Below are 144179 nucleotides of genomic sequence, written 5' to 3'. Positions count from 1 at the left end.
ATAATACACACGCGTGACAGTAGCATGTGTGGATAAATATCAGCCGTGTGTTTTGATTTCAAGAAGAATTGCAACATTGGATGTTTTAAAGACATTTTCTTCTGAAAAGAACTGGACTTGAACACAGTTGTCATGGCCAATATGAAGTCTCGCAGGTGAGGTGATGGATCTTATTCAACGTCTTGTAAACTTGATCAAAATCACTTGATATCTTATGAATTGTGTGCAAATGTACGTATCTTAAGTTACAAAACATCGGGAGATCGTATAAGTTAGATTGTTTATATCTGACGTTTTCGAGATGAGTAATTCGTGTCAGAACAGAAATTGCTATGGCAACAGTAAAGCTCAAAACAACTGCTGTTAGGAATTTATTAACACAATATCATCTAAAATGTTAATAAATTATGATATTTACCTTGATATGACAGTCCGATCCTGTGACGCATCACATGTTGCACCTGCTGATCCACAAGGTTGATCGTGATCCAAAAACAGACTCAAGCGTTTAAAAAAAACATGTTTCTGTATATTGCTATATATATCTATAGTCATGTTTCCTCATGCCAAATGTAAAACAAGTAAACTTTTTTTTTTTTTTTAAATTAGTTCATTGTGTTAGCCTGAACGCTAGCGGTTAGCCTAGCTGTCCTCTATTGAAAAGTACAGCTGGAGTGAACTAGCATGCTAACCGGCTAATTCATAATTGGCTATCTACGGAAAACTCCGTACGAAAATTAAACGAAACTAGTCACCAGTGAGTTAAAATAAGCTTAAAATTCATCCACTAGTGACCATAAACAAAAATGGTGGAAGGTAAGTACTAGTGGATTATGGTATTAGATGAAAACATTGTATGTCATTACATAATAACTACATTATTAGACTATCAACGTTTATGTATAAAATACATTACTAAAGCAGACAATGAATAATTTAATTACTTGTGTCTTACTCTTTGTACAAAAAGTACACATTTGTTATACTTTTACACAAAAAAAATATATATAAAAAAAACTATAATTCAGCCTAATTAAGGAGGGAAATTATTTGGTATATGATTTGCGATCCCGGACCACAAAACAAGTCTCATTTGAAATTAAAATTTTATGAATAAATATACTTTCCATTGATGTATGGCTTGTTAAAATAGGACAATATTTGGCCGAAATACAACTATTTGAAAATCTGGACTCTGAGGGTGCCAAAAAATCAAAATATTGAGAAAAAGCAATACATATTACTAATCAAAAATTAAGTTATGATATATTTATGGTAGGAAATTTACTAAATATTTTAATTGAACATGATTTCATGGAACGTCTTTACTTAATATCCAAATGATTTTTGTCAGAAAAAGAAAAATGTATCATTTTGACCCATACAATGTATTTTTGGCTATTGCTACAAATATACCCGTGCTACTTAAGACTGGTTTTGTGGTCCAGGGTCACATATAGTCACTGCAAATTATTATATAATGTATAATAGTGAGTTCAGCAGTAAACAAGAAGTACTAGACTATGTATAAATGTGTAGTAGAGTTGTAATAAAGGAGTAATTATATTCATCTTGTGCGTAATGTTTGCCACACAAGCAATTATTCACATCCAGTTAGGTTTATAAAACTGCGTGAGTCATATTTTCCAAACGATGATGTTTATAAAAGGTGACGTACGGCTTGAATGTTATACCTAAAAAAATATGATGTTATTCATGGATGAATGGAAAGTTTAATGTTTGTGTATGGCCCTGGTATTCGCTATAATAATACCTGAAATTTTTTGACTTTATGGCAACATTTTTGTAGTTGCCATGAGGAAAGACACTTATAAATCATACTAATTATATGTTTTATGATGGAATATGCAGTTTGTACAGTATAAAAATCATTATGTCTATGGAAAGACCTTGTAAAACATGGAAACCCAATGTTTAGTTGCTACTAAATGGGTGGTTGGTAAACTTACATGTCACATACTGATTGAAGATATCTGAATGTAATTTAAAAAGCAAGACCAGCTGCAGGCCTTAATCTGACTGACTGGGATTGTAGTTTGTCCAGATCCCTTTTGCGCGCTTCCCCCGACCTGGCATTACTTTGGCCTGCCTTCTGACTGAATAATGCAAGCAAATCACCTCTGAAGCAAAACAGTCTTGTTCATCACCTCACCCCTTCCTTGAGGGTGGAGATCGTACTAGAGCATGTTTCTTAAATGAAACACTTCTTTCATCGGACGGCTTGTAATACTGAGAGCCAATGTTTCGATGATAAACAAGCAGACTGGCAGCAAGAAGGATTTTGGACTTCCATATTTGTACCGCTTTAGTCAAAGTTGGACTTCGGCCTAAAAATACACCTAAACACATTTCCTCACAACTTTAGACTCTGCAGCTAGGCATTCGGGTAGAATGTGCTGTTGCATATTTCTTTAATGATTAGACTTCCTTCCTTGCTCTTTTAGAAAACCTTTCAGCTCTGCGGCAAAGAAGGCTTGAGCTTGGTTTGTGTTGATAGTAGCATTGGATAAATGGTTTTCCATTAAGTTTAGGCTTTGGTATCCTAGGGAGACTTAACTACTCGGTGCATGGTGTTGATTAAATACTGTCTACCTCACCGCGTTGGTGAAATGTTACCGGGCAACAAGGCATTCCTATAGACTGAAGTCTTGGGCAAAGTGATTTACTTGTGCGGACATGACTTGAATGTGCTTTTGTGCGTTTGGATAATTAAAAAATAATATTCAAATGAATATACAAACTTAAAAATGCAAAGTAATGCAGTTCACTTTTGTAGCTTGCACTGCCAGCTTGCAGAGTAATTATACTCAGGCATGTCCTGTTTAACGAGGTGGCTGCTTTTCTAAACTGTTTGCATCTTGTATCTACAGATGAGTGATCATGCTTGTCTGCTCAACGGGTTGTGTCGGACAGACAGTTTGAGATTAATGGCTGCTGTGAGACAATGTTTGTCCAATTAGACTGTATTGAAAACTATGTTTGACTTTTCCTTTTCTGTATTCTCTGTTTGTGTTTTATGGCTGCAGTGAAGATGAGGATGATGAACGTCATTCCACGGACCCTGACAGCAGAGACTCCAAAAATTCTAAAAAGACCCTGTGCAAAATTAAATGGTCCCGGGATGAGGTACTTTATGCATGCATTTCTATGTTAACTTTAATTCTTGTACATACAATACCGTTTGTGGTCAGTACATTTCCTTTTTTTTTTTTTTAAAGAAATTACTACTTCTATTCAGCAAGGATGGATAAAATTGATCAAATTTTGACAGTAAAGACATTTATTATGTGGGGCCCTATGATTTCCGCGATGCGGAAAATGCGGACAGAATTGCGGCATACAGTCATAAAAATGGAATTTACTGTATAACCCGAAACGTCGTGGAATTTGCCAAATTTTGAATGAATAAATCAAAAGTAGGTCAGTGCACTTAAATCAAAATGTGATATGTGGACTAGTGTCTGTGAATATTAGGCTGCAAAAATACTAATTAAAAATTAATGCTGAATATATTTTTCATGTAATGATAGCACTAGAACAACTAATAAAATAAATGTTTAATCATTATTTTTAAAGAGTGTTAATCAGAAAAATTATTTAGCAGAAAAATGTAAACACACAACAGTATTTCTGAAAAAAAAAAAAACTACATAAATTAAATATTTTTTAATAAAATCAATTAATTAGATGCTTTTGATTTAATTAAACTGTTAAATTGAATTCAGAAAATTGTTGGAAAACTGGATTTGGTAAAAAAATAAAGCTGAATTTGAGAAAAAAAATAAAACGTGTTTAATAGGGATTTTAATAAATTGCTGTTAAATTTCGTATGTTTCATGATTTCAATTAATTAGACATGCTTTTTGATTAATATTTAGAAAAGTCTAAATATTTAGAAATATTTAGAAAAGTAAAAAAAAAAATAAAACAGAAAACAATGGAATCCAGAAAAGTTCAATTGAAAATAAAAATGTAATTTTTAAATAAATAAATAAAATTTTAATAAAATTAATTAATTAGAGATGATTTTGATAATTAAATTTAGAATCCATTAAAATTAAAATAATATACATTTAATGAAACCATTAAAATTAAATTCAGAAAAGTAATGGAAAACACAGAATTAGATAAAAATAAAACTGAATTTGAGAAAAAAAAATAAAACGTGTTTCATAGAGCTTTTAATAAATTCATTTTCATATTCAATTCAGTTTCATAATTTCAATTAATTAGACATGCTTTTTGATTAATATTTAGAAAAGTCTAGAAAAAATAAAAAAATTAAAACAGAAAAAAAATGGAATCCAGAAAAGTAAAAAAAATGTAGTTTTAAGAAAAACAAACAATCAAACAGAATTTGGGAAAGAATAAAATGGATTTCATAATTATGCTACAAAATTATTATTATTATTATTATAAATGCTTTCCTTTTGAACCTTTTCTTCACCAAAGGATCCTGAATAAAATGTATCATGGTTTCCACAAAAATATTACTGTATTTTTTAATCAAATAAATGCAGCCTTGGTTGAGCATAAGGAAGTCCTTTCTGATATTTTAAGCTTCAAATGGGATAGTACTTGGAAACTATGGTTTCTATGATGAAACAGGAAGGGGTGGGGAATTGCAAAATGTTGTCAGTTCTGCTGTCACAGCCTGTTAGTTGTGTCTGAGATGGAAAACCTCACAATCTCTGTTTAATGCACAGGATGAGAAGCTGAAGAAGCTTGTTGAGCAACATGGAACTGATGCTTGGAAATTAATCGCCAATTATTTCCCAGTAAGTAACTTCTGAATTACATGCTTAATTATTACTTTGAAAGCATTTTAAAAATGTGATTGGAATATTCTAGTGCAGCTGTGCTTTATTTATTATTTCAAATGCATATTAATCTTTGGAGAAGCCAGTTTTCAGATGTATATTTTAAAGGATTTAAAATTAAAATGAACGTTACTGTACTATACCATTTTACTATTAAAGCATCCAAAAAAGCCACATATCAATTTCTATCTTTACAGTAAAAAATACTGTTGTAATGGAAAGTCTATATAGAATTTCAGCAGAACTATTGTTAAATCTATGTTGTATTATTAGTGACAGGCCTGTGTGTTAGTAAAGATGTTATTATAGGTGTATGTGTACTAGCTGCAGGTGTTGATGTGGGATTTTGTTGCACTTTGACAGACAAGGACAGATGGTCAATGTCAGCACCGTTGGCAAAAGGTGCTCAACCCAGAGCTGGTGAAAGGACCCTGGACAAAAGAGGAGGATCAGAGGGTAAGATGAGCCGGGTGTTCTGTGTCCTCGGTGGAAGACAAAGATGGATGAATAAATGGCGAAAGATGACGGATTTGGGCGGGGTGTAATGATCTCATAGTCTTGATTCTGAGTTTTAGACTGCAAAAGTCATTGTCCTCTTCCTCTACCTCCAAAAAACTGAAAGCTTTTGTCGCAGTGTCCTACAAAACACTGTTTAGAAGTTGCACGACAACATTCCAGAAGAACTGACACTGATCTAAACACGAAAGGTCACTTTCTGCTCTATTTGGCCTATAATGTTAATATAAATCTAGAAGTGGAACATATATTTAAGGGCCTGTGAAATCCGTTTTTTTTTTCTCCCAAATTCCTTTTTTTCCATTTTAATTTTTCTATAATTTATTAAAAGTTTAACAAAAATTACATTTTTTGAGGCCCTAAGAAATCTTTTTTTTTTTTTTTTCATTTTAATTTTTCTGTATTCCAGCATTTTTGTTTTGTTTTGTTTTGTTTCTGCCTTTTTTCGGTTTAAATTTTTCTAGACTAATTTTTTGTAATGGTTAAGTGAAAAAAAATGTAATAAAAATGCATGTCTAATTAATTGAAATCATGAAACTTACACAATTTAACAGCGGTTTATTGCAAGTTTAAAAAACATTTAATTTTAAGGCCCTATGAAATCAAATTTTTTACTTAAATTTAGTTTTATTTCAAACATGTTAATTAAAATGCATGTCTAATTAATTGAAATCATGAAACTTAGACATTTAACAGCAATTTATTGAAAGTTTAACAAAAATTAAATTAAGGCCCTATGAAATCTATTTTATTTTTTTCCAATTTTTTTGTTTATTTATTGTTTAATTTTTCTGGATTCTGGCATTTTTTTGTTAGTTTGTTTGCTTTAATTTTTCTAGACTCTTTTTTTTTTATTGGTTAAATTAAATTAATAAAGTTTAACAAAAAAAAAATTTTAAGGCCCTATGAAATCTGATTTATTTTTTCCCAAATTCCGTTTTCTGGATTCTGTTTGTTTTTTTCTCTTTCTCTCTCTGTTTTAATGTTTAAATTTCAAAATGCATGTATAATTTATTAAAAGTTTAACAAAAATTACATTTTAAGGCCCTAAGAAATCCTTTTTTTTTTTTTTTCGTTTTAATTTTTCTGTATTCCGGCATTTTTTGTTTTTGACTTTTTTTTTCTGTTAAAATTTTTCTAGACTCTTTTTTTTTTATGGTTAAATGAAAAAATGTTAATAAAATGCATGTCTAATTAATTGAAATCATGAAACATACACAATTTAACAGCAGTTTATTAGAAGTTTAACAAAAATTCCATTTTTAAGTCCCTATGAAATAAATTTTTTTCTCAAATTCTGTTTTATTTTGACCAAATTCTGTGTTTTCCATTAACTTTCTGGATTCCATTTTATTGGTTTCATTCAATTTTAGTAATCAAAAGGATGTCTAACAAAGCGTGTCTTTTTTTCTGAAATACTGTTTTTACAATTTTCTGATAAATAATTTTTCTGGTAAACATTCCTTAAAAAATGTTTTAATATTTTTTTATTAGTAGTAGTACTATCATTACATCAAGTAATATATTTCTGTCACAGTTTCTTCAAGTTAAACTGAACTTTTATTTTGACGGCCATTCAAAAGTTTGAGGTCAGCTAAATGATTTTAAAATAAGTCTCTTATGCTCACTAAGACTGCATTTAGCATCCATTACCCCATTTTTCAGTGTCATTTGTATTCTAATCATCTGCTTGACATCTCAACAGGTAATTGAGCTTGTTCACAAGTATGGGCCCAAACGGTGGTCAGTGATTGCCAAGCACTTACAGGGCCGCATAGGCAAACAGTGCCGAGAGCGCTGGCACAATCACCTCAACCCTGAAGTGAAGAAATCCTCGTGGACCCAGGAAGAGGATCGCATTATCTATGAAGCTCATAAACGTCTGGGCAACCGCTGGGCTGAGATCTCAAAGCTGCTTCCTGGACGGTAAAAAGCTTTGTTTTAATATAGTAGAATACCAGTATGTGTGTGTGTGTAGTCAGAGAATGACCTTTATCTTAATGGACTCTTACAGGACAGACAACTCCATCAAGAATCATTGGAACTCCACCATGCGCAGGAAGGTGGAACATGAGGGATACTTGCAGGAGGGCAGCAAGAGCTACAGCGGTGATGCTGGCCAGAAGAAACGACCCAAATCCAGTCCATCTGTGGATTATCCACATGACCAGAATCAAATGATCATGAGTGGCCAATCACAGGTGATAATTTTAGTTTTTGGTGAATTTTTTGAGACAAAATAGTATAGAATTTTAATATCATCCATTAATCTTACAATAATTTTGACTGAATCTCTGTTTACAGTTGAGGTCAAAAGTTTACATCCCCCTTTCAGAATCTGCTAAATGTTATTATTTAACCAAAATAAGTGGGATCATACAAAATGCATGTTATGGTTTATATATAAGACATTTTACATAAAAGACGTTTACATATAGTCCACAAGAAAAAATAATAGCTGAATTTATAAAAATGACTCAGTTCAAAAGTTTACATACACTTGATTCTTAATACTGTGTTGTTACCACAGCTGTGTTTTTTTTGTTTAGTGATAGATGTTCATGAGTCCCTTGTTTGTCCCTTGTTGTTATCCTTCAGGTTTCACAAATTCTTTGTTTTTTTCAGCATTTTTGTGTATTTGAATCCTTTCCAACAATGACTGTATGATTTTGAGATCCATCTTTTCACACTGAGGACAACTGAGGGACTCGTATGCAACTATTACAGAAGGTTCAAACACTCACTGATGCTTCAGAAGGAAACATGATGCATTAAGAGCTGGGGGTGAAAACTTTTGAACAGAATGGAGATGTGTACATTTTTCTTATTTTGCCTAAATATCATATTTTTTAATTTAGTACTGCCCTTCAGAGGCTACAGAAGATACTTACATGCTTCCCAGAAGACAGAAGTTCAATTTAAGTTAAATTTATCCTGATCTTCAGATTCCAAAAGTTTTCATCCCAGGGCTCTTATTGCATCATTTTTTCTAGTTGCATATGAGTCCCAAAATGCACAAAAATGCTGGAAAACCAAAGAATTTGTGGGACCTGACTCTCAACTATCAATTAAAAAAACAGCTGTGGATCATTCAGATAAGAACACAGTATTACAATTCAAGTGTATGTAAACTTTTGAAAAGGTTCATTTTTTATAAATTCAACTATTATTTTCTTCAGGTCAGTACTAAATCAACAAAAACATGCATTTTGTATGATCCCTCTTATTTTGGTAAAAGAATTAACATTTAGCAGATTCTGAATGGGGGATGTAAACTTTTGACCTCAACTGTATGCTTAATATAACACATACCAGATGTGAAGTATTTAATATACAAGCTTTCATATTGTTTTTGATTGGCAGCCACCCAGATATCCCTACAGTTCACAAAGTGGCCAGTGTATGGAAAACATAAGTGTCGAGATCTCTAGCTTTATGTCGGTAAGTCCAATAGTGCGGTTCTCACGGCATGCTTCAATCTCCTCTATATCTTTAAACTTCCTGCTTTCTGAAGTCTGTCTTCTGTATTAATTTAAAAAATCAATCTCATACGTTTGTGTATAATTGTTTAATCTGCATGCGTGTGGTGTGGTGTTAAACTGCTCCTTATTTGAATTTCACCAATGCAATTTTACAAATTTGTGCAGATTGTAAAATAGCTTTTGTAATGTATTGCCATTAACGTAATGAAATACTAAAGGCATCTGGCCTGAAAGGCATCATTTTGCTTGGTGAAATTCAGGACCTCATAAAAGTCTCGTGAAATTGTCAGTAAAGTTTGTGTCTCGGTCTCTTTCCGCCTCTTCCTCCTGGTTCTTCTTCCTCACAGCCGTGCCATGACGACCCAGACAAAGAGAAAAGAATTAAGGAGCTAGAGCTGTTGCTAATGTCAGCTGAGTGTGAAGTCAGAAGACAGTCGGGCCCTCGTGTAAGAAACACTGTGTGTGCGCGTAGAATAGTGCGCTATAGGTCCCATCGCCTCCCTTCATTCCCATCTTACTCCCCCATACCCTCATTTCTAGCTGTGCTGCTTAGTGAATCCTACCCGCCTTCACTGCCTCCCTGCCTCACAACCCTCCTTTGTGGTTTTACTAAAACTAAAACTACAGCAAGTGACCGCTTTGAGGCATGAAAGCATGTTTTTTTTACTTTCTTAATTTTTTTTTTTAACACTATTATTTGTATTATATTCATCGTATATATTATTTTAAAATTATATTCACTATACATATTCTTTTCTGCATATTACAGTTTCTTATTATAAATATGATTATTAATTTAATTAATTAGCATGTATTGTATTATTATATATTAACATTTTAAATAAGTTTTGCTTTATATATATATATATATATATATATATATATATATATATATATACACATTTAGTAGGTTAGGTGAATGGCTTTAAATAATTATTCACCATTTCCTTGCAGTGAATGCAGTGTATCATTACCATAGAGAATAGATTTTATTCTTTGTTTTGTTTATATCAAAAATGTTTACAAGAGATTTTAGCATATGGTCAAAACATTATGAAATTCACATATTAGTGAAGTAGTTTAGGTTTATTGGCTCAGATTTGTGTTAACTCTCCCTTTCACGTCATTGCAGTTTTATTTTCTTTTTTTTCAATAATCATAATCTTTTATCATTGACCTCAGTGGTTTGGTTCTATACAGAATCCTGAGAGCTACTCCAGCTGGTCGGATAGCCTGCCTGATGAGACTGTCACCACCACAGAAAGTGTGGAGGACAGAGGGGTTGAGCTGTGTCGTTTAGAGGAGGGCCGGCCTGCTAGGATGCCTCTTCCTGTCTCTCCTAGCAAGTTCCTGGCTGCTGAAGCCAGTGCTGTGCTGTCCACACTAGAGACCATTCCAGAGTTTGCAGAGACCATGGAGCTTATTGACTCAGTAAGTAGAAAATTACAAAAATCTAGTAGAATATGTATATATTATAGTATGTTTTTATTATTATTTGTGACCACAAAACCAGTCACAAGTGTCAATTTTTCAAAATTGAGCTTTATACATCATCTGAAAGCTGAATAAATAAGCTTTCCATCGATGTATGGTTTGTTAGGATAGAACAATATTTGGCTGAGATACAACTATTTCAGTATATGGAATCTGAGGGTGCAAAAAATTCAGAATATTGAGAAAATCAACTTTATAGTTTTCCAAATTAAGTGCTTTGCAATGCATATTACTAATCAAAAATTAAGTTTTGATATATCTACAGTAGGAAATTTACAAAATATCTTCATGGAACATGATCTTTACTTAATTTCCTAATGATTTTTGGCATAAAAGAAAAATCTGTCATTTTGACCCATACAATGTATTTTTGGCTATTGCTACAAATAAACCCCAGCGATTTAAGACTGGTTTTGTGGTCCAGGGTCACATTTATGAAAATATAATATTTCTGTAATGTGTACAAGTTCTGTATACAGTGTATACAATACCAGTAAGTTGACAATAATTGATTACTAAAAAAAATGAGAAATAAAATAATCTATTATTTTAAAGGCTATAAGTAATTTTCACAGGATTGTAATGTACAATATGGATATTATTATTTTTTTTGTTTATATTTTGAGAAAGATTACATATGTGACCCTGGACCACAAAACCAGTCATAAGCAGCACATGTATATTTTTAGCAATAGCCAACAAGACATTGTATGGGTCAAAATGATCATTTTTTCTTTTATGCCAAAAATCATTAGTATATTAAGTAAAGATCATGTTCCATGAAGGAATTTTGTAAATTAACTACCGTAAATATATCAAAACTTGATATATATTTATAAAAGTAATATGCATTGCTAAGAACTTCATTTGAACAAACTTCATTTGTCCTGTCTTAAACCATACATCAGTGGAAAGCTTATTTATTCAGCTTTCAGATGTTGTATAAATCTGAATTTCACAAAAAATTACCCTTGTGACTGGTTTTGTGGTCCTCTGTAACATATAACATAAAAAAAATATATTAAAAAAATAGGTGAGCAATAGATGATGACAAATAGTCGAAATACACATGCACAATTAAATATCAACATTGACGGATACATCGAAAACATATGGTAGAACTGTTTGCATTACAAACCAGTGTGTTCATAATATCTTATATCTCATAACAAGATAATACATTAATACTTTGAAGTTGGCTTGAGAAAGCCTACCCTGAAAGTTTGAAGCAGCTGTAATATCCTGAAGTTTAGATACATATGTCGATAGAATGTTGCTAGTATGATTTAGCACATTATTAACATGATTTAACATGTTGTAAACATGTTTTTAGCATTATTAGCATGTTGCAAACATGTTTTAACATGATTAAGATGTTTGCTAGCATGATTAGCATGTTTATAACATGTTGTTAACATGATTCTAGCATGTTAACACGTTGCTAGCATGTCTTAGTATGATTAGGGTGTTTATAGCATGATTAGCATGTTGCTAGCATGTTTTTAACAAGATTCTGTTCTATCAATATACCACCAGCATATTGTTAACATGTAATTAGCATGACTAAGCACTCAGCTATGCAGTGCTAACATGATATAACGTTAAGCATGTTGTTAAAATCTTTTAGCATGACTAGCGTGTTAGCACGTTTTAACGTGATTAGCATGTTGCTAGCATATTTTTTAACATAATTAGCATGTTTTTTAAACCTGATTTAGCATGTTGTTAACATAAATGGAAAAAATCCAGCTTAAAAGCAGCTAAAATCAGATGATTCAGTAAAAAACTAGTCAAAAACAGTTAAAAACAGCTAATTAAGGAAAAAAAACAGTTAAAGCCCAGCTAATACCAGCTTATTTAGCAAAAAACAGTTACCAACCTGCTAAAACCAGCTAAAAACCAACTCTTAGCTGGTTTAAGCTGAAAAGAAATGGTTTAAGCTTGGTTGGTCTTTTATCAGGTCTCCCAGCTTGACCAGTTAAGACCAGTCTGACCAGCTAAAAATATATTGTAGAAACTTAAATTTTCTGTAAAGCTGCTTTACAACGATTTGTATGATGAAAACCGCTATACAAATAAACGAATTGAACTGAATTGAAAAACTGTCCCAAACCACTTTAAAACCAGCCTGGGAAACCAGCCAAAGCAGCCAATCATCTTTGGCTGGTTTTAGCTTTCTTTCATTTTCTTTTTTTTTTTATTAAAGAAGGGAGTTGTTAAACTTTGCTATAGCAATTGACAGCTTAAATTCTCATGGTACAAAAGTTTTCACCCCCTGAATGAAAGTCTATGGGACTTTGGGTGGGTTTGATAGTCTGGTTTACGAAAACCGTAAGCCGGATCAATTGGAAAAGATATAGCAACCCGAGTCAGTCCAGTATGAAGGTCTGACCTGAGTTTGGTGGTAGTAGCTTGAAAACTTTAGGAGATACATTTTTTAAAATTTAGAAAAAGATTAAATAGTAGCTTTCTTAAGCCAACTTACGGTAAGACAAAAAAAATAGCAATATCAAGCAGCAATATAATTTACTCAGCATCGAAATTTAGTTTTGTTCAATTTAGTAAAATGATATCAAAGACGCATACTTGACACCTAATGAAAAGTAAGGTAAATGCTTTGTTTGTGTTTTGATGCTGCAGGATCCTTTGGCTTGGAGTGATGTGACCAGCTTTGATCTCTCTGAGGGAGGCCCCTCTCCAAAGGCCGCTAACCCCACAGATGTTTGTACGACCCTGGAGAGATGCACAGAAAGCCTGGCCTATCCAATAAATGCTCCCACCGTCCCAGCGATGAGCAGGCAGTGTGCCGCGGTGAACCAGGGCAAGTCTGTGGCTCTCTCTAACACCTGCATGAACAGATTCAGCACTCCACCACCCTCCATCATGAGAAAGAAGAGGAGAGAGAGAGGAGATCAGTCACCTGGAGATGAAAGGAGCTGTGCGTACATAGACAACAGTGGGAACTCACCCAAAAACACCCCTGTCAAAGGCCTTCCATTTTCACCCTCTCAGGTATGGCTAAGTTTATAACACAAAACACCTTTTAGAAGACAGAAATGTGGAAATTCATTTCATTTTTTTCATTTAGTTCTTCAACGTGTCTGGCGGTGAGCCCTTGAGCCTCGACAATCCTGCTCTTACATCCACTCCAGTGTGTGGACAGAAATGCCTCCTCAACACACCCCATCAGAGAGAGACCACACCAAAACACCAGAAGGAGAACGCAGGGTCAGGCATTATTCTTCACCTGTGCTGTTTAAGAATTTCAAGCTGATAATTTCAGAATCAAGAAATGACTAATATTATTTTTGTCTTTACAGTTTTAGGACCCCAAAACTCCATAAGAACATTATAGTACACACTCCAAGAACACCCACTCCATTCAAAAATGCCCTAGCTGCCCAGGAGAAGATGCACGGCCCGTTAAGAATGGTGGTAAGTCCGAATAATTAAAAAAAAGAACCTTGAAGCTGTGTTATTAAGATTTTTAATGTTTTTTTTTTTTTTTTTTTTAAAGAAGTCTCTTCTGCTCACCAAGCCTGCATTTATTTGATCCAAAGTACAGCAAAAACAGTAAAATTTTGAAATATTTTTACTATTTAAAATAACTATTTTCTATTTGAATATATTTTAACATGTAATATATTCCTGTGATTTCAAAGCTGAATTTGCTTCTCAAAAAACATTTATTATTATTATGTTAAAAACAGCTGAGTAGATTTTTTTCAGGTTTCTTATTCAGTTTTTATTTGAAATAGAAATCTTTTGTAACATTATAAATGTTTTTATCATCACTTTTGATCAATTTAAAGCATCCTTGCTAAATAAAAGTATTAATCTCTATCATTTCTTTCCCAACATTATACTTACTCCAATCTTTTGAATGGGATAGTGTATAATGTTGCAAAAGCTTTTTATTTCAGATAAATGCTGATCTTTGGATCTTTCTATTCATCAAAGAATCCTAAAAATTCCTTTTAAATATTGATAATAATACAAAAAGTTTCTTGAATAGCAAATCTGCATATTAGAATGATTTCTAAAGGATCATGTGACACTGAAGACTGGAGTAATGATGCTGAAAATTTAGCTTTTATCACAGGAATAAATTACATTTTAAAATATATTAAAATAGAAAACATTTTAAGTAGTAAAAATATTTTACTGTAAAAAATTGTACTGTTTTGCTGTACTTTGGATCAAATAAATGCGGGCTTGGTGAGCAGAAGAGACTTCTTTAAAAACATTAAAAATCTTCCTGTTCAAAAACCTTTGACTGGTAGTGAATATGTATAGAATTATTATTATTATTTTTATCTTTTGGTGTGTTCAGCCCCAACCACTGGCACTTCTTGAGGAGGACATCAGAGAGGTTCTGAAAGAGGAAACTGGGGCTGACATCTTCACACAAGTGCAGAACCAACCTCAGTACAGATCTTATGAGGTACTGGCCACTTCCGTACATATTTGTTCTCACAATCATACAAATACGTTTAGTTTAGCTTGGAGTGAACACTAGTTTTTATTTTAAAACTGTGTTATTTGGGGTTCACAGCAGATGGAAGCTCCTGCAAGGAAAGTGAGAAAGTCTTTGGTATTGGACAGCTGGGATAAAGACTGTTTAAATGTACAGCTGTTTCCCCAACAGCAGATTAACAACAATGGAGCGGTAAGCCATTATCCTACTTTACAAACTAATGATGCATCATCAGTGTTGTTTTCCCTTTTCACCCACCATCTTCGCCTCTCTTTTAGTCTCACAGTGACGACCTGCTGACAAGATCCATGCTCATGATGCCGTTGACAGAGAGAGAGGAGAACTCCTGCTCTCCTGGATCAATGAAGGAATCATTTTCAATAATTCGCTCCCTCAGCCCACAGGACAAGAGAGAAAACATGACTCAAAGGAGCCCACCCTATCAAACACCCACTCTGGTAATTTACTTTTAGTTTGTCATAAGGGATAGTTCACCACATAAATAAAAATTTTGTCATCAATTACTCACCCTCATGTTGTTCAAAACCCGTAAGACCTTTGTTCATCTTCAGAACACAAATTAAGATATTTTTGATGAAATCCGAGAGCTTTTTGACCCTGCATAGACAGCAACGCAACTGACACGTTCAAGACCCAGAAAGATAGTAAGGAAATTGTTAAAATAGTCCATGTGACATCAGTGGTTCAACCTAAATTTTATGAAGCTATGAAAATACTGTTTGTGCACAAAGAAAACAAAAATAATGACTTTATTCAACAATTTCTTCTCTTCCCAGGGTTCATACAAAGTGCTTAAAGTGCTTGAAGTACTTGTATTTGACATTCATAAAATTTAAGTTCTGAAAAACCCTTGAAAAAAAGCAATATTCCTGAAGATGTACTTATAAAGTGTTTATTTGTAAACTTTTTTTTTTTTGGTTATTTCAGTTATTGTCATAAAACTAGTGAGCTAAGACAGTAGTAGCACTGACAGTGTCGTGTCAAAAGAGGAAGAGACAAGAATAAGTCATTTACGCTGGAACCGCTCCAACTGATTCAAACTCATAACTTCAATCATTCAGTTCAAGTGATTCACTAGCAAAAAAAAAAAGATCATTTTTGAATTTCAACATTGTTTGTCATGATATTAAAAAGCACTTATAGTGATGGGTGAAACTGAGCTTTTCGAAACTCTAAATCGCTAAAATCATTGTGTTGCAAAATGATTCAGTTTCGAAGCGCTCCAATCATATCGTGAATCATTTGATTTAGACTGGTAATTCAAATCGCGTATCGTGAATCTGAATCTGAAATGACAGTTAATGAATCATTATTCACATCGGGACTTTGATTGGTGCGGGTTTGCGAATCATTTGATTTAGATCGGAACTTCGTAGCGGGTGGGCAAATCATCTTAGATTGGAATTTCGTGTATCGTGAATCGTTTGTTTTAGATCGAGGCTTCGGAGCGGGTTCACGAATCATCTTAGACTGGAGCTTCACGTATTGCAAATCATTTCATTTAGATTTAAACTTCGGAGTGGGTTCACGAATCATTTTGCAAATTAAATTATTTGCTATCCGTGCTCCGAGGCCTGATATGAAATGAATCATTATTCAGAATGGAACTTTAGAGCGTGGAGCGCAAATTATTTAATTCAGATTGCTGCCTCGATCGGTGTGGATTTGCAAATAATTTGATTTAGATTGGAACTTCAGAGCGGGTTCGCAAATCATCTTAGACTGGAGCTTTGCGTATCCCAAATCATTTAATTTAGATCGAAACTTTGGAGCGGGTTCGTGAATCATCTGAGTTAGGTTGAGGCTTCAGAGCAGGTGCACGAATAATCTTAGCTTGAAATGTATTGTGAATCATTTGATTTAGATCAGGACATTGGAGTGGGTTTGTGAATCATCTTAGACCGGAGCTTCGCGTATCTCAAATAATTTGATTTAGATCGAAGCTTTGGAGCAGGTTTGTGAATCATTTTGCAAATTAAATGATTCACGATTCGCCCACGGAGAACTGATCTGAAATGATAGTTCGCAAATCATTTGATTCAGATCAGGACTTCGGAGTGGGTTCGCAGATCATCTTAGACTGGAGCTTCGCGTATCGCAAATTATTTCATTTAGATTGAAACTTCGGAGCGGGTTCGTGAATCATTTCACGAATTAAATGATTCACGATCCACGCTCCAAGGACTCCGGAAGTTCACAAATCATTATTCAGATCGGGACTTCGGCGTGCGAATTGTGAATCATTTGATTCAGATCGGTACTTCAATCGGTGCGGGTTTACGAATTATTTGATTTGGATTGGAACTTCATAGCGGGTTTGCAAATCATTTGATTTAGATCAAGGCTTCGTAGTGGTTTGCAAATCATCTTAGATTGGAACTTTGGAGTGTGTCAGTTGCGTTGCTGTCTATGAAGGGTCAGAAAGCTTTCAAATTTCATCAAAAATATCTTAATTTGTGTTCTGAAGATGAATGAAGGTCGTACGGGTTTGGAATGACATGAGGGTGAGTAATTAATGACAGAACATTACATTTTTGGGTGAACTTTCCCTAGTATCTTTAGTTTTAGTTAACAATAACAACAGTTGTTCAAACTCAAACACCTATTTTCATATCCAACAGGCCAACAGCGAGTGGGAGGCGGTGGTTTTTGGGAAAACAGAGGATCAGCTGATCATGACTGAGCAGGCCAGGCGTTACTTAAACACCAACTCCACCACCTGCATTTCCAGAGCTCTCGTCCTTTAAACATCACTACTGCACTACAGCAACCCTCCTCTTTTCCTCTATCACACCGACATTTAACCTCAGACAATCCGGTGTAGAAAAACAAAAACACTCTCTATGATGTTTGCTAAACACCTACTGATATAACTGATATAAGTTCCGCTTAAAATAGTCACATGTAGCCAAAATACAAATAGCTCTAGATTTGCAGAATTTAGCTAATGGTATTTTAACAGCTATTTTAACCATTTTTAGCCGTAGACAGTGTGCTGATTTTAAGGGCTGCTTTCGATGAACTTTTTTAAGAAGGAAGAAATCATATAAATGGCATTTGAAGATCGTTTTAAGCTCTTTTTAGAGACTGGTGTTAAGGATAGGGGAGCACTGGCAGTGTTGCACTACTGTGGTTGTTTGTTAGGGTGAGGAGCAGAGACAGTGTTGAGGAGTAACTGGATAGCACTTGCGACGTAATCGTTTCCGCTCCAAACGTAACAAAGGTTCCACCCCGATTATTTTATTATTTTATTTTTTTAAAGAGTAGGACACTCACTGAATGTATTGTATAGCATGAATCTGCTAAGTTAACGTCTACTGGAAGGTACCTCGATCCGTTTATTTTCGTTTTCCTTTTTATTGCTCTAAAGTGAAGTTGAAATGAATTCTACTTGGGGAGGCGTAAAATCGCTGACTTGCATGTTTGCAACTGAAGTCTAAAACCAGCTGCTTATGTTCTCAGTTTAGCCAAAATCATGTTTGGTACTGATATGCGCACGTTGCATTATAAATAACACGTTCCAAGAACAGATACGTAGGTGAGATTTGTTCGTTTAGAGCTGTAGGTTCTATTTATTAAATCTTTACTAATTTATTTATTTCAAAGATATAAAGAAAATCTAATTATATTTCGTTTCTGTTAAAGATTTGACTACCTTCCATTACATATTTCTGATTCAATAACACTGCCACTAATTTCTTGGCCTGTACAGTAAACAGTAAGTTTAACATCCTCTGAAGGTTCCGTCCACTTTACTCTAATTGGTTGATCATAAAAGTAGCAGCAAGCAGCATTCAGCCTCCAAAATGTGGGGATATTGCACTTTTTTAAAAAGAAATATTGTATAAATGTTGGTTTGTCATTAATATTGTTTTATGCCCTCTGTAGTGTTTACATTTTGTTGTATGTGGGTTTTTTTATTGGTGGCTGAATGTATTTAAACATATCATTAACACTGACGTGTCAGGATGACATCCGAAGGGGAAAATGGTGTAAACGTAGTTTCTCTCTCCCGCTCTGGAAAAAAATGTAAGGATTTGCTCGCTGCTACTGAGAGTTACAGCAGGAATTGACATAAGCACAATCGGCTGAAGGAAGTGTAGGACAATTGCTTTGCTCTCACATGAAGTGAATTGTCGAATGTCTTTCTTTATTATTTTACACCGAGAAGAACCCATGTAAAAAGTTTCAGGTTATTCACAATGACAAGTTAGTCTGAGAAAAAGAAAAACCCTGATTTTAAAGGATTCGGCAGTATTAGCGTTGCGTAACACAGTTGTCTTATTCAAATTGAGGGGTTTTTTTTAATGTAAAAAGTTCTTTTTGCTAATTGTAACCCAATTGAAATGCAAAAACTGACCTGATCTGTGTTTAAAAAAAACACTACGTGTCCCTCACCGTATGTATGTTACAGAGAGATTAATTTATTTTGGCTCACGTAACATTGTAGATAACTGTTTAATATGTCTTCGTTTGTCTTCATTTTACTGTCCAAATGTTTGTCTTGTTTGTTATTTCATTTTCTGTAGACTTAAGGGAAGCAAGGATATGTAGCAAACTGACATGCATGAAACCAAGCAGCACACTTCAACTGACATACTCATTTCTCATATGTTACGTATTTTTCTGCAGAACAATTATAACCTGCTTCTTTGATATTACAACCAACTCGCCAATAGCCATGTTGTCATTCACATACCTAAAAATAAACAGTACGCTCTTCAAAATGTGCCTCTTGTGTATTTTTCAGTATTTAACTTTTTGACTGACAGCTCTTCCAACCTTCCCAGAACCTAATTTTTGGGCTAATAATCGCCTTCTTGTTCATGTCACACTGCGAAAGACTTCAGAGAGTCCCGTTCTCTTGTGAAGGCCAGGTGTTTACAGCGGTAATGGAAGTTGAGGTCTCTCGAGTTGACGGCTATCCGCTGTCACTGGGCCGGGGGGGTGCCGCAATCTCTGCCCTTGGGGTCTGTGGACGCACACCCTCCCTGAACAACACAGCTCTCCACAGGTCAGCTGCTCTCTCTAAAGAGGCCCACTCGCCCATGAAATAATGTCTTTTGGCTCTATTGTTCTGCATGTCTGTTGGTTTTGCAGGGCCATTCACTCAATTTCCCCTGAATAGAGGGGCGCAAGGCCCCACTGACATGCCTTCTGCTGCTGACGGCCATTACAAGCCTATAACACATGTGCTCTTATATGTTTCTTTCAAATTTAGAGAACACTTTGCTATTGTGTTTTTCAGATGGTCAATGCAGGCTTGAGAGATGTCAAAGGCCCATTGGGGATAAATTGGTTGGCTGGTTTGGGCTTTTGTACAGTGCGCCGTGTGCCTGATGGCAACTGAAGCCATTTTGGCTCAGCGCAAAACAAACACCTGTTGTATTCCCTGACAGTGATGTGTAAATTTAGAAAGAACTTTAAATCTTTGGGTTGAATTCCAAGATTTGACCTCGATTTATGTGATTATTGGTCGATAAGGAGGAAAAATGACTTTGCATTTACTGTCCAGCTTTTAAAATTACTGTAATAGTTATGTGTGCTATTGACATTTCTGTAGTGAATATATTGTCTAGTTAAACACAAGTCTAAAATATTTATTGTAAATGTATATTAATATTTAATTCATTAATCGCAAACAAATAGAAAATAGAAAACCATTTGCTAACTTCACAATTTTTTAGTGACACTACAGCCCCGTTACATTATTTTTTATAGTTTTTATTATTTTTAAAAATTTTACCACAGTGAATAATGAGTACATGATATATAATGAGTATAAAAAGGCAGAGTACTGCAAAATAATGACACGAAAACGTCTTTCTTTTGATAAGTTCTCACGAAAACAGAACATACAGCTCGAACTGTGTGTTCTGATTCACGAGTAAATGACTCTTATGAAGTGGTTCTTTCCTAGTGGATTAAAAATATAGCTCAGTCAATTCCGTTCGAATCACAAACAAATAACTCTTTTGAATCGGTTCTTTTAATGAATCACTTAAAAAGACTGACAATCGTACAAGTTCCCGCTTTGTATCAGTGACGAATCCTTCACTAAATGAGCTTATTGAATCTGTCAGTTTCCTGAATCAACATCTGACTCACTATCTGTTTTGGTTCTTTTCTAGTGAATCAAAAATATAGCTTAGAATCACAAACAAATAACTCCTTTTAATCGGTTCTTTTAATGAATCACTCAAAAAGATCGACAAACTTACAAGTTTCCGCTTTGTATCCTTCACTAAATGAGCTTAATGAATCTGTCAGTTTACTGAATCAACATCTGACTCACTATCTGTTTTGGTTCTTTTGTAGTGAATCAAAAATATAGCTCAGAATCACAAAAGAATAACTCTTCTGAGTCAGTTCTTTTAATGAATCACTAAAAAAGACTGATAATCTTTCAAGTTCCCACTTTGTATCAGTGACGAATCCTTCACTAAATGAACTTACTGAATCTGTCAGGTCACTGAATCAACATCTGACTCATTGTCTGTTTTGGTACTTTTTTTTTTATTGATGCCATAACACTACAGAACAAGTACAAAACCACAACAGTCTCAAAAATGGTAAAGGACAAATACAAAACAAATAATACCAAATAAAAATTAGAATAAAATAAATAAATAAATAAATAAATAATTACAAAAAAAAAAATACATAACATAAACCAGAGGAGGAAAATTATACAAGGTTAAACATTGAAAGCAATTTTTGACTTTTGATTGATTTTTTGTTTTTATGCCCATTAAGGACAAAGTGTAAGAATTATAGTCAACCAAAAAAACTGACAGTACTGGGCTCTTACCCAAAAATTTACATTTGTGAATAAAAAACTTGCCAAGTATAATAAAAAGATTAACAATATATTGAATACAAGAGTTAGAATTAAAATAATTGTTTTGGTACTTTTCTAGTGCATCAAAAATATGGTTTAAAATCATAAACAAATAACTCTTTGGGGTCGGTTCTTTTATTGAATCACTCAAAAAAGATCAGCAAACTTACGAGTTCCCACTTTGTATCAGTGACGAAATCCTTCATTAAATGAATTTACTGAATCAGTCAGGTTACTACATGGCTCACTATCTGTTTTGGTTCTTTTCTAGTTTATCAAAAATCTAGCTGAGTCAATCCTGTTCGATTCATGAACAAATCACTCTTAAAAAGATCAGCAAAATTACGAAATCCCACTTTGTGTCAGTGACGAGTTTTTCACTAAATGAACTTGCTGAATCTGTCAGGTTACTGAATCAACATCTGACTCACTATCTGTTTTGGTTCTTTTCTAGTGAATCAAAAATATAGCTCAGAATCATGAACAAATAACTCTTTTGAGACGGTTCTTTTAATGATTCACTCATAAAGATCAACAAACTTACAAGTTCCTGCTTTGTATCAGTGACAAATCCTTCACTAAATGAACTTACTAAATCTGTCAGTTTACTGAATCAACATCTGACTCACTATCTGTTTTGGTTCTTTTCTAGTGATTCAAAAATATAGCTCAGAATCATGAACAAATAACTCTTTTGAGTCGGTTCTTTTAATGAATCACTCATAAAGATTGTAAAGGTTGTATCAGTGACGAAATCCTTCGCTAAATGAATTTACAGTTTACTGAATCAACACCTGACTCACTTTCTGTTTTGCAATTCATCATTACTTAAGTGATGTTATGCGCAAAATGAATATATTTTTGTGTACTTAAAGGGACAGTTCAACCAAAAATTATAATTGTGTCATCATTTACTCACCAATATGTTGTTCCATTTCTTAAAATATATTTTCTGATCCAATAAAAGTCATACAGGTTTGGAACCACGTAAGGGTGAGTACAGTAAATGCCGAAAGAAATTTTGGTAAACTAAGTGCTTCAAATGTAAATTAGTATCATTATTGACTAATATAGCAAAGCCAGCCTGAATAAATATTGGTCTTTTTCCTAATACTATTTCTATTTTATTGCAATAATACGCTTCTATATATAATCTCAAGAGTGGGAATAGCACCATGCACACTTTGCATGCATATATATGTGTGTGTGTGTGTGTTTAGAGGTGTCCCAGTGCAGCATGTGGTACAGAGCCATCCCGTGAAGCCCCTCCCTTGGGTCTGTGCGCACATTGCCTGCCATTGTGTGCAGTAGACAGCAGATGGTAGGCTATCGCAGCAGTGACAGACCCAGTCATCTGGCAGGCACCCACAGTTCAGGCGGGAAACCCAGGCGTGGTGCTCCGCTGCCAAAGGTGCCTATTAATATAGGTCAGTCTTTCCACTGGTTATGACTGGCTGACTGCTGAGAGTTTGGACACTGAGCTGGCCAGGCACATAGCTATACTGTAGAAGCCTAAGCTATAAATAAGCTCATTTAGATGGGTGATTTTCACATTTCAAGAGCAAAAGGGGCCCTGCCACCAAACTCAAACAGAGGCCCATAGTGTGCTACACTTCATATACAGTGCTAAGTAAACTCACAAGTCTCAGAATGTCAGAATTGTGAGGCGTTAATTCAAAATTGAGAGATATATATTTGGAATCAAGAGAAATAAAGTCAGAATTGTGATATAAAAACTCTAATGAACTAATGAAACAGGATGCAACTTCAAAACTGGTCTAAGACAGATTTTTCTTGTTTGAATGGGCTGTCCTGGTGAGGAGGCACCTGGTGAATGGGGTGGTGGTTGCGGACACTGTGTTCTATGGGTGGGGCAGATTTAAGTCTTTCTCCAGACTAACAGCTGTTCCTCAGGTGAGCTGCTGCACTGCAGACTGACTGACTGACTATATGCATGCTTTTTCATTTACTCTTTTGCAATCTTGAAGTGCAATAGTACATCAATATGACATCAACAGTCACTGCATCAGTGGATTAGGGTTAATAAGGTTCTGTAAGAGCCCCTGCATAAGAGTCCAGGAGAAAGCTGAAGTCATTGTGACCAGTAAGCCAAGCACAGCAGATGGCCAAGGCATTTTATTAAGCTAAAAACTGAGGGAAGAAGTCAGTTACTGGGGCTGATTCAAAGGAAACAGTAGCGAGAAGTTAATCTTATAATATATGGCGTGCACGATGAGAACTTCATTTCAAACTGAAGGACAGGGATTGGAATTGGCGGCTGTGTTAGAAAAGAAGCCAGACTGGTCCATGGGAAGATAATTATTGTTGTTACATTAAATACATGTTAGTGGTTGACAAGTTTGACATTTTTATTGATCAGAGATTTTCTGTGCCACTGAACAGCAACAAGGCAAAACAAGGATTTTTTTTTTACATTTTATTTGCAGCAATAAAGAATCTATTCTATCCAGTATATAAAAATATAAATAATAAACAAAATATACAAATCAACCAATGAATAGAAATATGTTTATTTTTATGTTTTTAAGCTATTATATATACATACAGTGGCGTTCAAAAGTTTCAGATCAGTACAATTTTTAATGTTTTTAAAGAAGCCTTGCTCATCAAGGCTGCATTTATTTGATTAAAAATACAGAAAAAAATGTAATATTGTGAAATATTATTGTAATTTAAAATAGTGGTTTTCTATTTTAATATACCTTAAAATATAATTTATTCCTGTGATGCAAAGCTGAATTTTCAGCATCATTCAGTGTCACATGATACTTCAGAAAACATTCTAATATGCTGATTTATTATCAGTGTTGAAACACTTATTTCACAGTTATTTAAAATATAAATCTTTTGTAACAATATACACTACAGTTCAAAGTTTTCTTTCTTTGAAAGATATTAATACTTTTATTCAGGAAGGATGTGTTAAACTGATAAGAAGTGATAGTAAAGACTTTTATTTTAAATAAATGCTGTTCTTTTTAACTTTTTATTCATCAAACAATCCTGAAAAAAGTAATACAGGTTGTGATAATGGCTGACAGGTTGTGAAAGTAATACAGGTTGTGAAAAATTCAGCTTTGCATCACAGAAATAAACTGTATTTTAAAGTATTTTAAAATAGAAAACTGTTATTTTAAATTGCAATAATATTTCATAATATTATTGTAAATATATTATTGTAAATATTGTAATATTTATAATATTATAATATTCTTTTTTTCTGTATTTTTTATCAAATATATGGAACTTTGATGAGCATACTTCTTTAAAAAACATAAAAAATCTTACCGAAAAATTTTGAACAGCAGTGTATATATATAAACTACTCAAATAGGCTGAAAAAAAAGATTGAGCAAAGGTTGAACTAAGATTATTGGAGAGCATTTTACAAGAAAATTTGCTGTCTAAACTTTTGAATTTTTGAAACCTATATCTTATTATATATTATACTATACTATATATTAAATATTATTAATTTTAACAAATATAAAGGATATATTTTTCAAATATTTCTGTCTCTCACAGCTGTACAACATTATTTATCACGACCATGAGTCATCAAGTGCAATTATAACACTATGTATGCAATAAAAATGTCTTTATCCTTAAAATATCTAATGAACGTTACTTCAATATTATTTAAATATCTATTTCAAGATTGTCATTTTGCTTATTTAAAAATTAAAATGTACCAATTAGATTTTACAGTTTTAAAATGTTATGACATTATTATAATCTGACAGTATTAAGCAATGAACTGACTATTTTGAGGTGCGCATTTATTAAGAAAATTTCAAGTATTTTTTTCTAGTGTTACAATTTTGTGAGTTTGATTGACAGGTGATCTGACCAATCATAACGCCGAATCCAGTGGATTAACTTTGGTGGACTTAAACTTAAATATTGTGTGTACTGATGTATTTCTGTGGTTGAAATAAATTACCTTCTGATGCTTTAAATAGTAAAGATGATCAGTTCACGTGCCGCTTGAACTGAGGCGCTATAGCGATCTGTCACAACACAATAAAGTGCCACAAAAAGATATTTGCTGTTTGAATTACTTGTAGCTAACATTATGATTACTTTATTAAATTTACTATTAACTATCACGACTAATTCTAAATGGATTACATGTAGTAGACTTTGAATTATGAAAGAAAATAAATGCCTCCAGTCTCTCCCAGTATAACATCACGGGGTTGATAATGAATTATTAAGAACAGCATACGCATACATCTAAAACAGCTACTATACTATGTCTCCTATGCCTTCTGTAAAGGAAGAGCCATTCAGTCAGCCTCAAAAGCCCCATTTGGTGGCCCCTGGCAGTGGCTATTCCTACACTGCTTGGACAAGATCCTCAAGTTGGGAGAGCTGTGCGCCCGGGCCTCACGTCCGAGCTCCAGGAAAGCGCCCTCCTCCCTATCGTCCCCCCCAGGGGACTTGTAGCCTGCCTCTGCTGGGGAACACAAAGAGGAAACAACAAGCACAAAGGCCCTGTTTATTCCCGATGACCCAGATTCCAGCGCTTTGACGAGGGGAGACAAGTGACAGGCTGTTCAGCATTGGTCCGGGACCATCACCAATCAAAGGACCACAGCGAGGTTTAATCTGCCACACCTTGACTCAAAACAGAATCTCGATAAGCCCCTCCAACCCAGAGAGTCACCACATAGGAATTCACACTAATGAAAAGTGTGAAATTGCACTGGCAGCGTTGTTTTATTGGTTGAGAAATGGCATGAAAAGGCTTTCTATTGAATTAAGAACTGTATATAAACATGTTTCCTGCTCAATTTAAGGGTTTGGAATAATTAAATTTTTTTATGTTTTTGAAAGAAGTCTCGTCTGCTCACCGAGGCTTAATTTATTTGATAAAAAAAACAGCAAAAACAGTAATATTGTGAAACACTCGTGGAATTTAAAATATCTGTTTTGTATTATAATGCATTTTACATTTTAAATACATTTTTTAAGTTAAAAGTTTTTGAACAGTAAGATTTTTAATGTTTTTTTTGAAGAAGTCTCACCAAGCCTACACTTATTTGATCCAAAGTACAGCAAATACAGTAAAATTTTGAAATATTTTTAATATTTCAAATAACTGTTTTCTATTTAAATATATTTTAAAAAGCAATTTATTCCTGTGATTTCAAAGCTGAATTTTTAGCATCATTACTCCAGTCACCTGATCCTTCAGAAATCATTCTAATATTCTGATTTGCAGCTCAAAAAACATTTATTATTATTATTATGCTGAAAACATAATAATAATATAATATATAATAATATATATAATATAATATATAATATAATATAATATTTTATGTGACACTGAGTTATGGCTACAAAAAAATTCAGCTTTGCCATCACAGAAATACATTTCATTTGAAAATATTAAAATAGAAAATAGGTATCTTTCATCAAATAAATGCAGCCTTGCTGTGAAGAAAATTTTTTCAACAAAACAAAAAAATTTTAATTATTCCAAGCTTTTGACTAGCAGTGTATATTAAATTCATACAAGCCATCAGGGAGCGTTCATTGTGCAAGAATTGATCAGGCCTGGTGTTCTATCTGTGTGCAGTGTTAGCTAATGAGCTATGAGCCACCTGTTTAGGGAGTGTGATGCTGGGAGGGGGAGCAGCTGCCCGTGTGTGTCAGTGGGGGTCGACGGGCATAAAGATCTGTAATTTGCAGACTCATTATGTATGATAGCAAACTCACCCCATGCCCTCCCCCAGGATCACCAGTGCCGGCCTGGTTTGAACTGCGCCGTCGTAAACCTCAGCCATTCTTAGTGAACTCATCCCTGTGGAAACATAAACAAAAGCTAAATCACGAAGACAGTTATTATTTCGTGCTAAAATGCTCAACTTTCTATAACAAATGTGCTGCAGAAGGAATATAGTGTATGAATGTAGCTCATTCATAACGTTAAAGTCCAGTTCCAGAACAACAGTTTACAAACAATGTCCCTTGTCATCCACAATGTTCATGTCTTTCTATCTTCAGTCGTAAAGAAACTGTTTTTTGAGGAAAACACTTAAGCATTTTCTCCATATAATGGACTGATATGGTGCCCCGATTTTGAACTTTCAAAATGCAGTTTAAATGAGGCTTCAAACGATCCCAAATGCAGTTGTAAACGATCCCAGCCGAGGAAGAAGGGTCTTATCTAGGGTAACGATGGGTTATTTTAATAAAAATAATACAATTGATATACTTTTTAATGCCAAACGCTCGTCTTGTCTGACTCTGCCTGGACTGTTTTTGTTCTGTTCATGACAGTTAGGGTATGTCGGAAAACTCCCATCTCATGTTCTCCCTCAACTTCAAAATCGTCCTATATCGCTGTTTTACCTGTTAAGGGTGTTTGATCTTCTTTGCATGTTCACGTTGCAAAAACTGTGTCGGTACTTCTGCAATGATGCAGGATGATTTTGAAATGATTTTTGAAGTTGAGGGAGAAAATACGGTCGGAGTTTTTCGACATACCCTAACTGTCTTGAGCCGGAGTACACAGAGTTAAAAGACTGCAAGGCAAGACGAGCATTTGAGAATAAAAAGTATTTAAATAGTATTATTTTTATGTAAATAACCGATCGTTTCGCTAGATAAGACCCTTCTTCCTCGGCTGGGATCGTTTACAACTACATTTGGGATCGTTTGAAGCCGCATTTAAACTGCATTTTGGAAGTTCAAAGTCGGGGCACCATATCAGTCCATTATATGGAGAAAATGCTTAAGTGTTTTCCTCAAAAAACATAATGAAGAAAGACATGAACACCGTGGATGACAAGGGGGTGAGTAAATTATTTGTAAATTGTTGTTCTGAAAGTGGAATTCTTCTTTAAGATTTTGTGTCACTGTCTGAGCTTATATGTTTGTCATGACTCAACTATGTGACTGTGACACACGGGACCGGGAAGCTGCAGCTCTGCTGCCCGTCGTGTACCACCCTGATTCAAGCCTGGAGACAACATCAATGATGTCACCCTCACTGAGTCTCAGCTCGTCGCTGTGTGCCACCACCATCTAGTGGACAGTTTATAAATTACATATGTGATGACTTGGAAAAATCCAATATTTAATTCTAAACATTGCTTTGTAGAAAATATTGGAAATATTCAAATATTTTCAAGCCCTCGTGCAAAAACGGTGTTTGTGCTGGGTTTTAAGTATAGAGTGCAAAGTATCCTACAATATCAACTGGTGGTTTTGAGTCCAGTTACAATATTTGTATATTCTTAATCTCATATGGTGTATCAGTAAACACCCTGCATGCTCAGCACTGCAGTGCTAATTGATTTTGGTATTAAGTGTGCCCTATATTTCTGCCCATTGGCGTGGGGTGTTTGTATCATGATTGTTTGACTAATGATGCTTTACGAGCCTGACAGCAGTCAACAGATGGGACTTCCCCTCCCGAAGCCCCCCAGCTGATCTGAGATGGTGTCAGTGGTCAAACACCATCCATCAACTCAAGAACTGGTTATTAATTTGTTTAGAAAGAGCCACCAACTCTGCAGACGCATCAATATTTTGAACATATGGCGTCTTGTTTCTCACATGATGGGTGGGTGAGTATTTAAGGTCATTTAATTCACATTAAATTACTACATCATTATAGTAACACACTTTTTTTAGTTAGCTTAAGTTATAATTCATCAAGAATGACAACAAATTCAAAGATAAATGTTTAGGAGTTCAGTTTAGCATAGTCAAAGCATGCATGGTTATATGCAATGCCACCGTAGTAAATTTTTAATAAATGTACTACAATGACATTACAAATAGTTATATATAGAAAAAATGCAAAAAAAGGCATTGCATTTATTTTTTGATTCAAAATACAGCAAATGCAGTAATATTGTGAAATATTTTTACTATTTAAAATAACTGCTTTCTATTTTAATTTATATTTTAAAATGTAATTTATGCCTGTGATCAAAGCTAAATTTACAGCATCATTACTCCAGTCTTCAGTATCACATGATCCTTTAGAAATTGTTCTAATATGCTGGTTTGCTGATCAATAGACATTTATTATTATTATTATTAATATTAATATTTAAAACAGTTGGGTGCATTTTTTCAGAATTATTTGATGAACAGAAAGATCTAAAGATCTGCATTAATCTGAAATAAAAAGCTTTTGTACCATTATACACCATACCATTAAAGTCAGTATTTTTTTTTAAATAATTTATAAAATTAATACTTTTATTTAGCAAGGATGCTAAGTTGATCAAAAGTGATGATAAAGACATAAAATGTTACAAACTATTTATATTTTTAGATAAATGCTGTTCTTCTGAACTTTCTATTCATCAAAGAAACCTGAAAAAAATCTACTTATCTCTTTGCAACATAAAATGTTTTGAGCAGCAAATCAGAATATAAGAATGATACTTGAAGGATTGTGTAACTGGAGTAACGATGCTAAAAATTCAGCTTTGAAATCACAAGAATAAATTACATTTAAAAAATGTAATATTAAATTAGAAAGCAGTTATTTTAAATGGTAAAAATATTTCAAAATTTTACAGTTTTTGCTGTACTTTACATAAAAAAAATGCAGGTTTGGTGAGAAGAAACTTCTTTAAAAACATTTAAAATCTTACTGTTCAAAAACTTTTGACTGGTAGTGTACGTATATTAAAATAACACAATTAAAAAAGCTAATTATTTATACATAAAGGTAGTTAATGTTATATGGTAATATAGCATGCAATTTAAGATAACTTTCAATTTTTTAACCAGAATGATTTTTATTATTGTATTATAGCTCATATATTATTTTTTGGTTTTCTTTTTGGGTAAAATATGACCTATAACCTACATTCAACACAAAATTCAACCAAGAACAGATTACATAAAGAAGATTTTAATTTATTGTGAAATCACTAATATGAATAACAAGTGTCAATATTAATCAAACATTCATATTGTAAACAGAGTCCAGTCATTTTCATTCCAGCACTGCAACCAATAAACATTTTAATTCTTAACACCAAAACACAACCACATGTTGTATAGAGTCAAACTCAAGTTGTGGCTGTAGATGAAACATGGCAGGCGACACATGTACACAATATATATAGGATTTTACAACATATATAAGAAGTCCACGCTGCTGCAGATTTTAGCGCTTTCCTTGCTTCATTTGAGGTTTCCGTCCTTTCCCTTGGGGACCCTTTCCCTTTCCACCAGCCTTTCCTTTTCCTTTACCTTTACCAGACATGTTTCCCCTCCGTCCCTTCTTTCCAAAGGCTTTCTTGTTCTTTTGCCTTGATTCCATATCCTCTTCCCTCATTTGCTTATTCACAGCTTTGGTCATGTCAAGACGTGGTCTCTTACTGTCCATCACTTTTAGTAAATCCAGCTGTTTTTGCTTTTCACTACTAAAGTCACCAATGAGAGGCTGGAACTTTCTCTTTTTCCCGGTGTTTTTAGGCGTTTTCTCCTTGGGAAGGTTGTCCTGGAATTTACCAACAGAAGCTGTGGATATCTTGGCGATGTTGACAGCTTGTGCCAGCTCTGCTTTGGACTGCTGAGGGGTGGGTGCGAGTCCCATGCCCGGCACCTTGATCTTCTGAGCTCTGGCGATGTTCTTGAGTCTGTTGTACTCATTCCTGGCCACTCGCTCTTTTTTGGCTTTATTCTTTTTGGCAAACTGGTCCTCATTGGGATCTGCACTCTCTGGGACCTCAATCAACCATTCCTTGGTGTCATCTTTGGCGCGTTTGTATCCCCATCGCCTCTTCCATTCCTTATGAACTTCATCCCAGACCAAGTTGGTCTTCTTTTTCTTCTGAATGCCTTTCAGTTTGGCAAACTGTTCCCATTTTGTAGGAGGCTTTGGTTTTGGTGCAGGCTTTTGCCTGGGTAACAGAGTGGTTGGATCTGGTAGCTTGGCGACGATGACTTGGTCAACTCTTTCTGTTGGAAGTTTCCATATCTCGTTGATGAGGAGTTGTGTGTTGTCTCTCGCTAGAGAGCGTAGAAAGTCTTCCCGTTTGATGTCTTTAAGGTCCCGAGAATCTATCCGGTTCTTGTCAAACGCAAGCAAATTACCCGGGTCAAATTCAAGGTCTAAATCTTTGTTTACTGTAATTCCTTTTAACTTTTCAGCCTCGTCTCTTTCGGCTTTAGCGAGCACGTCTTCTATACTGCACGAAGCCATTTTGGTTCTAAAAACACAACGTGGTTTTTCCCACATGTGCTGTGCTGCTGTAAGCGGAAGTGGTTTATTCCAAAATAAAAGTCGTGGAACTTACTCAAACTAGACGAAAATATTTAAACAAATTAAAACGAAAGGTTTTTAAACATACAGTTTTAGAAAAACAATAAGACCTCATATAATAGTGTCTATGTATTATTATAACTAAATAAAGTAGGCTACTAAAACTTCGGAGGTAGGAAGGAGTAGCGACACAGTCGCGGGACGTCCCATCGGCTCTGTGGCGCAATGGATAGCGCATTGGACTTCTAGATTGATGATTGAGGTCATTCAAAGGTTGTGGGTTCGAGTCCCACCAGAGTCGAGCTTTTGTTTTAAGTATCGATAAAAATGGCTATATGCCAAAAATTACCTAGATTGTTCGGAGATACGATTCAACCAAACACGGTTCAGTGATTGACTCCGAGATTGTGTGAATCGTATATCTTATAGACGAACTGAACACATTTGTTTTAAAGCTATGGAGCGTTAATTTCAACATTTTTTAATACTATAAATAATATGTAATATAAATATAATATTTATATTAATATGTATTACTTCTGTGTGAACATGAGAGGTTTATTTAACGTTTTTAACGAACAATAACACACACAGAGGTAGTAAATCGACAAATATGGTTACATTTGTACAGATGAACAATAGATATTTATATTGTACAAATGTTATTTTTAAATGAAGACGGATGTAAAATAGTTTCATGCTATTTAGTGTAATTATATGATTATTTCATGTTATTTAGCATTGTTTTATAGTCGTGAGTTTATTTTGTATTTGTGTGTTATATTGGTTATGTTAGTTGGGTGCTTTAGAGGCACTTTGTGTTGGAAAAAAGTAATAAAACAAAAATATTTTATTGTTTCTGGCCACTGCGTGCAAAATATAAATCTTGGTAATTAACGAATTCTATTAGAAATGTAGAATTATTTTTCTGTTTATACAAATGAAGTGATTAACTCTAAAAACTAAAAAACAAAGTCTCAAACCTTCTTAAAAATAAAATGTGGTGTAAAAAACTGAATCAGGTTTGTCTAAACATTTCGGATCATTGAACTTGTTCAGATTGGACGGCTGCTGATGTCGTCATATCCGCCGCTCGAGTTTCCCCGGGAAGACACTTTGGCGCGGATTCTGTTGTTTTGGCTCGGCGCTTCTGAAGAAGGCTGAAATTTTACCTCATATCTGGCATTAATTTATATTAATGGCTCCTGTTTCGAATTCTGATAAAGACATGGACGGCGGAGATTGTGGTGAGCGTGTTTAGAGTCCTCAGTGTGTATTGGCTTACGAAATATTAATACATTTCATTCAGACAGGCAGCTTATTGATGTACTGACAGCGCTAATATAATATTATGTTTTAACTGATATACCAGCACCAGTCGCTAAAATATGCGTTTATGCAAATACGTGAATGTGTAATATGTTTTCGTCGAGTAATTTTGATGCTTCAGTCTTTTAATGTAAATTGAACATGTTGTGGATGCAATGACACTGACAGAATGTTTCGCTTTATAAACGTTACTCTTTGCTATCTGACACATAAATACCCATTTAAATGATCGATTTCTAAGTACTTCCGGTTTGTAATAAGACTATGACCTAGAGAATCTTTTTACATTTACACGTATTTCTAATAAATGTTTAATAAAAATGTGTACTTTGGGCCTTCTAAGTCGTTGTTATTATTATAATAATAATAATAATAATAACAACAATAGAATCAATGATTTAGTTTCATGATGGTTTAGTTTCATATTTAAAATCTGTACAAATATTTTTTGTTTTAATTTATATATTTATATGTATATGCCAGTAATAGCATTTTTATTATTATTTTAATTGTAGTTATATTATTATTTTAAATTGCATTTCTTAGAGAAATCAAAACAATAATTCAAGTTTATAATAATATGTTATTATTTATTTTTATTTTCAATAATAACTGAAAATTCCATGAGAGCTTTTGATGTTTTTTGGATTTGTTTATAATCTTCCATCTATTTTATTCATGTGTCACTTCAAAGTTTTCTCTGTAGTATGTTTAATCTTGTTGCATTTTGATTTTACTGAACTACATTTTTTTGTCCCATAGACACGTCCGACGCATGTGGCATTGCCACTTCACGTTCCAGGCGGGAGAAAAAGAGAAAGTGGGGCGCAAGTCAGCTTTAGAGCAACTTAAACGAGCCAAGAAGGGAGAGAAGGTTAAATATGAGGTGAGGTGCATGCCAGCTTTTTTTTTTTTTGAATGTGAATGTCTTTCGTGCTCTTCCAGTGTTTTTACATTATATTGTGATCAGGTGGAGGAGTTCACCAGTGTCTATGAGGAGGTGGATGAAGAGCAGTACTCGAAAATGGTGCGGGAGAGACAGGATGATGATTGGATCATTGATGACGGTCAGTCAAGCTTTCATACTTCTGCTCATCTCAGTGCTTAAATGGGCAGCAGTTGAACGTCTGTTGTCTTTGTCAGATGGGACAGGGTATGTGGAGGATGGCAGAGAAATCTTTGATGAAGATTTGGATGATGACGCATTGGAGAAGAACCCTAAAAGTAGGTTATTTTTGTTTTGTCTCTTTGCAATATTAAGCATTATTCCCTGAATTGTCTTTAACAGTCATTTTACACTCACTCTTTGACTGTAAACAGGTAAACAAGGTGGAAAGGGAGGGGATTCGAAAAAGAATGTAAAAAAAGTGTCTGTCAGCAAACCCAACAGCATTAAAAGCATGTTCATGAATAGCAATGTGAAGAAACCTGCTGAGGTAAGAGTGACTTGGCCTTTATGTAAATGTTTAATTCAAAGATTAATTGAATAAACTTGCATTTAAATATCTAAGAGAGGTATACCATAATTGTCTTTATACATGTTTGCCTTATAGAAACATGTGGATTTGTCTCAAGATGATCTGCTGGGTGATATTCTGCAAGACCTGCACTCTGAGGTGAATGTTTGTGACCTTTTGTATCAAATCAACAGTTGTCTATTTTTAACACAGGTATCCTGTAGGTGCTTTCTATCTACAGTGATTGTACTACAGTATGTCAGTCATTGCAGGTATATAACCTCATGATCATTTGAATGTTTCACAGAAACCAGTTTTGCTCACTCCACCACCAATCATTACTTTGAAGAAGAAGAAAACACTGGGATCCCCTATGAATCCATTTTCAGTCAAACCACAGGTGCCAAAGGTATTTAATCCATATTCAAAATCGTTAAACATTGATTTGTCTGGTAAAATACACACATTTTTTAAGTAGAAATAAATGTTTTTATTCAATAAGGATGCATTAAAATGATTAAAGTGACAAAATTTCTAGATTAAAGATTAGATTAGTGTTAGATTAGTATTTATAAAAAATATCACTATTAAAACCATTTATCCATCTCTCAGGAGTCACCTGAAGTCCAAATGTCAAAGCCTAGACCTGTGGTGACGCGGGTTCCTCCAGCTGAGCCTTCACCCAGGTCTTCTGCTCATGTTCAACCTAGTAAACCAGCTCCCACACAGATAAAGAAGCCCAAGATAGAGGAGCCTGAAGGTATAGTTGCCCTCCACCTTTCCTTAATGCAGACTTAGGTTACAATTTCTTTGAAAATGTATTGCTTTTAATTGTAATTTAAATTCGTATTTAGAAGAGGCAATTGAGTTTGATGAGATGGACTTTGATGAGCCCATGGAGGCAGAGACCATTGAGGAGGAACCAGTAAAAGTGAAGGCCGAGGTTGAGACCGCATCCACTGTTAAAGTGGAGCCCAAGACAGAGCCAAAGGATGAGATGTTAATGTATGTCTGCAACACAGCCTTTGAATTCATAATAGTCTATGTTTGCACCAGTGTGATGATCCTTCTGCATAGAAAACTGTTTTATGCCATAACCAGCTAGTTTGCTCTCCTCAGATCCGGACTGGGTGGTGGCATGGGCTGGGAGAAGATTGAGGAAGGGGGACCCATCGAGACTCCTGTGGAAGTGCAGGTGGACTCCAGCCAACTCCCGCTGGTGGAGGGACCTGACGGAGATATGGTTTTCCGTTTCTACTGGTTGGATGCTTTTGAAGACCAGTACAACCAACCTGGTGAGCATCTCCTACTACATGATTATGCATAATACATGTGCATACAAATCCTTAATCCTAATGGTTTCAGCTCTGTTCTGTGACCTGTAATTCATGGTTGTATAATCAAATGCTTGAACTTCAAATGCCCAAATTTCATTTTTTTCTTATTCAAGCATAACTGCAATGATTTGTTAAACATAAAAGGGGTGTTGGACAGTTTATTTATGTTTTCATCTGCAGGTGTGGTGTACCTGTTTGGAAAAGTCTGGATTGAGTCTGCTGAAGCACATGTCAGCTGTTGTGTTGCTGTAAAAAACATTGAGAGGACAATGTATCTCCTTCCTAGGGAACATGTAAGACCACCTTTTAGTTGACGTGCATATATAAAAACATGCATCTTTAATTTTTTTTGTTGTTTAATTGTGTTGTTGTGATTTTTAGAAAGTGAATCTGGCAACTGGCGAGCAGACAGACAGTCCAGTAGGAATGATGGATGTGTATCAGGAGTTCAACAGTCTGTCTGAGAAGTTCAAAATCATGAAGTTCAAGTCAAAGGTAACTGCTACTCCTCACATTTCTGCTTTCTGTGCCTTTGATGCTGCAAATATAAGTTAAAATGTAAAATAAAATGTTCTCCTGTTCCAACAGCCAGTGACAAAGAACTACGCTTTTGAAATCCCAGATATCCCCTCACAGTGCGAGTACCTTGAAGTCAAGTACTCTGTGAGTAGACGTTTCTCACTTATACACTCAAATCAGTCTGTTTTATAAAAACTTCCTGGAATTTTGGAGTCTGAGGCATTTCTTTCTGAGGTGTGTGTTGTTTCTGCAGGCTGAACTTCCTTCTTTGCCATCTGAGCTGAAGGGCTCTACATTTTCCCATGTGTTTGGAACCAACACCTCCAGTTTGGAGCACTTCCTTCTTAACAGGAAGATCCGAGGGCCTTGCTGGCTTGATGTGAAGACCCCTCGTGAGTCTTTCAAAATATACAAACATACCATTGCAATAACTGCGTGTTAGTTAAAACTTGATAATTGTCCTAGATACTTTAACTAGTCTCACTGTGTCCTTTATAGAGTTGAGCAATCAGCCTATTAGCTGGTCTAAGGTGGAGGCTGTTGCACAGAAGACTGACTTTATTTCAGTAGTTAAAGACCTGCCACCTCCTCCCCTGGTCGTCATGTCCATAAGTCTCAAGACTGTGCAAAACCCAAAGACCCACCAGAATGAGGTAAAATCTGGGTCTGATTCCTCTGGCCTTTCTGCAGGTCTCTGACTGACTTTTAAATCATTACCTATTAAGTTGTCGCTCTGCTGCAGTTTTGCTTTAAGGGAGTTTATCACTTCCTTTGCTTGTGTCTTGCCTTGAGCAGATAGTTTCCCTCGCTGCCCTCATTCATCATAAATTTCATCTGGACAAAGCTCCACCACGGCCTCCTTTCCAGACCCATTTCTGTGGTGAGTTCCATCACTCTGCATTTTAATATACATGTGAGAGTGATACCCTGAACGTGAAGTCCGAAACTGTTATTTTTTAAACCCGTATGACACATTAAAGTCACTTTTGAGTCAGAATAGATTAAACTGCCCACTGTTCTTCTGAAAAAAATCCTTCAGGTTGTTTTTTTTTTTAGCATTTGTGTGTATTTTAACCCTTTCCAACAATGACTGTATAATTTTGAGATCCATCTTTTCATACTGAGGACAACTGAGGGACTCATATGCAACTATTACAGAAGGTTCAAATGCTCACTGATGCTCCAGAAGGAAACATGATGCATTAAGAGCTGGGGGGGGGGACTTTTTGAATTTGAAGATCAGGGTAAATTGAGCTTATTTTGTCTTCTGAGAAACATGTAAGTATCTTTAGTAGCTTCTGAAGGGCTGTACTAAATGAAAAAATATGGTATTTCAGCTCTTAATCCATTGAGCGTTTGAATCTTCTGTAATAGTTGCATATGAGTCCCTCAGTTGTCCTCAGTGTGAAAAGATGGATCTCAAAATCATACAGTCATTGTTAGAAGGGGTTCAAATCCACAAAAATGCTGAAAAACCAAAGAATTGGTTGGACCTGAAGGATTTTACAAAGAACAACGGGCAGTTTAACTGTTCAAGAAAAAACAAGGGACTCATGAACAATTATCACAAAAAACCCCACACCTGTGGGTTTCAGGTAACAAGACGGTGTTAAGAATCACACGTATGTAAACTTTTTCTGTAATTTTTGTAAATTCAACCATTCTTTTCTCTTGTGGACTGTATGTAAACCTCTTGTGTGAAATATCTTATTCAGGTCAGTTCTAAATGAAAGATAACATGCATTTTTGTATGATGCCTCTTATTTTGGTAAAATCATTAATATTTCGCATATTCTGCAAGGTGCATGTAAACTTTTTACCTCAACTGTACATGAAAAATAAACTTAATCAAATTCTGTCATTAATTACCCTCATGTTGTTCCAAACTTGTAAGACTTTCATTCATCTTAACACAAATTAAGATATTTTTGATAGTCATTTTATTCATATCATGGCTTGTTTTTATCTTGTATTAATAACAAATTATTTTCTTTTGCAGTGGTGAGCAAGCCCAACGACTGTATCTTTCCATATGACTTTAAAGATGCGGTTAGGAAAAAGGTATTTTGTTCTTATCTTATAGATGAATCTCGCTTTGTTTTGGAATTATGAATGAAATAATGCATTTAATAAACCCCTGCTGTTTTTGTCTCCTGATTTGACTCAGAACGGTATAGTGGAGATTGCTGGTACAGAGCGTGCACTTCTAGGCTTCTTCTTGGCCAAGATGCACAAGATTGATCCAGATGTCTTAGTGGTAAGTTCAAATACATGCATTTAACCTGAGCTCCACCTGCTGTGTTGCATTTTATTTATTAATTCATTTTCTAATTTGACCACATCTTCCTTTTGATGCTGTAGGGCCATGACATCTTTGGATTTGACCTTGAAGTGCTCCTGCAGAGAATCAATGTGTGCAAAGTGCCTCACTGGTCAAAGATCGGCCGTCTAAGAAGAGCAAACATGCCCAAACTAGGGGTGCGAAAACATCTATAAGGACTGGAAGTCATATAGGATTATAATTGTATCATGTTTTAATTTATTTGTGCATCTTTTTTTGTATTTCAGGGTCGCAGTGGTTTTGCAGAGAAGAGTGCCACTTGTGGACGCCTGGTTTGTGATGTTGAGATCTCTGCCAAAGAGCTGATCCGCTGTAAGAGTTATCACCTGACTGAGCTGGCTGCCCAGATCCTAAAGACAGAAAGGGTGGTGGTCCCACCAGAGAACATCAGGAACTTCTACGGGTTAGCTGTCACCTATGTGGTCGCACTTGAGTCCTTGTTTCAGATCCTCAACCAGAATATTTGTAACAGTGTTTTAATTTGTCCTTTTTCAATAGTGATTCCCCTCACTTACTCTACTTTTTGGAGCTCACCTGGATGGATGCCAAGCTGATTCTGCAAATCATGTGCGAGCTGAATGTGTTGCCGCTAGCATTGCAGATCACTAACATCGCCGGTAACGTCATGGTAAGATACCTCGACAAGCTACTCTCATGCAAACCACATTCTAGCTTGGCTGTTGCATTACAGTTAATATAAAATAAATAAATGTTATATATATACACTGACGTTTAAAAGTTTGGAATCAGTAAGAATTTATTTTTTTTTTTTAAGAATTCTCTTATGCTCATCAAGGCTGCATTTACTTGATCAAAAATACAGAGAAAACTAATATTGTGAAATATTATTGATATTTAATGTTGAAGTTGATGTTTAAATGAATGGTTTTCTATTTTAATATTTTTTCAAATATAATTTATGATCACATGATCCCTCAGAAATCATTATTAATGCTGCTTAATAATTTTTTGGAATATGTGATGCTTTTTTGTAGGATTCTTTGAATAAAAAGTTAAAAAGAATAGCATTTATTAAAAATAGAAATAGTTTCCAGCAATATAAGACTTTGCTAATGCTTTTTATCAACATCCTTGGTGAATAAAAGTATTAATTTCTTAAAAAAAAAAAAAGGAATAAAAATTTACTGACCACAGACTTTTAAATGGTAGTTTGTATTATTACAAAATATTTCTATTATAAATAAATAAATAAAATAAATATAAATATATATTTATGGCAGTGTATATTTCTATTTTTGTATTTCTCTTTTAATGCTTGTTCTGTCACAGTCTCGTACTCTGATGGGAGGGCGCTCTGAAAGGAATGAATTCCTACTGCTCCATGCTTTCCATGAGAAGAACTTCATCGTTCCAGACAAACAATTCTTCAAGAAGCCACAGCAAGATCAGGTATCGGATTCTCCCTCCATTAATGCAGCTATCACATCTTTTACCATGAGTTAATACTGTTCCTAAACCTTTTCTTATCTTTTCTTTTCTTTCTTATTCAGGGTGAGGATGAGGATATTGAATCAGGGAAGGGCAAGTCCACCAAAACAAGGAAGAAGGCAGCATATGCTGGAGGTCTGGTGCTGGACCCCAAAGTTGGTAAGTCACAATGTCTTTGTGCATATCAATACTTTTGTTTGCACCCCCCAAATCATCCATTTTATCTTCTTCCGTCAGGTTTCTATGATAAGTTTATTCTCCTGTTGGACTTCAACAGTTTGTACCCCTCCATCATCCAAGAGTTCAACATCTGCTTTACTACCGTTGAGAGAGGAGCGAACCAACGCACAGAAAAAATCGGAGGTGCATTGATTGGCTTTGCCTGCATGGGTATGTTTATGTATTGTAAGCGTCCTCTAAACTACTTCTGTAATTACAGGAGGATGACGATGAGATTCCAGAGCTGCCGGATCCGAGTCTGGAGATGGGCATTCTTCCCAAAGAAATTCGAAAGCTGGTGGAGCGCCGACGACAGGTCAAGCAGCTGATGAAGCAAGCAGACCTTAACCCTGACCTCTGTTTGCAAGTAAGTACAGTCCCAGGCCAGACTTCAATGCCTTTTGATAGCACTGTCTGTTGGCTTTTTTTTTCTGTCTCTGCCAATATCATATTGTTTTAAAACATTCAAGTAAAAACTGTATGCATTCAAGCCTTGATGAATCTTCTCCCATAGTATGATATCAGGCAGAAGGCCCTTAAGCTGACAGCTAACAGCATGTACGGATGCCTTGGCTTTTCCTTCAGTCGCTTTTACGCCAAGCCTTTGGCTGCATTGGTCACTCATAAAGGAAGAGAGGTATGTAACAGTACACTGTACTATATTTGATGGGTATACAACATTCTGTTGTCTGTCTTTGTCAGCAGTTGGATTATGCAAGCAAATTGATTTCTTTAAAGTTGATATTTTAAGACTAACAGCAGCAAAACATCTTTATTTTTTTTTTTTTTTTTTTTTTTTTTTAACATTTAAGTGGGAAGGTGCTTTTTAAAATTTGAGCTCTTTTTGTACCTTGTACCTCTTATGGTGCAATGTTTTTTACTAATATTTATATACAGTTAAATGCTACAGTCAGTGTATATTATTTTGAATTAACTTTTATTTTTATGTATTCAGTTTTAATTTTTTTTTTTTTTTTAGCGGTTTTAAACTAATTTTAGTATTTAATTTTTAGTAATTTTGTTGTGCTTTTTTATATTTCTATTTTGCTTTAATATTTATAATATTTTAGTTTTAGTAATTTTAGTACTTGAACCCTTTACTTGAGTTCAATATTATTTTATGTATTCATTTAAAAAAATATATTTTCTTTGGGAAAATGTGGCAGTTTTAAGCTAATTTTAGTATTTAAGTTTAGTAATTTTGTTGTGCTTTTGTCTTTTAAAATGTTTCTATTCAGCTAAAATTTTATTTAGTTTTAGCATTTTTAGTACTTTGACTCTTTATTTCAATTGTTTTATTTCATGTATTCAGTTTTAATTTTTTTTTTTTTTTTAGAAAATTTAGCTGTCTTAAGAATTTTAGTATTTGTTTTAGCTGTTTTGTTGTGCTTTTGTCTTTTTTATATATTTCTATTTTGCTTTAATTTTTATAATATTTTAGTTTTAGTAATTTCAGTACTTCGATTTTATTTCAGTTAGTTGCCTAAGCAATATTTCTGATTTGTCTAAATATAATATTAAATTAGTAATTTTAGTACTTAATGTTTACTTTAGCAAATTTTTATTTTATGTATTTATTTTAAATTTTTGTAGATTTGTTTTGGAAAATGTTGCTATTTTAAGCTAATTTTAGCATACCAGTTTTAGTAACTTTGTGCTTTTGTCTTTTCTGTAATTTCTATTTAGCTTTACTTTTTTATTTTAGTTTTGGTAATTTTAGTACTTCAACTCTGGAAGTAAATCTAAATCAATCAAGTAATCATAAATTCAAAACAATTTTATTTCATGTATTCAGTTTTACTTTTTTTTTTTTTTTTTTTTTTTTTTTTTTTTTTTTTGAAAATGTAGCAGTTTTAAGCTAACTTTAGTTGCATTAGTATGCATTTTAGTAATTTATTTTTTTTTAATTTTTTTAATTTTTATTTTTTTATTTATATTTAGCTTTAATTTTATGTTTCAGTAATTTTAGTACTTCAATTCTTGTCCAACTCAAATTTATTTCAGTTAGTTGCCTAAGCAACATTTCTAATTTGTCTAAATATAGTATTTATTTTTAGTTTTTTGGTACTACAACTCTTTACTTCATCTCAATTTTATTTCAAGTATTTAGGGTTTTTTTTGGTAAATGAAGCAGTTTTAAGCTAATTTTAATATAGAAGTACCTTTGGTTTGCCTTTATAAATATTTATATTTGGCTTTAATTTTTCATGATATTAGTAACTAAATTTTATTTCAGTTAGTTGTCTAAGCAACATTTCTAATGTCTTAATATAATATTTATTTTATTTTAATATTTTTAAAAAATAGTAATTTGTGTTGCAGTTAACAATTAACAACACATCTGTAAGACATGTTTTCCCCCCCAGAAATGTTGACCTTATTTCCTAATGAGGTCATAAAACCAGAAAATATGCAGTGTTTTGTTTAAATTAAAAAAAAAAAAAGTTTAGATTTACAGATAAAGATTTACATGCAGTAGACCTTATATTCCATATCTTGCCATTCATTAACCACAGGTTCCATCCTCAGTTACTGACACTAGAGGGCAGTCTAAACCCATCCATAACCGTACGTCCATGTGAGCTGCTCTTCAGGCCTCTGGCTCTGATTTCACTCGCCTCCTCATGAGTCTCTGTTCTCTTTTGTGCTTTAACCAATTTGACTTGATCTCTTGTTCCTTTTATGCCACCTCCTTGGCATGATTGCTGGCTACCTGCTCTTGACTTTAATGAGACCAGACTTTGAAAGCCCACTGGGGTGTAGCAATACAAACGGCGACACATTCACGCTCATACCCCTCTCCCTTCTCCCACTGTGCCGCTGGGCGGTGTGGGGCATTGTTTGAAATGTGGGGGGGAACCAATAATTACAATCTCTTTGCATTAGCCCCAGCATTCAACACACAGGTTTTCACAGCCTAGTTTGTTACAAGAAAAGCTACCGAAAGAACCAATAAATTCAATGAAGGAAAAAAAGGAAAGCTTGCAACGTTGATTTTTACATTTGAAAATTCAGTTTTGCAGTGTTTAAGCCACTTCACTGGAGTCCGTCAATATTAATATGCGATTCTTCATTTCTGCGAGCCCAGCTTGACTCAACAACCTTAATTACTTTGATTAGTCTTATTGTGATACATATTCCTCATTGTCAACCAGCATGATGCCAAACTGTACGCTTAGATGTTTTGGTCGAGATCAATGGAAAATGTAAGGGGGAACGGTAGCAACAAATACTCACACATACTTGCTTTACGTTGACCCTGACATTAGTGGCGTGATTTGAATGCTCCTGTATTCAGTTGCCATTTATATTTTGATTGAGTGGCTTCTTTATCTGTCGAGAACCGTGTTAGCGATACGCATCGGTGTTGCGGATGTCGTTTTTTCCATGGCGAGAAAGATGCTTGATTTGGCCCCCGTTCGGATGCCCTCCTGAGCTTCTCGTCTTTCCTGATTGGCCTACGGTAAGGGGATCTGGACAAGCCCCCGGTGATTCTCAGCATGTTGAAATATGCAGGTTCTCAGAGCCGTGATGGAGATGACGGCTGTTTGGCACCGGCGTCTGAGGTATTCGGTCCGTTGCAAACTTTTAAGAGGGCAAGAAGTCAAAGAGGCAATTTTCTTTTCGTCTTCTGGCAGTGCCAGACACGCAGAACGTGGATCGTAACCGTTGTCTAATTTGACAATTGGGTTTTACGATCGTCAAACACTAAATCCTGTCAGTCAGATGGTGCGTTGGCTTCTTCTTCTGATGGATGGGCTGCTGTCCGCACCGTCATTGTTTTGGGATAAGAATGACAGGCGCTCTGCTTTTAATAGAGTTAACTAATACTTTCTGAGAAGCTTGCTTAGTGCTAACCTGCCATAGGGGTGTAAATTCAGGAAGCAGGTGTTGTAAAGTGGGTGGAAGTGTGGAGGTGCTGCAAGGGAGAAAGTTTTGAGCTTTATATGCTGTTTGCTTTGAGTGAATGAATGTGGACGGTTTCTTAAAGCAGGGGTATCATCACTTTTTTGTCATCTTAAAATATAAAAGCGAGTATGCATATTTCCATTTATTCTGTGTAAGCAAAAGTGTTTCCTATAAACCCTATTGTAATTGTTAGAATGGTCACAAATCAGCGATCTTCACGTGAAACTGATTGTGTAGACCAAACTGTAAGTTGTTGAGACTTGAAACTTGGAGGAATGGTAGTACTCACAAGGTCTACAATGTGACCAAGGCTCACCCCAATCGGCCTGAGGGGGGCGCTACAGCAAACAAAAGTACGAATTGCACATAACTGGAAATTTCTGGGGTACTTTGCATTTTTTTTTTTTGAAAAACCTACTTTTGCAAACTAGTCCTAGGTTTTTCATCCAAACAGAGCCAAACCTGTGTAGAAAGATTCTTTGGAGAGTGAATATCAATAATTATCAATAAAATAAAGTCGAACTTTTGACTTGCGTCACAAAGGGACACCAAAATGTTCGAAAGGGGCAGGGCCACTTTTAGTAAAATAACTATAACTCCTGAATGGAATGAGATATCTTTGCCAAACTCAGAACATTTATGTAAGAGTCTTATGTGGAATCTGAGGTCACAGGACAGAATTTGTGGAGCTTGGCCACTTGGTGGTACTATTAGAGGGGAAAAACAAAAAAAATGGTTATAACTGCGCAACCATCTGTCCTTTAAACACTTGGTCCTGAATGCCACAAGTGTCTATAAGGACATTTGCGTATCTCAAAAAGCATGACCGCCCTTGTACAACTAATATTAAGCACCGGTTATACAAGGTTAACGGAAACCAATCGGAATTAAATTTGGTGGCCCCAAAGGTCTGAGAGAAATTTGGAAATTTGGCCACTGGGGGCGATATCGTATTTTCCAGGGGCGTAAATGATGTACGTCGTGCAGTTGTTGATGTTGTTTTTGCACATACGCACAATAGTTGTATCATGCAGTAGAACTAGGTTGTTTAGAAAAGGGGCCTGTCCAAATTTACCCCAAATCCTATAAAGCCTAAAAGAAAACTAAAAGTCTTAAATGTTTAAAAACCTAAAATGTCTATGGTAAATTACCTGGATTTACCAAAAATGCTTTTTAAATCATTGTTTTAGGTGGTTATAGGCTTGCTAAGTAATGCCTTTTTCATATGTGCTTAAATGCCTTAGTGTTTGAACCCCGTGCTATATAAAAAAAAAAATATTTATGTATCTTTATCTTGTATAGGTTTAAAACGATTAATCTTGAGTTTAGACCAGTCTTTAGAAATTTAAATTGGAAGTATGAATTCATGTCAAATTTATAAAATAAGTAAATTAAAAAAATAATTAAATAAATAAACCTTTGAAAATCCTAGTCATTTTTTTCAGAATCCAACATCTTTTTTGTGAAAATATGTTTGATTTTTTTTTTTAGTTTGTTTTAATTTTTAAGTACTTATGGCTTAATATAAGCAAAGGATGTCTCTTACTGAAATATGTAGTAGAAAACCCATGAAAAATTTACATTATTTTAAAAAATCCGCATCGTTTTATGGATATTTTGGACTATGGGGTGCGACCATTATTTCGATGACGTCAAATGGTTGCACTCGATGAGATACTTTTGCTACTTGCTACTCAGAAAGTAGGATGTAAACATGCAGACACTTGCCGTGATGCCGCAGCCACTGAAGGAGTTTCGCAGCGTGTATTTCAGTGGCGTTTAGACTCCTTATGGGGAACAATCAATGATATGACGTTTGGTTTAAGCCTATGCTTATATCCATCGCCACCTGTAAGCTCTTCCAGTAGCTGTGGTCATCATATCAGTATTTTATTTTCAGAGTTGTGTTGCAGTAAAAATAGCAACAGGTAGCGCCAGTAGCTCATCGAGTGCAAACATTTGACATCGTCGAAATAATGGCGCCCCCCCCATAGTCCAAAAGATGTATAAAACAATGTGGATTTTATAAATAACATAAATCTTTTATGCGTTTTCTACTACTTATTTCAGTTTCAGTTCATAGTTTGTTATATTAAGCCATACCCGTCTTGACTGATTCATTTTGAATCAACTGGAATTTATTAAAACTAGCTTAAGCCACTGTGATTTAGCTCATTTTGCTGTATGACAATTTGGGGAAATCCCCCCGTAGGCCGGTTAGTAAGAGCCGTGTGCGTTTAGCCTTTACCAGCGCTTGTGAAGTGACGTTCTTTGGCCCTTGACCTTTCCAGGGAAACATTTGTTCTGGTGCGAACCCTGTACTCCCCTGGTATGAGATGCATGCCATGGAATAGGCGTTTAGGGTTTCATGCTGAGGGGTCCGTCCTGATTGATGTGCCTAAATTTTATTTTCAGCTCTTTGTGCGGCAGCCAGTGTGAAAAGCGGAGCTTCAGCTGTGGAGCTGGGGAGGGGGTTTGGGTCCGGGGTTAATCGAGTGATGTTTACAACTTCTGTCGCTACGGACTGCTGATGGTTCTGGAACGTTAGTTAGCCTGACCTCTCACCCTGCCTCGCCGCCAAGCGCCGGACTCCTCTTTACCTAGTTTGGACGAGTTTAGAAAGGTAAAACAAAACGTATTATGCTGTCAAGGATGCCATGTGCCATGAATTCTTCAGATCTCGAATGGCTGTCGGGTGAGTTAGGTGTCATCTGGGTAAACATTGTTTCCTTGCTGCTCTCTCAGACAACACGTCCAGTTGTCCGAATCACAACGGTCATTTTTAACCTTCCCAGAATAAGATGTAAGTGCCCTCCTCCCCCGTTGTAGGCATTGTTGCACGCACCGTTTGACCCTGTGGTCTTTTTGGTTGGGGATTTGCTCCTGATATCACTGGACTTAACAAATAGTCACAGGGCCCAAAGCATATTTTTGGATTTGGGCGCGAGATGCAGTCGGCCTCGTGTAGCTTCACGTTCCTCGCACAAGTTCCTTCAAGAGCTTTGCACCTTTTAATTTAGGCTGGCGTTGTGAGTGAGGTGTTATTCTTAACTAATGCCTTCTTCAGACGCTTTTAATATTGTGTTTGATTTAATGATGCACATTTGCTGCCCGTTTCCACATTTAGCTTCAGTTTAGCTCTAATGTAATAGTCATATTTCTCTGAGATACTGGTATTATTGTTGTTAATAAATAGGTGGGAAGAATCATGTTGCCCTGCATGTGTTGAGGTGTCACTCAATTTTCCAATGATGTAGTTCAGTAAACTGTAGCCCACAGTGTTGAGTTACACCACAGCCTCCTGTGGGAATAAAGCAGAATAGCTTGTTGATACTCAATTAGAGTAAACATAATAGCTGCATCCATCATCCTTTATTTTGAGCCCCCCCAAAATGCCTATTTACGGGGGAAAATAATAATAATACTAGCAATTGTTGTTGTGATTATTATGATTAATTTACCCCCGGTTTCACAGACAAGGCTTAAACCTAGTCCCAGACTAAAAAACGTAAGTCTGAGCTGTTTCAACTGAAAGAAACTTGCACTGATTGATCTTAAAATATATCAGTGCCTTTGTTTTGCCTCAAGATGGACACCAGTAATGTGTTTTTTGTTTTTTGTTTTTTTTTTCTAAAGCACTTTTATAAAAAACTCAGATTCACTGTTCTCAACTTTTTTCTTGGGTGTGTCGATCAATCAGCAACATACATTTAAGTAAAGGATCCACACTTGCTCAATCTTTTTGATAATTTACAATTTATTATTTAGCAACAGAGCTTTACTTATGTAAAGCACTTTTATAAAAATGATTTAAATGTCCTAATTGAACTATGGCGTAATCCTGGCTTAGTCTAAACCCTGTCTGTGAAACCAGGCCTTAGTGGTTTATTTTTAGTTTACTTAAACAATAGTGTGATATTTTTATATATATATGTGTAAATGAAGAGTTCATTTGCAAAAACAACTTTTTAACAATAAAAAAAATCTTGATTTTTTTCATTGTGCATTCCAGTTAATCTCAATCAAACTCCAGTTGGGTTGTTTTAAGTAAAAATAACAAAAAAAAATAAAAATAAAAAAATAATACAGCTAACTAACATAAAAAAAAAAAAAAACTTGATTTTTGTAATTAAAAAAACTGAGTTTTTGCAAATAAATTCTTCATATATAAGAAGTATAAATTCTCACATAAAAAAAATCTTAAAATTCTGGGTGATTTTATATTATAGTTTATTTTATTTGTTTTATTAAATTGAGTATGAGTTAAACTAAATGAAATTGGTATGTTCCCTTGGCAATTAGCTGAAAAAAAAAAAAAAAAAAAAAAAAAACTTACTATATAAGTTTGTTTTAAGGTTATAGTGTAATATATTATTTATATATAATTTTTTTTATTTATTCGCTCCAATTTGGTTACGTTTTACAGTAGGTTCATTTAACATTAATGTATGAACTAACATGAATGAACAATGAACAATACATTTATTACACTATTTATTAATCTTTGTTAATGTTAGTTAAATTCAGTCGTTTATTTTTTGTTCCTGTTACTTCAGTGCATTAACTAATGTTAACAAACACAATCTGTGATAAGTGCTGTATAACTAAGATTAATAAATGCTGTAAGTACTGTTCATTGTTAGATTATGTTAGCTAATGTAACTAAATATGTTAACTAATTAACCTTATTGTAAAGTGTTACCTAATTTTTTTAATGCTTTTAGTTTTAGTTAACTATAGTAACTCTGCTGTCAACCGGCCTGAAATGTTCTCACACTGGATATAAAAGTCTTATAGCCCGTGTCGGGTTATTTGTGCCGTATGAGAAAATAGAGTACATCAGTGTGTAACTGTATGTGTCAGCTCAAGCTCATAATTCAGAAACAAGATCTAATAAATTTTGTTGGGGAAATATTGATCAGAGGTATTATGTTGGGGTTTGGGAAGGGGACGCTGTGCTCTTTTTAGTGGGATATTTTACCTTCAGTTCTAAATGCCAGGCTGCCCGCTGAAGTGATTTCAGGCGGTCGTATTAAATCAGAGAGAGGATTTGCAGCGATATTTTACCCCTTAGAGCTCTGACCTCATGTGATTTGCCCCGTTTGCTTCCACTAGGCTTGTGCAGAATGTGCACGCACCTGTGTTGCATAAATGTCTCTTTATAAATGACTGTCATTGTTTTGGTGTTTTTGTGCGTTTGCTTTAGATAATGATTTTGCACATTGTCAGAGAGATGACTCTGTTATGCAGCCATCTACCTAAAAAATATGTTCGCATGCTACGAGGGCAATTCATTTTTGCGCGTCCCACTGTGGTTTAAATCTGCCTGTGTGTGTACGCGTGTGTTTTAGATCCTCTGGACAGAGGATAGAGAGATGACAGCGGACGTATTTCACCCTGACAGTGCAGTGTGGCTGTTGCTATTTCAGTCAGAGGACTGTCATCCTCAAAATGCTTTTCAGCAGGACGCTTTTCAAAACAATCGTCACCAGATACTTTCTTTTACAAGGTTTCTGTACCGCTCCAGGGCTTAAAATGCCTGCTATGATGTGCACCGAAGCCAACAGAAGGCCAGATGCCCCCAGCGAGCAAATGGCACCACGGGGCAGCAGGAATGAACTGTTTACGAGAGCAGTAGACTTCGTTTTTTCTCTATAACCATTCCGCCGCCCGCTTGAAATGGCTGGGAAGAGATAAATGAATGTGTTAATGACAGACCTGTCGATTGGGGCAAAAGAGATGAGGGCCTTATGGGTAGGCGGGGGCCAAGTGCTCCTGTCCTGTCAGTCACTGCGATCTGAGCCAGTTGTTTCAGTTCATGGGTTGTATTTTAACACCATTTTAACTTTAGGATGCACTGCTTGGTATTGCTCTCCATTAAGTTATTATTGGAGTCAATTTGGAGTAATATGCATTTGGAATTACTTTACTCCTGTAAAGTGATTGAAATTGAATATTAAAATACGTTAAGACTTAATTTAATCCATCAGCATGTAATTAGGTTACTAAAAGTATGTTTTAATATTTTTCTTATTTATTAATGTAATGTTCTCTTTGACTTTACATTGCATTTAAGTGGAGAACAAATGCAGTTCATTAGTAACATCAAAGAAGCAACTAAGTGAAAAATAAGGAGTGTTTACTGATGCGTCAAGGAAGAACAATTAGTCAGGCGTTTTTGCTCAGATGTGTGTGTGACAGAGGCATTAGTGATCTGATGGTAGGCTCCATAATGACCCTCTGCTGACTCTTTGTCATGTCACGCTCCAGATGTGTCCCCAGGCTTGTGACGGAGAGGGTCCGGTCCTCTTTTCCGTCTTCCTAACGGGCGGCTTTTGCTCCGTCACAGCCGCTAATTCACTAAGCCTTGTAATTACAGTCCACTTTTGTCACGTCTGCCCACAGTCAGACAGGGAGCTGAGAAAAGGCTAAATGGGGCACTGTTGGCTGCCCGGACAAAAGTACAGAATGTCGAAAACATTTACAGAAGAGTTAGCGCTGTCTGTGGGGTTTTTTTGTGTTTCCTGCACTGCTATTCAGGGAGAGGGACATGGCTAAAAAAAAGTGACATTTTTACTCATTGGTGAGCTTGTGGTGTTAATTGAATGTAATGAACTAAATGGACTGGGGATCCAAAAAAACCTAAGGCTATATTTTGCATCTTCGCTGACACAGTAAAAACAAACACACTATTGTTGGAAGGTTTGAGGTCAGTACTATTTTGTTTTTGTTTTTGTTTTTGTTTTGTTTGCTTTTTAAATTAATTAGTGCTGTCAAAATCAGCATGTTAACGCAGGTGATTAATTTTTTTTTAGTTTAACGGCGTTAAAAATATTTAATGCAATTAAAGCAGGAGTGGGGCTACTCACAGCTGCAGCTTCTGTCTCTTGTTGTTTTTTTTTTTTTTTTTTTCCCTCTTGACAAAATTTGTTTTAGTCTCAATGTTAGTCTCAAACGGGAGAATTTTCAGACGCGCACTCCAACTTCAGCGCCAGGCGCTAGTCAAACGAGCACGGGAAAGGTTAGTAAAAACAAATTTACCTGTCCTGTCAACCGTTATACTGTGCTTGTAGCAGGCGCACTTCAATTGCACTGTAGCCTGTATCATTTAATATTAAAGCGTGAATGCAACTACAATTATGCGTGTCGGATCCACGTCATGTTCAGCAGCGGCAGCTCTTAGAGTAATAGCAGCCAAAAAAACTAATAACACAGACGCTGTGATGTCTGTTAATCAAAGAACAAAAGGAAAAGTCTGTAACTTTTGTAGCTTTAAGGACTCATCTATATTTAATTTAGTATGTAGCGTTTTATAACTTTATTCAATTTCTGTATATTTCCTACTTGCTGAAGGACACGGATAAATAATGGGTTTATGTGAAGATTGGTTTAAGTTCACTTAAATTAGAAGTTATTTATTAAAGTCTAGTAAATGTTAAAATTGATAGCTCTCAATTATACTGTAAGGTTGAATGGCTATAGTCAGTGGTTAAATATTAGGGAAAGAATAATTTCTTAGACATCAGTAATATTGGTATTAGAGATACTCACCTTCAGTCTTTTTTTTTTTTTTTTTTTTTTATTTATTTATTTATTTTTTTTACATATAATGTATACTGTATGTTGTTTCCACGTTAATTTGAAGATTGAATGTAAAATTATTGCAATATAAACTTATTTAAAAATGTAATTTTAGGTATGACTAGTTGCAATTAATCAGTTAATTTGAGAAAAAAAAATTATAACTTTTTTTTATTCAGCATTAATGCATTAAAAGAGACAAAGACATTTATTATTTTTCAAACAACTTAACAAATTAGCATAAAGACTGGAGTGATGACTACTGAAAATCTTTGCCTTCACAGGAATAAATTACTTTTTAACGTATTGTAAAATAGAAATTTTATTATAAATTCTCAATATCACAGCTGTTACAGTAATTTTGATCAAATATATGTAGTCTTGGTCAGCATTAGGAACTTCTTTCAAAAATTTTATGTGTATGTATGCATATAAATGTAAATGTGACCCTGGACCACAAAATCAGTCATAAGTAGCAAGGGTAAATTTGTAGCAATAGCCAACAATACATTTTTTTTTTTGGGGTCAAAATTTTTCTTTTATGCCAAAAATCATTAGGATATTAAGTAAAGATCATGTTCCATGAATTCATTTTGTAAATATCCCACCGTAAATATATCAACTTAATTTCTGATTAATATGCATATGCATTGCTTTGTATGTATGTAATATGTATGAGCAATATCACATGCGTAGCAGTATATTTGATGTATAAACAAGTCCATTATTTATAAAATTACAGTCAGTTATAGGCGTCCACTATGACACTCGTTGTCAGAAATGTATGGACCCCTTTATGAAGTTTGTTTGTTAGATATTTGTTCATGAATTTCAGGGCCTAGTGAAATTGGTAAATTTTTAGTTTTTTTTTTCCCTTAAAATATTTTAAAAGATAAAATAGTTTTAATATAGTATGCAATGAAATGTCATTTATTGTAAAAACGGTTCAGGTCTGAATAGGTTTATTTTCATGGGTTTCAGAGGAAAACCCATGCTGGCAGGACATCTTTGGACTCCGATGTCACAGGCTCTGTCCCTTCTGTATGTTTACCCTCAGATGTGTTGGTCGGCATGTGTTTTAAGACGAGCTGCCTCCACTCTCATATCTGAGCTATAGTCAAATGACTTGTCTTTCAGCTCTATGGCCACCCTCCAGTCTTTTTTTGTTGTCATAATACACCGACATACAGTACAGTGGCCATGGAAACATACAAACATAATCTAACTCATCACTGTAGCCTATTTTCCTCTCTGTCTTGCTTTTTTCCTGGTGCCGCTCTCCATTTCTCCGACTGCGTCAGCATTAGCGGTACGACTAAATGAGCTGTGTAATACAGTATACAGTTGCATTGCTAAGTAGCTGTAACTTTATGGCTCCCTGTGAAGTAAACTCGCACCTGCTCAAGGTCAGAAACACTCTCACACAGACAAACAGATGGTGTATCAATTTAAGTGTGGGCTCTAAGGGTACCGCTGGAGAGCCGGGTGCGAAGCACAGACAGAGGACTAGAGCCATCACAGCCTTCTGTGAAGTCTCTATGATCCCACCTAGCGTTCACCGAGATGAATTGTGCATTATATTTAGTGGTGTTTGCTATGCCGCGTATTAGTACTGTTGTTCATACGTAGAGTTATGGATTTCAACAAACCCTTAACCCTAATATTAAATGTCAAATGCGGTTGCTTTTTGAAGACTTACAGACTTATAATTTTTACCTAGTAAATGCCTGAAGGCACACCAACAGCAAACCGCACATAACAGATGTTTAATCCTGCTTAATTAGTTGTGTGTTTCTGTGTGTTTTGGGGTGACCTTGGCTATGTTGGTTAATGCCGACAGCTATTTTGTTATTACTCAGACCTGACCTCCTACTTCCCTCTGGGAGGCATGTTACACCTCATAAAGCATGCTTAAGTCCTGCTCCAGTTTCAAGGAGTGGAGCTTCCCGTGCTCTGAAATAGCCTCGTCCTTGTCCCTTTGAGGGCTTGGGTTTGGCTATGATGTTTGTATGTGTGTGTGTGCTGGGGGGCATGAATCCTGGTGTCTTGCTCGATTGCTGTTGACAGGCTGCAGTGTGTCCCTGTCTCTTTGAGGCCTCAGATTAGCGCCCCTTATTTCCCTGCCGAAACCCCCACCTGTCCGAGTCCCTCTCCCATAGAGGTCACCCTGCATGCCAGCACAGCGGCTGTGGGGTGTATGTTTAAGGCTGGACACCCTGAGTAAACAGTCGCTGTTATTATGACACTTCAGATATGTACAGTCTCTCTGTCTACCTGTTAGTTTCTGCATTGGGTCTGTGGGACAGATTTATCACCTTGTTTATCATTTGAGGCCATTTGCAAAGAGTTTCAAAAGTAAAGAGGTGAAATTACTATGGTTTAATGCAAAGGAATATTCTTTTATAAATCAGATTTTGATCATATTCCGGTTATGTTTCATGTAAGGCAAAATTCAGGTTTTGAGAATTCCAATTATGACACTTATATGCCTGTATTCCTTTACTATGTTCAAAACAGCAAAAAGTAATTATGGGTGTTAGGAGTCAGCGTGAAAGTCTTTTTGATTTCCGTTTTATTCATTTGTTTTATCTTTCTGTAATAAAACAAATTAACTGCCTTTTAAAAATGTAGAGCCTGTAAGATTTTTTTAAATCAATACTTCTCCAGCAAGGATATCTTAAATTAATCAAAAATGGCATTATAATAAAAACTAATCTCTTTCAAATAAATGCTTTATGCAATGCAAATAAATGTTTTATGACATTTATTTGAAATTTAAGCATAAACAGCATTTAATGCTTTTGAATGTGCTATTTATCAAAGAATCCTAAGAAATGTACTAAAGTTTTTAAAAAATTACTGTTCTACTGTATTTTACAATATTTTTGATCAAATAAATGCATAAGAGACTAAAACTTTTAAAACATTCAATTTGTTTAATTACAAGATTTCTTTATATTTTAGACCTTTTTCTTTATTTTTACACTACCAGTCAAAAGTTTTTAATATATTTTTTAAAGATTTCTCTTCTGCTCGCCAATCCTTTTATTTGATCGAAAATACAGCAAAAGCAGTAATATTGTGAAATGTTTTACTGTTTGTAATATCTGCTTTCTATTTGAATAGATTCAAAAAATTCAGCATCATTACTCCAGTCTTCAGTGTCACATGATCCTTCAGAATTATTTTTTTTCTAATATGCTGTTTTGCCGTTCAAGAAACATTATTATTATTATTATTATTATTATTATTATTTTAGGGTTCTTTGAGTAGAAAGATCCAAAGATCAGTTTTTATCTAAAATTAAAAAGCTTTTTAACATTATACACTATACCATTCAAAAGCTTGAAGTCAGTGTATATGTGTGTGTGTATATATACATACATATATATATATATATATATATATATATATATATATATATATATATATATATATATATATATATATATATAAATAATACTTTTATTTAGCAAGGATGCTTTAAAGTAATCAAAAGTGATGATAAAGACATTTATATATTTATCATCAAAGAAACCTGAAAAAATACTTAAAGAAAAAAAAAAAAAAAGATTTCAATCATAATAAGAATAATAATAATAATAATGTTTTTTGAACAGCAATCAGAATATTAGAATGATTTCTGAAGGATCATGTGGCTAGAGTAATGATGGTTAAAATTCAGCTTTGAAATCCCAGGAATAAATTACATTTGAAAATATATTCAAATAGAAAACAGTTATTTTAAGTAGTAAAAATATTTACAAATTTTGATGTTTTTGCTGTACTTTGAATCAAATAAATGGAGGCTTTTTGAAAGAGACCTCTTTCAAAAAACATTAAAAATCTTATTGTTAAAAAACTTTTGACTGGGAGTGTAACTTCAATATGGATTGTAATCAGAAAGTGATGTAAATACAGTCAATGGGAGCTGTTATTCAAACCTGTGGTTCCCAAATTAGCACCATGATTCTAACCACTAAGCCTTTTTTTTTTTTCCCCTTATTTAACCTCTGTTTATCTTTTGCCTCTTTTATGTATTCTTTTTTTTTTCCTTTTGCGCTACACTTCTACCTCCCTCCGTCTGCCCTTCATTTTTTCCTTTTGTCTGTCTCTTTATTTTTCTCTGACAGCTGTGGTTTACATGGGTCTCCCTCTGCAGCTGGACAACCCTCCCCTTCTCTCAGTCTCTCTCTCTTTTTCTCGTCATGCAGTCCAGTGGTGATTAAGACTATTAGTCCTTATAATGACTCTGCTGGTGTGTGGGTTTGGAGCCCCATTTCAGTGCAGCTAATAGACCTCTTAGCCAATTATCCTCCATTTAGAAGCAAATCACAGAGGCTTTTTCTCTCCCCCTTTGATAAATGTTGAATTACTGAATAGATTTGCTAATTAAATTCTTTGTGTGTTTTGCATGTGCGAGTCCTCATGTTCGTGTGTTTGAGTTTACGCATGTGCGCTTTTTTCCCCGTGGTATTTCTTGCTGATAAATGTATATTCGCCAAAGTGAGTGGGTTTGTTTGACGTTCCCGTTTGACCGATTTGAAACTGATATTGTTCTCCACTTGCTGTGTTTAGTGTTTATTGTGTTTCCCGAGTGACATGCGGTCTTTTGTCTCCCGCAGATTTTGATGCACACCAAAGAAATGGTGCAGAGGGTGAGTCATGATTGGTGTACGTTACAGTAATAATTAAGCGGCACTTGCCGTGTTTGTTATTTATAAGCCGTGCGTGGGTTTGACGGTTTACGGTTCTTTCTCAGATGAATCTGGAGGTCATATACGGGGATACCGACTCCATCATGATCAACACCAACAGCACCAATCTGGAGGAGGTCTTCAAATTAGGAAACAAGGTGAGGTTTTGGAAGAAAAAGGGAGGGGGTTTCTGCTTGTCTCACAGAAAAATGCATTATTGGATTTTTAAAGCTTGAATGAGTCTGACATTAATGATTGAGACATCACTAACAGTCAGGGGAGAATTAAACCACCCATTTAACAATTGAATAAATGTGTCTCTCTGTGTGTGTGTAGGTGAAAAGCGAGGTGAATAAACTCTATAAGCTTCTGGAGATTGACATAGACGGCGTGTTTAAGTCCCTTTTGCTGCTGAAGAAGAAGAAATACGCAGCACTGATGGTTGAGCCTCAGGGAGACGGCAAGTACACCACCAAACAAGAGCTCAAAGGCCTGGACATTGTGCGCAGAGACTGGTGTGACCTCGCTAAAGAGTGTGGCAAGTCAGTACACTGAATTACAGATAATTAGTAATGTACAAATCTTGATCTACTCCATATAGTCCATTGTAATAGAGATTTATATGATCCTTTTCTCCTTTCATCTAGTTATGTGATTGGTCAGATTCTGTCAGACCAGAATCGTGACACCATCGTAGAGAACATTCAGAAACATCTGATTGAGGTTGGAGAGAAGGTGGCCAATGGCAGTATCCCACTCAACATGTTTGAGATACACAAGGTAAAAAATTATAAACAGGCTGTTCACAGATTAGTTTAGCTATGTATAACAAAAATATCTACACTGCTTAATTGCTTTTGTTGTAAAATATTATTACAATTTAAGATGACACTTTTATATTAAAATGTAATTTATTCCTGTAATGGTAAAGCTGATATTTCAGCAGCCATTACTCCAGGCTTCAGTCAGGGTGTCTACGGGTCCTTAAGTCTTAAAATGTCTTTAAATAACGTTTTCCAAATAAAAGGCCTTAAAAAGACTTAAGTTTTAAATTCAGATTTGATGGGTCTTAAATATATTTGGTCACATTACAGCTAAAATGTATTCAGTCTGATGGACCTAATGTTCACACCCAGTTCATACAAAAATGAAAATTTTGTCATGAATTACTTGCCCTCATGTCATTCAATGTCATGTCAACCCGAAAGACTTTCGTTCATCTTTGAAACACAAATTAAGATATTTTTGATGAAATCTGAGAGTTTTCTGACCCTGCTTAGACAGAAACGCAACTACCACGTTTACGGTCCAGAAAGGTAGTGAGGACATTGTTAAAATAGTCCATGTGACATCAGTTTTTCAACCGTAATGTGATGAAGCTATGAGAATATTTTCTGTGTGCAAAGAAAAAAAAAATTATTCAACAATTTCTTTTCTTCTGTGTCAGTCTTTGCCAGGCGTTCACAAAAGTACCATATTTTAACAATGTCCTTACTACCTTTCTGGGTCTTGAATGTGTCAGTTGCGTTTGTCTATGCAGGGTCAGAAAGCTCTTAGATTTCATCAAAAATATCTTAATTTGTGTTCCCAAGATGAACGAAGGTCTTACAGATTTGGAACCACATGAGTGAGTAATAAATGTCTGAATTTTCATTTTTGTATGAGCTATCCCTTTAAGATAATGGTTTTCATGAAGTGTGTTCAAGGGAATAACCTGTTTTTTTGGGCGGGGGGGTTTCCCCTTTCAGTCACTGACAAAGGATCCTCAGGACTACCCTGACAAGAAGAGTCTCCCGCATGTCCATGTTGCCCTCTGGATCAACTCCCAGGGTGGAAAAAAGGTTAAAGCGGGTGACACTGTTTCTTATGTCATCTGTCAGGTGAGCAACCAGTGTATTTGTACTCCTGACTCTAAAAATTGTCAGTAAACCCACAGTAACCATCCCCGCTGTCTGTGCTTTTCTCTGTCAGGACGGTTCAAACCTGGCAGCCAGTCAGAGGGCATATGCCCTGGAACAGCTACAGAAACAGCCAGGACTTAACCTGGACACACAGTACTACCTGTCCCAGCAGGTGCACCCTGTGGTGGGCCGAATCTGTGAGCCTATCGAAGGCATTGATGCAGTGCTTATTGCTACATGGCTTGGTGAGAGTCCGTCTGGATCAGAATTTATTATATTTTGCCAGAAAAGAATCTGAACCAGTTTTTCCCTCTTTTTTTTGACACGAAGATCAGCATATCCACCTTAGTTTTCCTGTAAGAGCGAGGACGGCTGTTTGTAAATTAAATGTGTCTGGCTTCCGGTCTCACCCGCTTCTAGTTATTTTTAGCTGTACAAAATGGCTTGTTTTGTGGCTTGATATTGCAAACCATATTTTCTTACCATATTATTTTAATGTATTGTCTTAATTATGAACACAATGGTTTGTAGTGTAAACAGTTTTACCATTAACTGCACTTCGTTATGCTTTTAGTTATTTCCCTATGCTGACTTGTGAACCGGAAGTCTTAAGACATTACCCAAAAAAACGCTTACTTCCAAATTGAAAAATTAGGTGGATTTTTCCCAATACAGATCTTGGATTATTTGTGTAGTTTTTCCACTTCACTGTAAACTGATCTCTGAACACATCTAGACATACTAGTAATTTCAGGCATTTCTTTTTATTTAATAAAAATGTTAAATTTGAACTTAATTTATCTGACATTTGTGACCCTGGACTACAAAACCAGTCATAAGTAGCACAAGTATAAGTAAAGACCATGTTCCATGAAGATATTTTGTGAATAAAAACTTTACTAATGATTAGTAATATACATTAAGTAATATGCATTAACTTCACTTGGGCAACTTTAAAGGTGATTTTTTTTTTTTTTTTTTTTCTCCCCCTCAGATTCCAGATTTTCAAATAGTTGTATCTCAGCCAAATATTGTCATATCCTAACAAAAGCTTATTTGTTCTCAGCTTTCAGCTGATGTCTGAATGTGGTTTTGTGGTCCAGGATCACATTTTAAGTAGTTAACAGGCCATTAAGTAATATTCGTTTCTAATCTATTGTATTTTAAAATTAGTTTTTTGCTGCTTTACAATATTCTAAAAATCTCATAGTAATTTCACAGAAATCATTTTGAATGTTCAGATGGTTTGTAAACATTTTGGAACATTTAAAAATCTCAAGTGTGTATATTGTTTTCTTTTTCCTAGCAGCAGAGATCCCATTTACCCCCCAGATGGAAATGCAGTTTCTTTAAAAGTCTATGAACCCTGCCACTCTGTCTCCATGACAACAGACCCTGGTTGTTTGGTATCCTGCGGTCGGGTCCAAAACTCAGACACTAATTTAATCTATCCACCATGTCACCAGAACCAAGTCGCTGGTTTCCTTAATTACTTAACAATTAGCAACACATTTACGCTACGTTCGCTTCCAGAATATCCCGGTCAACTGCTTCTCACATGGTCATGTAAAACAGTCTCACAATACATTCTGTCCATTCCTAACTACGGTTCACACACCTCCCTGTTCCCTTGGCCGTGGATGTGTGTGACATGTCGCATGTTTACCTGTAGATGGCAGCAGCACTCGGGCCTCAGCGGGTTTGGATCCTCAGAGACGGTGGTTAATCCCCGAAGTCTCATAGTCAACACTTACTTATGTGCTCATTTATTCACTTAGCCAAATTACCCAGGGGGACGTAGGCTGTTTTTCCGTGCTCTAGTAGTGTTCGGTGTCACCTGGGGGGATTAAATGGAGATTCAGCTGCTGTCTCTTAATGATTTGATGATCTCAGCTGCCTGGGAAAAATCGGATAGCTGTGCTTTCTCTACCCCTCCTCTTTCCCCTTATTATGTTTCCAGTTTATTCTTATCGTTTGCTAGTCTCCCTCCTCTTGCCTCATGCAGCCGTGCCAACCTCTTTCTTTCTGTCCCTCTTTCCTCTTTTACCCCTCTTTCCATCACTGTCCATGCTTGTGTGGCGTTATCGCCAACACACCGGAAGTACATTTCAACCTTGAATGTCTCGAACTTGCACTGCTGACTTTTCTGTATTTACAGTTGAGGTCAAAAGTTTACATACACCTTGTGGAATTTGCAAAATGTTAACTATTTTACCAAAATAGGAGGGATCATACAAAATGCATGTTGTTGTTGTATAAGATATTTTACATAAAAGATGTTTACATATAGTCCACAAGAGAAAATAATAGTTGAATTTATAAAAACTGACCCTGTTTAAGTTTTCATACTTAAACTTTTCTTAATTCATTAATACTGTTACCAGAATGATTCACAGTGTTTTTTTTTTGTTGTTTTTTTTGTTTTTGTTTTTGTTTAGTGATGGTTGTTCACGAGTCCCTTGTTTGTCCTGAACAGTAAAACTGCCAGCTGTTCTTCAGAAAAATCCTTCAGGTCCCACAAATTCTTTTTTTCAGCATTTTTGTGTATTTAAACCCTTTCCAGCAATGACTGTATAATTTTTGAGATCCATCTTTTTGCACTGAGGACAACTGAGGGACTCATATGCAACTATTACCAAGGTTCAAATGCTCACTGATGCTCCAGAAGAAAATACAGTGCATGAAGGGGGGGGTAAACTTTTTGAATTAGAAGATCAGGGTAAATTTAACTTATTTAATCTTCTAGGAAACATGTAAGCATCTTCTGTAGCTTCTGAAGGACAGTACTAAATGGGAAAAATATGATTTTTAGGCAATATAAGAAAAATGTACACATCATCATTATGTTCAAAAGGTTTCACCCCCTCGGCTCTTAATGCATCATGTTTCCTTCTGGAGCATCAGTGAGCATTTGAAGCTTCTGTAATAGTTGCATACGAGTCCCTCAGTTGTCCTCAGTGTGAAAAGATACATCTCAAAATCATGCGGTCATTGTTGGAAAGGGTTCAAATACACAAAAATGCTGAAAAACCAAAGAATTTATGTGACTTGAAGGATTTTTCTGAAGAACAACAGGCAGTTTAACTGTTCAGGGCAAACAAGGGACTCTTGAACAACTGTCACTTAACAAAAAAACAGCTGTGAATCATTCGGGTAACAACACGGTATAAAGAATCAAGTGTATGTAAACTTTTGAACGGAGTCATTTTTATATATTCAACTATTATTTGTGGACTATATGTAAATGTCTTTTATATGAAATATCCTCTTCAGGTCAGTACTAAATAAAAAGTAACATGCATTTTGTATGATCCCTCTTATTTTGGTAAAATAATGAACACATTGCAGATTCTGCAAGGTGTATGTAAATTTTTGACCTCAACTGTATTTTCTTTGCTGTTTGATGATAAATGTGGAGCTTGTGGTTTAAGTGTTTTTAAAAAAAGAGAGATTTACTTAAACTTTTCTTTACTACTCATCCAGGGCTCGACCCAAGTCACTTCCGAGCTCAACAGCAGCATCAGCGTGAGGACGAAGCGGACAATTTTCTGGGTGCTCCCGCCCAGCTCACTGACGAAGAGCGCTACCGCGATTGCGAGAGGTTTACTTTCACTTGCCCTGACTGTGGTACCGAAAACATCTATGACAACGTGTTTGAAGGGGCGGTGAGTTATCAGCCCTCATATTCACATCCATTAGCAGACCTGATCTTATCAGTCAGCAAAATGCCAAGCGCTCCATCCCGATTCATGCGTTTCTCAGTGTTAAGTTGCGTCCTACCTTAACTTCCTGTTAAATATTGTGTAATGACAGGTAACAATAAATTTGAGCAGCGCAGGTGATTACTTCCTCTGCTTCAGGCTTTTACCGGCCTATTAATTTCAGAGCCACACACTTTATTTATAGAGGCTTGGCAGAGCTGGGCAGGGGGGAGAGAGAAAGGTTTTGCCGGGGTATATTCCTGGAGCTCTTCAGTACACAGGATGTCCGTCATACTCCAGGCCGAGGTCAGCGGGGGCTAGAGGAGCGTGTGTAATCTGCCTCTAATTAAGGGTCTGCACACACACATACTCATGCACAGCTTTCTCTTGTCCAAGACTCATAAAAAGTGACATTGACCGCCTCTCCACCAAGCTGATCTCTGTCCTCCTAGCTGTTTGGAGATTTTGCATGCTCCCAGCCAGGGAAGGTTAGGAATTCTGGGAAAAACTGGATGGCATTTATATGCACTATAACTTAGACATGTGTTATAAGCTCTAATGAACTTTAATCAGGATGCCATATTTAAACTGACATGAATGAAAACAAGGCTATGAATGTGCTACTGACGTATCAATAGATTGCACCATTTTCTTTTTTGTTTGGGTATGTTTTCCACAGGCTTTTTTTTTTTTTTAAGGAAACATGGGTTTTAGAGTGTGTGTTTCCTATAGGGTTGTGTTTTTTTCAGACACTGACCCCCAATGCCCAACTAAACAACCTTTCTTTCTTTCTTTCTTTTTCTTTCTTTCTTTCCTGATATTGCTTTCTTTACAGTACTGATCTTAGCTTAAGTTTTCCTCTGAAAACTGACACATTTTAACTAACATTTTTTGAAATTAATATACTATTTAGTTAATTACCATTACAATAAAATTTTAAAACTGTTACAGATATGTGTCTTCCAACCTCAACTACAATTGCAGTGTATCTTTTTTGTCTAATTAATATTAAGTATTAAAGTGAGTAACTTTATATAAAAAATTTTGTCTCCTACTGAAATATGTTGTAGAAAACCCATGAAAGACTTGCGTTATTTAAAAAAAATCCACATCATTTTATACGTATTTTGGACTGTGGGGGTACCATTATTATGATGACGTCAAATGGTTGCACTTTGTGAGCAACTAGCCCTCCCTGTTGCTATTTTTACTGCAACACAACTTAAAATAGTGATATGATGCCACTGTGTGCGGCTTTTGGTTGTAATATTTAGTCTGAGGGCACCAAGAGAAGAGATGTAAGTCTTCACAGCTTTCCTAGTGAGAATAAGAGGAGAAAATAAATGGAAGATGCCTGTGGACAATTAAAAATTCCTAAACAGCAGCATCTTTGTTCTCTCCTTTAGCCCTAATGCCTTTGAGGCTTTTAGTAGACCACAGCTACTAAAAGAGCTTACAAATGGCAGAGACAAGAAATGCTAGATGCCATCCTGGCAGGATGTAAACATGCTGACGCTTGCCATGACGCCGCAGCCACTGAAGGAGTTTCTCAGTGCAGATTTCACTCAATATCCAGCGCGTTTAGACTCAGTAGCTGTGGTCATCGTATCAGTATTTTATTTTCCTAGTTCTGTTGTGGTAAAAATAGCAACAAGATAGCGCCAGGAGCTCCCCGGGTGAAACCATTTCACGTCATCGAAATAATGGCACGCCCCATATTCCAAAATGTGTATTTATAAAAATAAAGCTACTGAAGGAGCTTACAAATAGCAGAGACAAGAAATGCTAGATGCCATCCTGACTGGATGTGAAAACATGCCGACGGTTGTCATGATGCCGCAGACACTGAAGAAGTTTCTTAGCGCAGATTTCACTTGATATTAGGGGCTGTTTAGACTCCTTGTGGGGAAAAATCAATAGTACAGCATTTGGTTCAAGCCTATGCTTGTATCTATCGCCACAAGCTTTCAGTAGCTGTGGTCATTGTATCAGTATTTTATTTTCTGAGTTGTGTTGCAGTAGAAATAGCAACAAGTAGCACCAGTAGCTCCCTGAGTGCAACCATTTCACGTCATCGAAATAATAGCACCCCCCATAGTCCAAAATATGTGTAAAGCTATGAGTTTTTTTTTTTTTTTTTTTTTTTTTTAATAACGTAAATTTTTCATGGGTTTTCTAGTACTCTGTGTAAAAAAAAAAAAAAAAAATCAACTTAAAATAATTTGTTACCCTGCAGCCTTAAAATTTTAAGTTTATTCAACTTGAAATGTTAAGTTGTACTAAGTGAAAACTTTGATATGTGTTGACTAAACAAACAATTGGGCTTGTTACCCAGCTGCCCTAAAATGAAATTGAATGAACTCAAATATCTAAGTTGTCACTTAGTACAACTTAACATTTTAAGTTGACTAAACATTTTTGAGTTGACTGAACTTGACATTTTAAGGCAGCCAGGTAACAAATTAAGTTGATTGTATGCCCGATTATAAATATTATGCCATAGTGCTACAGATTCTTTTTTTTAGCAGCGCAGGAAACACTAAAGCCTATGAACAGACTATACTTACCCTCACAGCCTTGTTTTCAAATTCAGCATGGCATTTGCCTGGACTAAGCTCTGTTGGCGTTTTTACAAATATCCACATCCAGTGTACACTGTAAAGCATGTGGTACCACGTGTATGTTATGTTGATGAATAAACAGCCTCGTTACATATACTCCCGATAAGGTATCTCCCATAATTAGGAGTACAGGATTATAGCGGAGCTCTGGTTAAAGGGAGTGCACTGATGAAAGGAAGGCTTGAAAGAGCAACCTTGACTCACAGTCACTGCAGATCGTTCTCTTATCAGAGCCGGCCGTGGAGAGAGGGAGGAGGACAACAGGAATGCAAACAAACGATACTACAGACGGTATTTGCATAGACACATGGTTCCCCCTTAAAGTGGCGCTCAGTGAGAGATGTAAAGATCATAAAAACGCTAATGGCTCACAGCGACTACCGGAGAGTGAATTGAACGCTGCTTCACCACCGCCGTACCATAAAAGCAAGAGTGATGTGTTTGTGTGAGACTGTGAGCTCAAGCAAGTGTGCTGAAGCATTAGCCGCACACACACACACACACTCGCTCCTTCGGCTTATTTGAGGCATAATGAGCGCCATAAACAGCTCTGCTAGTGCCCATGTGAGGTTAGATTGAAGGGATATCAGGCTACAGTAGTTTTTATCCACTGTTTAACTACAATTGTTGCCACTGTTTCTCAATAGGAGGTCTAGGGCCTTTTAGATGTAGAAAAGCTGGCAAAGCTTGCAAATCATCTACGCAGTATGGCATTTGTTACTTGCTGTCACCCAGATACACAGCTGAAAGCTTAATGCAGTGCTGTTTTTGCTCATGTATGTTTCTTTTCCCAACCTGGATACCCTAGAGCCTGGGTCCGAGGGCAGTGACATTATATCTTTAGTATGTTTGAATATCTAATAGGTTAGGTCTAATAGCCTTTAAAAGCTTTTTTGGGCAATGCCAGTCAACAGGATAAATGCCCTGATTATGTTGTTGTTTTTTTTTTGTGCGTGTGGGTTTGTGTGTCGTGATCAAATGCAGTGTTAAAAGTGAATTTATTTGTTTCCAGGGGAGCACCTTACAGCCCAGCTTGAAGAACTGCTGCCATATTCCCTGTCGGGGCCACCCAATTGAGCATACTGTCCAAATTAGCAACAAACTGCAACTGGACATTCGGCGCCACATCAGGAGATACTACAGTGTGAGTATTAATAAGTGCTTCTCGTAATGCACCACCCATGTGTGCCAGATTGGCCACTGCAGGTGTAGTGGATAATGTGTTGCATAATAAGGAGTTGTATAACTCATAAATATCTATTTGAGATACCAAGGGTTTTCTGTTTAGACATCTAACCTATCATGTTTGTGTTTGTTTGTTTCTTTCTTTGTTTTTACACTAATATTGGTCATCATATCTTGCAGGGTCAGAAATTATTTTCATAATCACCTTATTATAATCACCAAACTATGTTGTCTTCAATGTCAAATACTTACATTTACCCAATTACTTTAGAATTTTAAACAGTCTGTTGTTTTTGACAACAGTTTAAAATATTATCTAAATTATATATGTAAAAAACAAGCTCATAGGGCTGCAGTATTATGACAAAAGTCATTATTGTAGATTATTGCTTTTTATATTGTAATGATTTTAATATCAATATGGAAAACAATATAAAAACATTTTGTGTCTTTGTTTTGGTAATGTCAAATTCTGGCTTCACAGACATGCAGGTTCATGATGTTAGTCTTGTTTAGCGTACATTATGCAGAAACTCCCATTATAATCACTGAATCTCCAAAATTAATCTTTTAGTTATTTGCGTATCTTGACTGTGTTGTTTATGATGAGGGAATTCGCGAGCGTGTGCAATCAGCAAAACTTCGGCGTTTTCAATGCTGACTAATCTAAGTGCCTCTGATTGGCTAATGCATTCCTAAGTTTAACAGCATATGATTGGTTATAAGGCTCAACAGAGTGTAAAAGCAATCTGATGCAGTGTGAGTGAATCCAAATGTAGTTCTTTGAATCAACACTTCTAATTAATTTTCATTTTAACCGCAGCAGTCGTAATACATTGTTTAATAGTGCTGGGGCATTTTTTGTCTTTTTTGTTCAATTTTCTGGCATTCTTGCCACAAGCCCTCATTAATTTCAGACGCTAGTGCACTACCAGTCAAACGTTTTTGAACAGTAAGATTTGTAATGTTGTGGGGTTTTTTTTTTTTTTTTTTTTTTTTTTTTTTTTTTAAAAAGACTCTTCTGCTCCACGAAGCCTGCATTTATTTAATCCAAAGTACAGCAAAAACTGTAAAATTGAAATTTTTACTATTTAAAATAACTCCTTTCTATTTGAATATATTTTAAAATGTAATTTATTTCTGTTATTTTAAAGCTGAATTTTTAGCATCATTAGTTCAGTCACATGATACTTCAGAAATCATTCTAATATTCTGATTTGCTGATAAAAAAAACATTTATTATTATTATTATTATTATTATTATTATTATTATTATTATTATTATGTTGAACCGAATATAATATTTTCAGGGTTTTTTTTTTTTTTTTTATGAAAAAGTTCTTCTGAGATTTCTATGTAACATCACAGAAGAGGTTGTAGAGGTGAACTGAGGTTTTGAATGGAATAGTGTATAATGTTACGAAAGCTTTCATAATGATGCTGAAAATTTAGCTTTGATCACAGGAATAAATTATGTTTTTAAGATGTTTGCAAACAGAAAGCAGTTAGTTTAAATGGTAAAAATATTTCACAATATTACTGCTTTTGCTGTATTTTGGATCCAGTAAATGCAGGCTTGGTGAGCAGAAAAGAATTCTTCAAAAAAAAAACATTAAAAATCTTACAGTTCAAAAACTTTTGACTGGTAGTGTATATACTCTGCAAAAAATGTTAAAATAACCCAGTGCTTGATGAAATGTACGGCAACTGGGTTGTTTTGACCCAGCAGTTAGGTTAAATGTTTAACCCAGCCTTCTGGGTAGTTTTATGTAACTGAACTACTGTTTAAAAATTACTGTGTTGCTTAAAATGAACCCAAAATAGGTTGGAAATGAACATTTATTAATGTGTTCAATAAATGAACATTTGTTAGTAAGCTAAATAAATAATAATGAAATTTTTTTTTTTTTTTTTTTTTTTTCAAATGACTCATTAATAAATATTCACCCATTGATTATTGCTGATGCCTCTAGTAATTATGTCTGATTTTTATATATATAATATAGTAATAATCGCATGATCACTAGATCACAATGTTAAAAATGTATTAAAATGGTTGAAAAATATTATTATATAATTTGACAAATCAGAGTTTCAGAATCAGTTTTCAACTACATTATACTACATTAAAATGATTAGTATTTTGATGCCAATCAAAAACAGTATACACAATGAAAATCATTGCCAACAAACCTCTAATAACTAACTCAAAATGTTAAACCACCTTCTCCTGTTTCCCACAACACTGCAAATCATGAAAAAAAAAAAACCAAATTGACAGGTCAGAGTTCACCAAACTTACTTTCTGTAAAAGCCAAAGTGTATATGCTTTTGTCAAAGCTTTGTGTTCATGCGCCTCGCTTCAAATGGGTTTTATACAGTAACACAACAGGTACACATTATGAAGTTTATTGTCCAAGAGACTTCATCCTCTACTTTAATTACCCACCTGCCTAATGAGTTGATCTTAAATGATCCGAAGGCAATAATCGTGGCTACATTCGCATTTCATCACCCGGCCACTCCGTGAGCACCTAACCTGGGTTAATTTGCGCTCACCTTCCTCATGCTGTTTGTTTATTTCCTGTCTTTATTGAATTTCAGATGCGGTCTTTCGCCTTTGAGCGTCGCTCCAAACAGCTACCGCCCCCCTCCCGCTGCGTCACAAATGGGTTTAATTTTGCACGCGCTCGCGGTGTCTTTACCGCCCTGGCCGTGTGACAAGCGTGCAGATATTGGGCCTGCGTTAAGAGCACGCAAACGTCTGTGTATCTAATTTCCCAGCTGAGGGTTTTGATGGACAGCCATAATCGCTGCACGCCGCGTCCAGTCGGGACGAGCGAGCCAGGTTCTCTAGCCGGGAAGTTCTGGAATGCCGGAAACTCACGAATCCGACTTGAAAGTTGCGGGGGTATATTCTCCCACAGCGGCGTGGAGAAAAATCAATTAGCGGCCTGAATGTAGCCACCTCCCTCGCTGGGACGGTGCCTGTAGGCTCTTTTGTCAGTATGTGTGAAACAGCTGCTGGTAGTGAATGCGGCCCCCCTCCTCGCTTAGGCCCGGCTTCAGTGGACACAGCTCAGCCGTCCCCTCCCACACTAGGAGCAATGAAGAGGCTGATATTGTGTAATTAAGGATTCCTTTCAGCTGAGGGGAGAGCTCAAATAGAGTTGTTTGTTCGCAGAGATAGAGGGAGAAAGCCTGCCTGCGTGAGGGAGGACTTGCGGCTTACATGGTTACAGATTGGAAGTCAGCGGTGTTTGTTGAGTTTCCTACGGAACACCGGCGAGGCATTAATCATGAAAGAAATCACTGCCACCTCCACCTTCAGCCCACCACCATTACCAATAAAACCACCCTTTAGAGACAAAGCAAATATGCTTTCCTCTCGTCTCCCCTCCCTTCCCCCTTTCGTCACCCCCCCCTTCTCTCCTTCCTTGTCATCCGTTCTGACTCCTGGAGTCTTCTGCAAAATGAGAGTGTGGCACGAAGTGGCACCCCCCGTATTTACCCCATTCTAATGTGGGTTGCCATGGCGTTTAACAAATTATTGCAATTATGTTCGTCATGTGCTTCGCCCTTGGTAACTGGCTTGGGGATGTGATGGTGGTTGGGGGGAGCGAGGGGTGACCGAAATAAATAAATAAAAAAAGGTGATAATCCTGTTTTGAACAAAAGGTCAGATTGCTGAATAGAAAAGGCTTGATTAAAGCAGAGATGTACAAAGTGGACGCATTTGCGTCCATTCAGCCGCTCTCGGGCTCCGCAGCCGCTGTGTGAATGTACAGCTGTTGATTACCAAGGCACAAAGCCCGTGAGAGGCTGTTGTCTTGGGGGCTTTTTTGCACCAAGCTGCCTGTAATCGCAGCTTTTTTCCTCGACTAAAAGGGGCAGCTCTGGATTAAGGGCATCGGAGAGGGGTTGTGTGCGTGTTCGGTGGGGCTGGTGGATTTATGGGTGTTTGGATGGCAAAATTCCTCCATTTAGCGGTGCTTGCTGTTTCTTCAGCGTGCAATTCATCAAGCATGGTTTGAGCTATGGATGGGAATGCTATGGAGGCAAAATGTGCGGTTTATGTACTTTGTGATCATACTTTACTTTTACAATTTTTGCATTTTAAACAGGTGAAAAAAATCAAGAAGGCTTGCGTTTGCCATATTTATGCAAATATGCAATTATTGCAATTTTATTTATTTTATTTTTGAGATCTTATGTGTATATATATATTATATATATCACTAAATATATATATATATATATATATATATATATAAATATAATTAAATACTTAGCGTATCACTAAATGTGTGTGTGTATATATATATATATATATATATATATATATATATATATATATATTTAGTCTAGTATTGACATTATTGCTATTTGTATGATTTATTTATTCTTTTTTTGCCGTGAAAATAGCTTTGCTGTCGACATGGCGTTAAAAAATATTTTAATTTTTATATAAAGTATAAAAATAAGAAATATTACTATTGTAGTAAGTAAGAAAAATAATATAATAAAAATCAATATTAGTAATAATTGCATTTTAAATTATTTAACAATTACATTTTTAAGTGCACCGTTTGGTTAACAACAACAATTACTATTCATGTTGTTATTAAATATTTAAAAAGTATCACCTGAATGTATTTTTTTTTATTTTTTTTTTTTTTGTCTTTTATTAACCTTAAATGTCCTATATAACCACTTGTTAATTGTATGACTTTTATTATTTATTCTGTTTCACCATTAAGATAGCCTTGCTGTTGACATGGAATTAAAAAATAAATAGTAATATTATTATAATTATTAAATAAAATATTAAACAAGATAAGAAATATTACTACTGTTATTTCACAAAAAAGAAGAAAATATTAAAATAAATTAATAATAATTGTATTTTGAATTATTTTTTTAACAATTACATTTTTTTAATTGCACCATTTGGTTAAAAACAACAATTATTGTCATTATTACATTTTTAAAAACTATCACCTGAATATTTGAGTTCTGACTTTTGTTTATTCTGTTTTCGCCATGAAGATAGCCTTGCTGTTGACATTAATAATATTTAAGAAAATAAATAATATTATAATTATTAAATAATATCTTATTTAAATATCAAAATAAGAAATATTGTAATATTTCACAAAAAAAAGTAAGAAATATAATATTAATATAAAAAAATATTTAACAATTATATATTATTTAACTTTTTTTTTTTTTAATTGCGGCATTTGCTCAACTATTATTATTATTATTGTTATTATTATTATTATTATTATTATTATTATTAGGTATTTAAAAAGTATCGCCTGAATGTATTTTATTTTATTGTCTAGTATTAACCTTATTTCCTATATAGCTTCATGATAATTGTATAACTTTTATTATTTATTCCGTTTTCACCATGAAAACAACCTTGCTGTTGACATGTCGTTAAACTATATATATATATATATATATATATATATATATATATATATATATATATATATATATATATATATATATATATATATATATATATATAATTAAAAAAGAACACCATTATATTAAAAAAATTACACAAAATAAAAAATATTACTATTGTTTACTTAATATATTTAGTAAATATATGTATAAATATAAAATATATTTATAATAATTGTATTTTAAATTACTATTGAACAATTACATTTTTTTTATTGTACCATTTGGTTGGCAACAACAGTAATTATTATTATTGTTACTGTTGTTGTTGTTGTTGTTATTATTATTGTTATTAAATATTTATAGTGTTAAAATAAATAATAATATAATTATTAAATAAAATGAGAAATAATACTATTTTAATATTTCACTAAAAAAGTAAGTAATGTAATGTATTAATATAAAAAATATAATAATAAAATTGTATTTTATAGTACAGCTATAAAATTACAGTGCTAATATGTATGACTCTCTTCATTTCTTTATTTTTAAATGTTAAAACCAATCATTTAGCTAGGTGAAAATCCACAGGGAGCCCTTAAAGCTTTAATTTTGTTCACAACAGCCGGTTTATAAGCACCAAGTTTGAAAAGATGGTTGACATGTCATAAACCAAGCCACTCTGAGACACTGAAAAAACTGGATCATGACCTGCTCATGACTGTATAAAAGAACATCTCGCACTATACACAGCACACAGTGCGTCTATTTAATGAAATCACAGCCCTATGGACCAGAATGTCATAGAGACAGGCTGGGGCAGAGCTGGTAAGCAACGCCGTAGTAAAGATTCACAGTAACATGGCAACCACATGACAATGCACCAACGACCTTTTAGAATGCCTTTGCAGCTGCATAGCAACTCCCTAGCAACCACCCTATCAAGATAACTCTAAAAATCTTGTTTGCTTTCCCGCATCAGCTGTTGAAGAGAGAGCACGAGTTGTATTTCCCATTTAAAATGGTTAAGAAAGCACACATCTCCTTACAAAGCTGACACAGATATGAAACCTTAAGTGCGAAGTTCTGATTGTAGTCAGAGGTGAACCGAAATACTCTGGGTGTAGAAAAAGCCCCGCAGGTATGGATGCGACAGCGAAATTGTGAAATGGAGAAAGCGAGAAAGAAAGGAGGAGAGCGAGAACGTTTTTCCGGTAGCTTGCACTGATCTGTGGGCCCCAGTCTTTGCCCAGTGTTTGGTTAAATTATGTGGAACTCATTTGACGGCTGCAGAAGTGGCTGTATTCGCAGTGTCAGGTATCGACTGGTATAATTATGCAATTATGAAGCTTTATCCTGCCTCTCTCTCTCACAGAGCGAGCTCTTAGTGTTTCAATTAGATGTTTTTTCTCTCTTTTGCTCCCTGATTTTCTTCTTTTTTCATCCCATCCTCCATTTCTTGGTTACAATAAAGATGCAAACGGAGTCTGCCTATAAAATAAGCAGGTTGTGTTTTTGTCACCTGGTTTAGAGTATTTTGTCTGGGCGTGGAGTTTCTAGTTTATAGAGAGTGAATGTTTCCTCTGAAACGTTCTTAGAAGGTTCACTGAATGTTCTCAGGATTCACAGGTGAGCAGGGCAAGTAGTCTGGAAAGGAAAAGGATAAAAGACTTCAGAAGTCCGCATGTATGCAAGCCTGATGCCGTCACAGACCTCTTTAAGGGTCACTAATTCAGAATGAAGAAATGTGGGTCAGCAAACAGGTGAAATGGCCACTGTACATAGGACAGAGTCTCTAATGGCTGTCGCTGCTGAATTTTGTGTTTGAAAACAATGACATACTTGTGTGTTCCTGTAGACGCAGTCTTTTGCTAAGCCCATGGGAACTGAACTGTTGGTTTAGTCTTGGGCCTCCAGAGGCACAAAAGATCTGTTAGGGCAAACAGAGGGGTGATAACACCGGCGCTCCCTTCAAAATGAAAGCCAAACAGCTCACATATGTTCGGATTCAATTACACACTCTGGGTTTCCCTCAGCCCCTGGGCTTACTGCTAATTACCCAAATAACATCCGCACAAAATGCCATCCAGATGAGATTAATTGAGAAATTAAAACAAGCCGATGATTCAGATAATGCCGTCAGGTCTGAACAATAACCCATGTAGGTTGCACAGGTGGGATGACGAGACTCGTCTGATAAACTGATCAGATTATCCACTGATGCTCATAGATCAGGAAATGGAAACAAATTAAACCAGTTTACCTCTATGTGCCATATTTCAGAGTGAAACTTGGGCGAACTTGATTGTATCCGTCAGGAATTAATTGTAGCATAAAATAGGCAATCAATACCAGAATTAAGCCGGATACTGTTTGCACAAAAAAAAAACAATCATAGCTATTGGTTGTCATTATTCAATACCCTGCACGACCTAAAAAGAACTGTGGTTCAAGCACTTAAGGCGTTTAGGCACATAAGAAAAAAGATATTGTATTAACATGCTTTAAACGCATAAATCAGTGATTTAAATTTTTTTTTTTTTTTTTTTTTTTTTTTTTTTTTTTTTTAAGCAAATGTAATTTACCTGGATTTTTAACATTTATGACTGTTATAGAGCCACCTGTGGTTGAATTTTTTTTATAACATGTTGCATGCTTGTTTAGAATCATCTGTCGCATATGCTCAACCAGTTTCATGAAGTTTTGAGTTTTCTATTAGTATTTATAGGCTTTTGGGTATAACTGGCCACATGCTTTTAAAAATGACCCTGTTGTAGCATACCAAAGTGTAAAGTTTAATATGTATATTTTTATATGGATCCACAAGTTCCAGAGAATTGTAGTGCAGTGATTTTGGTGAGATTGAGCGAAAAACCTAGGACTAGGATTGGCTGATTAGGACAAGTCTTTGTATCTGAGTAGCGAGTCATACTAGTATCACCATCTGACCAAGTTTCAGCTGTCTAGGCCTTACGGTTTGGTCTGCCCAATCAGTTTTAATGGGGAAAAATAATGATGATGATGATAATAAAAATCCTTACAATTACAATAAGGTTTCAGCGCTACGTGCTTGAACCCATAAAAAGTTGTGAAAAAGCCTTGAAGAATGGCCCTATGAAGTTTTTTTTAATTTGTTTTAATAATTAAATTACATTCTATAAAAGAATGTCTAATTAATTGAAATCATGAAACTCTCGATTTAACAGTAATTTATTAAAATTTTAGCAAAAAATACATTTTAAGGCCCTGTGAAAAATATTTTATTTTATATATTTATTTTTATATATTTGTATATTATATATATTTTAATTTTCTTCTCAGATTTCTTAAGCAAATTCTGTTTTCTTAATTTTATGGATTTCATTTTAATGGTTTCATTAATTGTATTAATTAAAAAGCTATTTTAATTAAATGATTTTATTCAAACAAAAATTATTTTATTTATTGCTCTTTTTTTTTTGTAAATTAATTCTACAGCTAAATATTCTTTAAAAAATTGTTTTAATAATAATTTTTTAATTAGTTGGAATACTATCATTACATTAAGTCATCTATTTCCGTCACAGTTTCTTCAAGTTAAACCAAACTTTTATTTTGATGGGTTACTGTGAAGTTTAAGTTTCTGTTTGCATGTGATATGGCAATATATACACAAGTGCTTCACTATGTGTGTAGTAAACGAAACCGTGCATCTGTGCCAGTCATTCAAACAGAGACAGAATATGAAGGAATCATATTTAACGTCTTTTTGCAGCTTAATCTTTACATACATTAGTCCATATCGTGTTTTGATTTAAGTGTACTGACCTACCAAAATTTGGCAAATTCTGTGACGTTCCATGTTATACAATAAATTCCATTTGTATGACTGGATTCCGCCATTCTGTCTGTTTTCCGCATTAAAGTTATTTGAAATAACATGGAACATGTAAAAATGATCATGTGGGTCATACAGGGGAGGAATGGATGGATATATATTATTTATAGTTATTATATGCAGTTATTTGATCAAAAATACCATACAACTTTAGAAACAGTAATATTGTGAAATATTGCAGTTTAAAACACTTTTTTTTTTTTTTTCATTTTAATATCTTTTAAAATTTAATTTATTCTGTCACGTTCCTTAAGAAACTTAACGATCTAAAGTGCTTAAGAAACATTTCTTACCAAGGTTGAAAACAGTTGTGCGCTTAATGTTCTTCAGCAGCTTTTTTAGGATTCTTTGTTGAACAGAAAGTTGTCTTTAATGTGTCCACTCTCAATAAAACTATTATTTAAACACAAAAATTTAAATGCTAATATTGCATTTTTAGTTTTCATACCTAATATATTGTCTTATTTTAGCATCATTTACCAGACCCCTATTTTCCTGTCTCTATTTCCATCTCCTCCTTTCTCTCTCTTTTTCAGCCTCCTCCAGTCTATAGTAGGGTAGGTGGTGGTAATGCTTCAGGGACAGGTGCTCCTCTGATACTAGGGGTTTATTTAGTGCTCCGTCATTAGCAGGGCATTACCCACATTACCCCCTGGCCCCCGCTGTAATAACAGGGGCAGGAAAGGCAGTGTCAGCAGGGGGCAGCTGCATCTGCTGCAGGCTGAGGCCTCACACGGCCCCACCACAGGCAAAAGCACCAGCGACCCGTCTCCTGGGGGCCACGTAGGTGCACGTGCATCACTGCCGATCAGCTTTTTGAATCTTGTTTTCGTTCTGTCTCTATTTACACAGGGTTGGCTGCTGTGTGAGGATCAGGCCTGCCGGAACCGAACCCGCCGGCTGCCGATCGCATTCTCGAGATCCGGACCGATTTGTCCAGCCTGTCTCAGATCCACACTGAGACCTGAGGTACTGCACACTTTCTTTTTTGTTTACAGAAGCAGTCACTTTGTCCAGATGGTGGTGCTGTGGAGCCTGTGAAAGTTCTCCACGCCTCAGGCCCTATTCCCTGTCCGTGTGGTTTTTTTTTGTGTGTGTTTCTGTCCCATTATATATTACCGGACCAGTCTGACCTGTATAACACAAGGTGGGTTCGCTTCCTGCCCTAACAAGCTTCCTCTGATAAGAAGAACCAGCCTCCAGTTTGGAAACGTGTATGCGGGGTGTTTCACTCTTACTTCATCCCTTGATCACTTCAAGTGTCTTCACCCGGGTTTAGAGACACAGCGAGGGACGTCCCGTCCAAAAATGAGTCTCTGTCTTTGTCCCTGTCTGTCTTCTTTATCATTTTCGTCCAGTACCAACACATCCCCCCCATCAATTCCTCCTTCTTCCTCGTGCTTTATTTCTGCGTCTAGTTCTGTGGCGACAGGTTGAAACCCAAAAGGACAATTTCTCTTGTCACCATAGCCACTTAGCTGTCCTCCGCTCTGCCTGGTGAGATGGCAGTTTAAACTGCCGGCTGAATAAAACATTAACTTCCTCACCCCTCTACCGTCCCTCTGTCGTTCTGGGCTTTACAGCTCGGCTGACAGCAATGCGTCTCCTCTGGTGTCTCCACGGACACAGAGACATTGACTACCATTGTATCCAGATTAAATGGAAGCGTAATAGGCACCCTCGGCTGATTGGCCGGTAATTTGAAGGAGTTGTACACAGGTGCAATTTGTAATATTTTCAGTAAATTAAATTTTTTCCCTCTCTCTCTCTGGTTTTCTTTACACTGGCTCTCTCTCTCTCTCGGTTTTTCTTTTTCAGCTGCTTTCCCTCGCTCGTAGATCTCTCCAACCACCCCCACCCGCTGTCTCTCTCTCTCTCTCTCTCCCTCTCCATTTTATTGATGTACGTTCAGGCACCCATTAGGGCTTCCTTTTTTTCCCTCTAGTGGAAATTGCAGCATGTTAATTTTCACACAAATTACAGCAATAGCAGGTATCTCTATTTGATACATTATAACAGGAGCAATCAGGGATAATTGAGTGCCTTTCAGATGGTAACCGGCGCATTCACTTCAATTCAAAGCCAGTCCATTTATCGTCTAATCGCTCTTTAAACACTGAATTTCTGGGAACAAAAATTCTTGTCATAATTTTGCTTAAGTGTATTTGGAAATCACAGTCCTTTGAGCAAGGATAATTGAAATCAAATCCCTTTCACGGGAGCTGACATTTCTACATTTCCCCCCAATTGAAATTAATTTCAAAAATTGAGCATGAATATCTTCAAATAGCAGGCAATTATACCTTTCAATGGGGAGAAATTATGTGCACAAAAAGTGGAGACATCAACTGGCGCTTCAGTTAAATGTCTTTGTTTCCCACTGTGTTTGCCTTGTAAAGATTTACATATATTGACTCGTTATGAAACCTTGTGATGCCGATCGCCTTCCTTTTCCAGCTCAGCCCGTTAAAATTAACTCAGATTGGAACGCTTCTTTTTTTTTTTTTTTTTTTTTTTTTTTTTTTTTTTGTTAAGCCTCATTAAAACTGTTTGGAGATTTTTCTTTTTTTCCCCGTCCTCTCTTTTGCAGCTGCACAGATCTATGCGAATTGAAAGAGTAGCCATTTTCTCTTCTGCTCAGCTCAAAGGGGATATTATACATCCTTTACGTATAACCCTATAAGTCTTTAAATGATCTGCGTAAGTTTGGCCGGCGTCTTTAAACGTAACTGCTTTATTTTTACACCCCATAAGGCCTCACGCTTGACACTTTCTCTTTTCCCCTCCATCCAGCTCTTCCGGCAGGCTGCGTTTGGGCTGTACCAAAGGTTCGGTGGTACGGCACTGGCTGCCACGTCTCTATCGAGAAGGGGGGCGGCGGATGAGGCGGGGGTCTCAGGAGAGAGGCAATTTCACAGCTGGTTTGCTCCTCAGTCACTCGGGCCGAAAATGCTGCAGATTTGTGGAGAAAATTGAAATGGTGTCAGTACAGGAACAAAGCATTGAGCCGAGCAAAGCTGCATAAGGGAGGGGCCTCTGTTTGCGGGGTGGGGGGGTTTAAATTCAATAACGTTTGACGGCGCCTTGGTCACGCCCCTTTTGACACCTGTCAGCACAGCTGTGAGGCTCGTCCTGGCCTTGCCTCGCGTGTCCGTCCACTTATTTCTTGGACTGCGTTTGTAGTTCACGATCTCCTTCGCTCACACATGGCGACGCGGCGCTCCATTATGGCCGCATTGCTGAATCGACAGGCACGGCTGTTGACCAGCCAGTGCATTATGGGTCAACAGCTGCTGGGCTCATCGGAAGCTGTAGAGGGCAATTAAAAGCGGTTGTGCTGAGGAGAGAGCCCTTGCTAAACTCCTCCGGCACCCACATCGCTCTGATTCTATGGTGACACAGAAAGACTGTGACCCAATAACAGCAATTAACATAAAAGTATAATGGCTAATCAAATTGACAGCAACAGTTGTTCATCAGATCCACACACGCTGCCTTATCAAAACAAACTATTATGAAAGAGGTAATTTCAGAGCTGAACGTCTCTCTCTCTCTCTTTCTCTCCCTCCCCGTTCTCTTTTATTCTCTCGCTCGACCTGCGCGCCTCTGGCAGTTAGACACATGGCTAACGGTAATTACAGCCGAATTTACAAACCAAACACCGTTTCCTGCTTTTGTCAGGAGAGAAGGTGGGGAGTACACTGACTGTTTTCGGCCAATCAGACAGTCTCGCAGGTTCTGTGACTCCAAACTCAGGGTTTGACTGAGCGTGTGTGTTTGTCTTTGTCTGTGACAGTGGAGAATATATGACAAACACTACCTGTCTCCGCAGCTGTAATTAACACAGGTGATTCTCCAGCTTTCTCTGATTGAGCCGCACCAATCTCATTACGCTTCAGCCTTTCATTTTCTCCGGGACAATAACATGTAGTGCTAAACTACATCAGTATGATTTTAGCTAATTGGTTTTTCCCTTTCCTTTTTTTCATTATATTGAATATGCAAAGGAATAATCAGCAACCACGGTGTCACTAAAGAATTGGTAAAGAGCTTTGAATGTTAAAGTAATAGTTTTACTTTTTATAATGAGCAGGTCTTCAAGTTGTTTTGTTTTTTTTGTTTTTTTTTTTCCGTAGGAAAAAAACTGATACAGTACTCAGTGTTTTTAAAACGCTGAGGTTTTCACCAAAATACCAGAATAGTTGTATTAAATTTGGTGCCACAGTGAAAACTGTGCAATTAAATGCACAACAAATATTTTACAATATGAATAAGTATTTATTTAAAACATTGCAATACTATATTTTTCTCTTTTCTAAATTTGGTTAATTTTTCAAAAACACTAAAGCAAAAAAAACCCACAACAAACACAAACAATGAACAGATACTGTCACTACTGCTTACAAATACTGCAAATATCCAAATAATATGTGACCCTGGACCGCAAAACCAGTCTTAAGTAGCATTGGTGTATTTTTAGCAGTAGCCAAAAATACATTGCATGGGTCAATTATCGATTTTTCTTTTATGCCAAAATCATGAGGATATTAAACAAAGGTTATGTTCCAAGAAGATATTTTGTAGAAGTCTTAGCGTAAATGTATCAACTTAATTTTTGATTAGTAATATGCATTGCTAAGAACTTTATTTGGACAACTTCCAATATTTAGATTTTTTTTTTTTTTTTTTTTTTTTTTGCACCCTCAGATTCTAGATTTTCAAATAGTTGTCTCAGCCAAATATTGTCCTATTCTAACAAACCATACATCAGTGGAAAGCTTATGTATTCTCAGTTTCAAAAAAATTATGACAGGTTTTGTGGTCTAGAGTCACTAGTACCACATAGAAATATTTAGGTACAGTTTTACAAAAATGTCTCAACCCTAAACCAAGCTTGTACTGTTCAAAACAGTGTACATGTATAATATTATGTATTATAATTTTATGAGATTTAAATGGGATTGCTGTGTGACAGTCCATGTAAGGCCTTTAAAAACTGGGCAGCTTCAATGTAAAATCAGTCAAAAACCATTGTCTTTTTCCTCTTCCTGGAGATTACTGTCATTTTTGTATTTATCAAACATTATTACAGGCTGGTTTCACTGTGCATATTTAAACTGTAGCTGGTTTGCATAGGCGTATTGAATTTGTGACCCTGGACCACAAAACCAGTCATAAGTGGCATGGGTATATTTGTAGCATTAGCCAACAATGCATTATATGGGTCAAAATTATCGATTTTTCTTTTGTGACAAAAGATATTAGGATATTAAGTAAAGATCACGTTCCATGAAGATATTTTGTATTGTATTTCCTACTGTAAATATATCAAAACTTAATTTTTGATTAATAATATGCATTGCTAAGAACTTCATTTGCACCCTCAGATTCTAGATTTTTTTTTTTTTTTTTTTTTTTTTTTTTTTTTTTTTTTTTTTTTAAAGTTGTATCTTGGCCAAATATTGTTCTGTCCTTACAAACCATGCATCTATGGAAAGCTAAGTTATTCAGATGATGTATAAATCTCAATTTCAAAAAATGTTTTGTGGTCCCGGGACACAATTTAGTCTGTTTTCCCAGTGTTGTTACACTTATTTTATTGTCGCATTGGTTTGTGATGAGAAATCAGTCAAGAACCTTAGAAATGCAGTTAAATTTTCCATGTTATACCTGTAATAATGATGCATTTTGTCTGTAACCAAGTGTTGAAAGCCACTTGGCCTTCATTTAGTCTGGTTCTTTGACCAGCTTCAGACAAATCTTGTTAACCTGTCGTTTTTACCTTGTTGTTTGTATAAGTTGTAACATCTGATTTAATCTGTTTTCTTTTTTCTTTTTTCTCATTCTAGTACTCAGAGAAAGCCCTTTACAACCAGCTGAGCTTCTACAGATACATCTTTGACTGGGAATACGCCGTCAACAAGGTCCTGACGGTAGAGGATAGAAGTAAGACTTTTTTTTTTTTTCACTAATTATCTTGTATATTTGCTCACAAACATCGCCTGTAAACGCTCGTCCAGCACTTTTTTCCGAGTCTACACGCGCTTACGCGCACACACCTCACAGCGGCTGGAGGCGGCCACTAGGTTGGGTTAAGAATCCTCAGCTCCTCGAGTCGACAGCCGTAATTCAGGCGACGGATTCAATCACGGAACGGCGCGGTGCGGAATGCAAAGCGGTCCAATCAGTTGGAAGGAAGAGGGGAGTGAGTGAGAGAGAGCCTCCTCTCATCCCGTAGGCCCTCGGTAATAGCGCTGGCTATGTTGATTGAAAACAGTTTTTAGATTTTGGAAAATGATAGGGCGAGTAATTGGAGAGAAGGCTAAAGGATAGCCCTTCATAAATAATGGGACATGGAGCATATGTTTTCAGTGGGTCGTTGGAGGATCCAGACCGCTCACGGCCGCCGCTAGCCGAGCCGTGGCTACTTACCCACAATCCTTTTTGATTGATGTCACTTGATTAAAAAGGACCTCTTGGAATAGACTTATACATTTATTTATTTATTTTTACATGTGCCGATGAGGTTCCGAGCTGAGCGCGAGAGCCGTAGATAAATATAATGTGTAATCAATAGATGACCACTCAGAACGTGGAGCAGGCCGAGGGGAGAGTGTATCGGGGGGCGGGGGCCTAACATGATTATAGACTTGGCTTCTCCGGGGAATTTTATTTCTTTACTTTTTCCCGACTGTTGTTTCTGCGAGTAATTGTGGCCAATCTGCGCTGTTCTGTCAGCCACACTGCCCATCACTGCAGCCGGGGCTCTAATTCCTGAACGAGTGATTTTAACCCTCTAGCCCTGATTTTCACCAGGCGGAATGAGAGGTGACGTTCCTCCTCCTGTCCTCCTCCTCCTCTCTTTTTTTTTCCTTCACAGTTGTTCTCAGAAACCATTTGTTTATTTGGTTTATTATTTGGACTTTTTCACTCGTTGCGTTTAGTATCGCGCATCAGATAAAGGGATTTTCTTTATCGTCGTGCCGTATATACGTGTAGCTCTGCCACATACGCGTGTATATTGTGGGATTAGTAGAGGACATCACACACGGCTTTGAAGTATAGCCTTGACACAGTTATCTCCCCTCTCACTATAATACTACACATTACTGTATTATAGACCGCAGGGTTTACAGGGGTCTAGGGGTGAAATTACAGGGCTGCATGGCTTGTACTTCCTTTTACCTGGTCCAGTTTCTTATTTAGACCCTGGGATGTAACTCTGCCGTTATAGGGGTTCTGAATGTACTGTCTCGCACTGTACATCTGTTCCATTACAGCATCCATCTATCTATCTGGAGCATTTCCTCCAAGAAGGCAAGAGAGGCAGTGTCCCCTCCAATACTAAAGCATAGTATAAAAATAAAACAACAAATGTTACAAAATGTGAGATAAAAAGCTTATAAATTGCTTTTTTTTCAAAAGTAAAACTGTCTAACAGTCTCTCTCTCGTCTCTCTCACCTCCCATGAGCCCGTTGAGTTTTAACAGACCCCCTAAAGCATGCGGTGAGTTTGGTGGGGGGTAATTTAGTTGACTGGGGGAAAGTCACGTGAGAGGAGGCAATGCCTCCATTGCGATATGATTGGTTATGACTGGTTATAATCAGCTGTGATTGCTTCATGCAATAAATCCCACCTTTTGTGTTTGTGTGCATTTCGCAATAGTGAATTAGTCTGAATTAACAATATAATGGCGTTAATGGGAATACAAATAAATAAAAAACTCACAAACTTAGATATAACCACTTTGTCAAGTCAAAATCAAACTTCAGATGGCCTGAAAACATGATCTGTGGGTTTTTTTCGTGGGCAATTGGCTTGTTGAAATTAAAGGTTCATCTCTGCGTCTGTGACCAGTGTTTACTGAGCTCTGCTGACTGATTATCTGAAAGTTAATTATGAAAAAACATCTTAACATTAGTTCATAAATTGTTTTAAATGAAATGTATTGTTTAAATTGTTACTGCCTTGAGTTATTATTTTGAAATAAATGTAAAATGCTTAAAAACACTAAACTGATAAGATTTATACTTGGTTTTAATGAATAGAGTAACCTATTAATTACATTGTGAATGTAAAAAAATACAGTATAGATTTTTATTCTGGTAATGTAAGTAAAGTTTATTTAACCCAGAAATGGGTTAGAAATGTGACTGGGACATGAATTTACGTTTATTTAAAAATAAAAACAGTCATTTTAATTATTGTTTTAATACTTTTTTCTAATGTTTTCTCTTTCAGTTTTATTTTAATTTAGTACATAAAGTTAAAATGAAAAATGTTGCTTCCGCAACGATAAATATAGATAGATACACATTTTATTTCAGGTAGTTGGGGAGGTAACATTTCTCATTTTTGTTTAGTTTAACTTTATTAAATTAAACTAAAACTGAAATAAAATATAAAAAAATACAGATTTAAAGCAATAACTAATTGAAATGACTATATATCTAACATTTAAGTTATTTATTTTAAATCCCAGTCACATTTTCTTGGTTAAATAAACCTTACATTACCAGAAGAAAAATCTATATTTTATTTTCTCACCCCCAGACCTGTACGTCATCTTATATTTCATATAGTTGACTGATGGCAAATATGATGCAGGGCAACAACTCCACAAATGCAGTTATGCCCCAAAATTCAAGATATTGGTATATATGTCGCATATTACACAATATCACACGGGCAGCAAGAGCAATATGACACAAGTGTAGATTTTGCCCCGATCTATCACAAGCTTAAATATGATTTTATACTACAGTTCAGTAAATAAGAAGTTGATATTGTGTTATATTTTAAACACAATATTATGTGTTTTTGCTCAGTTTTGCAGAGAACATATTGCATGTCTTTGAGCAACACAGCAGTGTTTCGTTTCTAAATCAATCCATGTTTTGAACGAATCGTGTGAACCAATGATGTGTGTGTGTGTGTATATGTCTACATGTATGTATGTATGTATGTGTGTGTGTGTAATTTAAGTTTACTGACCCTGATGTATATACATTTGCACTTAATCTTTAGGTGGTCTTAAGTGTTTGCTCATTGCTAAAAGCAGGTTAGTAATGCCGGTCAGATATGATGTTATGAAACTAATCATAACATGACAGTAACCCACACGGGGGCCTGGAAGGTTGTGTTTGTAGATCTTTCTAGAAGCTTGTTACGCTCCACCACCAAAGTGTGTTTTCTTCAATGCATTTGCACCGATTACCAGAGCGCAGCGAACAAAGGTAGAGGGTTGAGCTGCGGTCCGCCGCTGTTGACGGCGATGGAAACGCTCGGGAGCGATAGTGGAATAAAGTACAGTTCAGAAAACTTTTAGCTGCCCTCTTCCCACACACACATAGACGCACGCCTTCTCGTAATTTACCAACCACCTCCCCCTCACACCATGAGACATTTAGTGTCGTATCTGCCAGATTTTCTGTCTGTCTCTGATGACGGAGGAATTGCTTTTAAAGTGGGCATTATGCCAGACCAGCAGCACAATAGAAAAACCAATCTTCCCCCTATTCTGTCTGCTCCGCTGTTATTGTGGAGCTTTAGATAACTGGAGACGTACGTTGCTGGTAGATTGAGCAAGAGAGAGCCGTTTCTGCTGGACGCCGAGGCTGGAGGTTAGAAGTCTCCAGCTGTCTTTGGCCGTGGTCGCTGGAAGGCGTCTGAACAATGAAAAGGGGTGAATGAACCTTTTGGTCGGTCTGGGAAGTTAAGCCCGAAGAGGAGTTAAAATTACACGCTGCTTTGATGGAGTTTGTTTGGACCGGCTGTAGTGTGTCATCTTGGCCAGGGGTGGTGCTGTGGTTTGGTTCTGCTGGGATGCATTGCAGGGCTGTGATGGAAGGAGGGCCGTGGTGAATTCATCCCTCTGTTGCTTGATGGTGAAATTGCTGGTCAGTGCTTTATCCATTTGCAGTCTTTTCCTCACTAGATTACCTGATTCCTTCGGAGAGAAAAGACTGATGGAAATTGGCCTCCCAACCCCCCCCTTCACAAAAATACACACTCACACACACTTTCACCCACTCACTTACGCACACACACACACACGCACAGAGAGTAAGGTAAAGGAAAGAAAATGCCTTCTTAAGTATCTATATCAAAGGAAATCACTGTCTGTAACCTGTCCCCTCACCTCAGTGCCAGATTCAAACCACTGGACATGTTGATCCAATTGATTTTTATCTCCGTAATGTTTAAAGTTGGATTGTTATTAATCTTAGTTATTTTTGTTTTACTGTCTAGTTAATGCAATTAATCTTAAATCCATCCATCAATATTTTAAATGCAGATATAGTTTTTTTTTTTTTTTTAATAGCTTTTAGTTTTATTTATATCTTATATCTTTTTTTTTATATCTTTTTATCTCTCTCTCTCTCTCTCTCTCTCTCTCTCTCTCTCTATATATATATATATATATATATATATATATATATACACACACACTAATTTGCATCAGTTTTATTTTTTTATACAGTATATTTCTAAGACTTAATTTTATTAAATATATAATATTAAATAAGTGAATAAGTGTTGATGGTATGTTTGCTTACCATAAATATATTTATAAAGTCAATGCAGTTAATTTCACATTTTATATTTAAGTTTTTTTTTCTATAGCATTTATGTTTTTATCTTAGAAATTTAGAATTAAATTCTTAATTAAATTTAAAGAATTAAATTAAATAGAATTTTTTTTTTTTTTTTTTTTTATATAGCATTTAGTTTTTTATATCTTTAAATTTAGAATCAAATATATATGTATATAGTATATAATATATAGTATTTTGTGTATAATTTGATTTGTATATTTCTAAAACCTTTTTTTTTTTTTTTTTTTTTTTTTTTTTTTTTTACAATATAAAATATTATGTATTGATGGTATGTTTGCTTATAGATATGTTAAATATATAATAATAGTATTTAGTGAGCATTGATATGTTTGCTTGTAGATTTTATACTTGTTGAACCGTTAATGACTTTACCATCCCGTCTAGATTTGAATTTTTAAGGTTGCTCTTTATGGAGAACCTTTCCTCACTTTTTTTCACAAATAATATTTTTGTGTGTATTGAACAGACACTTGTGTTTCTGTTCATATTTAAAATACCCATTTAAAAGTCAGACCAAACAAAATACCTATATCAAATTTGAAATGCATTTGACATTAACAACGTTAAACATTATGTTTAACAGATTTTTATTCAGTTACGACGACATAGTGCATTAAATCCCTCTAAGGCACTTCCATACATCACATTTTGGACACATTTCTACTGTGACGTGTACAGTACGGGTTACAGACCCACTGTGGCCTCTGGCCTTCTGACAGTAAAAATGAACCAGAAAGTCCCATCTGACTCCCATGATCCTCCTGTCCAACTCGGCGTTCTCAGCGGCTCCGTGAGCGGATAATATCGCACACATGCATTGTGTCTGCACGCAGCGTGCGTGGGGTGCTTTTTCTTTGTGTACATCGGCGCGTACGCGTGTGAGAAATGAGAGACATTTAGATGCAGACTCTGAGTCTGATCTACATGTAAACCACAGTCCTCCGCCTGATTGCAGCTACTGAGTTAAATGTGGAGGCAATTTCATGCACGGCAGGAGTCCCTTCCATAATAAAACAGTTTTTTCTGCAGTTTGGAGAAAAATTAGATATCCCATATCAATGACTTCCAAATCATGTTGAACTCTGATTTCATTCTTTTCATGAAGAGCAATTCATAACGTCTTTTAGGCGAGCCCTTTCGCTCCCTCCGTTCCGTTTCCTCCGCTCGCTCTCTCTCTCGCTCGCGTGCGCGCCCGGCGCTCGCCGTGTCTCCTGCTCTTTCTAATTCGCTCTCCCTCTCTGCCTTGTCTCCTCTTAAGTGTGGGCAGTGTGATTATGTTCAGGCAGTAATGTAATTTCACTGCATTGATAAAATAGAAATTGTCCTTTATCTGTGTACTGATAGTGCTCAATTTGCAGGCGAGCTCCTCGGCAACCTCTTCAGGGCACGACGCGCGTGCCCTCCCCCAGCCCTCCTCCCCCACGCTCTGCCTGCCTTGAGCTGCTGGAAATCCGCGGGTGCGATTGTCAAATCAATTATTCATTCTGTGCAATTACACTCGCACAAAGAACTTTTCTCTGCTCGGAATGATGATTAAATTAAAAGCTATTCCAGCTGCCTGATAACATCTAATAGAATATTCATAAGCAGCCCAAATGGAATGTATGATCCCCATTAACTTCATCATGCTCACTTAATTACATGCTTGTTATTGTATTTACACCTTGTTAGAGCACATGGAAGCTGATACACTCTCTCTCTCTCTCCCTCTCTCTCTCTCCGGACTGTCTTCTTCGCCATCCTCCGTCGCGCCCGCCTTCTCCGTATTCCTCTCTTTCTTCTGCTGTCTGCTCACCTCTCTTTCTCTCACGTCTTCCCTCACTATCTCTTCACATCTTTTCTCCCTCTTAAAAATGCTATTTATTTTAAACGCGACCCCTGCCGGGCCGGGAGGGAACGCGAGGTCTCTGACAACCTCTGTGGCTTTTAGGTTTCTTTTATACATTCTGCACACAGTGATTGAGGGAAAAGAATGAAGAAGAGGAGAGGAGAAAGAGGGAAAGAGAAAAAAAATTATTTTCTCCCACCTTTCAAAAATGATGACATGATTGCTTTCCCTTGATCATGCATCATCATCTTTCTTCAGCCCCCCTCTTTTTCTTTCTTTCCCCAGGTAAATAGTCCCCCTCTCCCTATTGCATGTGCCAGCATTCTGTTTTCTTTCACGTCTCTTTCTTCTGCCAGAGATAAAAATGTGCAAGCGATAATGGTAACCGGCTCTGCAGATGGTGCGTTTGGAATGCTATGTCTCTTTTTTTGATTTTCATGTTTCTGCGACTGACCTTTCGTCCCCCCTGGGGCAACTCTGTAACTCTGTTTCTGCTACAACTGCTAATGGACTGCGATTGAGTCCTAGACCACCAGTTGGGTGCTCGACAACGTTTAGGAGCTACAGATTCGAGCGTTTTGTGTTAATAAACGGCGCGGGGTCATTTACATATTCTCGAGGTACATTCATGTAAATGCTCGTCTTGGCTGGATCTCCTCTTTCTTCTCAAAGCAAAGAGTTGCTTTTAACAAAAGTCTTTGGTTAAAGGCTTTTGATTCAGTCTGTAATTCACATTCAGTCCTGCTAGCCTGCCGGTGACTCCTCTATCGTCTCTATGGTATTGAAGGCCCTCCTGATGGGATAAATGACCTTGGATATCGACCCGATTGCATGACCCCGTGGCCCCCTGGCAGAAGAGTCTATTTAGCTTCTGCAGACACCTAGCCCCTCTCGCCAGCGCGCTAGCCTCAAACTGCCTGGATTGCTGGTTCCTTATCGATTCTCAAAGACTTTCATTTGAAATGATACTTGATAGACCTCTCCAAGCACATGTCCGTGAGCATAGTTTGATATTATGACTGATATTTTTCTTTTCATATCAGTTTTGACTCGTTATGGATCCACTCCAGCCCTGCCTGCTGCTGGCCGCATTGTAGTTGCGTGTAGGTGGAAGTTAATAAAAATCTGATTAAAATATATTTGTAACCAAATGTATGGTTGGGAAAAAACTTTTTGGTATACACTACTTGTCGTTTACAGTAGAGTTTTACTACTAAATGCTATTATTGTTGTTGTTTTGTTTTTGTTTTTTGGGGACTCTTGTGCTTTCTAAAGACTGGTTGTACTATAACATGCTAACTAGCCAAACTCTGAGCTCACAATTCAAAAGATTTTATTAAGAGATTAAATATTAGTTTTGTTATTTGTTGTTGTTGTTACTGCTTAAAATTAATATATTCAAATTATTTACTTTTTTTTTTCTTTTTTAAATATTTCAGTGTTAAGTTCTCTTCACTATGACATTTAACAAATGGCAATAAAATGTACTTTACTGCAGATTCAGAGGCTATATTCTCTATAAAACTACTTTGAAATATTTATTATTTAAAGCAAAGTAAATACTTTTCAGTTTTAATAGTTTGGAAAAGTCAATACATACTTTATAATATGCTTAATTTGTAGTTTTATTTATTTATTTATTTATTTTGGGCCTCTTGTGCTTTCTAAAGACTGGTAGTATAACACGCTAACTAGCCAAACTCATAATTTAAAAAAAAAAAAAAAAAAAAAAAAAGAGCTTAAATAATGATCTTTATTATTATTTATTGTTGTTGTTGTTATTACAATTTAAAATGTATATATTAAACGATTTTGCTTTCTAAAGACTAGTTGTACTTTAACATGCTAACTAGTCAAACTCTGAACTCATAATAAAAAAAAACTGATTAAATAATATGATTTTTGTTATTTATTGTTATTACTGCTAAAAATTCATATATTAAAATATACTTTTTAATTGTCTTTTTTAAAGTTTCAGTGTTTTTAACTCTTCACTATGATGAATTAATAATAAATGGCAATAAATAATAAATTATTAATAAATGGCAAAAAAAGAAAAACCTTACTACAGATTTAGAGACAATATTCTCTGTAAAACTACTTTGAAATATTTATTATTTAAAGCAAAGTAAATACTTTTAAGGTTTGAAAATATACTGTCTTTATAGTATGCTTAATTTGTAATTTTATTTATTTACTTATTTATTTTGGGCCTCTTGTGCTTTCTAAAGACTGGATGTACTATAACATGCTAACTAGCCAAACTCTAAACTCATTATATTTATATAAAAAAAAAACTCTTGAATAATATGATTGTTATAAGTAATCTTATTTATTGTTGTTATTACTACTTAAATGAACTTAAAAAAATTATTTACTTAAATAAATTAAATAATTTATTTATTCTTTTTTTTTTATTAATTAACAATAAAAAAAAAAAAAAAACATATCTGCATGCATTGGGGGGGACTTTTTATTTTTATTTTTTAGTGTTTAAATGTTTATAACTTTACTATGAGTTCGGTAAATGGTAAAAAAAAAAAAAAAGTATCTTAGTACAGATTTTTGCTTTTGCTTTGCTGTAGTCACTTGATCACTGGATACAGGATATTCTCTATAAAATACTTTGAACCATTTATTATTTAAGCAAAGTAAACACTTTTCAGACGTTTTAATTGTAATAGTTTTGGCTTCAGCAAAGTCAAATTGTGCCAGTTATGTAATGATGTCTCAATGCTCAATGTTTTATTTATATTTTTTGTTTTTATTTAATGCAGTGTAAATGGGTGTTTATATTTTTTAAAATATATAGCCTTATATATAGGATCTTTGGCATCAAAACGTTTAAACAGTCTGTTGATTTTAACTTATTTCTCTCATTCTCTTCTCAGCGTTTCTCAGGAATATCTGCAAAGAAGACAAGGAAGTGTACAAAACACTGAAGGATGTAGTAGACAAAGTCCTCTCCACCAGCGGATACTCCGAGGTCAACCTCGCCAAACTTTTCCAGGCCTTTACAGCCCTCAAGTATTGACCGGCTGTCCTGAAGCGAACCTGGGTAATCAGATACGGCATAATATTTATGCCCATCCGCCCACCAAGAGAAGCGTTCCAATGTTATGTTATCATCTTTTATTTCCCGTCTCCTGTAAATACACCTTGTGATTTTGTAATCCATGCTATTTTCTAGCTCACTCGCTTTGCATTTGTAATCCCTGACGGCGTTTTTGTCCCTGCCGGCTCGGACGTGAATTAGGGTCAAAGGTGACGAGCTCGCAGTCAATCTGCATGTAATCACCGAACCTTTCCATGTTTGAGCACCTGTCTCTCAGTCTAATCTGTGTTCTTGTGTCCCATCCCATTTAGCCTTTGTCCAGGTCTAATCGATGATGAATCTGTGGTAAAATGGCCATGATAAGGGGCTAAAGACGCTCTCAACACAACCCAGCCCCCCCCCCGGTAGCACCACACACACAGGGTTTTTAGAGATAACAATCAGGGGTAATGACAGGCAAGTTCATGGGGGGCTTGTAGCGGTTTGAAGGGGTCTTAGTTCAGTAATGACTTCTCTACAACCCCCTTCATCTTTAACAGCACAGCAATTAGCCAATGATACAGAGGTAGCCAGTGATTTGTGGAGTTTCGAACGATTGAACTCATGTTTGAACCGCTCTCAGCTGGGCGAATTTATTAGACGGATCGCATCGTTTGGTCCCCGCCTGAATGTTTGTTGCTCATGAAAGTGTCTTAAGATTCTTAATTGTTTTTGATACCGAAACGTCAATAAAAGTATTTCATAATACGCTCACATTTCCTTCTTTCCCCCTTTTTTTTTGATTATTTTATTTCACTGTGCTGCAGGGAGTGATGACATTTACACATTTGAAGAGGGCGAGTTAACTTCTCCAAATGGAAGGCTCCATTTTCAAGACCTGGAGAATGGCAAGCCAAGAGTGTGTGAAAGCGAGGAGATTAGTCCACTTACATCGAGTCGGTTTTAAGAATGTGGTGCTTCACACGCTCATTCCATGTGTTTATAATGACAGTTAGACGATGCCTTAAACCATTTCATCAGATGTCAATTTCCATAAATGCCATGCTTGAAAAAATCGCCTTAAACGGCTGCGACTAATGGCACCGACCTTGGAGAGTGCAGCAACACTTAAGAGCTACTTTCTGTCCGCAGCATGACAGACGGCATTTTGCGCATTGTAGGCCTTTGCGGCTGATGTATTAAACACATACAGGCCAATGTATCCATTTAGCTTAATGTGTGCGATGCAGGTAGCACCCGAACGTCGTGTCGCACTTTTACGAGATTAAGTCATCGCACGATGTGGGGCTTTCAACGGGACATTCCTTTAAGCGCGAACGCGCTTTTGTCGTGCCCGCGGAGGCTGTTTTCAAACTGGGCCACTCAATGCAGACGAGGCTTTGCATTAATTTCCCCCACTAAGCTAATAAGAATGATTCGTTTTTGTTATGCTAAGCTTTATTGCCTGTCTTTTTGACCAGAATGGTGGTGTTGAGCAAAGCGGTGGACAAGGTTCTCTTTGATGAGGGAATTAGTGGCCTATTCTTTCTCTATTATTCATGGCATCGCGGAATATGTAAGTACCCGTGGGTGTCAAAAGGAAAGCCGGCCCTATTGCAAAGTGCTCCTCTTGTTTCTCTGAATAGCAGGCTATGAGATGATAAACCGCTTAATACACTGGACTAATTGGATGAGGGTAAAAGAGACGAAGGAATTAAGGCACACCAAAAGGGGACAGGGTTCCAGTGGCCCGCCATTCAGCCCTTTTCACCGTGATTTCTTACTCTACTGCTCCAATAGGAGACGAAAGGCTCATCAAAGCGCCTTTAGTGCTTTCGCCTACCCCCGGTGTCTCGAGCTGTGGCGGGATGGAAAAGCGTGATTATTCGCTGGTTGTTGAAGCACAGCCCAGTGAGCTAAAATCAAGGGAATGCATGTGAAATTTTACCACGCGTTCAGTGTGCACGTATTTTGATATTTAATGTTGTTTTAGTGTTCGTTGTCAATCTGTAAACAGTGACTTTTTTTTGTTACCATTAACATTTTTTTTTCATCATTTATCTATAAAGATGTCATTTTGCCCTCCCATTAGCAGTTTTAGTAAATATGCACATTTTGACTTTGTGAGACAAAATATTTAAACTCTCCTCTGTTTCCCTGCTATGGTCATAAGGGATATTAATATTATGCACAATTCTATTTTTTTTTAAAATTCAAATGAACTCCTACAAGACAAAGGTTTGTCAATACAAGTAAACTGTATTTACAGATTTTTTTATTTTGAGACCCTGGACCACAAAACCTGTCATAAGGGTCAATTTTTTACAACTAGTTGAAAACAGAAATCTGAGGGTGCAAAAAAATCAAAATATTGAGAAAATCTTTGAAGTTGTCCAAATGAAGTTCTTAGCAATGCATATTACTAATCAAAAATTAAGATTTGATATTTAGGGTAGGACACTATCATGAAACAGGACTTAATATCCTAATGATTTTTGGCATAAAAGAAAAATAATTTTGACCCATACAATGTATTTTTGGTTTTTGTTACGAATATACCTGTGCTACTTAAGACTGGTTTTGTGGCTGTCAAACGATTAATCGCGATTAATCTCACCCAAAATAAAAGTTTGTTTGCATAATGTGTGTGCACTGTGTATATTTGTGTAGTAGTACACACATATATATTTTAAAATATGTATATGTATTTGTATATAATTTATATAATATATAAATATAACGTCTTAAAAATATACATGTATGTATGTAAATATATACAGTACACATTATGTAAACAAACTTTTTTTTGGATGCGATTAATCGTTTGACAGCTCTCTCTCTGTGTATATATAAATATTTATTAAGGCTTAAAGCCATTTTTGTCTAATAGAATAAATTTGCTTTTTAATTTCTTTTTGAAAATGAAATACGCGCTCGTTTTGCCTGAATGACTTGGTGCCTTTGCTTTTTATTGGTCGTTCCCAAACAGGTGTTTTGGCACTCTTGAGTGTACTTTGTGGTCAGAACATTGGCAATGAATCATCTGCACACTCTCCACAAATAGAGAGGCAAATTTAGTCTCCACAAAGGCTGTTTCTTCATTCATTCATGCATTGTAAGAAAAGAGTTAAAGAGAAAGTCGCCCTAAGCACTTCAGGTCAGTGCCTCTACAATTGTGGCGAGCATTCCCCAGATATTACGAGCAAATTGGTTTGCGATTCATTAATAATGTTCACAATAAGATTAAGGCATTCTGCAAAATCTCATAAAAATCCCAACAGAAGTGGGCTGCACGCTCCAGTGGTCCCTTCCACTGAAAAAGTCTGTGCACCTCGCTTGGAGGTATGGCACTGGAGAGAAAATTGGTTTCCTTTGCTTAATGCTCCTTTGAACATATTCTCGCATGCCAACATGTTTAATATGGACTTGCTGCGAGAGGGGGGTCCTTAACGCTCGATATTTGTAGGGCGTTATAGGAGCACTGATCCCCCACGCCTCCCAACCCGTCTTCATTTCGTTCGTTTCCATCTTCACTGATCCTGCTTGTTTGTGGCGTCATAATGAAACGGATTAGCGCGGGTAAAACAAGGAAAAGAGAAATCTTTTCAGCGGCGAGCGCGATAAAGGAGAAAATTAATCCTTGGGGTAATTTCACGCGATTTGGTTCGACACCATGGACGGGTCAAATGGGCGAAAATGACTTCGTTTGAATGGAGCGCATTGATTGCAGTAATGGCATCGCCATTACTGAGATCCAACGGAGAGGGATTTGGGGAATTAAATAAGGAATTCGAAAGAAAGACTTTTTGATAAACTGCTTGTTACTTCATTAATGAGAAAGGGACTTAACGGAGTTGGGCATTTACAGATGTTGCGTCCAATTTAGCGCCCCTACAAGTTGGAAGGCCCACAGCGGATGAGGTGGCGGAATAATTACAAGCCGCTTTTTGTCAAGGCTTGAGAATAGAGCCGTCATGAATATCATCATCCGAGTAAATACAAATAAATCGACGTAAATTATTCTCAAGCGTTTACAGAAAACTGAAACAAACAAAACGTACATAAATGTTTATGATTGCAGTTAGCCACAGCATTAGGCCACACTGAACTGCTGTGGTAATTGATTCATGTTTTAAGTGACCACTTAAATTGTTTTCTCTTATTAGTGAGTCCAGACTCCCCACTGAATAATTGCCCATTTACTTCTAGAAATAAACTCTTGTGGCTTTAAATCGGCACTGTAAAAGCGTACTGTGTATGATCTTTAGATCGTAAAAGAATTTCCGATAAAAAAAAAATATTTTTTGTGATCGACACCTTTAATTTTACCATGAAAATTTGTATATTATTTTAAATATGTAAAGATGTAGTTAATTCAGTTTTATTTGCTCCATTTTAATACTGCGTTTGTTTGCTTTCAGAATTAAAATATATATTTTAAAAAAGAAAAATGATTGATATCATTTCAAATCATTTGTAAATAATACAGAAGGGTCTATGTTTCACCAGTTTCTTTTATTCCGACTTGGTCCCTGCTTGCGACAGGGAAAATTCTCACTGAATAGCAAAACTTCCCGGTCTGGATTTCAAGCTCTTTACCGGGCAGACATAAATAATCTAAAAATCTAAAATTTGAATCAAACGAACAAAGGATGAATCTACGTGAAACCATTCCTACAGTACTACACCGAGAGCATATTCTCAAAACATCTTTTGAAATAAACTATTTTTTTCTTGTCGTTTTGCCCTCATTTCATTCCTTTTTTAAACAGAGCTATATATACAGGATACCCTTAACAGATCAGTAAACAGGCTAAAGTTTAGATTTTCACATTGTTCATCCTTAAAACAAACAAAGCATTTCTTCATTATTTTTTTTTTTATCCTAAATATCATATTTAACATAAGTTGGAAACGAACAGAAAGTAAAGCTGAGTATTCATTTTCAGAAATTTGATTTGTTTTGCCAATACCGAGGCCGTGGATGTGTTTCAGGATGGGTAGCAGGTTGTGGCAGTTCCCTTTGGCATATTGACCCATCTCTGCTTCAGCACTGAGAGAAGACTAGGAAGAAATGTGGAGTTCTGTGTGTATTGCAGTGTGGTTCCAATGATTTCTCTCTGTGTGGGTGTGTAAATGTCTTTTACCAGATTTGCTCCTCACCCAAGCACAGCCTTACCCTCTGAGGTGTCTACATTACACTCACAATCTTTATGTTCAGGGTTTTGACACACGTTTGGTGCATGTTAGTGGTGATGTCCAGTGGGAGGCGCAGTGACTTGGTGATGACTCCAGCGTCGAATGGGTCTCCGGTTTGCTAGTGCTATATGGATTTGGTCGTGCTTTTTGTTGAGATGGTTTCTTTTATATTTCGTTTTGTTTTTAAGGAGAAGGATCAGCACACTTCCTTCCCCGCAGTGCCGGACGGCAGGATGTTCAGTTGGGTCAACTGGGCCGAATGTTCCTTTGCTTTGAGACGCAGTGCTGCGATGCTGGATGCCCTGCGGTCGGCCGCCGTAGAGGATGAGGAAGAAGAAGGCTCTGGCAGGGTGGTCGGCGGCTGCACAGGACTTTCCACTGGTGGTGCGGCTTGGCGCAAGAGAGCGGCGGCCGTGGAAGCACTGGTCAGAGGACCCATACTTGAGAAGAGTCTAAACATAAAAGAGTGTTGCTGTGATACAAGTACTGCACTCATGGAGAAACATGCCCACACCAATGATTATACAGCTAATTTTTAGGTTTAGCAGCAGTTGGCATCTATAGTTCCATGAAGAACCTTTAGAATCAATAGAACTTTGCCATTGCACAGAATCTGTAGACTGGAAAAATGTTGAAATGTTCTTCACACTACACTCTACACACTAAAATCAGATTCCAAAAGGGTGTTTTTGCAGTGATGCCATAGAAGAACCATTTTTGGTTCTCCAAAGAATCTTTTAGTGAACCATTTTGAAGAACACTTTAAAGAACCTTTTTCTGTATTTGAAAGGTTGCATTGATGTTTAAGGTTCTTCGTGGAACCGTCAATGCCAATCAAGAACCTTGTAAGAAAAATGGTTCTTTTATTGCATCACTGCAAAAGCCCTCTTTTGGAACCTTCTGATCATAATCTTTACCTGCCAAAAGTAGGTCCAATGAAAGCCGGATGCCTGAACATCGCCGTGCCCAGGAAGGTTCCCAGGCCGAGGGGTGTGGCAGGAGGGAGAGCGGAGCTGTTTGGGGGCGGTGCCAGGCCTGGAAATGCAGCAGCAGCTGCCGCTGCGGCGGTCCACGCCGATTCCAAAGCTGGGTGAGGGTGAGGTGGGAAGGGTCCTCCTTCCAGGTAGTGGCTCAGGGGGTGAGCGGCTGCCAGCGGCCCGGGAAAGGGCAAGCCCGTGGGGTGAGCCTGGACACCTGCCTTTTCACGTTTCCTCCACTTCGCCCTTCGGTTTTGAAACCAAACCTAAAAGTTAGGACAGAAGCCTCATTAAAGTCCAAACTGTTTGGAGCGAAGATCACGCTTAAATAGCCGGGCTTGAGAAGTTGTCCCTTCACGGTTCTAATCCAGAGCCATTAATATTCCACCTGACAGCCTGCCATGGTCGTTTAAGCATGAGCTTGTCGCTCTTGTTCATGTGCAATATTTGGTTCGCTTTAATGAGGTGACAAATAGGCTGGAAGTCAAGGGTAATTACATGGCCCCAAACTTACGGTCTGTTACCCTAACTTTGCTAATTAAAATCTGGTTCGGGCAGAGCAAAAAACGGGGTGGAGCATGGTAATTAAGAGCCGTGTTAACAAAAGATGTCGGAATAACAGCTGAACGGCATCCAATAACAATTAATGCACTTTAAATTAAATTCCTCCAAATGTAAGTTGCTTGAAAAGGCTGTTTAGCTTTCCCACGATCCCCCTCCTGTCCCGCTAAACCCCACCAGGTTGTGCGACAAGAACACGACCTGCAGACAGGGGCTTGGTAATGAAGGAAAGTGTCAACAGACAAACCTACAGGGACCTGCCCCCCCCCCCGCGCCGTTTTGCATGACGTGGCCCCTGGGGCATTTATTAGCTTTATCACCTCCTGATCGAGCCTGTTAAGTGATTTGTTCTCCCACATCTCCAAATTGACATCTGTTGTTTTACACGGCCAATAACCCTGGTAGCTTCCTCATGTTTGCACTGTCTCTTTGGTTATGAGAGTTGGGCTTGAACATGCGAGCCACGCTTTGAATAGAGAAAGGAGGGGTGGCAAACACCCTTAATAGTCTCTCACTCGTTCCAAGTGCAAAGCATCGGATCAATGCCGGTCTATTGCAATCACAAAATGGGAAATCAAATAGCATTATCCCCCCCTACCCCTCCCTCTCCCCCGCGCCGGCGATGAGAATTCAAACACCATTTTCTCCCTGGAATAGCAGTGTTTGCTCTCTCGCTAAGTGCGCTTTTATGAATCAGGGGCGTCTGTGTAATTGCCGCTAAAATGTTCGCTCTATTGTGTATAATAACTTTCGATAACAGGAAGGACCTTGCCATGACGTACAGGGTCATTTAACCAAGTTTACGATTGTCACTTTAAAATGAAATTAAATATAGACCATTAGGTATATTGTCTTAACGTCTATAAGTAAGCAAATTGCAAGAATTCACAGGCTCGCATCATTTAGTTAATCTTTACCTTCAAAATGTCGACAACTTGTCATATTATAGGCAATTTCTCTCAATTCGCTGCAATTTAAATGCTTTTAACATCTGAATGGAGTCAAGGTTCTCAGCTGTGTTTTGTACAGTACGCGTTAATATTATTATGCATTTAAATTCGATCTATTTTTGTGTTTTATTTTTGTGCTAAAAACGAAGAAAAGTAAGCACTCACTTGCACCCGCGCTTCTGTCAGATCCAGCCTCATGGCGAGCTCCTCTCTGGAATAGAAAATATAGATCATCAAAATGTGTGCAGGGTTTTTTTTTTTTTTCCCCCTTCACAAACACTGTAAGAAAACAGATTTTGCCTAAATTGTCAGAAACCTATCAAAGCAATTTAAGGCTGATGAGAATCGAACGGATAACTTGTACGTTTTTCATAATGGGTCGTTTCGTTGGGCGAGGCTTTAGTGCACTGACTGTAACAACATAATGATGGAAATAATGGCATCTAGACTATTATATGACAATTGAGCATTTACTGAAAATATACCTGGCTAAATTTATGACAATTATCTGCCACGTCAATATAAACATCGATATTTCGTGATCAACAACGAACATTTTGGTTAAAGAAAAACGCTCCTCGGGTAAATTTGTCATTAGGCAGACTTGATGTTTTTTATTTGATAGACTTATGTTTGTGTGGCATATTGATTATTTTTCTTTTATGCAACGTGACTATACGAATGACGAATAAATGTAGGGCAATATTTTCAAAATAAAGTTCAAAAACAATTCTTAATAATGTTTAAATTCCGTCAGCTGCGATTTCCATTATAAAATAAAGAACGGCAGTTGTACATCAGTTTTAATAAACAAAATAGTTAACTCAAATTTAATTCTATATGCATAAGGACAAAATAATACATCAAATCACAGACCTAATTTTATTATGCTATTTTATTTAAAACCGTGACATTTTAATTGTATATATTGTTTAGGTTTGTCGGCATTTTTATGGCTTACTTACTCTAAAGGTTGTTCAAAACGACATGAACCCCCCCAAAAAATGTGCCTAAAACCCCTTCAGAACAGTCACGCTTAAATAAACCTCTGAATTAAAACTAATAATTTATACATGAGTTTAAAGTAGGCTGCTCCTGGCCTTGAGCTCTTTTAAGGCCCACATATATTTATTTTTACAGTCACAAATGTTTAACTGACCCATAGAGAATAATGTAAATATCAGTCGTATAAGAATAAATTGTACAGGACGTGCATAGGAGTGTGCACACATCTCGATTATTTATCTGATATCTATTGTACTGAATTGTACGCCGATTATCTCGATTTCATATAAAACCGGTGTAATTTTATTTTCTGGAAAAGCAAAAAAAAGAATACATTTAGCTTCTAAACAAAATACATATATGCACAACAGAAGCGTTAGCCACATAGGTTTTGCTTCATAAATCTACCCTTTTTTAATTGAATAAAGTTTACATAATTTGAGTTTTCTAAAAAAATATATATTTTGTATTTTTATAAATATGTTAAAAATATTTATAATTTAAATACAAATAACTGTTTATTTCTTCGAATGTTGTTAGGTTTGTATTGGAGAAATAAATTAAAGTATGGATTAGTGATGTTCTTTCGATTTATATAATGATTTAAAATATATACAAATCTGAATTTATATACCTTTATTTCATATTTATTTATATGCATTATGCATTAAATGATTATTTTCTAATGCATGCATTCTCTTCATAAATGACTTAGGAATTATTTTTCTGTCATCGTTGTTGTCAAAATCTTCAAACCATAATATGCGATTTGTACCTGGTGAACACATCAGGGTAGTGTGTTTTCTGGAAGGCCCTCTCCAGTTCCTCCAGCTGATAGCTGGTGAAGGTAGTCCTGTATCTTCTCTGCTTGCGTTTAAGCATCCCTTCCTCCGAGTCGCTGCCGGCCGACAGACACACACTGTCCTCTCCATCTTTTACATCCCCATCGTTGTGCAGACTCTCTTCATCCTTAGGAGACAGACTGGCGTCTCCGCACGCCTCCTCTTTGACAACATCCTCTTCAAACTTCAGCGTGCTGAGCTCCACCAGCTCCTGGGCCGTGTGCTCGGGGCTCTGGCCTTCATCGCTCTGGCTGAAGGGCGCGTTTTCCCTGTACGACTTGCTACGGCTGATGCTGACTTGTGGCGCTTGGCTGATTTTGAGACTTTCACAGGCTTGGTCCAGCAGTCTCTCCCTTTCACCCTTCTCTAGGTGTTCGTGAAACCCCCTCCCGGAGTCCAGGTACTTCCCCCCAGGGCCGTAGAGCCGGCGCAGTTTGGGCGGCAGGTGCATGTCCGAGTCAAACGAGTTCTCTTTAGAGGTGACTGGAAAAAATAAAACAATGTAATATTTGTAAATGCTCAAGCGCTTGAATTAAGACAGTATATGCACATCCACCTGTTTAGCTTTACGGAGCATTATAAATAATACGCACTCTTAAAAATATGTTTTTGGCTGTTCAGCCAAGAACATTTCAAGAACCATTTTTGCTGTATAAGGTTTTTTGAGTTTTGAGGTAAAGTTATTTTTACAGGTTCTTCAGTACTGTACTATATTGATGGCTATAAGATGGTAATTTGATACATACCATAATCAAAAACACGAGAACATTTATGATATCAAATACTGATCTAAGAAGCCCATTTGGATCTTGCACGGTTTTCTAAAGAACTTTAAAGAAACTCCAATGGCGTAAATTTTAAACATTTATTCTAACAAATAAAGCATTTCAACTCTCCTCATTACATTTATTTTGTACTTCATAAGGTTTTCAAAACTTTCAGGACTTTTTTCACACCCAGAGGTGTCGCTTCTAACAGGACACTATTTCTGTACACATTACACAGTTGTGAAGTTAAATACTCGCGAAATCAATTAACCGTATGTCATGTTTGTAAACGTAAAACGGCGTACAAGAAATAACGCCAAAGCATTAAGGCGCTTACCTTCGGCTGACTGGTCGTGGTCCGGTCTGACGGGTGCTGGCAAACTTTGCGCTCCCAGTTGTCTGACTTTACACGGGCTTCTTCTGCCCAGTATACTGTCTATGCAGTAGGAGGAAAGCACGGTGGGCGACTTGCTTTTACATTCGCTTCGGTCGCGGCTATCGTCGTCGTACTGACTAGTCATATTTGTATCGTCCGAGGTTGCGCTCGAGTGGTGGGTGACTGTTACTCTCTCTCGCACTGTATCTGAAACGTCTCTCTTGCCTATCCCACCCTGGCCGCTAATGCCATATGCACTGATCCGCAGTAGCTCCGCTCTCCATTCTGTTGCATTGACGTGTAACGCAAATCTGATTGGCTCCCAAGGGAACAAGGGGGATCTTTATATATTTTTCTATTAAAGTTAAACGGTATGAACTCAGCGAATGTTGTGATGGATTACTGAAGTTACTGAATAAGCACCTCCACATTTAGACTGAAATTAGATTAATGAAGAAAGACTAAATACGCTGCGGATAAATAAAATCTCTGAAGTGAAATCAAGCGATTTATCTGAACGAGTGGGAAAACATATTTTATTTACCAAGATGCTGGATGTTTTATTTTTAATCACAACTAAAATATATTATTATTATTATATCGTGTCTTTTTAAAATTCTTAAAATATTTTTTAAAAACCTAAATGAATACAAACAAGAATGGATAGTCCGAATTACACAAAACACATAAATGTATTCGTTTTGTTGAGAAGAATCCATCTTACTTTTTTTAGTATCATTATTATTTTTTATATCATCTGTATTGTTTGTTACTGTTCGTGCCATGCATTTATTTTTAGCGTTTTTTTTTTTTTTTTTTGTAAAGTACAGAGGCCGTTTGTCTTATTTTGGTTGTTCTGTCTGTCATTCTGTTTAGTTGTGATACTATTTGATGTTATTTTACACTCTCTGTGCCATGGCCATTTCAAAAGAGGAGACACAAGCCCATTTAGCAGAGGCAAGGCCTGACCGGGTGAATCGTTCACCTGGTCCTCGTGTGCGTATACACACACCTAGCCTAATTGCCTGTCCTCTCAGAGTGAAGCGATCAGATAGCCATAGATGATTGACTTAAAAAGTGAGGGTGGTGATAATAGGCCGGTGAGAGCGTACTGCAGGCAACTAGACTCCAGAAGACTGGAGAGACAGATTGAGAATGTAATTTTAAATGAAAGTCTATTTAACCTGCCGCGGATGGCATGACCCTATCCGCCGCTCAGACCCATCAATGTTAAAAGGATCATTTTCACAATTCAATCCCAAACTTGCAACGAAGCTGCAATTTACTCTCTCCTCTTCATAGGTTATATGATTCTGCTCTGGTACAGGCTGAGATTAAGGTGGTGAAAATACTGTATGTGAAGAATGCTTGAGCTTAAAAACATTTGTGAAAAAGTTTGGATGTTTGGCCCTAATTGGACTTAGCGGCTCTAGCATTCTTCATAAACAACACTGTACATTCGTCTTACGACGAATTATTTTTTCTTCCTTCAAAACTTCAGCACCAACTACAAGCAGATCAACAGAACGGAGTAATGACAATAATAACAATATAAGACATTTTTCCCCGTTCCCAAACAGGCGCGTAATGCAGACGGGTATTTAAAGTCGCTATGTAATTTGGGGGCACAATTTGATTCATTTATACGCGCTCTGTTATTAACCCAAGAAAAGAAATGTCAGGGACTATTACCGCCAGCAGGACATCCGCGCTTTGTTTAAATGCACTAATTACACGCACGCATTTGAAAAAAAAAAAGAAATGCGCAATTTTCCCATATTCAGTCCTGAGTCTATTTAGCGCTCTACGTGCGGGCAGGCAAGCTGTTAGTGGGTGCCAGTCAGTTTCACGCTCCTCTATTACCCGATACCACAGTGTGTCATATTTTCACAACAGCCTAACTTGATAATTTCTACAATCGTCTTCTGTTTTGCAGGGTTTACATGGCCCGTAATCCGTTGGGTTTTGGCTACGCTTATGCAAACCACCCCCTGTTCCGATAACAAGAAGCTTTCCTCAAACTGTAAGTAACAGTAGGTGACACTTTACATCGTTTCGGTGATGTTATACCAACAGCTCAACAGCTGTGTGTCTAAATCCCTAATATAGACTCCATCGTTCCCACGTTTTCAAGCAGCGCCATCTCCTGGTGTTAACAACTGCGTTCATGGATAAATCCGGTCGGTTGAGCAAAAAACTAAACGACTACCGCATCATGATTGACGCTATTTTAAATCATCAGCTGGAATTCATGTGGAAAGTTTCCGCCATGTTTCGTTTTGATGATGGATAATCACAGATAATTGCATATCAATTTAAAACATTTTGTATTTTTATCAGAATTTATCTATATATCTATCTATATATCTATCTATCTCAAAACATCATAAGCAAGTTCAGATTATTAATTAGTTGGTGGTAGAGGTTACTGTGTGGTTTAGCGGCTCACTGTTGAATTTCGGAGCCACACTGATGACAGTTGTGCTCCAGAGGTGGTGTGTCTTCATTCCTGTTGCTGTGACTTAATTGGATGCTGCTCTGCTTGAAAGGGCGAACAAAAAGACGTGCTCTCAGACGCGCGCGTAAGCAAAGTTAATTAGTGGTTATTAACACCACGCATAATGAGAGCGCGAGGGAGTCAATTTAATGACTTTGTTAGCTTAAGTTTAGAATGACAGTCGATGATCGGAACAACAATAGCAATCTAGGACGCAATGATCATCTGTAATTTTCAACAGTAATACGCACTAATAAAAACAAAAGGACTCTAATTTTGTTCAACTGACTCGATAATTTGAATTTATTTAAAAAGAGGGAGAGAAGAAGGAAGAGGAAAGACAACTCAAACATTTTAACCAAAGATTATCCTGTCGCTAAAGACACAAGTAAATAGGATCACAATTGCTTTATTGCGTGAATGCCAAATTATTATTGTTTCCTGGTAGGCTTTCAGAAAGATTCTTCACTTGATTTTGCTCCATTTTGATCCCTAAATGCTTTCCGGCATCCATACGGAATCAAGAGTCAGCAGCCACAAACATTATTTGCATAATGTATTGTATTGAAATGGCCATCCAAGTTCGCAACGACAGGGCCAACAATAATTTAATGTTGGAGTTAATTAGCACAATTGTATTTTGTGAGTTGCTGAGTTTACTAACAATCACCGCAGGCCTAAATTTTGATTCATATATTAGTTTGTGTTCCTGAGAAAAACGAAAGCCATACAAGTCCGTATTGACACTTAAGTGAGTAAAATGACATAATTTTCTTTTTCGAGTAAGCTACCGTAAGTGTCGTGCATTGCATTGTTTACTTGGGTAACATGATAATGATAAAGATAATTAAGATGCTGAGAGTGACGACATCTGACATTCATGTAGATTGGGGTATTACTGCTTCACTGATGCAAAAGTCAATAGTTAGGCTAAATGAATTAAGTGCCAATTTGCTCTTTCGGTCCTGAATCAAAAACTTTAATTATCTCACTTCAACTTGACCTCACCACACAGGTGCTCTCTATAACCTTCAGAACATTAAACAGAAACCTGTCTTAAGTTATGGTGTTATGCAAATGAACCAGTTTTAGCTTAGCGTACCTTTGATATAGCCTCGAATAAGAATGACGGGTTTTCATACACTTGCTTTTAAACGGACCTTTGGTTATGGTCATTCACACAGAATAAAACCCTCACAAAAATTAACTATGGTTTTACTAACAATAAAAAGCAAACAAACAATCAAAACCCACTAACTATAGATTAACCATGGTATTTGTAATACAACTGTGGTTATACAAATGGTAATCAGTACGCCAAAAAACATTTTTGCTACACTTTTACTAACATAAAACCATGTTTTTTTATGTATGTATGTATGTATTTTTTTGTAAGAGACCGGAGACACTGGCAGCGAAATGTGGAAAAGCGCAAGGCCGTGGCGCGTTTTTTTAAATTCTCAAGTAAAGCAGAATTGATTCTGATTGGCTTATCCCCGTTTTAAAAAAATCATTCTGAAAGTGATTCCAACGATGACGTTTCACTGTGCCTTAACCGTTAGAGCTGTGGTAGAACTATATCTTTATCGTTATCTTTATAATTATCGTCACAGGGCTTTTGTTTTAGCGCTGCGTGTTTAGAACGCCTCATCATACGTGATACGCGAAGGCAACGTCAAACACATCCGTCTAGTGCGTGTTTACACTGAAAAACAATGGAAAACGCGTTCTGTGGAATTGAAAATCGCGTTCTGTGTGAACAGACCCTTATTCAGCGACATTCAGGCAGGTCGAATTGCAAATTTATATCTATGAAGTAAATTTTAAAGACGTTATAAATGAACATATTTTTGTTTTTATATTTGCAATATTTAAATCTATTATGAATAATGACAGTAGGCCAACTGTGTTTTGTCTTTGTACGATCCTTCCTGAAAGCGGCAGAGCGGCGAACTGTTGCTATGGTAACTTCCTTAAGTGAATGCGACGTTTGTTCGCTGGCAGTTATTTCGCGCCCTGTATCTAGTTTTGTGGTAACTAAAACGTCATTTGGAACAAACAATGCATACTTTAAGGTCATATTTGGGTTTGTTAGACCCCCGCCTCATCAACCACATTTTTATTACGGTGCAGTAGCCTAGAGATCATGGGGCCGACTGGCCTCATTTGGAAGTTTTTCAAGTTTTCTATTTTTTTGCGCATCATTTCAAGTCTGAATGTCATTTTTTTTGTAGATTAAAGGAGACGGTGAGGTCTGCTCTGCATTGTTATCGATTTGTGGAACGTGAAGCGTGGAATGGCTTCTTTAATAATGCATTTGGGTGAAAGGTCACAAATATGAGTTTGGAACAATTTTGCGTCTCCGATCTTATTATCGTTTCGGCCTGAAGAAGTGTACAGGAGCTTCTGGATTTAGCATATATTTATTATATTTTCTTTTTTTTTTTCTTTTTGCCTGTAAAGAGGGTTCATGTGCGCTGATGATCTAAAGAGGTGCTCTTGCCCTTTATTGATTGCTTCTTGGAAAGAATATGAATGTCTAAATTCAAGAATGACAATCCTTTATTAAGTTAATCAAAGTAATACATGCAAATTATTCTTCTTCTCCCATGAGCTTATCAAAACCTCTCCCCTTGAGTTTGAAGAAGTCCATTTATTCAGTTAGCGTCAATAACGCGCGCAAATATCGCCATGCAAATGAAAGTTGATTAGAGTAAATTAGGGACTTAGCTGCTATCTGACCTTGTCTGAGTTTTATGTAAATTTTGGAAAACGACACAAGGAAATAAATGACATTTAGACGTTCGTATAAAAGAAGTAATCAAGAGGTTTTCAACGACAGGAAAAGACGTTTCGTCTATTTCGCTGGGCTTTTATCAGGAGCCGGAGAACATCACAGAAGGAGGTCATGTATTATGGAATAATATTTTACCATCTTGAGCATAGGAGGCTATGGGTCAATAATAAGAAGCTATTTTTATCGCGACTTTTCATGCGGAAAATACTTAAATACTTATCTTTTCAATTTCTGAATTGAAATTATTATTAATTTTGTTGGTCTTGAAGTAAAAGATGTGTATGGTGTATGAGATTGCAGGTCTACAACGTAAAAAAAAGTAAAGTCCTAAAAGGTAGAAATGTTGGCAGAGGTTATTTCTTTATTTTAAAAGATATGTAATTTTGTTTTAAAATATTGATATTTGAAAACCTCTCATCTGCCAGATTAAATATGCAAGAAGCCGGTTTGTTGTCACAAAGCCTTATGACTTTTAAAATTAACAAAATGCATGATATTGATATCCATGAACATAAACTCCGAAATTTGTCATGTAAAAATATACTTAAAGCCTATATTTTTTATCATATCTCTGATATATATATATATATATATTTTTTTTTTGGACAAAAAATATGTTGTTGCCTATGTGTATTCAAAAATTAAAAAAAAATAAGGAAGGCTTGTAACTAAGGAAAACTAAAAAAAAAAAAAAAGTTTTGTACCTTTTTTGGATGGGTTACACCACGTGACATTTTTCGAGTCATTCGATCAAAATTTTATGTATAGGGCAGAGCTAATAATGTGAGAAGCGGTCTAACTATTTAGATAAATGGCCATGGCCATACCCATGCCCAGAAATGTTGTATTGGTTCTACTGACATCTAGTGGAGCTGTAAGGCATCAGAAAAAAACGTGAAATACCCTAAATTGGCGTTGCACCGTAGGCCAAAACTTAGCCCCAAAATTTGCTTGCCTATATAACTAATTTAGCGAGGCCCAGGAGATGTTGATAAAGCACCAAACATGATGTCTTGGGGTATTGTTAATGAGGTCTGTGGATACTTATAGGGGATAATCCCCAGCAGTTCATCAGAGACTTCATCTCAAATGAAATTAGCTTCCTGCGTGGTGCTGAGATGGCTTCTCTGGAGTTCAGCTGTGATGGTAATGGCTGCTGTGACAGCTCTCCTCTAGCTCAGTCCAGCTCCGTCCCTGTCTCCAGTCTCTGCCTCCACACGAGGCCAGTTATTCTATTCCCCTCTTTCTTTTTCTCCTTCAGGACTGTAGCTCCCATAGTTATGTTTGTTTTGCTTCCCTGTTGCTGGCAGATTGGAAGTGGTCAGGGGTGGCTGACAGTGATAAAAGGGGATATTTTGCTTTGTTTGTGTGTTTGCGATGGGCTGCGAAGTATGTGTGTGTGAAAAGGCCAAGAATTTTATGTGAATGTATCGGAGGGCATCATTAGTTGAAGCTGACTGCTCTCCAAGCCCTCCAGACCAATTTAGTGGGAGAGACAAAAACGTTTTGATCCCGGGTTGCAGCTCTGAACTGCACGATGGGGAGCCGAGTGTAGCCATGCAATCTATATTGGATTTCTTACTTCTCCATTTCTTGGTGCTTGGAGTCCCTGTGGTTAGGAAGTAGTAACAGTAAATTCGGTCTGTCCCTCGGGGTCATGGTGGTCTCACCCCTGTTTCCACCAACAGGAATTTAACAGGGTCAAAAAGCTACAGTAGACACCCAAGGGTCATCATTTTGCCTGTCATTCTCTTATCAATTCTTTGTTTTTCTCTCTTTCACTCACAAACTCAAAACAAATTTCCTCCCTGAGCTTAGAATGAATTTGATGCAACATGTCACTCGTAAAAATAAAGGTTTTGAAGGGATTGATGGTTACATTTGAAGAATCTTTAACATCCATGGTACCCATCAAATGCAAAAAAAGTTCTTTAAAGTGGAAAATGTTCTTTAGACTGTTAATATGATACTCTACAAAAAATGGTTCTTGTAAAGTTCTGATGAAATTCAAATTACATTTTTTGGCTTTTAGTGTGAATATGTTAGTCTTAATGTTATCTTTAGCATTCAAAACTTACAGACACTCTCTTCCGCCAACATGGATCAACGATTTTGATGACGTCACCCTGCACTTTAGCATCTCATCAAACTTTGTCCAATCAAATGCTGTCTGGAATCCGAAGTGTCCCGCCCCCTGCACTATAAATACACTCTGAAGCTGAGGCTGAAATCGGTCACTTGTTCACGGAATTTGTATTTTCTGTACGGCAAACCGTCGCATCGCACGCACACCCTACTCCGGTCCAGAGAGACAACAGCCTGAAGCGGATCATATGCGCAAGTCGGCACAGACCACAAAACGTATCGGACACATTTGAATTCTATACAGAATGCTGTTTCATATATAGATAATGCGATATGGATAAGATTGTGGTTGTCAAATGTGGCTTTACCGAGCTTAACGGCTTTGGCCCAAGCTGTGACATAAACAAAACGCTATTGGCTATTTAAAAAAGGGGGCGTGGCTGCTGGATGTCTTGCCCTGTCTTCCTATTTCAGCTGAAATCACATCAATACATAGAATAAGACTGCGTGTTTCAAAGCACTTCAGTGAACCGTGAAGAACCGGAAAATGTTTCTTCTAGAAGAACTATTTTGGATCCTCATAGAACTTTTCAGTAAACAGAAACATTTTAAAAGAGTAGTTCACTTCCAGAACAAAAATGTACAGATAATGTACTCACCTTGTTGTCATCCAAGATGTTCATGTCTTTCTTTCTACAGTCGTAAAGAAAATATTTCAGGAATTAACTTGAAAATACTTCCTGTCGAAAAAGTTCTGTCTCATTTTCTCCTCCAACTTTAAAATCGCCCTATATCGCTGTTTTACCTTTTTGTAAAAGGCATTTGACCTTCTTTGCACGTTCACTTTGTAAATACTGTGTCGGTGCTTTTGTAGCGATGTAGGACGATTTTGAAGTTGGAGGAGAAAATAAGATGGGAGTTTTTCAACATACTCTGTCTTGAATGAGACTGGCAGAGCTAGACAAGATGAGCATTTGAGGTTAAAAAATATATTAATTTATGTATTTATTTATTTTAGACAATGACCCTTATTCTTTCTCTGGGATCGTTTAGAGCCTTTTGAAGCTGCACTGAAACTGCATTTTGAAAGTTTAGACTCGCGGGCACCTTAGAAATCCACTATATGGAGATCATTTTTTAAATGTTTTCCTCAAATCACATAATTTCTTTACGACTGAAGAAAGAGTGACATGAACATCAGGGAAGACAATGGGGTGAGTACATTATCTGAAACTTTTTGTTCTGGAATTGAACTCCTTTAATAATCAGAATAATCTACTTCTAAATAACCCTTCTGCTGTAATGCCATAGAAGAACGATTTTTTTGTTCAATTGTTTGTTCAAACCACCAGAATCTTAAAAAACCCCTGTGATACAGATTTCTGGTCAAACCGCAAAGCAATGTCTATATACTGGAAAAAAAAAACAAAACAAAACATCAGTTTCAACTTAAAAACTTAAGCTCAGCAGCTGCCTCAAAATTTTAGGTTAAATCAACTTAAAGGACAAGTGTACTTCCAGAACAAAAATTTACAGATAATGTACTCACCCCCTTGTCATCCAAGATGTTCATGTCTTTTTTTCTTCAGCCATAAAGAAATGATGCTTTTTGAGTTAAACATTTCAGGATTTTTCTCCATATCATGGGACTGGTATGGTGCCATGATTTTGAACTTCTAAAGAATGCAGCTTCAAACAATCCCAAATGCGGTCGAGGAAGAAGGGTCTTATCTAGCGAACCGATCGGTTATTTTCATTAAAAAAATAAAATTTAAATACTTTTTAATCTCAAACGCTCATCTTGCCTTGTTCTCCCTGAACTCTGTGTATTCTGGCTCAAGACAGTTAGGGTATGTCGAAAAACTCCAATCGTACTTTCTCCCTCAACTTCAAAAATCATTTTAAAATCATCCTACATCACTGCAGAAGTACTGACCCAGTCTTTGCAAAGTGAACATGCAAAGAAGATCAAACACCCTTAACAAAAAAGGTAAAACAGCGATATAGGATGATTTTGAAGTTGAGGGAAAACATGAGATGGGAATTTTTCGACATACCCTTACTGTCATTGACCGAAAAAAAAAACAGTCCAGGCAGAGTAAGACAAGACGAGCATTTGACATTAAAAAGTATATAAATTGTATTATTTTTACGAAAATAACCAATCGTTTCGCTAAATAAGACTCTTCTTCCTCGGCTGGGATCGTTTACAACCGCATTTGGGATCGTTTGAAGCCGCATTTAAACTGCATTTTGGACGTTTAAAATTGAGGCACCATACCAGTCCATTATATGGAGAAAAATCTTGAAATGTTACCCTCAAAAAGCATAATTTCTTTATGGCTGAAGAAAGACATGAACGTCTTGGATGACAAGGGGTGAGTACATTATCTGTCAATTTTTGCTCTGGAAGTGGACTTCTTTAAAAGTACAAGTCATTGTAACTCAGTACAATAAAGTGAGTTGAATGACTTGTACTTTTAAGTTGATTTAACTTAAAATTTTAAGGCAGCTGCTGAACTTAAATTTTTAAGTTAAAACTGGTGAAAACTTTTTACAGTACCATTTTTTTCCCCTGTGAATAACATTTTAATCTTAAGAATGTTTTCCACTTTAAAGAACCTTTTGTGCAATGCTAAGTGTTATTTTTAAGAGTGAGTCTGGTGTTGTTCAGTATCAGCAATTGCGAATATTACCTATACTATATTACTATAGTCCCTGCAGTTTTTTTGACTAGTGCTAAGCTAGCTCACCAAATCTGAACCATTGTAGTTAGCTTGTCTAGCTTGTGTGTTGTCATGTCAGTTACTTTCTACTTAACGCACTAGTACTGGTCAATAATAGGAGCGCAGTTTTTGTTCTTGCGCATATCCAAACATAAACACACACAGATGCATTTCCGCATAATTCCTTAAATAAATTTCCCGAGCAACCAGCAGCAACAACTGCCAATGAGATTTTCAACACAAGTAATTATGTTTTCGCATGCCCCCCCACCCCCCTCCTAAAAAAAAAAAAAAAAAATCCTTATAACTAAGCGATTCAAAAGCAATTTTCTCTGTGGGAAGAGAATGTAATTTGCTATTCAGTGACATTCTGATGTGTAAAAAACCAGGAGCTGGTGGTAAAAGGTATCTCTAAAGTCTGTGTACAGTGCATTAATGGGCATAACCGGGGGAGGAGGGGAGAGATGTCAGGGAGGGCACCATTTAATGACTCCAGAATAATCCCTCTCTCATTAGTGAAGGCTCTGAGGATCCACCGGGGCTTGAACTGGTAGAGCGTGGCATGCCGCTACAGTCTTTATCTTCATATTAAACCATTTGCATAACATTACAGCCGCTGGAGAGACTCCCTTAACAAGGCCAGTTGCTCTTCATTTTAAAAGGGGACAGTGGGTGTCTCAGCAAATCTATTCAGCGGTAAGTGGAACTACTTGCGGCACGAGGTGAGAGGGATCAGGACGCAGCATTTGGAAGCACGTTTATCATACGCTTGCTCATGCATCAGGCTCGGTTTGGGGTGCCTCCGAAAACCCATACACGGCAGCTCTACCATCTATCCTGAATTTCCAGGATTTATGGAGCGCCGATCATCCTGTGATTGTGAATTGCACTGAACGGAATGTGTGGGGGACTGATTTCAAGTCCATCAACATGTAGTTTGTCCAGGGGGGGAGAACATCAAGGCTATATTGTAGAAAATACTCTTGCTCATCTGTGCACCTATCATGAGCCATTTTTGTCACTCTATTGCCTGTGGAAGAACGTGGCTTACTTTAAGAAAGGCGAGGGAGAGAGAGAGAGAGGCGTGACAAAATTAAAATCAGTCATTTTTTCCCTGAGGAGCAGATCAATTTCCGCAGACTGGGTCGAGATATTTTCCGGCATTAGTCTTTCTCGACTTGAGCACAGCACCTAAACGGCCTGCCAGCGGGAGTCTCGGCACAGCTGCACGCTTCAGTAGAGAACAGTTACTTCTGCCGCTCTGAGTTTATTTGCGCCTCACCATGAGAATTGCCATAATTTACCCCACCAACACATCACCTCCCCAAAAGATGAGAGAAAGGGAATAGTGTGTGGAATGAAAGAGGCAAATTGATTCGACGTGATATTGTTTTCTGTTTTTTATTACGCCTATTCATTTTCTCCAAAAGAAATGCACAATTGGACCGGTGCCCGAGTTCAGTGTCATACTGGGGAACCTTAGACACAAACCTACATAATGGCTCGGCCTGTTGGCTATGTTTAAATTATGGAAACAACAGCAGCATTTGAACAGCTCTGGCCTTCTCTAAGAACATCACAGGATCAACCATGTACGAGTTACAGATTTCTTTTATATATTTACACTTACATAATTTGATTGTATTTTGATCTGTGATCATCTAAATGGATGTTCAATGACAGAATTGTTATAATAAATACAAAAATAAAATTAGAACTATTTTTCACAAAATGGGGAGGGTTGTGACCAGTGTTGGGTAAGTTAGTCTGAAAAAGTAATTATTTAATAGCTACTAATTACATCTTCAACAGTGTAATTAGACTACTGTACTAATTGCTGTCTCTAAAAAGTATTGCATTACTAATTACTTTCCAAATCTCAAATCAACCTTGAGGCAGAAGGTTACATTTACAAACATACATTTTAACATTAGATGTTACATTTTTATTGTAATCCACTATTGTTTTATATATAATATGTACACTAGCAGTCAAAAGTTTTTGAACTGTAAGCTTTTTAATGTTTTTTAAAAGACAATTCTTCTGCTCACCAAGCCTGCATTTATTTGATTCAAAATACAGCAAAAGCAGTAAAATTGTGAAATATTTTTATTATTTAAAATAACTGTTTTCTATTTGAACATATTTTAAAATGTTAATTATTCCTGTGATCAAAGATGCATTTTCAGCATCATTACTCCCGTTTTCAGTGTCACATGATCCAGATTTGCTGTTAAAGAAACATTTACTATTACTATTATTATTATTATTAGCAATATTTAAAACAGCTGAGTACTTTTCTTCAGGATTCTGTGATGAATAGAAAGATCCAAAGATCAGCATTTATCTGAAATAAAAAGCTTTTGTAACATTACACACTGTACCATTCACAAGCTTGGAGTCAGTATAATTATAGAAATTGTAGAAATTAATACTTTTATTTAGCAAGGTTGCTTTAAATTGATGATAAAGACATTTATAATGTTACAAAAGTATTCTACTTCAGATAAATGCTGTTCTTCTGAATTTTCTATTCATCAAAGAAACCTGAAAAAATTATATGTTTTCAACATAATAATAATAATAATAATAATAATAAATGTTTTTCTTTAGCAGCAAATCAGAATATTAGAATGATTTCTGAAGGATCATGTGACTGGAGTAATTATGCTAAAAATTCAACATTGAAATCACAGGAATAAATTACATTTTAAAATATATTCAAATAATAAACAGTGATTTTAAATAGTTAAAATATTTCAAAGTATTTTACTGTTTTTGATATACTTTGGATCACATCAATGCAGGCTTGCTGAGCAGGAGAGACTTCTTTAAAAAACTGGTAGTGTGAACACTATAGTGTATATAGTATTTGATGCAATTGCATCAAAAGTAACTGCAATTAAATTACAGAAAATTAAGAGTATCCCATACTTTGCTTTTTCCAAGGTAAAAATAAAGAAATTACAGTAATTAATTACTTAGTAAAGCACTGGTTGTAAAACTACTTACTAATGTGGGCTACTTACTGGAAGCACAAATCGCAAAAAGACAGTATATAGGCCTAACTTACATTTACCATAGTGAAAATGCGATTAACCTATGGTTAGCTTTTAAGTGTATTTCTCTATTTGCTTCTAACTGAATTTGTTTTTCATGTTTTACGTTTTTAATACATTTTGGATGAACTTGTGTTATATTTCCACAAATATGGTAAGTAGGTTTGAGATGCTAAACCTGGGGATTAAAAACCCCAAAACAAGGCTGGACCAAAAAGCTACCACATTGGTTGGTTTTCTCTATATTAAACAATAAACAGGCCTACGTGCATTTGTTAAGGCCTGAGAACTGGACTTTACGATCTTGCCTTGACTGACATTTGATGTACCTGTGCCAGGGGTCATTCTCTGCACGATCTGTGAACATCAAACCTCTCCTCCCCTCTCCTCCCCTCTCCTAAAACGTTGCCCAAATCTCTGGTTGCGTCACGAGTCGTGTCTGAGTCTAATTAAAACCATATTGAGAAAAACGTAAATACGACCCAAGTTCCTCCCTCGGTCTTCTGCTGCAAGAGAGCGCGGACTCGACACGAGCGGTTTCAAGGGACCAGCGCTGGCAGGAGATCTTCTGAGGGGAAAGTAGCATCTCTGCAAAGTTGCAGCTTAGTCTGAAAAGTTTATATATTACTAGGCTGCATTAGTAAAAAACGCTACAATGGCTGGTCTGAAGGTAAGTGCACTTTGGACTGCATAGACGAATGTTTGTCTAAAATAAAACATTACAAGTTAACTAAACTAGCATAGCCTATCATAATTGTAATTTTCAGTTGTAATTTTAATAATTTTCAGTTATTTAACGTTTTCGTCAAAGACTTTTTTCTTCATTTTAATTTACAGACATATGCTTGTTTGTTATGTTTGAAACCGCGCTGTAGACTCACCGGTACATCATATGAGCATAGTAAGGTCCGAATCTTTCTTTTGACTCGGATCTTTTCATTGAATAGGTAGAAGCGATTCACAAAACCACTCTGGGCTTCGTTTCTAAACACCATCTTCAGCCTAAAAAATCTAAACCTGAAGAAAAGCTTGAAAAATGCTTTTGGGGAAAAACAGTCCTGAACGATTTGTTTACAAAACAACTTGTCTTTTAAACAAATAAACTGGATGTATAACTGAAGTGTTAATGTAAATAAGACTTTATAATTATATGAGCTGAATTGTAGAACTGAAATAAACTTAACTGGGAAACATTACAGCAAACATCAAAATAAATAAAACCTAAACCGTAAGTATATGGCTTTACTGGAATCTTTCAGAACTTGTAGATACACATTTACTCAACTGATTGCATGAATCGATTCTTTGAAGCGAACTGTTCGAAAGAACCGATTCGTGGAAATGCGTTTTTACATGTCATCGTTACAAGAGAAGGATTTGAGGGGCGTTCCAACTTGGCCAATCAGATCACAGGAATTTGCAGCTGCCCAGATGAGGTTGATCTCTCTAGGCTGCATGAACTGTAGGATTTATAAAACTTACATTTATGCATGCCTTTTCAACAGACTACTCGTTTTATAAAATAAAAGCCTGGTGTCAAAAGAAAATTGACCGCGGACTTGCTGATCTCAACTGTCTACCTGTAAACAAGTACAGTGTAAACTGGCATCAACTGGCTTTTGTCAGATGAAATCTCAATTCCTTCGTGTTTGGCATATTTTACCCCTCCATGTTATGTTTTCAATTATACTGACTAATTTGAGATGTTTGAGAGCTGCTCTGTACCCATCTGCAGATGCACCATGACTAAGCACATTTGTTGTCGCTCACTCGTAGGAAGGGGGAGATACTCAAATACCCCTACAAAACTTCCTTTGTGTTTTTCTATTCTTTTATCACATTTTGTCACTTAGTTTGTTTTGAAAATAAAATCATATTTTATTAATACTTCTGAAATAACTCTTGTAGTACATGAGCGGTTTTGGAAATGAGTTTGCTTCTGAGGACCCTCGCTGTCCTGGATCTCTGCCTGAGGGACAGGTAATAGCAAAACTTCTATCATATACCTGACCAACTAACATTACACATCAAATACAGTTTAGTTTATTGTTTTATAGAACAACCCACAAGTATGTCCATATGGTCTATATGCTGAGCAACTCTCTGGATCTGCTTTCACCTGCCCAAGGTCAACCAATAAGAGAAGGTATATATAGCTTTGCAAAAAAAAACATCCAACCTAAAAAATCAAACCCAACAACTGAGCACTGCAAACTTTTGTTTATAGCTGGCTGTACCGCATTTTACCCTCTGTGTGCCACAAACCTTTCAAGCCGATGAGTTGTGGAGATCTCACAGAGAACTGGAATGAAGTGGAGCCCGACCCCAACCAGCTACGATGGAAGCCGTTTAACATCCTCAAGTCTTCTGAGAAAAAAGTGGATTTCATATCGGTAAAAGATTTCATTCTTGTACATATGGTTTCGTATTTAAATAATCCCCCATCTTAGTGATGCCCATTGTCATCGGTTTGATATTTTCAGGGTCTGCATACAGTCTGTGGAGCTGGAGATTCAAAATCTCGTAATGGAATCGCCATCCACATGTACACCTGTAACACTTCAATGATTGACAAGTACGTTTGAACTGAATTCAACTCACCAATGATCTGACCTTCATTTTTTGTACAGTGTTTTTTAAGATGGTACTTAGAAGCGGATAAACTTCTTTTTATAGATGTTTCCAAAACGCAGACGGTGATTTCCTTATTGGTAAGATATGTGCCAATTTTTTTCAAGAGTATTATATTTTTTATATTTTGCAATCTTTCAGGATTAATGTATGATATAGATGTTTTTTTGTAGTAGCACCTTTTCATTATTACTGCAATTTGTGTTTCAGTGCCTCAACAAGGCGAAATCCTGATTACTACAGAATTTGGGAAGATGATGGTGGAGCCCAATGAGATTTGTGTCGTTCAGGTGTTACTCTAATGTCTATATATGTGACCCTGGACCACAAAACTTAAGTCTTAAGTTGCTGGGGTATATTTGTAACAAAAGCCAAAAAATACATTGTATGGGTCAAAATTATTAATTTTTTCTTTTATGGCAAAAATCATTAGGAAATTAAGTAAAGATTCCAGGTTTTCAAACAGTTGTATCTCGACCAAATATTGTCCTATCCTAACAAATGGAAAGCTTATTTATTCAGCTTTCAGATAACGCATAAATCTCAATTTTGAAAAATTTTCCCTTATGACTTGTTTTGTGATCCAGGCTCACAAATAATTAAGATATAAAAGGTTGGGGTTAGTACAGTTTTTTAACAAACTAATAAAAAAAAGAGAAATAAATTTAGTTTAGAAAGTCTCTTATGCACACCCAGGCTACATGTACACTACCAGTCAAAAGTTTCTGAACAGTAAGTTCAGTTTTTTTTTTTTTTTTTTTTAAGTTTCTTCTGCTCACCAAGCCTGCATTTATTTGATCCAAAATACAACAAAAGAAAAAAAATATTGTGGAATATTTTCACTATTTAAAACAACTGCTTTCTATTTAAATATATATTAAAAAGTAATTTATTCTTGTGATCAAAGCTAAATTTTCAGCATAATTACTCCAGTCACATGAACCTTCAGAAATCATTCTAATATGCTTAATGAATATGATAGAATTATAAAAATTGATACTTTTAATATAAAATAATGGCCTTCTATCTTAATTTGTGTAAATGTGATTTATTTCTATGATGGCAAAATTTACTTTTCAGCAATTATCAGTGTCACATAAACCTTTAGAAATTTCTATTATCAATGTTGATAAGTTGTAAAATGTAATATTTTTGTGGAAACAGATTTTTTTTCAGGATACTCACATTCAAATAACAGTGTTTATTTAAAACAGTAATCTGTTGTAACATAAATGTCTTTACTGTTACTTTTGATCAATTTAATGCATCTTTGATCATAAAATTGCTTTTTTTTTTTTGCTTAAAAAAAAAAAGAAAAAAAAAAAAAAATAATCGCACTGACCCCAACATTTTGAACGGTATTGTACATTCATGCTTGCTTCAATATTCCTATAAACGGTATAGAAATTGCACTTTTTATTTAATTTTTTATTATGTACTCTTTTATGTTTCCCAGCAAGGGATGCGCTTTAGTGTTGATGTGTTTGGAGAAACCAGGGGATACATTCTAGAAGTGTTTGGGGCCCATTTTGAGCTGCCTGACCTGGGTCCTATCGGTGTGTACAACACAATTACTTTTGTAATTCCTCTGAACATATTGCTTTCTGAGAAAAGTCTGTTAATTTGCTTCTGCATTGCAGGGGCTAATGGACTGGCTAACCCTAGGGACTTCCAAACGCCTGTAGCTTGGTACGAGGACCGTACTGTAGCCACAGGTTACACCGTTGTCAACAAGTACCAGGGAAAGCTCTTCTCATGTCAACAGGTGCTGTGAAATGATTGTGTCATTAGTAATTCCCATTACTAACATTGCTGACATCAATAAAACACTGAATGTTAGATTACTCTCAAAATGTGCAATTTGTCCATGCAGGATATGTTTTTAATAAGCCCAAGATTTCAAGCATCATTCTGCACTGAATTTATTTTTCCGTGTCCTGTCGAGTAAATAATTGACTTGTTATGGCTGTCAGGAGCAAATTAGAGACCAAAAAGGTAGCATCACAAGGCATATAACAAAAAAAACCCTGCATGTAGTTGAGCAGACAGGTCTCGCCGTCTGTACTCTCTTAAATGGTTAACGGTCTGTCTTGAAGGAGAAGGTACAGCCTTATCCTGTTGTTTTGTCCTCCAACTGAGTGCTAAAATTGCTTAAATTAGCTTATTATTTGCTTGACTGGGAAAATATGTTTGTGTTTTGTGTGTATGAGTTTTTTTCTTCATTTTAATAGAGTCTGGTAGAGTTATCCCGAGAACTGTTATGCCTGTGAGATTACAAACCTCGGGGTCCCAGAAACCCCAGGGTGCACGGAGAGCGTCTTTGTGTGACTGAATGTAACTGTAAAAACAGTCATGTTCTTGTTTGAGTCGCTGGATTTGTGTTTGTGTGTATAGCTGTGTCTGATGTTTTACCTGGTGTATGTGTGTGCACATGTGGGTGGGTTGAAACAACAGGAGGGCGCATGAGGGTCAGGACAGCAGGCAGTCTTTGCTGTAATGAATTATATTGATTTTGCAGGCAGCATTCAAAATCTGTCTGCTGCAGCATTATCAGGAGAGGGTGTATAAAATTGCGGTTTTTAACGAAGACACTTTTTCGCCCCGCAACCTGCTATTTCAAGTACAGGAGTAGAGCGTCAGAACAAAACAATGGCGTTTAAACGTTTTACTGAGGGCATTGATCGGACGTCTTGGCGTTTCGCGTTTGACATTACTATTGATTATATACTCAAAGCATACAGAAATTCATTACGCGGTTTATTATTACAGAACCCATGATTTGTCATTTTAAATGTGTTCAAATAGGACTTCTCGCCATTTAATGTGGTGGCATGGCACGGAAACTACACACCGTACAAATACAACCTGGAGAACTTCATGGTCATCAACTGTGTGGCGTATGATCACGCAGTGAGTGATTTCCTTCATTTTATGTCTTAAAATCACTATATTTGCACTGTCAGTCAAATTACCTCAATCTTAATTTACAGGATCCGTCGATTTTCACCGTTTTGACAGCCAAATCCACACGTCCAGGTGTGGCCATTGCAGATTTTGTCATCTTTCCTCCTCGCTGGGGTGTAGCTGATCACACCTTTCGGCCTCCTTACTACCATAGTAAGTTTGTGGCGTTCATACACACTTGTATTGAAACCCAAATGAAGTTTCGTGCGGTTAAAGAGCGCCCTCTGTCTGTGCAAACAGGAAACTGTATGAGCGAGTTTATGGGATTAATCAAAGGCCATTATGAAGCGAAGGAAGAAGGTTTCCAACCTGGAGGAGCCAGTCTTCACAGCATCATGACTCCACATGGTCCTGACGTCGACTGTTTTGAGAAGAACAGCACAGCTGTTCTGAAACCAGAGAGAGTTGCTGAGGGCACTATGGTAATGTTTAGAAATATAGGGTTTGCACGTACGTCGCGTTTTGGTCAGTTACCCGGATGCGCGGCTAAATTAGCGATACTCGGATGTAAACAACAGCATGGATTGCACGGTTAATGTACTACTGAATACGTTATGCTAATTTTATGCTGTGTAAACCACGGAAAAAAAACGTGTGGAAGCTGCTAAATCATATAGAGAAGGACTGTAAGCAGGAAAGGGCGCAATATTTTGACAAACTAAAGTTAATAGGTGGTAAAAGTATTAAGATATTAGCCTTATATTTCACCTACCTTACTGAAAATTAATAGAACCTACACAAATGTGACCATGGACCACAAAACCAGTCATTTTTCAAAATTGAGATTAACACAGCATCTGAACGCTGAATAAATAAGCTTTCCATTGATGTATGGTTTGTTAGGATAGGACAATATTTGGCTGAGATACAACTATTTCAATATATGGAAACTGAGGGTGCAAAAAAATCAAAATATTGAGAAAATCACCTTTAAAGTTGTCCAAATTAAGTTCTTAATGCATATTACGAATCAAAAATTACGTTTTTATATATTTATAGTTGGAAATTTACAAAATATCTTCATGGAACATGATACTTAATTTCCTAATGATTTTTGGCATAAAAGAAAAATCTACAATTTTGACCCACGCAATGTATTTTTGGCTATCGCTACAAATATACCCCAGCGACTTAAGACTGGTTTTGTGGTCCAGGGTTACGTATGTTGTCAAGATTCATGCCCTGGAAATCCTGGTTCAGTCTGGCCAACCACAAATGCATTTTGTGTTTTGTGACAGTTTTTTAACACTCTTCTCCTTGATTTGTTATAACTTTTGGCAGTCTATAGTACTCCAAAAGTTTTTCCCGCTCCGACCGATTAGTACAGCCCAAAACATGACAATAATTGAACATTTTCAGCAGCGATAATCAGCAAAATATGCGAGTTTCGTTCAGTTCATTGGCATTGTTTACGTTCATTGACGCCAATATGGCCGATTGATGATGTGCTGTGAAAACACGCTATACATCATGTAAAAGGCTAAATGATATTCTAAAAAATGTTGTATCCAACAGGCATTCATGTTCGAGTCATCCTTCAGCATGGCGGTGACCAAGTGGGGCCTGGAAACCTGTCAGCGTCTCGATAAGAGCTACTATAAATGCTGGGAGGCTTTAAAAAGTCACTTCAATCCAAACTGGAAACCCAGCAGCAAGTAGACATGAAGAAAATGGTTATACTACAAGTCATCATAATATCTGTAGACATGTGGATCAGTGATTCACAATGGTTTTTATGTCTAGAATTGAGAGTTAACCAGATGTTCTGTGATATCAAAATAAAACATGTTATTGGAATATAACCAATAAAACAACGCAGGGTTTCTGCAGGTTTTCTAAATATAAATTTAAGACCTTTTTAAGACCAAATAAAGAAAAGGAATAAACTGAAAAGAACACGTCGAGGGAGCACATCATAAGTTGTATTAGCAACATTTTAAAGTTTTAAAACACTACATTCAAGGGGTTTCCATTATTTCTTAATTCATTTCCCAAAAGTAAAAATTGCAGCTTTAATAGCTCTGTTAAACCACTAGTATATGGAAATAAGTTTTACTGTACCTGATTTAAAAAAAAAAAAAATAATGATCTTCTTTAGTATGTTTGTCTTGTTTTCAATGCAAATGCATAAAGATTCTTAATGACATACGAAAAAAAAATGTTTATGATTAAAACAAGAACAAATTTCTGCGAATGGTCTAAGAAAATTTAAAGAGAAAACAAGTTTATATACCTCATAAGCTCGCACAACTCTAATAATTCTTCCAGAAAACAAGACTTGTTATTTTGCATCTTAAGTTGCATTGCATCTTAATATAAGGATGTTTAGATATTTGTATTGGAAAACTAGAAAACAATACTGAGGAAGATATTCATTTTTAAGCAATGCATGCAACATTTAATACTATGATTTTATAAATTAAATTAAATTTGTGGAAGGGCTTATTAATTAGTCCTGCAGAAACCCTGTAAATGAAATGACATACTGTGTGATTTCTTATTTTTCTTCAATAACCGTGATAAAGTTTCAACAATAAAGTATTTTATTTAGTATATAATTACAAGCACTCTGCGTTACAATAAACAGTGAAATCCAATAAATTTAGGTTGACAGTTTATAGGGGCGTTCATAGGTCCCTGCCTTAATCTTGGCCTCCCTTTTGTCCTGGGGAAAAAACAGTGTAAAAATGATATAACCCATTATTTCAACATTATCAAAACTAAATATGAAGTGAATTCATACAGCTTCAACTCACCCTGTCTGATTTAAACACAACATACAAGGCGAAAAGGGGTAGAACTCCAAACAAGCCACCGATCAATGAAGTTTTAGCAGTTGGTCTGAAGTAGTTGTTATTGGTGCGTGCATATGTCCACCTTGTAAGAGCAGGATCCTCCTACGAATGAAAACACATGGAGTTTGAATGTGTCAGGTTGCCTTCTGGAAGTTTTAATAGTGCAACTGTCAGGATTGTATGCATTCTGAATAAGAATATAGTCTAATCGAAATTTAACAAACCACATATTATCACGTAAAGACTAAAGACACATGTGAACCAAAACAAGCAGGCAGGCAATAACAGCTAGCCAGCGATCAGTGAAGGTCACTCACTGCAAATTCAATATAAAACAATCTATACTTCTCAAACACTAATGCATACTAAAACATTAATAATTAAATCATTATAAAATGATAAACCAGCACAATATGAAGTAAAAGCTATCTATAGCTTTATTGTAACTGTTTTACCCCAAGCTAATGTTTGCAGATAGTGATATTTGGTTCGTCTTACAATCAGCTCTTTCCGATGAGGATTGTTGAGCTGCTGCAGATACTGCCTCTTCAATTGTGCCCGCAGAGCAGCTCTCTTCTCCTCAGCCCGCCGGTATTCAGGTGAAAGATTGAAATACTCAGCTGGATCTAATGTTTTTGGCCGAGTAGCCAAAGGAGCCTCTTTGTAATCCGCCATGACTGCGAACAGTGAAAAACACGCCCCGACAAAAAGGAGAAAACTGATTGGCTGCGCGTCAACTTTGCGAGTCTCGCGGTATTTCAGGATGTTTCGCCAAAAAGATTTACAGTGCATCTAACATCGAATATTGTCATAATTTATATATACATACACACACACACACACACACACACATATATATATATATATACACTACCGTTCAAAAGTTTGGGATCAGTAAGACTTGTAATAGTCTTTAAAGAAGTCTCTTATGCTCATCTAGGCTGCATTTATTTGATTAAAAATATAGAAAAAAAGAGTAATATTGCAAAATGTTTTTACAATATAAAATAATGTTTTTTATTTTAACATACTTTAAAATATAATTTATTCCTGTGATGAAAAGCTGAATTTTTATCAGCTGTTACTCCAGTCTTAAGTGTCACATGATCCTTCAGAAATCGTTCTAATATGCGGATTTATTATTAGAATGATCAGTGTTGGATAATATCAACAGTTGTGCTGCCAAATATTTTTTGGAACCTGTGATTTTTTTTTTTTTCAGGATTCTTTCATGAATAACAAGTTTAAAAAGTACAGGGTTTATTCAAAATATAAATATTTTATAACAATGTAAATTATTTATTATGAACTTTTAATAAACTTTTAATTATTAACTTAGTACATCCTTGGTGAATAAAAGTATTAATTTCTTAAAAAAAAAAAAAAAAAAAGAAACAATAAAAATGTACTGACCCCAAACTTTTGAACGGTAGTGTATATATATATATATATATATATATATATATATATATATATATATATATATATAAATAAATTATGACAATTATGACAATGATCATTATATTAGAATGATTTCTGAAGGATCATGTGACTTGAGTAATAACACTAAAATTATATATAATCGAATTCAATCATATTTTTTAAATAAACTAAATTATTGCAAAAAAAAAAACACAATAAAACCTAATTAAACATTAACTGACTAACTGAAAATCTATCTATTTATTTATTTTGCAATTTGTATTACTTTTTTTTTTAAATATGTATACCTACAGCCTTTTTTTTTTTGTTTTATAGTTTTTTTAGCTTTAATTATTGTAGTACTTTAACATTAAATGAAGAAGAGAAATGCTTTCTTGTCAATTTGCTGAAATAATATTGATTGTAATAATATGTAAATAATGTGTAAAATAATGTTTCAATTCATGTTTATTGATATATACTGTATACACAGTCAAAAGTTTAAAGATTGTTAATGTGTGTTTTTTAATAAGTCTCTTCTACTCACCAAGCCTGCATTTATTTGATCCAAAAAACAGTAAAAAAAACAGCAAAATTTGAAAAATATTTGTATTATTTAAAAAACTGTTTTCTGTTTTAATATATTTTAAAATGTAATTTATTCCTTTGATTTCAATGCTGAATTTTTAGTATCATTACTTCAGTCACATGATACTTCAGAAATCATTTTAATATTCTGATTTGCTGCTCAAAAACATTTATTATTATTATTATTGTGATGATGATGATGATGTTGAAAACAGCTAAGTAGAATTTTCAGGTTTCTTTGATGAACAGAAAATTTAGAAGAACAGCATTTACATGAAATAGAAATCTTTTGTAACATGATAAATTTCTTGATCATTACTTTTGATCAATTTAAAGCATCCTTGCTAAATAAAAGTATTAATCTCTATAATTTCTCCCCCAGAAATAAATTACATTTTACAATATATTCAAATAGAAAGCAGTTATTTTAAATAGTAAAAATACCCTGCTGCCTTAAAAGTTCAGTCAACTCAAATAAGTTTAGTCAACTTGAAATGTTAAGTTGTACTAAGTAACAACTTAGATATTTGTGTTTGCTAAACTTAACAGATGTGTAAGTAACCCAGCTGCCTTAAAATTTTACGTTGAATCAACTCAAATATCTAAGATGTCACTTAGTATAATTTAACATTTCAAGCTGACTGAACTTTTTTGAGTTGACTGAACTTTAAATTTTAAGGCAGCCAGGTAGCAAATTATTTTAAGTTGACTCAACAAATTGTTTTTTACAGTGTATACACACACACACACACACAAAACCAGTTGTAACACAAGAACTGTATTATTTATTCAAATTAATAAAGCAAATCAGATCATATAAATACTTGAGCTACATGGTACATTCCAGCCTCAGATGTGATCCAGATGTTGGCTCACCACTGGCCTGGACCACTGGATCCTGTCTGATCTGAGGAACCTCACAAATATCATGCACATAAACACAAGCAAAGTCCTTCTGTTCACCCTCTGCCAGCTCATCTACAAAGAGAAACATACAGTTACATTTACATTTAATCATTTAGCAGACACTTTAACCCAAAGTGGATTACAAATGAGGACAGCAGTAATATAAGTCCTGGGACAAGGCCCAGTAACTTTTAATAAGAAGTAGACAGAATAGACAGCTGGTGTAGAATAGAGAGTGATAGTGTTAAAGAGTCAAGTTTTTTCAAATGAATAAATAAAATAAAAACAAGTAGATACAACAGAAATAGAAGAGAATTCTAGTGTTAGAGGATGCCCATTTTGACCAGTAGAGGGAGCTACAATGCAACAAAAGTGTGTATTAGGAGTCTTACCTTTGTTAACTATGGAGCATTTGCTGGTACCCAAATTCATCCATTCACAGATATACCTGAAAGACAAGCTAATATTACTATTTCTAAATCAGATATCTTATGACTACATAATGATGAAAAAGTAATGATGCCATGTACAGTATGTCACATATAATGTGATATTAGCTCAATTACTCCTCAAAATTGAGAGCTTTGGTCCATGCAAGCAGCTCATCTACTTCCTGCTCAGAAACTGAATCTGGTCCAGTCAGTTCAAGGGAATTCATAATTCTCTCTGTTGATTTTTGCACCAGCAGTTCTGTTTCACTCTGTTGTGTATGCGCATGCAGGAGACCCTCAGCATACCTGTGCACAAAGTCTATCATTCATATCTTACACAGTTCCAGTTTTCCTATTACCTACAATAAACATTCAACCAGTTACTTTAATACATTTTAAACACATTACATTTTCCTCATCCATTCAATTTTCCGAATCTTCTTTCTTCTTTCAACATCTTGTCTCCGGAGGATTTTGCAGTGATGGAATTGTATCTTCTTAACATTGGTTTCTTGAGTTATTGGGTCTTCAAACATGGAAATCTTCAACCATAAAGGCAATGATAGACATATAATCCTTAGTCATGCAAAATTTTTTATATTTTTCTGACTGTTACAATTTAATCTAAACATGGAACAGTAGTAATAAGTCTCTTATGCTCACCAAGGCTGCATTTATTTGATCAAAAATACAGTAAAAACAGTAATTTTAATTATTATTACAATTTAAAATAACTTAATTTAACTTTTATGGAGAGTCGAGTAATGGCTGCTGAATGTTTGGTTGGATATGTTTTTTATTTATTAAGTTGCATTTCTATACAAAAGGTAAAGTGAAAATGAAAGTATTATAAGTAGATATGTCACCTTGCAAGACAAAATCCTCCAGCCATTGTTCTCCACCCGCTGGTACCACCTAGAGTGATCATCCCTGTCATTGATCATCAGTCGGCCATTATGAATCTGGCCCGGAGCTGGTTTCTTTAGCTGCGTGTAATCTTTAGGACTGGAGGCACACATGTCCACTATGGGTGCACGAGTGTATATTTTAAAGTAGATGTTTGGAGGATAGGTTGGCTGGAATTTTATAAACATTAGTCATTTGCAATTTGTTGTAACATGTCTGTATGGTTATAATTAGCTTTCCAATAACGTAATCTTTAGAATAACACATTACATACAGCATTCTCTTGAGTAGAAATAAATGCCTTGGAAAAATGAATAACATCAGCACTCACCCCACCCAGTCTGAATCGGATAAGCGCCCCTGAAGCAGCATCCAGAATATCAGCCTACGACAAAGCATTCAGGCATACGATTTAAAAAAAGGAAATAAAACATCTCAAGCTTCACACATGCACTGTATAAAACTTACCTCTGCAGGGTTAATAAATCTGAGAAGGAGACGTGGATCCCCTTGATTATGGAAGCTCACTAGTTTCTTGAGATGTTTGAAAACTGCAGTATCCTACATATGACAGGCACAGTATGCACTACGTTTTATTTACACATTTCGATGCTGGAGAAAATGTAACATGAAAGTTGATTGTGATCACTAACAACATGTGCCCTCCACGCTCGCTGGATGATCCTGGCTGCTCTGCTGTGAACTGTTTCCAGCTGTGGGACAAGTATGACATTATTCTCTGATGTAGTTTTCCCAGCTGGAGATGTTGGGTGATGCCTAAAGGGAGAAAAAATGATTGACAGTTTTTTTCTATTGCTTCACGCGTTTATAAATGAGAATGTACTTTGTGCTGTATTTCATACCTGTCAAAAAAGTATGTGCGTTCAGTCATTTTCTTGATCATGCTAGCACATGCTGCTTAAGGATAAAGAGAGAGAATTGTTTATTCTGCGAAACATTAACATGGATTTGCATTTTAATTAGCTGAAAATGAACAATTCTGAGAAAAAAAGGAATAATTCTGCTAAGAGAACACATAACCTATAAATAATACTGATTAACTAAAGCTGTGCACCCTGATTTGACATGTCAATGAATGGGAAATGGGATTATTCAGATATAATTATAATTATCATATTGAATTATTACATTTAACTCAATATACTCAATTCAAAATTAAAACAGCTGCTTTAGTAACATAAGTAACATAAACCACTTCTGTTCAGCCCAGAAAACGTACTTACTTGATCTCTGGAGTCCTCTTCATTCCCAAAGAATAGTCAATATTCTTTAAAAAGCCTGAATTTAAATGTTTAATAGGTAGAAGGTACTTAAAATAGGTAATTTATTGCATATAAAGCGTTACTTGTGATATATAATATTCAAATCAAACCCATCCGGTTAACATCGAAAAGTAAACAAAAGCAAAAAGTTGAGGTAAAAAACGTAGAGAGTTAAAACTGCAACCAAAGAGTGTTTAACACTGAGGAAATAAAAAAACCGACAAAATTATGCCTAGACATACAGTATGATTTAATTCCTTTATGAGGACGGGTGACTGCACGCCTACAACAGCCGTTACCGGAGCAACGTGAAAACAGACTCAGGCTAGAAAGCTAAGTGTACAAGATTTCTATCCAAAAGTGTATTTATTGATTTATTATTATTATTTTATAATGGAAAAATACGTGTGGACTACTGTAGAAGTTTCGTTTACAAAAAGATAGTTCAGTGGCCCTTTCAGCAGGTTACATCGTTACCACAGTAGGTACGTGGCGAAAAGTTAAGGATTACTGTGACATAGAATCGTTTACTAATTCGTAAAAAACACTACTATACAAAGTACTGACCTTTGAAGGCAGTCAAGCTTTTTTCTTGTCCGCAAATGTGCCAACCATTACTAAAACACCGACTGTATCCCCCTTTTTCCTCACGTCAGAGTGGGCGTGGCCATTTGTAAATTTGATGGGTTTGGCTTCCGGTCTCATGTGCGTTCAGCTATTTTTAGCTGTATGAAACAGCTCGTTTTGCGACTTGATATTGAAAACTGGTGTGTTTTACCATGTTATTTTAATGTATTATCTTAATTATGAACACACTGTTTGTAGGGCGTTAAGTTTTAGCGTTTTCTGTTATTCTTCTCATTATTTCCCTATAGAGGGTTTGCACCAAGTTACGTTTTGGTCAGTTACCCAGATGTGTGGCAATTGTGGCGATACTTGGATGTAAACCGCAACTTTGATTGCATGGTTAATGTACAACTAAAGTCGTTATACTAATTTATGTCTAAACCACAAAAAATGTGTGGAAGCTGGTAAATCATATATAGAAGGACTTAGTAAGCAGGAAAGGGCGTTATATTTTCACAAACTAAAGTTAATACAGTGTGTTTCCTTGGTTACTGCTGTACATAAAGCTGTGCTACACTTATTAACAATGATTTATAATGCATTATACAAATGCTAGATGAAGATAAAACGCCATTGTTTACGTTTACTTCCGGATTGATGGAGCAACATGAAAACACTCTATAGCGGCTAACAAACTGGAAGTCTCACCACGTTAAAAAAAAAAAGTGTTTAAGAGCACCAAATTAGTTGCATCACTCATAGTCATAACTGTTTTGTATGATTACACTTAATCTTAAAGGATGGCCGTTTGTGACATGACACGCAATGGTGAACTTAAATTAAGGAGTGTCTGTGTTATTGGAGAACAAGTTTACAAAGAGTGTACTTGCTAATCAAAATTTAACATAGCAATTTAACATGAGTCATTTACACTCTATACTTCATTACATTTTTTATAAATGATCAATATTCCTCATTGTGTTCAGAAAAATACAATGTAGTCAATATATTAAATGTTCATAAATATAACTCTTTTAATGAAGACATTCAATGGCCTTACAAAAAGGACCTTACCTATAACCTACTGTTATACAGCATTTGGTAGTACTGTGTTGTGGTCAGTGCTGCAGTTGACACATCTTATTGAGGTCCCTAAGGCTCTAGAAGAGAAATGATGCCCCAACCCCTACCCTGCATAATAAATTACAATAAAAGATCAATTAAAATTACTCTGAAAGCCACATACAAGCATTATGCACACAATTAAATTATACAGCAAATAAAATAAACTGTGAGGTCTTATTTAAAAATGTTTAGTTCATCTAGTGGTATCTCTTTTGTATAGATTGTGAGAGGCCCTTTGGTTGAACCTCAAAATTAACAAGTAGTGGATGCTAGAATCAGCCACTGTTTTTAATAACACTTTCATACTATTAACAATATCAACGGATAGCAAACGTCTGTAATATCATCATCTTTACAGACTTAGGCATAATTAATGTGAAATCATCAGTGTTAGTAAGGGCACCAATATTCCATTTTTCTATTCTTTAGGATCAGTATGAGTTGGAAAAAAATATTCAAACAAATATAGCTGGGGTTCAGTTTCTTAGTTGACAGCTACTGACTATAGAATGTCTGTCTGGAAAATAATCTATTGTGGCCGACACGCTGTGCTTTCAAATGCTACACTGAACGAAACAGCTAATAACCTACAGGAGGTAGGCCTCAATAAAAGTAATGATGTGAGAATTCACCATTTCAAAGCCTCAGATCCAGAAAATAAATCTATATATAAAAAACCTAATGAAACAGTGCACTGTACTATATTGTAAATACATTCAAAAATGAAATCAAACATTGTTATCCGCAAGCACTAAAGTATTCAAAAAGTCCATTATGTTTAATTTATAACCGAAAATATGAAATTAATGTGGTCTTATAATGTAATTTTAATTCTTTCTATTCATATACAAGCTAAACTTCTAGTTGTTTTTACAATTTAGTTTGTAAATGTTGCAGCAGCTTTGTCATAGAAGACCCTATGCATAGAAAAAAACTCAAAATGTTTAGTATATGTAACCATGACAGAAATGAACCAACACATAATTCTCTCCTCTAAAGTTCTGTTTCTACCGCATCTTCGCCACCATTATCTAGATAGTATTCATCATCGGTTGTGGTGTCAGAATCAGACTCCTCAAAAACAGTCAAGCTTGTCCTTGATGGCAAGATTCCACGAGGAGACAGACTTTCTGGAGTTGCCCACATGGGGGAAGACACAGAAGGAGCCTGGGATATCCGACGAGGTGAAGATGACATAGTTGGTGATGGAGGTGGGGTTGGGTCTGCATCATCAAGATCAAGATGATCATCAGTATATTCAGGCTGAGACTGTTCACCAGTGTCATTATAGATTGGGGAAAGGCTACTACTCATTGGAGAGTCGACTGCAGTATAACTTCCTTTCGGCACAAAGTCATCTAAACTTGAGAGGTCGCTGATGCTGCTTGTTGAGATTCGTCCAGGACCTGATGGGCGACTTGAAACCACACTGCTTACTGAGAAAGATCGTCCATTGTGTAGACCATACTTTAAATCAGCACATGACAAGGACAAGCCAGACCTTACAAGGTTTTGCTGCATGGGAATCTTGGTGGCGCTCAGAGGAGAGAAGTCATCAGACTCACACAGTGAGTTTGTTTTTTTGCTCATTGGACTGTAAAACACATTGTCATTCTGAATGTCTTCTGAATCAAAATCAAACAAATAAAAGGGTGATGGGGGGCCAGATTTTCTGTAATGTGGCAAGGTGGCAGAACGACTCATACTTTGGGCCTTTCGCATGTGTGGGCTAAGGCTCCTACCATGAGACCGGTTTCCATTTTCATCGCTATGCCTCTTTTGCTGATCAACATTTAATTTATTCTCAGATGATTTCTTTAATGCTAAGGGTGACAAGGACCCAAAAGAAGCAAAAGAGGCTTTATCAGTGGTCAAAGATGAGTTGGGGGGCTCCCATGTGCACCCAGAACCCATTTGTTCAGTTGTAGATCTGTTGTGCCAGTCCATATTTAAAGTATTCTCAGATCTCTTTAATGGAAGTGGTGACAAGGACTCAAAAGAGGCAAAAGATGCTTTATCTGTGGTCAAAGATGGGTTGGGGGGCTCCCATGTGCACCCAGAATCCATTTGTATATTTGTTGATCTGTTGTGCCAGTCCATATTTAAATTATTTTCAGATCTCTTTAATGGAAGTGGTGACAAGGACTCAAAAGATGCTTTATCGGTGGTCAAAGATGATTTGGGGGCCTCCCATGTGGACCCAGACCCCTTTTGTTCAGTTGTAGATCTGCTTTGCCAGTCCATATTTAAAATATTCCCAGATCTCTTTAATGTAAGTGGCGATGAAGACCCAAAAGAGGGTTTATCGGAGGCCAAAGATGAGGTGGGGGCTTCCCATGTGCTCCCAGAACCCTTTTGTTCAGTTGTCGATCTGTTTTGCCAATCCATATTTAAAGATTTCTCTAATCTCTTTAATGTAAGTGGCGACGAGGACCCATAAGAGGCAAAAAATTCTTTGTCGGTGGTCAAAGATGAATTGGGGGCCTCCCATGTGCTCCCAGAACCCTTTTGTTCAGTTGTAGATCTGCTTTGCCAGTCCATATTTAAAATATTCCCAGATCTCTTTAATGTAAGTGGCGACGAAGACCCAAAAGAGGGTTTATCGGTAGCCAAAGATGAATTGGGGGCCTCCCATGTGCTTCCAGAACCCTTTTGTTCAGTTGTCGATCTATTTTGCCAATCCATATTTAAAGATTTCTCAGATCTCTTTGATGTAAGTGGTGATGAGGACCCACAAGAGGCAAAAGATGCTTTATCAATGGTCAAGGATGAGTTGGGCGCCTCCCGTGTGCACCCAGAATAATTTGCTTCAGCCTTAGACTTATTTTGTCCATCCATATTTAATGTAATCTCAGATTTCTTTGGTGTTAGTAGTGACAAGGAACTAAAAAGGGTTTTATCAGTTGCTAAAGAAGAGTTTAAGGGTTCTGGGTGGCTCTCAGAATATGTTTTCTCCTCTGTCTTGGGTCTTTCAATAGTCTCAGTGTCTGAGAGTTGCTGAGTGGGACTTTTGCTCTTTTTTGGTTGTGTGTCAAGTGAGCTGTCCGAACGTTTGACGCCAAATGTCAGTTTCAAGCGATTTAACACCTGGTCAATCCTGCTGTTCGTTTTTAACACTGGCATATGTCTTTTGGTTTTAAAATACTGGGAACTAACAACCTCTTTGTCTGGCAAAGAAGCTGAAGAAAAGACAGCCTCTTTGTCTCTCTTAACTAGTGAACTAAAGAGGCCTTTTTTTGAATTGGAGCTTTGCGTTTCCTGCAATCTCTCATGCATGTGCACAGCAGGAGTCTCTTTCTCAGCTGTCAGTGGAGTCTCACTTTCGACTGTGAGCTTATCAGGTAGTAAATACTTGTCTTTCTCACTCAGCCTGTGCTTCGGGTAAGCAATATCCTTATCAAGCTGACGTTCCATCAAGCCATCGTGCTCCTGATGAGAGAAGTTGTTAGAGCCTGTGTCGGGCTGCCTTGGGTGTGGGCTTATATTTGCACTTCGGCTTTCCATGACAAAACTTGCATCTGGTGCAGTTTGTAAGAGGCATGGCTGGGCAGGTTTGTGATTATCTAGGGCGCTTGTATAAGCCTGAACTCTTGTCCTCTGTTCTCTGTTCGGAGAAGCTAACTGTTCCTTTGATCTTCCTATTATGTTTGAGTATGTGGACGGTGAAGGGCTTGGATCACCTTTTACGAAGTCTGCAGGAGTGGTTACAATATCATAAGATGTAGATTGGATATTTGTTTTGGACACAGGTGGAGAGGATTGTTCTTGTAAAGTGTTGTTGAGCATAGGCCGTGAGGAGATGAGGCTAGTATATGGAGAAGTGCTGAGGCGAGGTGCTGATCTTCGTCCAAAATCAGGTGGCAGAGAATGAGCTGGTGCTACATGAGCGCTGAAGCTTCTTTGTAATGGTTGTGCCTGTGGCACAACTGGGTTGAAGTCAAATGAAAATCTTGAGGGAAGTGTTTTTTGGTAACTTTGGGGTGTTACATCTTGCTTAGGAGGTGATGTTTCACCTCTCTGTGAGTGGAAAGAAGGGGTGGAATCCCGTAGGTATGAATAAATGCTTGGTACTCTTACACTTCTAAGAGGTCTGCTTGGAGAAAGCGGGTTTGAAAGACCCATTGAGCTTTGACTTGACTGAGAATACTTCTTAGAATCCAGATACATTTGCCTCCTATTTCTGGGACTTCCATCTACAGAAGAGTCTTTCCTGGGTGAGTAGTTAATCCTGTCTGTGAAGGTGCTTGTCCCAGAAGAACTGCTAGTTATTATATTCTGTACACTTTGTGATTTTAATTTTTGAACAGTAAAGCCAGATTGTTGAACAATGAAATTTGATGAATCTTTGGAAGAAATTGTGGCAACTGGAGTTACTTGTTGTTTAGTCAGGCTGGTGTTGTTTCCAGTATATTGGTCCACTGGATTTAAGTTCTCTGTACTGGAGTATTTCCTCAGAAGCACTAAATAAGCACTCTCTTGAGCTCTCGGAACCCCGACTTGGCTGGTTTTGGTCGTGGAGTGTGGGAAACGTTCCTCCTCTGCTTCTGGTCTCTTTGAAATTTCTGTCTCTGGGTTGTTTAGAAACAGTGATGCCCTTAATGGCACTCTATTCTTAATTCTTGGCGAGAAAGGGTACTGACTGACTGGTATTTCCTCTGTTCTTGCAGGACCGTCTGAGGTCTGGTCATTAGGGGTAACAGAATTGGCAAATGATGGATGTTTTAAAGCAACTCTGCTAGGCAATGTAAGTGACCTGACAGACCTATTCATCTGAGTTTGTGATTGTGTTGGCTCATCACTGGAGCTTCTCAAATTTGATCTCCTCAGGGAAAGAAGTAGACTGCTTGTTGTTGGCTTAGAGCTCAATGATTTGTAAGGCTCATGTTCATCTCCAGTTTTTGATATTCTGTATCCCGAATGGGACGAATTTGGTAACCGACGAGCGTCCAGAGATGTGGGAGGCAAATCTGTAGTATTGTACATGCCCACAGAGGAAGATTTAATAATGGGTCTCTTTTGATATATCGTGGGGGTGATGTTTGGGGAACTGTTCTCTTTTTGCCAGTCAGGAGAGGTTCCTCCAGCCAAGTGCATGTCATTATCATTGGCCAACATGTGTTCAAATGGTCGCCTCTGGGAAGGAAGAAACGGCTGTTGCCGATCCTGGCGAAATAAGGTAGATGGGTTGAAATTCTGTCCAGAATCTTGGGGTTCATGCTGTACTTCGCTACCGCCTTGCTTGGGTCTTCGAAGACGGCCAGTCCAAGGTGGAGCAAGAACTGAGGCCAGCGCCGATGACAACATAGCTGATGTAGGACTGATAGGACCAGGTTCTGGGGTATTTTCCAAAGGAAAAGAGTCTAATGACAAGACCTGGTTTGCTACTTTTGAATGGTGGGAATCAGTGCTTGCTTTTAGATCATTGTCCACGTCACGGGAGGTCAGATTACTGTGGTACTGAGTTGTTGCAGCATTCTCTCTACAGTCACTGACTCCGGATTCCTTGTTGAATTCAGCTTGAACCTCACAAAAGGGTTGAGTAGAATGTCTTTCTGAGTCGTCGTGGACAATTTGAAGGTCTATGTTGTGTTGTATTCCTGTATTTTGTTCCTGCTTATGTGTGTTACATCCATGTTGATGCAGAGTGGCAAAACTCTCTTCATTAAAGCTTGCTTGTGGCCCATCCCCATACTTAAATAATTCACCAGTTGATTCGCCACATTGCTCAGTTGGTGAAAACACGTCCCTCAGCTGTTAGAACAAGCAACAAAGCTTTTGATTAGTGCCAAAATAACACAAAAACACAGGCGCTAAAGCACAGTAGCATTTGTTTTTTAGACTGCTAAACTGCATTTCAGACTTCCTTGGGAAAATTGTAAGAAATGCTTCTCACATGTATTTGAACTATTTGAGCAAATCGGCACTCCCATTCCACAACTGTTTAAAAAGACAGTTCAACTTCACAGTTGAGCTCTAAATTCCAATGAAAAATACTTTGCACGTTTAAATTTACCAAGGCATTGATTTTATCTTTACATCAGAGATTCTCTATCTAAAAAGATAAACAATCCCATTCTCATGTCTGCATCTTAGCTTGAATGCTTACCTCTGTGTGGTGTTGATTAGCTGTGTTCTTTATGGCCTCATGTGTGCTGTGACTGTGAAATTGAGAAAGTAATTTTTAATTAGCATATGATTTTTTTTAATAAGGAAATATGCAGATCAAAAAAAAACCCCAACAAGTAACAAAGATAAGTTCCCTCAGGCAGCTAAACAAAGATTGAAAACTATGCCGAAAACAAATCTCTCGTCTAATTCAGTGTTTCACACGCTACTCTTACTCCCAAAATACTTTTTGTAGTTCAACGTCTTTTATATATTCAGCAAGACAACGCCGGGAAACAAGATCAACAGCATTCCATCCTTTCTCTCAGTTTAAGCATTTTAGGAGTAAACAATTCATCGGCCTGACATGAAGGGAGGGGTCCATGGTTGAACTGATTTACAATTAGTACAGAGTGTCTCACACACATTAATGCATAGAGTCAGACACATACCACTCACAAACAAAGCAAAAAAACAAAAAAAACCTGGTTAATGCCTGCTTTGAAAAATGAGAGAGCAGTGATGTCATACCTTTTAAACAAGATACCATAATACTGCACAATAAATGTCTATTCACTTTTTTCAAGATCAAGGTGTAAACACTTCATAAAGGTGTAAGCACTATTTGAAACCATGAACACACCTAGATACGGTACAGCCAAAAAGCAAATCTTCAGCTATACACTTTCACGCTATCATTCACAGTCATTAAATCATGACTTATTGCTATATAAGGACTATTACTCCCAGTCATGGGTCGAAAGGGCGTTTGCTGTTCTAGGACTGTGCAAACGAAACAAAACACAAAGTGCTTTGGTATAATTTAAAAAGACAAAACATATTATTATGTGCAGTGAGTGTCTATTAAGTGAAATCAGATTTTCATAAACACTTACTAATATTGAGACTAACAGTTTTGGAGCAAATGCTATGAAGTTTTTCATTCACTGAACTTGTATTATAGCAGCTGATCCACTGTCAGTGGATTAAGCTGGTAATTATTTTCATGTTATAACTGATTACCGATAAAAGGCTGATTAAAATTCTATAAAAGTAAACACTCAGCTCTGTTTAAAACATAATCACCCTCCAACAGCAGTGTGAAAATGTAAAAAAAAAATTCGAACTCACAGGTTAGTTGTAGCTTGCAGTGTTTTTTTCCTCCGCTGTGTCTTTTTTGTTTCTTCTATTGGGAAGACTGATAGAGATGCTGGAAGTGAATTTGCCAGATTTTATCTGTTCCCCAGATGTCCTACCGAGGTCTTCCTTAGGTCTGAGGAGTATTATTTGCTTGATCTGGAATTCTGATCATATATATATATATATGCTTCATAGCTTGCATGTCATTAAAATGAACAGAAAATAGAGTTTTATGAATTTATGATTAGTTGTTTTGTCCCAGAGTTTACGTCTGACATCAAATATAACTCTATAATCCGGTTATACAAACTCACCTCTGCTGCTTCTCAGCTGGCCTGTTAACTGCAACGACGGTGAAGATGCAGTAGTTATAGTGTCTAAATCCTTCTTGTTGTAGATGTTTTGAGCCAGTGGTCCAGGATGTAGTTTCTCATGTTCACTTACATTCTGAAAACTAATCAGGCACTAACATTACAATGCTGCTACAATACAGAGACCTGGAGACGTTCTCTCAATAGACACCACATGTCTACAGCTACTTAGTGAACTAAGGTTCACTCCCTTCAGAAAAATTCTTCACAGGAACACCCATAGATGTTTTCTTAGTATATCGACGCATGACAGTGACAGTGAAAATTCAATTGTTTTGTCTCACCTCTAAATGTGCAAATAAGGTGATCAGCAACTGCCAAGTAGACAGAAAAGACTTTCTTGTATTTCACCTAATAATGTTAAACATTTTAATTTTGCCTAAATGACCATTTATTATTATAATAAAATGAGACAATGTGGGTGTAACGAACTGCATAAGAGCTAAAGTATTACTATAAACATGGTGAGACATGTTGAGATGACATTCAGCTAAAGATTAATATCAGTGACACCTCATTAGATATAATGGAGGTGTGCTTAAAGCCACCTGAAACTATTAAATGAGATGTAGTCGAGCAAACATGTTGGTATAGATGTTTTTATTATCTTAAAACCTTAATTATTTAGCTAGGCATTTATGCATGTGTGCAAGGCAACAACAGGTATTATATAACTGGGGTGGTGCCAGACGAGATCAATGCTTGAATCAATGTTCATTCCATTGGCATCTTATTATAATTATTTCATTGTAAAAGAATCTGTAACTAGTAGCTAAAACTACAACGTGTACAGTAAACTAATATTTACGCAAGAGCTTCTAATTACGTAAGAACTTCAACCTGTCCACTTAAAGCTACAGACTTATTCCAGTCTGCGGACTAGTGGGTGATAAGGGTCAGTTTAAGAGACAGAGAAAAGTAGGAAAAGTAGTATTTCTGTAAGAGAAGACAAGTAAGAAAATGTAATACAAACTCCAAGAACTTTATAGCCTACCGTGATTTGTCAGGTTGCGTGTACAATATTTCCTGTTCTAAGACATAGCATTTCACGCTGGCTTTTACTCCACTTTGACAAGTTGACTGCTGCAACTTCAGATCATGTGTTGACATTATAGGCTGAATGTATCTGGCTCGTCTAGTTTGGTTACCTCCCTTTATTCCCTTCGGGCATCAGCTGTACCCTTAAGTACCCTCACAGGCGGCACGACCATACATTCCACCGGAAAAAATAACGCGCAGTGAGGCAGAACCGTCATACCGACTACCGTAAGACCCGACGCCACCCGTCATATGCTTCTTTCCCACCTAGGCGTGTGTTACCGAGGGCAGAGCCACGGAAGTGCGGAGTGAGCATGTGTTTTAGAAACAAACTCCGTACTTTGAAATCTCAAGTTTATTACGCGCCCTGTGTAGACAGATAAGCACAGACAACTTGACGTAACGTTGAAAATGGATTATTTTCCTGTGTCATGTGTCAGCTTGTTCTATTTAGGACTTTGTAGGGTACTTCTACCACCTAAGAGAAAAGGGTTTCGTTTCAAAACTGATTTTAATTTTAAAAAATGCATAGGCCTGTTTAAAAAAAGTTATCTGTGATGGCAGATAAGAACCAGGAGAATAAACAAGCGATAACTGAAGAAAAGTACGTGTGTTTTTCCTTGGATATCCGATAGGTGGGGTCATAAACAATGGTGCGTGTCATTTCCGCGAATCGATTCTTTAGAACGATTTGTTTTAAAGAACCGGTGAAAATGATTCACTGATTCCTTTACGTCATAACAGCGTCAGCACGTGGTCACTGCTGGCGTTCCAGCGTGGCATATGTTCTCAAACATTTCAATAAAGCCATATGTGCGCACATATAGCTAGTTATTACTTTTTGATTAGGCCTAATGGTTGTTTGGTTTCTTGGGTTCATTCAGTTTGTTGCAGTCATGAATCATCCATGTCAGAACATAAATGTGATCCTGGACCACAAAACCAGTCATAAGGGTCAATATTTTTAAATTGAAATTTTCTGAAAACTGAAGAAATTACCTTTCCATTTCCATGTTAGGATAGGATAGGACCATATTTGGCAGAGATACAATTATTTGAAAATTTGGAATTTGAGGGTGCAAAAAAAAATCTAAATATTGAGAAAATTGCCTTTAATATTGTTCAAATGAAGTTCTTAGCAGTGCATATTACTAATCAAAAATAAGTTTTGATATATTTATGGTAGGAAATTTACAAAATATCTTCATGAAACATGATCTTTAATTAATATCCTAATGATTTTAGGCACAAAAAAAAAAAATTGTAATTTTGACCCATACAATGTATTGCTGGCTATTGCTACCAATATACCTGTGCTACTTAAGACTGATTTTGTGTCACAAATATAGTCGAATTTGCATTTAAACAGTACATTTATTCTGCTAGAGTTTATTCATTTCAATCTGCTTCTCTTGTGTGTTGATAAAATTTTTACATTATAAACATATTTTGAGCAGCCTGCAGTTTATTCGTAACATTTCTGTTAGTAGAATACTAAAATAACTTTTGGCCCCATTAGTTGAATCTTAGATTCAGTCCAAATACAACAAATGTAATTTCAATCTTCGGTTCTTGGCTTATTATTACGAATTCAACTTGAGTCAGCAAATCAGTGAGTAGGGTTGCCAGGTTTTCACAAGAAAACCCACCCAATTGCTACTCAAAACTAGCCCAGTCGTGTTTTAAAGGGGGTCCCCAATTAAAAAATTTGGTGGGGAAAAATACACGTTTTTTGGGGGGGTTCCCTTTGTAAAATTCGCATTCGAGTGGGGTAAATATCACGTGGAGTCACTTCAATCCATGGACATGAAAAACAACCCACAGCAACAGTGTTAAAATAGCCCAATTCTGCGGGAAAACTGCAGACTTGGCAACAGTGTCAGTGAGTTAACTAGCGAACCGCTCGGACCGATTTAGTCCAATTTGTTACTCGCTCAGGCCGGTTATGACAATCAGTTTAACTGATTAATAGAAAAGATCCGACTCAAAACAACCATTCGCTCACGAATCGGATGCAACGCACAAACAACAGTGATGTAAACAAATGTGTCTGCATCTCGGATTCAATCAAAGCTCTTATTAAACATTTTGAGGGGAAATAATAACAAAAACGCTTCTGAATGCCCTTCTTAGCATTAATAAGACTGAAAATTGTAGTAGAACAACTAAATAATTGTACATTTCCCTTAATCACTCTGTCAAAGTGCAACTGTGGTTTACTGAGAAGCAAAATATTGAATAAGTGGTGAATAAAATGGAAGGGAAAATCAATCCTAATTAAGATTTTTTTTTTCTTGTCAGTAATCAAGAGAGATTGTTGCTCAGGCTTTCTGCCTATTCGGCAAAGATTAATAGGCCCGTAGCATTCCTAATTATTTTACGTAGAAATACTAGAGGTCATCAATTAGACTCATTAGCCCCACTAGCTTAAAGGAAGAAGCCTGATTGTAGTGTTGCATTGCTTTAGGGTGTGCTGCTATGCAGATACACATACATAATATTGAGTTGAATAAAATAATTGTGATGAACCACTCTATTGTGTAGGCGAGCATTCTATAAAGATGTGATGTTTGTTTCGAGACAAAGGCAAAATATTCAGCCACAGCGATTATAAATCTTGTCACGGAGTGATGCTTATCTCGATCCATTATAGCAATGCAATTTAATTCTGTAATAAAATCTAAACAGCTTTAATTAACTCTGCTGATTAAAACAGAAACCAATATAGTGCATAAGGCCATAACTTGTATGATAAATTCATCTTTAGCCTAATGTCTCTCAGGTTTTTGGCACAAGCTCAGTTTGATCATGGTCCTGGTTGTAGTAGTCCGTTAGTTGAAGGGAGTTACATATTTCATGGATGACTTGTCAGCTGCTGTATAAATCAACCGGCAGTGCTGGAAAATGCATTATCTCCTGAAGAGATTATGACAAGGCCAATTCATAACTGTGAATTGATTTTCTTAAATGCTGGCTGCAATATGGCAGTGTATTTATTCAGAGCATGTATTGTGGTGGTTAGCATAATCGAGGGTTTATATGTTCCTAAAATAGTAATCACTAAATATAATCAGCAAATCAGAAAGACCTCGGTATATTGGATAGAACACATTTTGCACCTGGTAATGAGTCAGTGCTTAACAAAATGGGTTCACACAATACCACTAAAAAGGAGTGTTTTACTTATATTTTAATACAATATTTGTATTTTTAGAGGAGGTGGATAAGGAGAATTTGCTGAAAATGTACTCACTCTCAGGCCATCCAAGATGTATGAATGGGTGCCGTCAGAACGAGAGTCCAGCTGATAAACACATCACAGTAATCCACAAATCCATCTCCAGTCCATCAGTTAATATCTTGTGAAGTCAAAAGATGCATGTTTGTAAGAAGCAAGTCCTCTGTCCATATTATTGCTTTCTCCATTGAAAAAGTCATCTTGTCTGAATCAGGAGAAAAACGTGCATAGATTAGGGATCGTTTACAAGTGAAAACAGCTTGAATTTTGGCCAGAAGCAGTGGACTCATATGCAACTATTACAGAAAGTTCAAACACTCACTGATGCTTCAGAAGGAAAAATTATGCATTAAGAGGGAGGGGGTGAAAACTTTTGGAATTTGAAGATCAGTGTAAATGTAACTTATTTTATCTTCTGAGAAAAAAAGTAAGTATCTTCTATAGCTTCTGAAGGGCAGTACTAAATTAAAAAAAAAGATATTTAGGCAAAATAAGAAAAATGTACACATCTTCATTCTGTTCAAAAGTTTACACGCCCCTGGCTCTTAATGCATGGTTTTTCCTTCTGGAACATCAGTGAGCATTTAAACCGTCTGTAATATTTGCATACAAGTCCCTCAGTTGTCCTCAGTGTGAAAAGATAGATCTCAAAATCATACAGTCATTGTTAGAAAGGGTTCAAATACACAAAAATGCTGGAAAACCAAAGAATTTGTGGGACTTGAAGGATTTTTCTGAAGAACAGCAGATGGTTTAACTGTTCAGGATACACAAGGGACTCATGAACAACTATCAAAACACAGTTGATCATTCAGGTAACGTCATTAAAGTTACTTTGTCTACAGCTAAACTGCAACTAGCTGTACTCACAGTTCCCCTGCGGCCTCAAATCTACAGCTGACCAAAGCCTGTCTTTAAGATGCCTTGAGCTCATTAAGCACCGAGAACATCTTTATTAATTGACAAGACAATCGTTTAATTAAAAACCCAGAACCCTGTCATTCTGCCAGGCCGAGAGGACATTTGAGCAGGATGCTTGTGACTGGTGACTCAGAGGTTAACCGTGGCAGCAGGCTGGCAGCCGTATTGACTTCTAGGTAATTATACTTAAGTGGTGACTAGAGGAGGCAAATGGCAGTAACAGATTATCTGTTTTGAGGGGATGCATTCTTAGAATCAATAAGAGTCCATTTGTGGAAATAGGGCAATTTAGGGGAAAATACACCCCTGTTCTTGGTCCTAACAGAAGTCATTCGCCCCTCGCTACTATACTGTAGGTCTTTAATTTTTTTTCCAAATCTCTCATAGTTAAATTAGGAAACAAAACTGAGGGATAAAAAGGGAAAATAGTAGACATCAACAGCCTCCCTGAACAGCAGTTTTACCTTTGTGACTAAAAAGCATTGTTTTCATTAGTTAGGATGAGAAATGATTTTAACATGCCATACACTATTTTGGGTCAGTAAGATTTGCCTGAAGTAATGGCTGTTGAAAATGCAGCTTTGCATCACAAAAATAAATTACATTTCAAAATACACTACCAGTCAAAAGTTTTTTTTATGTTTTTTAAAGAAGTGTGTTCTGCTCACCAAGTCTGCATTTATTTGATTTAAAAGTACAGCAAAAACAGTTAAATTTTGCAATATATTTACTATTTAAAATAACTGCTTTCTATTTGAATATATTTTAAAATGTAATTTAATCCTGTGATTTTAAAACATCATTACTTCAGTCACATGATCCTTCAGAAATCATTTTAATATTCTGTTTTGCTGCTTAAAAATCATTTATTATTATTATTATTATGTTGAAAACAGCTGAATAGAAATTTTCAGGTTTCTTTGATAAATAGAACGTTCAGAA

General features: G+C 36.2%; 7 protein-coding genes and 1 non-coding gene across 10 annotated transcripts in view; 4 read left to right on the top strand and 4 right to left on the bottom strand.

The window, feature by feature from the left end:
- The window catches only part of mybl1 (v-myb avian myeloblastosis viral oncogene homolog-like 1), a 19816-nt gene extending 275 nt beyond the window's left edge, over positions 1-19541 (top strand). The window contains exons 1-16 of one of the 2 annotated variants that reach the window (XM_051098864.1): positions 1-155; positions 3048-3147; positions 4728-4799; positions 5205-5297; positions 7063-7283; positions 7372-7558; positions 8721-8798; positions 9187-9285; positions 10040-10270; positions 12974-13345; positions 13422-13561; positions 13654-13768; positions 14667-14777; positions 14889-15002; positions 15089-15268; positions 17453-19541. The exon at positions 1-155 is cut by the window's left edge and continues 275 nt beyond it. In XM_051098864.1, the coding sequence (XP_050954821.1) occupies positions 133-155; positions 3048-3147; positions 4728-4799; positions 5205-5297; positions 7063-7283; positions 7372-7558; positions 8721-8798; positions 9187-9285; positions 10040-10270; positions 12974-13345; positions 13422-13561; positions 13654-13768; positions 14667-14777; positions 14889-15002; positions 15089-15268; positions 17453-17578 (2262 nt within the window). In that variant the 5' untranslated portion in view covers positions 1-132 and the 3' untranslated portion in view covers positions 17579-19541. The remainder of the gene's footprint in view (positions 156-3047; positions 3148-4727; positions 4800-5204; positions 5298-7062; positions 7284-7371; positions 7559-8720; positions 8799-9186; positions 9286-10039; positions 10271-12973; positions 13346-13421; positions 13562-13653; positions 13769-14666; positions 14778-14888; positions 15003-15088; positions 15269-17452) is intronic. The other variant, XM_051098865.1, reaches the window with a different exon arrangement.
- Positions 19542-30478: 10937 nt separating this feature from the next.
- Positions 30479-31943, bottom strand: rrs1 (ribosome biogenesis regulator 1 homolog). The gene has a single exon (XM_051097541.1). It carries the CDS (start codon positions 31916-31918, stop codon positions 30842-30844), a length of 1077 nt encoding a protein of 358 aa, XP_050953498.1. The 5' UTR covers positions 31919-31943; the 3' UTR covers positions 30479-30841.
- Positions 31944-32153: 210 nt separating this feature from the next.
- On the top strand, positions 32154-32243 carry trnar-ucu (transfer RNA arginine (anticodon UCU)). Its single transcript is given in 2 exon segments — positions 32154-32190; positions 32208-32243. It is a non-coding gene; the product is annotated as a tRNA-Arg (tRNA).
- Positions 32244-33019: 776 nt separating this feature from the next.
- On the top strand, positions 33020-91733 carry pola1 (polymerase (DNA directed), alpha 1). The gene is given in 39 exon segments (XM_051098744.1): positions 33020-33189; positions 34034-34078; positions 34081-34157; positions 34242-34338; positions 34415-34495; positions 34592-34707; positions 34825-34887; positions 35036-35137; positions 35341-35488; positions 35583-35733; positions 35848-36023; positions 36246-36358; positions 36447-36560; positions 36654-36728; positions 36838-36976; positions 37083-37237; positions 37380-37464; positions 38584-38645; positions 38752-38841; positions 38946-39062; positions 39153-39328; positions 39424-39553; positions 40216-40335; positions 40437-40533; positions 40612-40712; positions 40714-40737; positions 40814-40960; positions 41108-41230; positions 56709-56741; positions 56846-56938; positions 57117-57322; positions 57428-57560; positions 58529-58660; positions 58752-58926; positions 62165-62346; positions 66016-66147; positions 76336-76452; positions 81333-81429; positions 90823-91733. Coding segments are annotated over 39 exon segments (4416 nt in total). The 5' UTR covers positions 33020-33140; the 3' UTR covers positions 90966-91733.
- A 3733-nt stretch (positions 91734-95466) lies between these two features.
- arxa (aristaless related homeobox a) lies at positions 95467-101944 on the bottom strand. The gene is made up of 5 exons (XM_051097699.1): positions 101604-101944; positions 100433-100982; positions 98818-98863; positions 97082-97407; positions 95467-96616 (listed from the first exon to the last, which is right to left on the bottom strand). The coding sequence occupies exons 1-5, from the start codon at positions 101785-101787 to the stop codon at positions 96361-96363; spliced, it is 1362 nt and encodes a 453-aa protein (XP_050953656.1). The 5' UTR covers positions 101788-101944; the 3' UTR covers positions 95467-96360.
- A 13315-nt stretch (positions 101945-115259) lies between these two features.
- hgd (homogentisate 1,2-dioxygenase) lies at positions 115260-122884 on the top strand. The gene is made up of 13 exons (XM_051098190.1): positions 115260-115476; positions 116715-116786; positions 116864-116952; positions 117034-117199; positions 117290-117381; positions 117483-117517; positions 117648-117727; positions 118894-118993; positions 119078-119202; positions 120243-120347; positions 120428-120554; positions 120642-120823; positions 121917-122884. Exons 1-13 carry the CDS (start codon positions 115462-115464, stop codon positions 122058-122060), a joined length of 1332 nt encoding a protein of 443 aa, XP_050954147.1. The 5' UTR covers positions 115260-115461; the 3' UTR covers positions 122061-122884.
- Positions 122885-122921: 37 nt separating this feature from the next.
- On the bottom strand, positions 122922-123906 carry ndufb4 (NADH:ubiquinone oxidoreductase subunit B4). The gene is made up of 3 exons (XM_051098202.1): positions 123695-123906; positions 123158-123298; positions 122922-123066 (listed from the first exon to the last, which is right to left on the bottom strand). The coding sequence occupies exons 1-3, from the start codon at positions 123869-123871 to the stop codon at positions 123004-123006; spliced, it is 381 nt and encodes a 126-aa protein (XP_050954159.1). The 5' UTR covers positions 123872-123906; the 3' UTR covers positions 122922-123003.
- A 6396-nt stretch (positions 123907-130302) lies between these two features.
- Positions 130303-139651, bottom strand: zmp:0000000991 (uncharacterized). 2 transcript variants are annotated; one of them, XM_051098176.1, is made up of 5 exons: positions 139035-139651; positions 137984-138123; positions 137661-137864; positions 136531-136582; positions 130303-136175 (listed from the first exon to the last, which is right to left on the bottom strand). In XM_051098176.1, exon 5 carries the CDS (start codon positions 135726-135728, stop codon positions 131418-131420), a length of 4311 nt encoding a protein of 1436 aa, XP_050954133.1. In that variant the 5' UTR covers positions 135729-136175; positions 136531-136582; positions 137661-137864; positions 137984-138123; positions 139035-139651; the 3' UTR covers positions 130303-131417. The 2 variants fall into 2 exon arrangements, with proteins under 2 accessions (XP_050954133.1, XP_050954132.1); XM_051098175.1 differs by having other exon boundaries at positions 137661-137833.
- Positions 139652-144179: the final 4528 nt, after the last annotated feature.

Source organism: Labeo rohita, chromosome 24, assembly GCF_022985175.1.
Source record: "Labeo rohita strain BAU-BD-2019 chromosome 24, IGBB_LRoh.1.0, whole genome shotgun sequence".
In the NCBI taxonomy this organism is placed as follows: domain Eukaryota; kingdom Metazoa; phylum Chordata; class Actinopteri; order Cypriniformes; family Cyprinidae; genus Labeo; species Labeo rohita.
Note: the sequence above shows the minus strand (reverse complement) of the source record. Positions and strands in the feature narration are given on the sequence as shown.

What these genes read in the sequence shown, in the direction of transcription:
- rrs1 (XM_051097541.1), bottom strand. Translation starts at nt 31,918, where the DNA reads ATGTGGGAAAAACCACGTTGTGTTTTTAGAACCAAAATGGCTTCGTGC.
- arxa (XM_051097699.1), bottom strand. Translation starts at nt 101,787, where the DNA reads ATGACTAGTCAGTACGACGACGATAGCCGCGACCGAAGCGAATGTAAA. An exon ending in TACCCTGATGTGTTCACCAG is followed by an intron (nt 98,864 to 100,432) that starts GTACAAATCGCA and finishes TTTCTATTCCAG; the next exon opens with AGAGGAGCTCGCCATGAGGC. An exon ending in TGACAGAAGCGCGGGTGCAA is followed by an intron (nt 97,408 to 98,817) that starts GTGAGTGCTTAC and finishes CCTAACTTTTAG; the next exon opens with GTTTGGTTTCAAAACCGAAG.
- hgd (XM_051098190.1), top strand. An exon ending in GATCTCTGCCTGAGGGACAG is followed by an intron (nt 116,787 to 116,863) that starts GTAATAGCAAAA and finishes ATTGTTTTATAG; the next exon opens with AACAACCCACAAGTATGTCC. An exon ending in TCGGCCTCCTTACTACCATA is followed by an intron (nt 120,555 to 120,641) that starts GTAAGTTTGTGG and finishes CTGTGCAAACAG; the next exon opens with GAAACTGTATGAGCGAGTTT.
- zmp:0000000991 (XM_051098176.1), bottom strand. Translation starts at nt 135,728, where the DNA reads ATGTTGTCATCGGCGCTGGCCTCAGTTCTTGCTCCACCTTGGACTGGC.
- ndufb4 (XM_051098202.1), bottom strand. Translation starts at nt 123,871, where the DNA reads ATGGCGGATTACAAAGAGGCTCCTTTGGCTACTCGGCCAAAAACATTA. An exon ending in CTCATCGGAAAGAGCTGATT is followed by an intron (nt 123,299 to 123,694) that starts GTAAGACGAACC and finishes TTTCATTCGTAG; the next exon opens with GAGGATCCTGCTCTTACAAG. An exon ending in TTGTGTTTAAATCAGACAGG is followed by an intron (nt 123,067 to 123,157) that starts GTGAGTTGAAGC and finishes TTTTTTCCCCAG; the next exon opens with GACAAAAGGGAGGCCAAGAT.